Source organism: Pan troglodytes, chromosome 18 (assembly GCF_028858775.2).
Source record: "Pan troglodytes isolate AG18354 chromosome 18, NHGRI_mPanTro3-v2.0_pri, whole genome shotgun sequence".
Lineage (NCBI taxonomy): Eukaryota > Metazoa > Chordata > Mammalia > Primates > Hominidae > Pan > Pan troglodytes.
This window is the reverse complement of record NC_072416.2, coordinates 40,537,475-40,668,369: the sequence shown is the minus strand read 5'-3', so window position 1 is coordinate 40,668,369 and position 130,895 is coordinate 40,537,475. Positions and strand designations below refer to the sequence as shown.

The 130,895-nt window shown below is 44.8% G+C and overlaps 1 protein-coding gene across 1 annotated transcript; it reads left to right on the top strand.

Moving 5' to 3' along the window:
* Positions 1–17,360: 17,360 nt before the first annotated feature.
* LOC745694 (Uncharacterized) lies at positions 17,361–98,410 on the top strand. Its single transcript, XM_063796335.1, has 25 exons — positions 17,361–17,489; positions 34,974–35,296; positions 36,606–36,634; positions 36,726–36,881; positions 37,094–37,217; positions 37,429–37,486; positions 39,437–39,580; positions 41,184–41,249; positions 43,083–43,180; positions 44,804–44,912; positions 45,133–45,507; positions 47,043–47,104; positions 47,369–47,499; positions 49,636–49,757; positions 50,137–50,292; positions 53,676–53,754; positions 57,743–57,816; positions 58,097–58,186; positions 59,035–59,160; positions 65,406–65,447; positions 66,035–66,131; positions 85,167–85,255; positions 85,387–85,496; positions 98,116–98,190; positions 98,287–98,410. Exons 1-25 carry the CDS (start codon positions 17,361–17,363, stop codon positions 98,408–98,410), a joined length of 2,988 nt encoding a protein of 995 aa, XP_063652405.1.
* Positions 98,411–130,895: the final 32,485 nt, after the last annotated feature.

Here is a 130,895-nt window from a genome sequence, read left to right as displayed (position 1 = left end):
GTCTTCTCTGGCCCAGCCTTTGACTGAAGCTGGTCTGGAGACAGGGGCATTAGAGAAGTGACTCATAGATGGCCTAAAGAAGCGGGGCCACTCAAGGACCCAGGACAGAGGGAAGAGGGCCAACCCAGTTGGACCTCAGGCAAACCCCATGGCCTCCGAGAGAAGAGAGAAGAGGACCCGGTAAAGTAGGTTCCAAGGGCCTCAGCCCAGCAGGAGGGCAGGGTGGGTGCGTGATGTCATCGAAGGGAGGACAGTGACCTGGGGGAGGGCCGCTTTGAGGGAGAGTGCAGGCCACGGCCAGACAGCCAGACTTTCAGATGTTGCTTGCCCAAGGGGTGGGGGTGGAAGGGAGAGAGAGCACAGGCTCGAGAGGGATGTAGGAGAGCTGATGGCACTTTGGGGACAGCCTCAGGGCTGCAATTGAGAAGGGCTCCCTCCCTCATGCAGGCTTTTCCTCCAGGAGCTGCACCAGGAACTCACAGAGGATCAGGGAGAATTCTGAGAACATGCTACTGTGGTGCTGCCTAGAGAGGAAGGATAAATGATGACAAGTACATCTCTGAGTAACGTATGGGCACTTGTTCATGAAAACTGTTTTTCTGAAGGCTTGTGAAGGTCTTGAAATACTGGCTATCAGTTGAGGACAAACATTTACACCCTCCTTCCACAGGGAGTTCAAGCAGGCTGGATGGGTCCATCTATGGATGATCTTCCCCAGCCCCTTCCTCTTCCCAGCTCATCCCTGGCTCTCTGTGTGAACAGTTCTCATCAGTGGAATGTGGTTGATGAAGTGAGGTCTTCAATTTTCTCATCTACTGTGTGGTCATGTTATTTTCCTCATCTGAGGCTTAAAAACTCACCTGCATGCAGCACATGACAGCTTAAAATCTCTTGTGAACAAAACAGTAACAAAGACACCCACCAGCGTTGAGCATCCTGTGTTGATGACAGCGACCACCAGGGGTCAACGTCCTCTTCACAATCCTGTGTCAGAGCATCACTTGACTGATTTCATTAGCAACTTCCCAGGAGAATCAGCTTACAAAATACTTGTCCCATTTTCCATGCAGATGTAACCCATCTATTTTACTGAAGAAATAGGAAGAGCTGAATGCTGAATACACTTAATGTCTGCAGGTTGTGCAAGTTTGTGACTTTATCACTTTCTAATTTCTGATCTGTGTGGACCACTCTACAGATTTTTCTCACTGGTGTGATCAGCCTTCTGGATGTCAAATATAATAGACTTTCAATAATATAAAAGTCAACACAAGCTCCTCATGGTTTCAGTGCTCAGTGACGACTCTAAACTTACACAATGTGTTTCTTTATTAGTTTTGTTTTCTAGTATCTCTACTCGGCATCTTCACCACACCCATTTTATGTTTCTTATACAGGTAATTGATAATTTTAAAATGTATTGGTGCTTACTTTAATTAAATAAGCAGACTATCTTAGAATTTTAAAAAAATGTGCAGTAAAAGGAAATGCAATAAATTTTAATGTAAGGAAACCAGCAGCTGAAAGCAAGGGAAATCTCTTCTGCTGCAAAGGAGGGTATGGAGACCTCATAGTACGATGATTTTCTGCAGTTTGTTCATTATTGCCACACAAGTGATAGCATCCTCTCTCTTTATATCAGCACATTCCCTAACGTACAATGAAGACTGAGCACAGATACCGCCAACCAGACTGACCAGCACCTCTCACCGAGTGCCTGAGCTGATAGTGATAGATATCACATTTGTCTAACAAAATCATTACACCCTGTAGGGATACCCACCAGTCATAAGGAGACAATTTAAAAAATTTAGTCAAAGCCCAAACCTGATAGGTAGTCATTTATACTTAGAAGAATTAACTCTTATCTTCACATGTATTTTTCTTAATCATAGAGAAGCTACTAGAGTCACTGTCCAAGTTACTGAATATCTTATTCCTAGAATGAGACACTGCACAATGTGTTCTGACATGAGGGGATGTAGATATAGTTAAGGGACAGGAGATGTGATCACGGGAACAAGAGTCTGTGATCCAGCAGTTCTTTCTCCCTCACAGTTGACCAGAAACAAGGCCGCAGCAGAACAATGGAAACATTGACTTGGGTCTCCACAGTCTGATGTGAGATAAACAGCAGGTAGTTTATGCTTCCGTTTTATAGTAGGAAATTTAATAAAGAAGGGCCATTTTGGGGATAATACTATTCTCTAGGATGCTTAAATGCGCCCAGAGAGCACTACAGTGTCCCATGGCCAGGAGCTACAATACCTGGGTCTAGAAAGCAGTGGACAGAAATATCGGTTTCTCTTGCCACATGTATGATGAAAATTTGAAGAATGTTTCTTTCCTTCTCCATAATCATAGGCTGCGATGGACTGGAGGTCCTGGTACATAAGAATAAATGTGTCTCCAGTAGGAACAGAATTAGTCCCATAAAATAATTGTGCTGCCGTGGTTCTCATACTGTTGGAACAGCTGACCAAGAAAGTGTTGTAACAGCTGCAGTGTTTATTGATTCCTATCATATTTGGGGCTACATTCGCAGCTACCAAGGGAAAGAGAGAGAAGTAATTCTGGCCTAGATAGAGTCTATAGATTGTTTTTTCTTTCCTTCAAACTGAGGTTTAAAAAAATCACATCAATTAAAATGCAGATGATGATAAAATGATCAAGGACAACAGCCATTAAATGTTTCAGGTGTGTTTTAACCCAAAGTCGCACAACATGTGAGAACATGAGCTCTGGAGTCGGGAGAATCTCTGAGGAGAATCTAGAAGGTGGGTGGGAGGAAACAGTGATTCACGTCTAAGGAAATTTCAGGGCTACTTCCTGTAGGGGGAAGGAAAGCCTGAGCCTCTCCTACAGTGTGCTGTCTAAAAATTTTTGGCTGACTTATTATATTCTTCAACACCAATTTTTTTTAGTTCTCTTTTAAATTTTTATCTCTTAAAATTCTCACAGTGTTCTTGCATGCTGCCACTAGCTTATTAAACATGATAGTAATATTTAAATTTTCTGCCAAGAAATCCATATGCTTTTATATTCATTGATGCCAGTTTCTGGACCTTTATGTTGTCCCTCTGTTTGGACCATATTTCCCCATTTCTTCATTTTCCTTGATGGTCTTTGCTGCCATCTACTCATCAAAAAAACAGCTCTTTGTTCATCATAACAAAGAGCCACACTCTTCCAAGCCTAGGCCCTTAGAGAAAACCGTCACCAATCACCCCATCAGTGATTGTGGATCTCTCAAAAACTTCATAATAACTTCATAATATTCAAACTTCTGTCTTTGTTCTCAGTGGCCCCCAGGTTTTAGAGCATGTTGGGTTGTGGCAGGACTCCTAAGTAGGGGAGGTAGAAACTATTTACTCAAGCAGCCTCTTGAACAGGTACACCATTCAATACAGTTTTATTATTGAGGTATGATTCATCAGAATAATGTCAGTTCAAGCGCCTCTCAACCAGTTGTCTAGCATTGAAATGTTATAATTTATTATTTGGATCTCTCTGTCGTTTATTTTTTGAATCTTAGGTAAAATTACAAACTGGTATAAAACTGCCTATTTGGCAAATGATCTGCTGCAGAATTTTCATCTTCTATGTATCTCTGTTTGCACTTAAATCCAAGTTTATATTAGGCATGTATCTAGAATGTAGAAATAAATCTTAAAATTCCTTCATTTTTAAAAAGATTATGGGGTTTCCAGAAGATGGGAGAACCTTCTTCATTTATAAAATACCTGATTCCACATTTTCCAATAGTTTCCTCTTTATCAATCTCCTCTCACATTATACTATATTAAGCAAGGAGAAATTAAAACACACCATCCACACTTTGCATAGAAATCCCCTCAATCCCCTCAGCTTTTTTTTTTTTTTTTTTTTTTGATGGAGTTTCACTGTTGTTACCCGGGCCTTGGCCTCCCAAATTGCTGGGATTACAGGCTTGAGCCACTGCATTGGGAAGCTCGAACTGGGCAGAGCCCACCTCAGCTCAGCAAGGCCTACTCTCTCTACAGACTCCAGCTCTGTGGGCAGGTCATAGCTGAACAAAAGGCAGCAGAAACTTCTGCAGACTTAAACGTCCCTGTCCAACAACTCTGAACAGAGCAGTGGTTCTGCCAGCATGGCATTTGAGCTCTGAAAATGGACAGACTGCCTCCTCAAGTGGGTCCCTAACCCCCGTGTAGCCTAACTGGGAAACACCTCCCAGTAGGGGCCAACAGACACCTCATACAGGCGGGTGCCCCTCTGGGACAAAGCTCCCAGAGGAAGGATCAGGCAACAATATTTGCTGTTCTGCAGCCTCTGCTGGTGATACCCAGGCAAACAGGGTCTGGAGTGGACCTCCAGCAAACTCCAACAGACCTGCAGCTGAGGGACCTGACTGTTAGAAGGAAAATGAACAAATACAAAGGAATAGCATGGCCAGGCACGGTGGCTCATGCCTGTAATCCCAGCACTTTGGGAGGCCGAGGCAGGCGGATCACAAGGTCAGGAGATCGAGACCATCCTGGCTAACACAGTGAAACCCCATCTCTACTAAAAACACAAAAAACAATTAGCCGGGCGTGGTGGCAGGCGCCTGTAGTCCCAGCTACTCGGGAGGCTGAGGCAGAATGGTGTGAACCCAGGAAGCGGAGCTTGCAGTGAGCCGAGATTGCACCACTGCACTCCAGCCTGGGCAAGAGCAAGACTCTGTCTCAAAAAAAAAAAAAAAAAAGAAAGGAATAGCATCAACATCAACAAAAAGGACATCCATACCAAAACCCCATCTGTACGTCACCATCATCAAAGACAAAGCTTAGATAAAACCACAAAGATGGGGAGAAACCAGAGCAGAAATGCTGAAAATTCTAAAAAACAGAGCATCTCTTCTCCTCCAAAGGATCACAGCTCCTCACCAGCAACAGAACAAAGCTGGATGGGAATGACTTTGACGAGTTGATAGAAGTAGGCTTCAGAAGGTCAGTAATAACAAATTTCTCCAGGCTAAAGGAGCATGTTCTAATCCATCACGAGCAAGCTAAAACCTTGAAAAAAGGTTAGATGAACGGCTAACTATAATAAACAGTGTAGAGAAGACTTTAAATGACCTGAGGGAGCTGAAAACTATGGGACAATAATTTTGTGATGCATGCACGAGCTTCAACAGCTGATTTGATCAAGTGGAAGAAAGGATATCAGTGATTGAAGATCAAATTAATGAAATAAAAATAGAAGACAAGTTTAGACAAAAAAAGAGTAAGAAGAACGAACAAAGCCTCCAAGGAATATGGGACTATGTGAAAAGAAAAATCTAAGTTTGATTGGTATACCTGAAAGTGATAGGGAGAATGGAACCAAGTTGGAAAACACTCTTCATGATAGTATCCAGGAGAACCTCTGCAACCTAGCAAGGAAAGTAAACATTCAAATTCCGGAAATACAGAGAACACCACAAAGATACTCACTGAGAAGAGCAACCCTAAGACACATAATTGTCAGATTCACCAAGGTTGAAATGAAGGAGAAAGTTTTAAGGGCAACCAGAGTTGTGCCATGGCACAGTGTTGTGCCATGTCCTTTCTCTGTTTTCTTGCCTGTTTATTTATGTCAGATGTGCCACCTACATGTAATAAGGTCAGAATTCTGCCTCCAGTAACACATCAAAGGTGACCTTTGATTGTACTTTTGGTTTATGCTCCAAAATATTGATTATAAATTTCATCACCGCCATATTTTATGTCAAAATAAATCTGCATAATCTGAATGTCAATACATTTTGGAGTCTACTAAATAACTGAAATTGCAAGAAATATTACCCACTCCAAAAACTGGAGAGATGGGCATGTCCAGAATTGCAGTTAGCACTTGCTTAACTGGTGCAGAAACTGCAGAAGCTGCAGAAGACACAAGCTGTTGAGGGCACTTATATGGTAACCACTATAGACGTCTGAAAGACAAATGTGGACTCGGTAAATGTGACCATTCCAGAGGGTCTTATACTTCTAAGGTTTCTGGACTTTCTCTCCAGAAACCTCCAGATTCTAAAATATACAATCCAAATAAATTTCCTGTGGGTCAGAATTGAAGATGAAATGAAGATGATTAATTACAGAAAACTATACCAGGAACCTACTTCAAAAGCTTCTAAAGGGAATGACTTTTCCAGAACCTTATCCTATGTGAAGGAAGACAAATCTCCCATTCCAGATTCTCTCCCATTCTTCCATTATCATATGAATGAGTAAAGTTAGCCAAAAGGGGTAAGATGTACGTAAATAGTCCAGGGAGGCCAAAACCACAAAAGGGAGTAACAGCCAAAAATGAGCTTTTCCCCTGGAGATGCTTTTTCAAGGTCACAGCCCAGAAGAGGAAGCCTACTGAAACTCTAGGTTTCCATTGGAAGAACAGGCAGTGCTTACCTGCACTGCACAATCCATTCTAACTAGGATGATGACTATGGATTAAAGATGAAAGTGTGGCAATGCACAGACTCTATCTGAGGAGAATACAGAAACAGTAAGACAATGACAGAGGGTGAGACAAAGGCAGTAGAGCAATGTGAAGCCTCTGACATCATGATTTTTAAGACCAACATCTTGTAAATGCCATCATAGATCTCAGCTTCTTTTATTATGGGGACTTTGCTGGTTTCCTAGCTGAGAAAGTGAAAATAACAACCTGCATGCACTTCCCAAGTCTCCACCTGTATCCTGTTTGCTTTAAATCTCTAGGAGAAGAAAGTCAGATAACTGGGCCTAGTGTCAGCATAGGAGGCACTTCCTAAAAGCTACATATTAGGAAGAAGGGAAAATGTGTGTTATTGGAATAGTGGATATGGAGTGGGCTTTCATCTGAATGTATCTGCACCTGCTGGTATTCTCAGATGCAACATTCAACTGCAAGAGCCCAGTGAAGAAACACGGCACTCCCAAATCTCCTGTAAGTTTTTGTCTTCATTTTGGTTCCACTAATGAAGTGAATCTGGAGCTTCAGAGAAGGGGCTCCCTTCTGTGTCATTGAATCCTTGCTCTGGGTCTCCTTGCAGAGTTCAATAGGTTTAGTAAGGCTAATCAGTTGTTTCAAGAGATGGTGTCAGCAGCATATGGTGTCACTAAAGGAGTATGATAAACCAGGACACAACCATTTCATGCTGGGCTAGAGAAGCTTGGGGGAAATGATTTGTAAGTCCCAGCAGGAACCTCTTTGCAAGGCAGGGTCTGGGCTATTGGGGGCACAGACCAGGTGAGTTAGATATCAGTATGTAAAGATGAGGACCTATGGATATTAATTGAAAATACATAAATACTTCAAAAAATTCCAATAAATTGAGTCCAAAATTAACCCCAAATTATTCAAAACACAAATTCCTTGACAAATATTTTGGGAGCAATGAGTTCATAAAGAATTTGAAACTACCATTTCAGCTTCTGATTCTTATTGTTCCTGAGATGAGAAAATCATCTCTAATCACACATCACAGAGCAAATCTGTAAACAAGAGTGTTTCTATTGAAGATCCTGGGGGATCTGAACACCAGGCAGGTGCTGGAGACACTGTTTCAGGAGTGCCCAGCAGATCTCAGAGGGACCTGCTGGTCACTCACGTGGGACATCAGCAGTAACTTCCTCAGTCATCAGTCAGCGTGCTGGTGACTGATGGATCCAGGACAGAACCAAGGCACCTGCTCAGTGTCATGGAGAGTGATGGTTCCAGAAATTATCCAGGTGGTCTCTGTGCTTATAAAATGTAGGTTCACAGTGAGGAGCATGTCCTGAGGGGGATTGTTCTTCTGTGAAAGGACCTCTGTTCATGAATGTTCATAAATGGAGCAGGGCATGCATTTCTTCAAACAGGAATAGGGCTTGGACCATCAGCATCTCACTCTTGTAAATCTGATGTGTCGTTTATCTTCCCTTTGTTATTATTAACCAGGCTTTGTGCTATGAAATGCTATCTCATGAATATGCAAATAACCTGAGATCCACTGAGGTAAATTTGGATGTCTGTGCCCTGAGAGCATCACCCAACAACCACATCCCTGCTCTATAGAAGCCCCTGAGAACACAGCTCCTCACCATGGACTGTACCTGGGGGATCCACTTCTTGGTGGCAGCTGCCACAGATAAGGGGCTCCCAAGTACCAGTGATGAGGAGGGGATTGAGTTCAGTCAAGGGGGCTTTTATCAACTCCTCCATTCTCCTCACAGGTGTCCATTCCCAGGTTCAGCTGTTGCAGCCTGGGGCTGAGGTGAAGAAGCCTGGGTCCTCAGTGAAGGTCTCCTGCCAGGCTTCCAGATACACCTTCACCAAATACTTTACACAGTAGGTGTGACAAAGCCCTGGACAAGGGCATAGTGGATGGGATGAATCAACCATTTCAATGATAACACACACTGTGCACAGACGTTCTGGGGCAGAGTCACCATTACCAGTGACAGGTCCACGAGCACAGCCTACATGGAGCTGAGCAGCCTGAGATCTGAAGAAATGGTCGTGTATTACTGTGTGAGAGACACAGTGCAAAAACCCACATCCTGAGAGTGTCAGAAACCCCAGGAAGGAGACACCTGTGCTGACACAGAGGAGATGACAAAGATTATTAGATTAAAGATTTGCTTAGAAAATGACATTAAGTCATTAAAGGAACAATATTAATGTGTATTTGAGAAATTTTAATTATTTGAGAGATTTTTCATACAACATTTATTTTGTAAACAAATTTCAATGATTAGAGAATGAATCAAATTAATGAAACTAATATAGAACTTCCTCTGAAGGTATCTCTGTAAACATTAATTTCTTAATCAGTGCTGTAAGTATTTTGGAATACATACACAAAATCACATTTTAAGTCTGCATTTATATCTATTAAAAATGCCAAAAAAATCTCCTTTTGTGCGTGTAGCATTTTGAATTCCCACCATCAATGCATGATAGTTCTTGGTTTTCCACATTCATATTGCCATGTATCCTTATGAGAGTTGTGTGTTTTAACCAATCTAGTGGGTGAGTAATGGGATCTAATTTTTATTTAAATGCACATGTCCCTCAAAAAGTTCATATTTAACAATTTTCCTATAACTTTTGTTGAGATGCCTCTCCTGATATTTGGTTCATTTTAACTGCATTGCTTTGTTTTGATTCATTGTAAGTTTACTTGCATATTGTTTATAAAAGTCATTTAACAAATTAAAAGAATTCATTTAACAAATATGTGACTTGGAAGTATTCTTTCCAAGTCTGTAGCTGTCTTTACTCCCTTATCAGTGTGTATTGCAGAAACATGTGTGTGTGTGCATGTGTCTGTGTGTGTATGTGTGTGTTTGTACAAATTCAGATTCAAAAACATGTAAAATTGTACTCATTCATAGATGATGTTTTTGGCATTATATCTGAAGTCTCATTATAGAATACACAAATAGTGATTATTTTTTCCATGTGTCTAAGCTCAGGCCACAACAACTCATGAGTGTTTAAACTTCACCTACTTGATTGGAGGACTATTCACCTCAGATATTTGGAATACTTCTGTGAGGACATGTGTTCGTCTTCCCAATATTTATTTTCATAATCATCTATTAATATGTGTGTTGGTTTATGAATATATATTTCATACTCTGAAGAAGATCCGTGCTATATTATTCATTTTATCGTTCAAATCACCACAGCTTTATTAGGTCCTGGGAGCTCATTTAGTTTGGATCCTGTATCCTTACAGTGCACCTCATCCTTTTGTTTTTGAACACTTCCCTGTTTCCTTGTATTACAACAAATTCTAAGTTCATTTTCTATATTACCTCTTTTGTACATAGAATTAGCCATTTTTCTAAAGCTTGCTTGTTTCTAACGTTAACGAATAGCAGTAAAATAAAAAAAATTGTGATACCGTGTATAATTACTTCTAGGACCTCTCAACCTACTGGCCTAGCAGACGTGCATGTTTATATGAACCCATGTTTATGGATGCATCAAAACTACTTATGTACCTAATCTTCTGTAACTTTATTATGTTAAAAATGAGAACACACTGGTCTCCTGACCCAACTATGCTACCACGTGGACCTTTCTAGCCTTCCTTCCTTGACTGTCCATAACCATCCACTTTAAAGTGAGGAATCCTATCCCACTAATTGCCTTATTATTACCTGGTTGCACAATTTTAGGACACATGCATAGCGGTATCAGAAATGTAAAGCTCATTGGAAATATGTTTATCTACTAGAATAGAGTGCTATGCGTAGTTTCTTTACATTTTAAACATACAGAATTTCCTCATTTTCAAAGTTAATTAGACTAGCAACTTCATTTTCTACTTTCTTCAGTGCAGTCATTTCAATTACACCGTATAATATCATTTATTTGAAATTCGGTATAAACCAAAACTATAGTCAAGTAAACAGATAGAGGATATTCAAGGAATTTAGAGAATGAGTATTAAATAAGTAAAAATGGCACCGTTTAAGAATAGTAAAATTATTTTTAGTGCTATAAAATGGTTGAGACATGATGCAGTTAATTTGTCTAAGCTCATAATTGTGTGATGGAAAATATAAACCTAAATATATACAATTTTTGTAAAAAGTATTTAGCAGTTCATTAAACCCAGGATTAAATGCAGACTGTATAAAGTTATCTAATAACTTATTTGGTGAGGGTGGGGATATCATGAGATGCATGCAAAAAAGAATGAAGTAATTTTCCTCATTTGCATATAAGATGTTACCATTCACTAAAGACCTTTAATTTAAAAAAAAATCAATTTTCAACGTGACCCAGGTTTTTTCTTCCTGACAAGCATATAACCCAGATAATTCTTTTCTTTCCTTGGTTGATAAAGATTTTCCCCAAACTTCAGCTCAGTTCAGGCACACGCTGTCCCTGAATGGGCATTTACTCGCAGATGGGTACACACACCTGTCAACATGGGGACTCTTCCGTCAGACAAACACACCTTTACTCACGTGGATTCTTCCCTCAGACAAAGACATATGTCCCCACATGGACTCTTTCCTCAGACCACCACGTATGTCCTTACATTTACTCTTTCCTCTGGTAATGACATTTCCTCATGTGGACTCTTGTCTCAGACAAACAAACATGTCTGCATGTGAACTCTTCACTCTGATAAGTACACATATTTCCACAGTGACTGTTTCCTGACACAAGCAGATATATCCAATGTTGAACTGTTTTATGGGAAAATGATCTCAAGATAATAATTATAAAATCCCTCCCTGACAAGGTGTAGATCTGCATTTTTTTTATTGTACCTTAACTTTGCCTTATTGTCAAGAACAGTAGTTTGTAGCTCTAAATGCACCAATTAGAGATTGGTGTCCGTTTTCTCTGGAAATGTATTTTTAAGTTCTTACTGGATGTATTTTTTTGATAATGTTTGCTACTGTGAAGATACCTGAACAGGGTCCACACTAGAAAATAAAAAAGACTAATCAGCAGATTAACCCTGTGCATCCAGACCCATGAGTCCTTTGACCCTGCCCCCCTGAAATGGAGACACAGAGGACGGATGAGCAATGCTGAGCGGTGCACCCAAGACCACAAAAAGAAAGACAAGGAAATGTGTCCCCTCCCCTCCTCATGAAAGGCAGCTCATCCCCTGTTCCTTCAGGCCCTGGTGAGGAGCCAACCCATGTCTCTTCCCTTCCTCAGTGTCCACACCGTGGGGTCTGCACTGATTTGGGCTTCCCTTCTCATCACCCTCAATATTAGTGTCCCTTGTGAATCAGGTCCAGGTGCGGCTGCTCCACATGGGGCCGTTCTTCCATTTCCTCAGTGTTTGCAGAAGTCCTGTGTGAAATTTATTGATGGAGTCAGAGGGGGAAAAATTGTACACCCAGTGGTTCACTGAGACTCTCATGCAAAGCCTCTGATTTCACCCTTACTGGCTACAGCAATGAGCTAGGTCCAGCCAGCTTCATGACAGGGATTTATGTAGGTAGAAACAGTGAGTGATCAAGTGGGAGTTCTCAGAGTTACTCTCCATACGTATAAATAAATTAACAGTCCCAAGCGACACCTTTTAATGTGCAGTCTACCTTAAAGGGACCAAACTGAAAGTCAAGGACAAGGCCTTGTAATACTGTGAGAGACACAGGAGAGGGAATATCTGTGTGAGCCCCAACAGAAAAATCTCTGCAGGAAGACAGGAGGGAGCTGCATGGTAGATGCTCCTCAGAACGACCAGGGCGCCTTGAGGACAATCTGGGGGCACTCAGAACCACCAGGGTGTGCTTAGGACCATGGGGTGCTCAGGATATTAGGGGGTGCTCAGGATCATGAGGGGGTGCTCATGACACCAGGGGGCACTCAGAATCACAAGGGGGCACTCAGGACACGAGGGTTTGCCCAGGACCACCAGCAGGCACTCAGGTCACCAGGGCGTGTTCAGGACCACCAGGGGGCGCTCAGGACACCAGGGGGCGCTCAGAACCACCAGGTGGTGCTCAGGACACCGGGGGCGGGGGGGGGGGGCGCTCAAACCACCAGGGGGTGCTGAGGACACCTGGGGGAGCTCAGAACCAGCAGGGGGCGCTCAGGACACCTGGGGGCGCTCAGAAGCATCAGGGGTGCTCAGGATATCACAGTGCCCTCACTACCACGAGGGGGCGCTCATGACACCAGGGGCACTCAGAACCACCAGGGGGCGCTCAGTACACGGGGGTTCTCAGGAAGCAGCTCCAAATCGGGAGCCTGAGAAGCTGTGGTTTTCTTTTAAACCTTGGTGATTCCCGACCTGGTCAAGCAAAAGTCTTCCCCAGGATCTCTCACCATTTCTTCCTTGTAAATCCATGATTACTTTTACCTACAAAACATTAACTTAGAACAGGAATTTAATTCAACTTTTAATGCTGCATATTTTCCAAGTAATACTAGCAATGATCTCTCAGGACAATTTTTAAAATAGGTTACTTATATATTCTCTTGATTAAAAATAATACTATTATTAAAATAGTAAAATTATAAAAATCACACCTATAATCCCAGAACTTTGGGAGGCTAAGGCAGGCAGATCACTTGAGCTCAGGACTTTTAGAACAGCCTGGCAGCACAGTGAGGTCTTTTCTATACAGAAATAATAATAATAAATACCTGGGTATGGTTCCACCTGTGGTAGCAGCTACTTGAAAGGCTGAGGTGGGAGGAGCCCTTAAGCCTGGGGGGTTAATGCTGCAGTGAGCTGTGATTGTGCCACTGCACTCCAGTCTCATTGACAGAGTGAGACCCTATTTAAAGAAAATGTATATCCTCAATATAAACTGTTTCAATGATTAGAGTTTTGTATTTTTGTGCTGTAATAGTCAAACAATTGTACATGTTTTTTAACATTAACTCAGCGTATACATGGTATTTTGTTTCTTTTTCTTTCATCTGCTGTTTTTGGAAATTAAACACGACTTTAAATGCTCTTGTTCTCCATTTTGGTTGGCTTCAGGTGTCCTGTTTTTCAGACTGTTTCTCCATCTTCCCTTTTTCTTTGAAAGTATTTTACCTTCCTCAGTCTCCATGAAGGAAAAAGAAAGTCACTTTACTTTCTGACCTCCAAGTCTGGTGAATCAGTTCCCTTGTCTTCATAATCACTGAAGCCAACCAAGTTTAGAGGATAATGGTACTCCTTAGAATATGCTCATCTACCTGCAGACTCTCTGCCCTACTTACCCTTTTCCAGGGTCCTGCAGACCATCCCTTCATTTCCCTAAGTACCACAGAGTGGGCTCTGCAGCTCCTACTGCCCTCTGTGTGTTCAGCCCTGGGGCTCACTAGTGTTTTGATGATGAAGTCCAAATCTCCATGTGCTTGGACCCTCTGAGACCACCCTCTAGGAAGATGCCATTGTGAGTGAGCCCTGAAAATCATGGGCTGTGTTCAGTTTCATTATCCTGGATGTTCTCTATCATAAAGGAATATTGACAAATAAATACTAGAGTTTGTATTGAATATTCATGCCAAAAAAGTTTTTTTTTAATTTTTCAAATGAAACAATTTTATCTTTCCTGGTATGAAGACTACAATCTAAATTTAACAAATAATGTAATACAATGTTTGTCTTATTAGTTATTCAATTTATTAAAAACAGACTGATATTTAAAGTTACTACCATTGCACATTTGAGTGACATATTTGGCAAGAACAGCATTTACATTCAGCTTTAACAAAACATGTATTTAAATATATTTGTCTTTTTAGTATTGGAATAGGTAGACATACACATAGAAGAGCATTATTTTCTACTACAACCTCAAACTGCAAACACAGTTTAAATTCAATTAAGTAATTACAAAATATGAAACAAATAGGTGTGCTATTTTGGTGTTTAGATATACATTCACTTTTGCATGGGCATATGTATGTGTCTTTGCTGGGCTGTTGTGTATGTATGTGTGTTTGTAGAACCATGAAGTTTTCAAATACATCATTAAATGACATATTAATCTTGGCCAGGCATGGTGGCTCAGGCCTGTAATCCCAGCACTTTGGGAGTCATAGGCAGGCAGATCACCTGAGGTCAAGGGTTCAAGACCAGCCTGGCCAACATGGTAAAACCCCGTCTCTACTAAAAATACAAAAAATAGCCAGGTATTGTGGCAAGTGCCTTTAGTCCCAGTGTGACAGGGAAATGGGTCAGAAATCCCACACAGAGTTTCTACTGGTGTACCACCTAGTGGAGCTGTAAGAAGAAAGCCACTGCCCTCCAGAACCCAGAATGGTAGATCCACTGACAGCTTGCACCATATTTCTGGAAAAACCACATACACTCAGTGCCAGCTCGTGAAGGCAGCCAGGAGGGAGACTGTGCCCTGCAAAAGTTTTTTAAAACTTTTCATTTGAAAAGTTTTAAAAAAGTTCTGCCACAGGGGCAGAACTGCCCAAGACCATGGGAACCCACCTGTTACATCAGGTAACCTGGATTTGAGACATGGAGTCAAAGAAGATTATTTTGGAACATGAAGATTTGACTTCCCAGCTGGATTTCAGACTTGCATGGGGCCCGTAGTTTGGACCAATTTCTCCATTTGGAATGGCTGTATTTACACAATGCCTGAACTCCCATTCTTTCTAGGAAGTAACTGACTTCGTTTTTATTTTACAGGCTCATGTGGAAGAGACTTGCCTCATCTCAAATGAGACCTTGGACTGTGGACTTTTGAGTTAAGGCTCAAATGAGTTAAGACTTTGGCAGACTCTTGAACAGGCATGATTGGTTTTGAAATGCGACAGCAATCATGACCCTAGAGGACCACATGTGAAATGCAACAAGCAGGAGCAGAAGACAAGTAATTCGTGATTTCACTGTAGTGCATTAAAATGGTAGACTCACAGAAGTAGAATAGAATGTTGGTTACCAGGGGCTGGAGGGGTGGACTGGAAAAGGAGAGATTTTGGTCAAAGTGTAAAATGTTCCAGTTAGACAGAAGGAGTAAGTTGCAGTGTTCTAATGCACAAGATGGAAAATATGGCTATGAATGCATTATATATTTCAAAATGGCTAAAAATGTAAATGTTAAAATTTTTCCCACTAAGAAATTATACAGGTCGGGAGTGGGGGCTCACACCTGTAATCCCAGCACTTTCGGAGGCCGAGGTGGGTGGATCACAAGGTCAGGAGTTCAAGACCGGACTGGCCAAAATGGTGAAACCCTGTCTCCACTAAAAACACAAAAGTTAGCCAGGCGTGGTGTTGGGTGCCTGTAATCCCAGCTACTCGGGAGGCTGAGGCAGGAGAATTGTTTGAACCTGGGAAGCAAAGGCTGCAGTGACCGAAATCGCACCACTGCACTCCAGCCTGGGCGACAGAGTGAGACTCAGTCTCAAAAAAAAAAAAAAAGAAAAAGAAATTACACATCTGTGAGGTGATGGATATGTTAAATAGCTTGATTAACAATTCCATGATGTATACATGTATCATAGCATGTGTGAAGCGACCTACCTGTATGAAGGTGAGGTGACCTGGGGGATGTGTAAGGTTACCTGGGGGTATGTGTGAGGTGAACTTGGGCTCATGTGAGGTGACCCAGGGTGCATGTGTGGTGGCCTGGGTGCATGTGAGGTTACCTGGACATGCATGAGGTGACACGGGGAACTCATGAGGTGACTTGGGCATGTATGATGTGACCTAAGGCATGTGTGAGGTGACCTGTGGGACGTATGAGGTGACCTGGGGAATGTGTGAGGTGATGTGGGTGCATTTGAGGTGACGTGGGGGATGTGTGAGCTTAGCAGGAGTGTGTGTGAGGTGACATGGGGAATATGTGAGGTGACCTGCCTGATGTGTGACGTGACCTGAGCACATGTGAGGTCACCTAAGGTGCATCTGAGGTGACATGGGGGATGTGCGAGGTGACCTTGGGTGAGTGTGAGGTTACCTGTGGGATGTGAGATGTGAATTGGGACTTGTGTGAGGTTACCTGGGAAATGTTTGAGGTGACCTGCGGGATGTGTAAGGTGACATTGGAGATGTGTGAGGTGACTCAGGGCACATGTGAGGTGACCTTGGGGATGTGCAAGGTCACACTGTGTGAGTGTGAGGTCACGTGGGATATTTCAAACTTTGTAAGGAAAGCCTGCAACAATATATGGCTCTAGAAGCTTCACACTCCAACACTGTTAATACGCACATCCTCAAGGAACTCTAAATGTTTCCAGGTTAGCTTAAATGCCGTGGAGTGACACCTGCCCCAGGTACACTCATATATGCATCCTGGGTCTCCCTATCAACCCCTATCCTCAAATTTTCAGTTCATGTTTGCTCCATGATATCAACTCTGATATGCTGAGTTTTTTTTTTTTTTTTTTTATCTGTAGTTGTTCAGGTTTGCTGTTTCACTCTCATTACTCTGGGCTCAGTCCTCTCCTCGGGTGTCCCACTTCAGAGCTTGCTATGTAATAGGAGACATGCAAATAGGACCCTCCCTTTTCTGATGAAAAGCAGCCCAGCCCTGACCCTGCAGCCCTGGGAGAGAAGCCCCAGCCCTGGGATTCTCAGGTGTTTCTATTGGGTCAACAGCAATAAACAAATTACCATGGAATTTGGGCTGAGCTGGGTTTTTCTTGCTGCTATTTTAAAAGGTAATTCATGGAGAACTAAGGATATTGAGTCTGAGGGGACATGACTGACAGAACAGTGGCTATGTGTGGCAGTTTCTGACCAGGATGTCTCTGTGTTTGCAGGTGTGCAGTGTGAGGTGCAGCTGGTGGAGTCTGGGGGAGGCTTGGTCCAGCCTGGGGGGTCCCTGAGACTCTCCTGTGCAGCCTCTGGATTCACCTTCAGTAACAGTGACATGAACTGGGTCCTCTAGGCTCCAGGAAAGGGGCTGGAGTGGGTCTCGAGTATTAGTTGGAATGGTGGTAAGATGCACTATGTGGACTCCGTGAAGGGCCAATTTACCATCTCCAGAGACAATTCCAGGAAGTCCCTGTATCTGCAAAAGAACAGACAGAAAGCCAAGGACATGGCCATGTATTACTGTGTGAGAAATCCTGTGAGGGGACACAAGTGTGAGCCCAGACACAAACCTCCTGCAGGAACGTTGGGGGAAATCACTGAAGGGGGCGCTCAGGACCCATTCATCAGAGTCAACCCCAGAGCAGGTTCACATGGAGGCTGGGGTTTGTTTCCTGTCAGGATTTGGGACTTCCTCTGCTTCTGACAGTTTCTCTAGGGAAACTCTTTAATTTTAGATTTCTGTGCCCACCAATGTCATCTCTACATATATATTTTTAATCATTGTAATATGAGGACTCATTCTCACATGCACAATATGTACATTGCCACCTACAGGAATGAGAACTCCTCAACCATGGGCACCAGCATCAGAGTCGTGAGGAAGCTCAGGGGTGCCCAGTGAGTCTTCTCCAGTCAGACTCAGGACAGGAACCTCAATGGGATTCCCTGACTAGAATGGCTTTTAGGGATTTTGATTACAGCCAAGAGAGAGGCTGGACCAGGTTCAGTGTCATGTAGGACCTCACAGGTTTTATGTATGACATTTCTCCTGAAAATATTCAAATGAGTATCAGCACTGATCTGGTGCTTTCTGGTTTTCATTTTTAGTGGTTCTCGCTTTTCCATTTGCTTTTCCTGCTTTCTGGAAAAAAGGATGTTGTTCCTGTGGTCTAAATCCTGGGGCTCAAGCCCTTTCCCTGGAGCTTAGGTGGGGCTCAGGCTGTGACTCCTGCAGCCATTGGGAGAGGCTGCTGAGACTTTCTTCTCTCTCATTATTCAGGACACTCCACTCTGTTTTCTGGAGACGCATCTGGGAATGCATGTGGCCATTAGGAATGAGGGCATAAACTTCTTTGGTCAAAATGGGGTGAGGATGTGGAATTGATCCTGTGCTGTGTAAACTGTCACAGAGTCACCTTCTTCACCGGTAGTGTTAGAAGAGCCTGTAAAAGTTGTCGGAATCCAACTGGAGTCCCTTGTGTTCAAACCCTGACAAATGGAGCTGGGGAAGGCCATTTATGGAAGCTTCTCATGCACATACCCCTGAGAACAAGACCTAGCTTTATAACACTCCAAAAAACCACAAATTGAACAAAGGCAACCACAACAATAAAAGAATTACTTATATCCCTAAGAACAAGAGCTAGCTTTATAACACTCAGAATAGCCACAACTGTGCACAAAGGCAACCACAACAACAAAATAATTACTTATATCCCTAACAACAAGAGCTAGCTTTATAACACTCGAAAAGGCCACAATCTTGCACAAGGCAACCACAACAATAAAAGAATTACTTATATCCCTGAGAACAAGAGCTAGTTTTATAACACTCAGAAAAGCCACAACCTTGCACAAAGGCAACCACAACAATAAAAGAATTATTTCTGTGAAAATATCTGCACAGCAACTGCCTGTCCAACCTTACACTGATGTCAACCTTGTTATTGATGCTTCTAGCCTGGGATCGTTCTCATCAAAATGTCATTCAGGTGCTGCGTATGACAAAAATTGTGTTTTTCAGTGCAGTCATGTTCTACTAAAGCCGTCAGAGACCCTCTCCTTCACCTGTGCTGCCTCTGGGTTTCCGATCATAACCAGTACTTCCTCCTGGAGCTGGATCTGCCAGCCCCCAGGGAAGGAGCTGAAGTGGGTCAGGTGTGTAGGTCATGAGGAAGCACACAGTACCACCCACTTCTCAAGAGTCCAGTCACCACCTCCAGATACACATTCAGAAAGCAGTTTTTCCTACAGCTGAGCTACATGTGCAATGAGTACACCACCATGGATTTTTATACAAAAGACACAGAGGGGGAAGTCATTGTGAGGCCAGACACAAACCTCCCGGCAGGGAAGCTCAGGACACCAGGGGGTGCTCAGGTCACCAAGGGGCGCTCAGGACACATTAAGGCAGGTGCAAGAGGGGAAAAAAGGTGCTGGAGGTGGGGTTTTTCATCACTGACATATTTTACTCTCCACCATATTTATTCTAATGTATATTATTGTATTATTAGACAATGATATTTATATAAATATATATCCATACGTAGGTGCACCAAGTTGTCCTCTCCATCTAATGTGGACCTTGTCCTTCAGGACTAAGTCCTTGTATATATTTGAGCACCTCATAAATTATGGTCAATTATGTAGGATCTCTCACTTTTTCTGTGTCCCTTCCTCCCTTCTCTCTCACACACAAACTGACACACACAAAGAGTTCTACAACTTTAATTACCTGATGTGTTGAAGAAAATTTATTGAAGTGCAGCTTTTTCAGTTTAACTGCTGTTCACGTTGATGTAGGAATAAGAACATTGTCTTTCTCAACTGTGTAGTTCTCTAAGCTGAGTAGCACCTTTCTTTATAATACCCAGATACTGAAAGCAATCCAAATATTGATCAGCAGGTTAAGCAGTAAACACTTTGTTCTAAATTCATTCACTTGAATAATACCCACTGTTCAAACAAGTACTGCTGGAAATGTGCAACAAGGGCAAATTCACAAATACTTATGATGAGTAACATAAACCAAAGAAATACAAGTACATACATACAGTTCCACTTTTATAAATTCTATAAAATGAAAACTAATCTAAAGTTACATAATGAAAACCAGTAGTTGGCCATGGTCATGGTATGAGAAGGGAAGGTGTAGGAAGTGGAAATTACAAGACAACGAGAGGAAATTTTGAGGATAATTTTTTCTGTATTGAGAAAAGTTATGGTTATGTCATTATTTGTTAAATTGTACACATTAAGGGAAGATTGTTACTTTCTAATTTCAACTTTTTAAAATACTACAAATTTAAACATATATAATTTGGTAGAAAAGAATTTAGAGATGGATAAAATATATGAGAAATAAAAAAGAAAATCTCAGAACGATGGCATAAGGACTTCAATCATCAAACTAAAGAAATTTTAAATTTCTCAACACAGAATTAAAGATTCATAAAACCAGCTCCTGGATCATTGATTTTTTGGAGTTGGTTTTCATGTCTTTATCTCCTTCAGTTCTGCTCTGATCTTAGTTATTTCTTCTCTTCTGCTAGCTTTTGAATTTGCTCTTGCTTCTCTAGTTCTTTTAATTTTGATGTTAGGGTGTCAGTTTTAGATCTTTCCTGCTTTCTCTTGTAGGCATCTAGTGCTATAAATTTCCCTCTACACACTGCTTTAAATGTGTCCCGGAGATTCTCGTATGTTGTGTCTTTGTTCTCATTGGTTTCAAAGATCATCTTTATTTCTGCCTTCATTTCTTTATTTACCCAGTAGACACTCAGGAACAGGTTTTTCAGTTTCCATGTAGTTGTGCAGTTTTGAGTGAATTTCTTCATCCTGAGTTCTAATTTGATTATTGCACTGTGGTCTGAGAGACTGTTTGTTATGATTTCTGTTCTTTTGCATTTGGCGAGGAGTGTATTACTTCCAATTATGTGGTCAGTTTTAGAATATGTGCGATGAGGTGCTGAGAAGAATGTATATTCTGTTGACTTGGGGTGGAGAGTTCTGTAGATATCTATTAGGTCTGCTTGGTCCAGAGCTGACTTCAAGTCCTAAATATCCTTGTTAATTTTCTGTCTCGTTGATCTGTCTAATATTGACTGCGGGGAGTTAAAGTCTCCCACTCTTGTTGTGTGGGAGTCTAAGTCTCTTTGTAGGTCTCTAAGGACTTCCTTTATGAATCTGGGTGCTCCTGTATTTGGTGCATATATATTTAGGATATTTAGCTCTTCTTGTTGCATTGATCCCTTTACCATTATGCAGTGCCTTTCTTTGTCTCTTTTGATCTTTTTTGGTTTAAAATGTTTTATCAGAAATTAGGATTGCAACTCCTGCTTTTGTTTTTGTTTTTGTTTTTGGTTTTTTTTTGCTTTCCATTTGCTTGGTAAATATTCCTCCATCCCTTTATTTTGAGCCTGTGTGTGTCTTTGCATGAGATGGGTCTCCTGAATACAGCACATCAACCAAATAGATAGACAGTTAGCCATATTAATAAAGAAGAAAAGAGAGAAGAAGCAAATAGATGCAATAAAAAGTAATATAAGGGATATCACTACTGATCCCACCGAAATACAAACTACCATAAGAGAATACTATAAAAACCTCTATGCAAATACACTAGAAAATCTAGAAGAAATGGATAAATGCCTGGACACATACACCGTCCCAAGTCTAAATCAGGAAGAAGTCGAATCCCTGAATAGAACAATAACAAATTCTGAAATTGAGGCAGTAATGAATAGCATACCAACCAAAAAAAGTACAGGACCAGATGGATTCACAGCCAAATTCTACCAGAGGTACAAAGAGGAACTGTTACTATTCCTTCTGAAACTATTGCAAACAATAGAAAAAGAGGGACTCCTCTCTAACTCTTTTTATGAAGCCAGCATCATCCTGATACCAAAACCTGGCAGAGACATAACAAAAAAAAAGTTCAGGCCAATATCCCTGATGAACATCAATGCACCAATTCTCAATAAAATACTGGCAAACCGAATCCAGCAGCACATCAAAAAGCTTATCCACCACGATCAAGTCGGCTTCATCCCTGGGATGCAAGGCTGTTTCAACATATGCAAATCAATAAATGTAATCCATCACATAAACAGAACCAATGACAGAAACCACATGATTACCTCAATAGATGCAGAAAAGGAGTTCAACAAAATTCAACACCCCTTCACGCTAAAAACTCAATACTCTAGGTATCCATGGAATGTATCTCAAAATAGTAAAAGCTATTTATGGCAAACCGACAGCCAATATCATATGGAATGGGTAAAAACTGGAAGCATTTACTTTGAAAACCAGCACAAGACAACAATGACTCTCTCACCACTCCAATTCAACATAGTATTGAGAGATCTGGCCAGGGTAATCAGGCAAGAGAAAGAAATAAATTGTATAAAAATAGGAAAAGAGGAAGTCAGATTGTCTCTGTGTGCAGATGACACGATTGTATATTTAGAAAACCCCATTGTCTCAGCCCAAAATCTCCTTAAGCTGATATGCAACTTCAGCAAAGTCTCAGGATAAAAAAATCAATGTGCAAAAATCACAAGCATTTCTATAACCTAATAACAGAAAAACAGAGAGCCAAATCATGAGTGAACTCCCACTCAAAATTGCTACAAAGAAAATAAAATACCTAGGAATACAACTTACAAGGGATGTGAAGGATCTCTTCAGGGAGAACTACACACCACTGCTCAAGGAAATAAGAGAGGACCCAAACAAATGGAAAAACATTCCATGCTCATGAATAAGAAGAATAAATATCATGAAAATGGCTATACTGCCCAAAGCAATTTATAGATTGAATGCTGTCCCCATCAAACTACCAATGACTTTCTTCACAGAATTGGGAAAAACTATTTTAAAGTTCATATGGAACCAAAAAAAATCCTGCATAGCCATGACAATCCTAAGCAAAAAAAAAAAAAAAAAAAAAAAAAACAAAGCTGGAGGCATCATGCTACCTGACTTCAAACTATACTACAAGGCTACAGTAACTGAAACAGCATGGTACTGGTACCAAAACAGATATATACACCAATGGAACAGAGCAGCGGCCTCCCAAATAACACCACACATCTACAACCATCTGATCTTTAACAATCTTGACACAAACAAACAATAGGGAAAGAATTCCGGAACTATTTAATAAGTGGTGTTGGGAAAACTGGCAAGCCATATACAGAAAACTGAAACTGGACCCCCTTCCTTACAGCTTATACAAAAATTAACTCAAGATGGATGAAAGACTTATCAAGACCTGAAACCATAAAGATCCTAGAAGAAAATCTAGGCAATACCATTCAGGACATAGGCATGGGCGAAGACTTCAAGTCTAAAACACCAAAAGCAATGGCAACAAAAGCTAATACTGACAAATGATATATAATTTAAGTAAAGTGCTTCTGCACAGCAAAAGAAACTATCATCAGAGTGAACAGGCAACCTACAGAATGGGAGAAAATTTTTGCAATCTATCCATCTGACAAAGGGCTAACATCCAGAATCTACAACAAATTTACAAGAAAAAAAACCCATCAAAAAGTAGGTGAAGGATACGAACAGACATTTCTCGAAAGAAGATATTTATGCAGCCAAAAAACATGAAAAAATCCTCCTCATCACTGGTCATTAGAGAAATGCAAATCAAAACCACAATGAGATACCATCTCACACCAGTTAGAATGGTGACCGTTAAATAGGAAACAACAGATGGTGGAGAGGATGTGGAGAAATAGTAACATTTCTACACTGTTGGTGGGAGTGTAAATAAGTTCATCCATTGTGGAAGACAGTGTGGCGATTCCTCAAGGATCTAGAACTAGAAATACCATTTGACCCAGCAATCCCATTACTTGGTATGTACCCCAAGGATTATAAGTCATTCTACTACAAAGACACATGCACCCGTGTGTTTATTGCGGCACTATTCCCAATAGCAAAGACTTGAAACCAACCCAAATGTCCATCAATAATAGACTGGATAAAAAAAATGTGGCACATATACACCATGGAATACTATGCAGCCATAAAAAAGGATGAGTTCATGTCCTTTGCAGGGACATGGATGAAGCTGACAACCATCATTCTCAGCAAACTAACAGAAGAACAGAAAACCAGACACCGCTGTTTTCACTCGTAAGTGGTAGTTGAACCATGAGACCACATGGACACAGGGAGGGGAATATCACACACTGAGGCCTGTCAGGAGGTAAAGGGCTAGGGGAGGGATAGCATTAGGAGAAATACCTAAGGTAGATGGCAGGTTGATGGGTGCAGCAAACAACCATGGCGTGTGTATACCTATGTAACAAAACTGCACATTCTGCACATGTACCCCAGAACGTAAAGTATAATTTAAAGAAAGGATTACATATTCCATTAAATATATATGAGAAATCAGTGACTCCTGAATATACACATGAATACACGCTGGGTCTACCTGTATTTTTAGGGAAACACTAGAATACAGCAAAATAATGTCATGATTTTATTAAAAATAGGGGTTTATCAAACCACACCAGGCATGTCCAGCTCTGTCCTGGAGTTGGTTCAGGGAACAGGTGGGTCCTGTGTTTAGCAGCCATGACAACAAGCTCACAGCGTCAGTTCTAGTTGACACCTCAAAAAGGCGAAGGGATCTCAACTAAAATGTCATGTGGATGTCACATCTGTGGGTGCTGCATACTCCCTCGATGTGAATATGGAAAAGTTAATTACCTCTTGAGGCGTCTGTTGAGATTAGTGCTGGTCTCTAAGGAACACCCAAAATGGCTCGATAGAGCCAGAAAGCAGACTGGCTCAGGGCTTTTGTGATGGTTTCGTGGTGGGTCAGAGTGAGGCTTCCCACTCACAGGAAGGGGATTGCACAGTGTGAAACACCCACTGGTGTCAAATGAGGAAGCTCCTGCGATTCCTAATTAGATTCACATTGTGTGATAAAAGACACACAATAGACATAACTTCATGGTCGGATATCACAAAATGCTGTTAAAAGATGTGGTAAAAAGGCAACTTTAAATTTTTAGTCATTGGAGTGTGTATAACACAAAAATCATTTTCAATATTTTGTAACACATGCATGCAATAGGACAAAGGTTTGTGATGAGGGTAAAATCTCAAAAGTGTGAATCTTCCAGCTACCAAGTCATAGGGTAATAACTGATGTGTGCTGAGGGAGGAAACCATCATGCCATAGTGCTAATGGTATAACCCTTGGTGACAAGAGTTCAAGATTTTATTGAAGTTTTCATAATTTTTATTTGAAGATGCCATTTTTCAACATATTCAGATGATTGTGAGTGCCATTGATTCTGTATCATATGAACAATGGCAATACCTTCCATGTTTACATAATATTAAAAACCACGTTAAGACTGAATATTTGGTGTAATGGTGCATCACATTATTCTAGCTTCCATACTAGTTGTTTTATTTGTTTGTTTTCTCCTTTGTTGGCATTTGGTTTCAAATTCATATGTCAGGTCTCTATAACGTAGGAATTATTTATTTATTTATTTATTTATTTTCAGTCTCTGCTGAATGTCTTTTTTTTATTATACTTTAAGTTTTAGGGTACATGTGCACATTGTGCAGGTTAGTTACATATGTATACATGTGCCATGCTGGTGCACTGCACCCACTAACTCGTCATCTAGCATTAGGTATATCTCCCAATGCTATCCCTCCTGCCTCCCCCCACCCCACCACAGTGCCCAGTGTGATATTCCCCTTCCTGTGTCCATGTGATCTCATTGTTCAATTCCCACCTATGAGTGAGAATATGCGGTGTTTGCTTTTTTGTTCTTGCGATAGTTTACTCAGAATGATGATTTCCAATTTCATCCATGTCCCTACAAAGGACATGAACTCATCATTTTTTATGGCTGCATAGTATTCCATGGTGTATATGTGCCACATTTTCTTAATCCAGTCTATCATTGTTGGACATTTTGGTTGGTTCCAAGTCTTTGCTATTGTGAATAATGCCGCAATAAACATACGTGTGCATGTGTCTTTATAGCAGCATGATTTATAGTCCTTTGGGTATATACCCAGTAATGGGATGGCTGGGTCAAATGGTATTTCCAGTTCTAGATCCCTGAGGAATCACCACACTGACTTCCACAATGGTTGAACTAGTTTACAGTCCCACCAACAGTGTAAAAGTGTTCCTATTTCTCCATATCCTCTCCAGCACCTGTTGTTTCCTGACTTTTTAATGACTGCCATTCTAACTGGTGTGAGATGGTATCTCATTGTGGTTTTGATTTGCATTTCTCTGATGGCCAGTGATGGTGAGCATTTTTTCATGTGTTTTTTGGCTGCATAAATGTCTTCTTTTGAGAAGTGTCTGTTCATGTCCTTTGCCCACTTTTTGATGGGGTTGTTTGTTTTTATCTTGTAAATTTGTTTGAGTTCATTGTAGATTCTGGATATTAGCCGTTTGTCAGATGAGTAGGTTGTGAAAATTTTCTCCCATTTTGTAGATTGCCTGTTCACTCTGATGGTAGTTTCTTTTGCTGTGCAGAAGCTCTTTAGTTTAATTAGATCCCATTTGTCAATTTTGGCTTTTGTTGCCATTGCTTTTGGTGTTTTAGACATGAAGTCCTTGCCCATGCCTATGTCCTGAATGTTAATGCCTAGGTTTTCTTCTAGGGTTTTTATGGTTTTAGGTCTAATGTTTAAATCTTTAATCCATCTTGAATTGATTTTTTATAAGGTGTAAGGAAGGGATCCAGTTTCAGCTTTCTACATATGGCTAGCCAGTTTTCCCAGCACCATTTATTAAATAGGGAATCCTTTCCCCATTGCTTGTTTTTCTCAGGTTTGTCAAAGATCAGATAGTTGTAGATATGCGGCGTTGTTTCTGAGGGCTCTGTTCTGTTCCATTGATCTATATCTCTGTTTTGGTATCAGTACCATGCTGTTTTGGTTACTGTAGCCTTGTACTATAGTTTGAAGTAAGGTAGCGTGATGCCTCCAGCTTTGTTCTTTTGGCTTAGGATTGCCTTGGCAATGCGGGCTCTTTTTTGGTTCCATATGAACTTTAAAGTAGTTTTTTCCAATTCTGTAAAGAAAGTCATTGGTAGCTTGATGGGGATGGCATTGAATCTGTAAATTACCTTGGGCAGTATGGCCATTTTCACGATATTGATTCTTCCTACCCATGAGCATGGAATGTTCTTCCATTTGTTTGTATCCTCTTTTATTTCCTTGAGCAGTGGTTTGTAGTTCTCCTAGAAGAGGTCCTTCACATCCCTTGTAAGTTGGATTCCTAGGTATTTTATTCTCTTAGAAGCAATTGTGAATGGGAGTTCACTCATGATTTGGCTCTCTGTTTGTCTGTTGTTGGTGTATAAGAATGCTTGTGATTTTTGTACATTGATTTTGTATCCTGAGACTTTGCTGAAGTTGCTTATCAGCTTAAGGAGATTTTGGGCTGAGACAATGGGGTTTTCTAGATATACAATCATGTCGTCTGCAAACAGGGACAATTTGACTTCCTATTTTCCTAATTGAATATCCTTTATTTCCTTCTCCTGCCTAATTGCCCTGGCCAGAACTTCCAACACTATGTTGAATAGGAGTGGTGAGAGAGGACATCCCTGTCTTGTACCAGTTTTCAAAGGGAATGCTTCCAGTTTTTGCCCATTCAGTATGATATTGGCTGTGGGTTTGTCATAAATAGCTCTTATTATTTTGAAATACATCCCATCAATACCTAATTTATTGAGAGTTTTTAGCATGAAGGGTTGTTGAATTTTGTCAAAGGCCTTTTCTGCATCTATTGAGATAATCATGTGGTTTTTGTCTTTGGCTCTGTTTATATTCTGGATTACATTTATTGATTTGCGTATGTTGAACCAGCCTTGCATCCCAGGGATGAAGCCCACTTGATCATGGTGGATAAGCTTTTTGATGTGCTGCTGGATTCGTTTTGCCAGTATTTTATTGAGGATTTTTGCATCAATGTTCATCAAGGATATTGGTCTCCAATTCTCTTTTTTGGTTGTGTCTCTGCCCGGCTTTGGTATCAGAATGATGCTGGCCTCATAAAATGAGTTAGGGAGGATTCCCTCTTTTTCTATTGATTGGAATAGTTTCAGAAGGAATGGTACCAGTTCCTCCTTGTACCTCTGGTAGAATTCGGCTGTGAATCCATCTGGTCCTGGACTCTTTTTGGTTGGTAAACTATTGATTATTGCCACAATTTCAGATCCTGTTATTGGTCTATTCAGAGATTCAACTTCTTCCTGGTTTAGTCTTGGGAGAGTGTATGTGTCGAGGAATTTATCCATTTCTTCTAGATTTTCTAGTTCATTTGCGTAGAGGTGTTTGTAGTATTCTCTGATGGTAGTTTGTATTTCTGTTGGATCAGTGGTGATATCCCCTTTATCATTTTTTATTGTGTCTATTTGATTCTTCGCTCTTTTTTTCTTTATTAGTCTTGCTAGCGGTCTATCAATTTTGTTCATCCTTTCAAAAAACCAGCTCCTGGATTCATTAATTTTTTGAAGGGTTTTTTGTGTCTCTATTTCCTTCAGTTCTGCTCTGGTTTTAGTTATTTCTTGCCTTCTGCTAGCTTTTGAAAGTTTTTGCTCTTGCTTTTCTAGTTCTTTTTGTGATGTTAGGGTGTCAATTTTGGATCTTTCCTGCTTTCTCTTGTGGGCATTTAGTGCTATAAATTTCCCTCTACACACTGCTTTGAATGCATCCCAGAGATTCTGGTATGTTGTGTCTTTGTTCTCATTGGTTTCAAAGAACATCTTTATTTCTGCCTTCATTTCGTTATGTACCCAGTAGTCATTCAGGAGCAGGTTGTTCAGTTTCCATGTAGTTGAGTAGTTTTGAGTGAGATTCTTAATCCTGAATTCTAGTTTGATTGCACTGTGGTCTGAGAGATAGTTTGTTATAATTTCTGTTCTTTTACATTTGCTGAGGAGAGCTTTACTTCCAAGTATGTGGTCAATTTTGGAATAGGTGTGGTGTGGTGCTGAAAAAAACGTATATTCTGTTGATGTGGGGTGGAGAGTTCTGTAGATGTCTATTAGGTCCGCTTGGTGCAGAGCTGAGTTCAATTCCTGGGTATCCTTGTTGACTTTCTGTCTCGTTGATCTGTCTAATGTTGACAGTGGGGTGTTAAAGTCTCCCATTCTTAATGTGTGGGAGTCTAAGTCTCTTTGTAGGTCACTCAGGACTTGCTTTATGAATCTGGGTGCTCCTGTATTGGGTGCATATATATTTAGGATAGTTAGCTCTTCTTGTTGAATCGATCCCTTTACCATTATGTAATGGCCTTCTTTGTCTCTTTTGATCTTTGTTGGTTTAAAGTCTGTTTTATCAGAGACTGGGATTGCAACCCCTGCCTTTTTTTGTTTTCCATTTGCTTGGTAGATCTTCCTCCATCCTTTTATTTTGAGCCTATGTGTGTCTCTGCAGGTGAGATGGGTTTCCTTAATACAGCACACTGTTGGGTCTTGACTTTTTATCCAATTTTCCAGTCTGTGTCTTTTCATTGGAGCATTTAGTCCATTTACATTTAAAGTTAATATTGTTATTTGTGAATTTGATCCTGTCATTATGATGTTAGCTGGTGATTTTGCTCATTAGTTGATGCAGTTTCTTCCTAGTCTCGATGGTCTTTACATTTTGGCATGATTTTGCAGTGGCTGGTACCGGTTGTTCCTTTCTATGTTCAGCGCTTCCTTCAGGAGCTCTTTTAGGGCAGGCCTGGTGGTGACAAAATCTTTCAGCATTTGCTTGTCTGTAAAGGATTTTATTTCTCCTTCGCTTATGAAGCTTAGTTTGGCTGGATATGAAATTCTGGGTTGAAAATTCTTTTCTTTAAGAATGTTGAATATTGGCCCCCACTCTCTTCTGGCTTGTAGGGTTTCTGCCGAGAGATCCGCTGTTAGTCTGATGGGTTTCCCTTTGAGGGTAACCCGACCTTTCTCTCTGGCTGCCCTTAACATTTTTTCCTTCATTTCAACTTTGGTGAATCTGACAATTATGTGTCTTGGAGTTGCTCTTCTCGAGGAGTATCTTTGTGGCGTTCTCTGTGTTTCCTGAATCTGAATGTTGGCCTGCCTTGCTAGATTGGGGAAGTTCTCCTGGATAATATCCTGCAGAGTGTTTTCCAACTTGGTTCCATTCTTCCCATCACTTTCAGGTACACCAATCAGACGTAGATTTGGTCTTTTCACATAGTACCATATTTCTTGGAGGCTTTGCTCATTTCTTTTTATTCTTTTTTCTCTAAACTTCCCTTCTCGCTTCATTTCATTCATTTCATGTTCCATCACTGATACCCTTTCTTCCAGTTGATTGCATCGGCTCCTGAGGCTTCTGCATTCTTCACCTAGTTCTCGAGCCTTGGTTTTCAGCTCCATCAGTTCCTTTAAGCACTTCTCTGTATTGGTTATTCTAGTTATACATTCTTCTAAATTTTTTTCAAAGTTTTCAACTTCTTTGCCTTTGGTTTGAATGTCCTCCCGTAGCTCAGAGTAATTTGATCGTCTGAAGCCTTCTTCTCTCAGCTCGTCAAAGTCATTCTCCATCCAGCTTTGTTCCGTTGCTGATGAGGAACTGCATTCCTTTGGAGGAGGAGAGGCACTCTGCATTTTAGAGTTTCCAGTTTTTCTGTTCTGTTTTTTCCCCATCTTTGTGGTTTTATCTACTTTTGGTCTTTGATGATGGTGATGTACAGATGGGTTTTTGGTGTGGATGTCCTTTCTGTTTGTTAGTTTTCCTTCTAACAGACAGGACCCTCAGCTGCAGGTCTGTTGGAATACCCTGCCGTGTGAGGTGTCAGTCTGCCCCTGCTGGGGGGTGCCTCCCAGTTAGGCTGCTTGGGGGTCAAGGGTCAGGGACCCACTTGAGGAGGCAGTCTGCCCATTCTCAGATCTCCAGCTGCGTGCTGGGAGAACCACTGCTCTCTTCAAAGCTGTCAGACAGGGACATTTAAGTCTGCAGAGGTTACTGCTGTCTTTTTGTTTGTCTGTGCCCTGCCCCCAGAGGTGGAGCCTACAGAGGCAGGCAGGCCTCCTTGAGCTGTGGTGTGCTCCACCCAGTTCGAGCTTCCAGGCTGCTTTGTTTACCTAATCAAGCCTTGGCAATGGCGGGCGCCCCTCCCCCAGCCTCGCTGCGGCCTTGCAGTTTGATCTCAGACTGCTGTGCTAGCAATCAGCGAGACTCCGTGGGGTAGGACCCTCCGAGCCAGGTGCGGGATATAATCTCGTGGTGCGCCGTTTTTTAAGCCGGTCTGAAAAGCACAGTATTCGGGTGGGAGTGACCCAATTTTCCAGGTGCGTCCGTCACCCCTTTCTTTGACTCGGAAAGGGAACTCCCTGACCCCTTGTGCTTCCCAAGTGAGGCAATGCCTCACCCTGCTTCGGCTCACACATTGTGCGTGCACCCACTGACCTGCGCCCACTGTCTGGCACTCCCTAGTGAGATGAACCCGGTACCTCAGATGGAAATGCAGAAATCACCCGTCTTCTGTGTCACTCGCGCTGGGACCTGTAGACCGGAGCTGTTCCTATTCGGCCATCTTGGCTCCTCACTCTATCGGAATTTATTTAAAATGTCTTTTTGTCCATTTTGATGGGGCTTCCAGGAGACATAAGACCCTCCTCTGCTTGCAACACATTTTAAAATTACACACTAATGTGGAACATCTGTATTTAATCCTGGTTTTTAGTTAATTGACAAGCTCTAATAAGAGAAGTAACTTCTCCATTCTTGGCTGATTTTACATCAGGTATAGGAATATACCCTAGGTGAAAGTTTGTACCAGTAATATGAATTATTAAGTAATAACCTCCACCTTTATGATTTAGGTGTTATTCATCAAGAAATAGTGTTAAATCAGGAGTCTCAATGAAAGTATTACTTAAGGGATATACAAAATATGTTGCTAATCTACATAAAACAGATGTGAACACACTCTTAGTATCCAGCCATGTTTCCTGTCAACCACACAGTAACTTTGACTTCACTTGGGACTTGTTCTAATTTTCAAATTAGTTACTTATTAATCTTAATGCTTCTAGATATTATGTGTGACTATTTTAGCAGAGAGTGAAGAAAGACAACCTAGGCTGACTACACAATGAGGAAAATCACAACCTGATGAAACAGGAAGCCTCTGGAAGTGAGTGGCTCCAGGATTGAATAATTTGACAGCTCATGTGCCCAAGAAGTTTCTTTTCTCAATTTTCCACACTGATGCATCCAGAAAGTCAGCTTCACCCCTCAGGTGACTCCCATCATGCAGTTACATGGTGACAATATTCCCATGGTCACATACATATTTTATATATTGGCTGGAAAAGGGGCAGAGACAGTTCTGCAATTCTCCTCTGAAGGACCAGGAACACCTGAAGAGACCACCTCCCCTGCCCCCATGACTAGAACTGCACCACGTGCCCACATGGACACTCATCCCTGATGGGAATAATAAGACTCCATTGATGAGGCCAACTATTTTAGCATATAAATTAGTAAAGACTGATATAAAGGTTTCAACAACTAATTGAAGTCTGTTCTTCTATGTCCACCAAAGACTACAGATGCTCCAGTGATATCTTGTTTTTCTTTGCTGTGTGACTGTGTCTCTTCTCCTTGTTCCATCCTCCAGAGAATCTCTTTCAGCTCCCACAGGTGCATTCCTCTGTTATATGTAACTGACAATTGATAAATTAGTGGAAGCCCTTACACTGAAGGAAGAGTCTCTGACCTCATCTCGGTCCATATTCCTAGAAAGGCATTGTGTCCGTAAGTCTGGGTGTGACCTTCTGAGTGTTCCTGACCCTCCTCCAGATGAGATGCTCATCTGTGTGTTCTTGTCCCTTCCACTGGGGTACAGCCCCCCTGTTTCCCCCAGGTGTTCCCTCCCACAGCTCCAGTGTTCCCCATCAGTGTCATCACCTCCCAGATCTGCTGCGCCTGCCCTGCAGACTGAAGCTCTGATTCCATAAGAAAGAGAGTTATGTCTCAACAGAACTTCGTGGCAGTGACCTCTGTTCCCATCTCAATTCCTGAGGAGTTGCACCAGTGCACCTAGGGTACTGGTTTTGGTGGTTCCCCTGCAAAGTAATTTTTAGTTCTGTAGTGGATATAAGGGAGTCGAGTCTGAATGCCTTTCAAAAATGGGGGCTCTTGTTCTCTCCCAGACAGACACTTTGGGAAAGGAAGATTTTGTGACTGCCCCTTTTTGGGGGAAAGGGATTCAAGAGGATAGAAAGGCTCTTCAGTATGTGGTCCCTTAGAATTTCAAACTACAACAAGCTAACCATATTTAATTTCCAGCAATCCCATATATATTTGTATTTTTATCTTTAACAGCCTATATTTCATACACCAGACTCTGCCTTAGGTAATCTCATATGCTGACTTTGTTACTCTCTACAAGAACTTCCTTCTTGTTAAATTTAAGATTTTTTTTTAACTTCAGTTATCCTAAGCATTCAGAAATTTGCAAAATTTCATCTTGACTGTTTATCTGTTATTATTGATGTAGTTGTAAGAAAAAAAGAAAATATAATCCTCATTTATGTACATTTTCAAGTTGAGTAGTAGATTTTTAGTATTACCAGAGTAATAAAATAATTTGAACATTAAGCTGCTTAACAGAAAATCAAATTATGTTAAATTTGTTCAATGGAATACTACACAACATTTATAATAAATAATTGTCTGATACATGCAACAAGAAGGTAAAATATCTAAGTATTTTTGCTGAGTGAAATAAACCAGACAAATGAGAAGATTTACCATATAATTTCATTTATATAAATTCTGGAAAATAAAAACTGAACTTAAGCAATATAACAACAAGGTAAAATATCTAAGTATTGATGTTCAGGAAAATAAAGCAAACAAGAATATGTACTATGTTATTCCATTTTAATACATTCTGATAAATTAAATTGAATCTACAGCAATATAAAGAAGATCAGAATTTACCATTTGGGGAAATGGTAGAAGAAGGGAAGAGGAAAGGAGGCGGAATATGGAAGAATGAGAGGGAAATTTTGAGAATTTTCTGGTTCACCTTGATAACTAGGATGGTTACATCAGGTTTATCAATTGTACACTTTAAATATGTGAAGTTTATTATCAGTAAACTGAAATTTATAAAATTTATTACCAGCAAACAAATGAAACTTGCACAAGAAGTAAGTGATATAAAGATAGAAAAAATATTAAATTTCAGAAACATCTAATAATTTATCTTCGTGAACCCTAGTTCTCACCATATTTTTAGGTGAATTCTAGAATGCAGCAAAATTACACATGTTCTCAATACAGAAAGTGGGTTTCACAAACCACACTAGGCATGCCCAGCTCTGTCCTGGAGTTGGGTTAGGGAGTAATATAGGGCCAGTGGATGAGGAGCTCAGGCCCAGATACTGGAGCTCACTAACCTCAGGTATGAGCACTTAGATGCATACAAAGCCCCTCCACGTATGGGTTTACTTCGCCATCTGTAAATAGAGAAACCATTGACCCCTAAAAATATGATTTACACAAATATGTAAAAATGTAAGAGAGTGATTAGTGCAAAGTGTTTATCACAGCACAATTTCCTAATAAGACAGCAAGTTTTCCAAACACCATCATTGTCATCAGATTCTTGCAGGGCATCATTACCTTATCTGGGCACTGCCCTCTGCTCAGGCGTCCCACCCCAGAGCTTGCTATATAGTAGGTGACATGCAAATAGGGCCCTCCCTCTCCTGATGAAAATCAGCCCAGTCCTGACCCTGCAGCTCTGGGAGAGGAGCCCCAGCCTTGGGATTCCCAAGTATTTTCATTCAGTGATCAGGACTGAACACACAGGAATCACCATGGAGTTTGTGCTGAGCTGGGTTTTCCTTGCTGCTATTTTAAAAGGTGATTTATGGAGAGCTAGAGAGATTGAGTGTGAGTGGACATGAGTGAGAGAAACAGTGGAAATGTGTGGCAGTTTCTGACCTTAGTGTCTCTGTGTTTGCAGGTGTCCAGTGTGAGGTGCAGCTGGTGGAGTCTGCGGGAGGCCTTGGTACAGCCTGGGGGGTCCCTTAGACTCTCCTGTGCAGCCTCTGGATTCACTTTCAGTAACGCCTGGATGAGCTGGGTCTGCCAGGCTCCAGGGAAGGGGCTGGAGTGGGTTGGCTGTATTAAAAGCAAAGCTAATGGTGGGACAACAGACTACGCTGCACCTGTGAAAGGCAGATTCACCATCTCAAGAGATGATTCAAAAAACATGCTGTATCTGCAAATGAACAGCCTGAAAACCGAGGACACGGCCGTGTATTACTGTACCACAGACACAGTGAGGTGAGGTCAGTGTGAGCCCAGACACAAACCTCCCTGCAGGGGCGCGCGGGGCAACCAGGGGGCGCTCGGGACCCACTGAGGACGGGACAGGTCCCAGGAGCAGGTGCCGGGAGAGGTTTCCTTTCTCCTCAGCTGGAAAAGTCACATTTATCTTCGCAGGACTCTGGAGTCTTCTAGGCTGTGATATTTTGTTACTTATATTTATTATGAATTTTATCATTAATATTTAAATTTTAGTAATTATTAAAATTCTACATATTATTATATTTTTAAGTATATACTTTCAAGAAATAAACATTCCTAATTGTTTGCACTGATTCTTCCAGAGTTTTATTAACATTTGTTGACATCAGCAACTACATAGCTATAGGGACAAAAATTTATACCCATAGAAAGATGTATAAATACACAGACCAATGCATATATATGTAGGCATTCATATTAAACATTACAATGAAATGATAAAAAAAGTTTGAAAAAAATCAAACTTAATTAACTACATTATTAACTTTTAATTATTAAATTATTACAGTAATTCATAATTGATTTCCCAGATTTTCAATTGTTTACATCAATTGGTTTCTATTGGTTCATTTAAAATAGTACATTGGTCATTTTAAAGAGCTAAGAGTAAATGTCAAATGTTGTCACAATAAAAGATAAAAATGTGAAACAATGAATGATAATTATATCAGTTATTTCTTAATTATCTTAGTTATTTCATACTGTATTCACAAATCATAACATTGCCCTTTACCATGTACATATAAACAACCATAATTTGTAAATTTGCAATAAAATTTTTATTGTAATTTTTTATATTTATCCCAGATTATAATCTTTTTCTTCACTTCCAGATCTCACTGGATTGTCTCAAGAGCCCCATCCACACCACTGAGCCCTGATGAAAGGCTCTAGGCTGTGGCCAGGAGAGGCAGTCTCTTCTTCCAGAGCACACTCTGTTTGAGGGGGAGATGTCATCTCTGTCCTTGAGGAGCCCCAGCTGATGGGGGAGCTTTTGCCCTTAGGAAGCTCTCAGTCTGATGGGGAAGACGCTGTCCCTGCCCTCAGGAGGCTCTTGGTCTGAGAGGGGAGACATAATTCGTTCTCTCTGAGTGCCCTCAGTCTGATGGGGGAGACACCGTCCCTGCCCTCAGGAGGCTCCCAGTCTGATGGGGGAATATTGGCTCTGTCCTCAGGAGCCCGGTCTAAGGAGGGTGGCTCAGCCCCACTCCCGAGGGTAAGGATTCCATTGCCACAGTCTGGACAGTGGGCCAGTCACACTTGACAGTGGGCATGTTGCCAGCAGGACCCTTTGGGATGTGTCTGAGCCTGGAGGTGAGTGGCACGGGGGCTGGCAAGGCTAGGGTGGAGGCAAGCAGGTTCCGCTGTCTGCCGCCTTCACACCTTTCTCCTTCCACATGCATAGATGAGCCCACCAGCCCCAGCACTGACCTCCAAGCCAAGCATGTCCCTGCCTTTGCTGTGGTCTCCAGTGCCATGAACTCAGCTGCTGTCCTGGGCACCAGCCCATCTTCCCCAACCTTCACCTTCACCCTCGGACGGCATTACTCGCAGGACTGCAGTGAGCGCTCCCCACACCCCCAGCCCCACCCTTTCCCTCGCTGCCCAGTCCCAGGGGTCTCTGTTGGGTCTGCTGCTTGATGTCTGGCCTCTTCCTCTGGTTTCTGCTTCTCCTGGGGCACCTTGGGAGAGTCACCTCCTGCCCCTGCCTAGAAGGGAGGGCTCTGGGAAGCCCCTGACCTGCTGCCCCGCTGACCCTGAGGCCCAATGCAGGCGGCTTTGCAGGCAGCATCAAGGCTGGCCGCCGCTCCTCCTACCTGCTGGCCATCACCACAGAGCGCTCCAAGTCCTGCGATGATGGACTCAACACCTTCCGCGACGACGGCCAGGTTCTGCGGTGAGGCCCTGTCTGGACATGGGGTGGGGTGGCCACAGCCACCCTGGCCAGCTGCTCTGGGGCAGGGCTTTTGGCCCTGGGGGTCCTCTATGCATGGGACAGTGTGCCTCCCCCGCTGGAAGGCTTCTGGGCTTGGGGTTTGGTGGGTGACGAGATAGTGAGATCCCAGCTTTGTTGCCCACATCCCTCACCCTCGAACCTCGCTTCCCAGGCACCTGCCAAACCGCATACCCAGCCTGCCGTTGCTCCGGAGCTTCTTCACAGATGGGGTGAGCTGCAAGTGTGTGTGCGTGCGCAGGAGTGAGGGTGTGGGGAGAGAGGGTGTCAGGGAGGTGGGGCCACAGCCTCGGCATGGGGGTTCCTGCTCCAGCTCCTGCCTTCCCCCTCCTCCCTGCACCCCTCACCCTTGTGTCCACCGCGGGACCGGCCCTCTGCTGTGGGCCCCGACATCCCTGAATGACACCATGCAGCCCCACCCCGGGGCCCCCATCTGGACTGCCTCTTTCCAGACCCATCCCCCATAGCCACACGACTCACTTCTCCACTGTCTTCGCGGCTTTTTAGGTCTTCCCTCAAATTCCAGCCTCCGCTCCTGACATTTCACGCCTCCCTTCGCTACTCTGTTTACCTCCTCAGCACGCCTCATGCACAATTGATGTTTCCCTTCCTCCCTGCCTGGCTCCCCAGCTAGAATAGAAGCTCCCCGAGCTTATATTTGGGGCTTCATTTGTTTCCTTCACTACCCTCAGTCAGTATTTGCATCACGTCTTGTCTTCATGGGATGGGGTCAGGGTGGACACTGGAAAGGTGTGGCCTGGACACAGGGTTGAGATTGGTGGACAGGTGGAGTTCCCAGCCTCAGGACCTGGGGAGGCAAGATCAGGCCTGTGATAGCCCTGGCTGTTTGTTTGTCTTGAGACAGAGTCTCACTCTATTGCCCAGTCTGGAGTGCAGTGGCATGATCTTGGCTCACTGCAACGTCCACCTCCTGGGTTCAAGCTATTGTCCTGCCTCAGCCTCCCAAGCAGCTGGGATTACAGGCGTGTGCCACCACGCCTGGGTAATTTTTGTATTTTTAATAGAGACCGGGTTTCACCATGTTGGCCAGACTGGTCTTGAACTCCTGACCTCAGGTGATCCACCCACCTCGGCCTCCCAAAGTGCTGGGATTACAGGCGTGAGCCACCGCACCTGGCCTCAAGTGATCTTCTTGCTTCGGCCTCCCAAAATGCTGGGATTACAGGCATAAGCCATCACACCTGGACATATTGTTGTTTTTAAAATCATATATATATTTTCCATGCATGATTTTTCTTTTTTTTTTTTTGAGATGGAGTCTCACTCTATTGCCCAGGCTGGAGTGCAGTGGCACGATCTCAGCTCACTGCAACCTCCATCTCCTGGGTTCAACCGATTCTCATGCCTCAGCCTCCCGAGTAGCTGGGATTATAGGCATGAGCCCCCACACCTGGCTAATTTTTGTGTTTTTAGTAGAGATGGGGTTTCACCATGTTGGCCAGGCTGATCTTGAACTCCTGACCTCAAGTGATCTGCCTGTCTCAGCCTCCCAAAGTGCTGGGATTACAGGCATGAGCCACCGTGCCCGCCCCACCTTTCCCTGGCTGTTTTTGATTCTAGATGGACTGGAAAAGCCATCTTGATGTCAAGCGCTCTGTCTCATTGGTTGGTTGAACACCCCGGTGATATTGGCACCTAGCTTATTTCTTATCACTTCTTCTGCTTATTTAACTCTCCCTTGACTGGCGCCCTCTGGCTGGAGTCCTGTTGACACTGTCACTTCCTCTGTTTAACGCCTCATGGACATGACTACCTGCTCCACTCACTCAGCCTTTGTTGATGTTCCCACTTCCCCTGTTTATTTAACTCCTCGTTGACACGATCACTTCCTCCATTTCCTTAATTCTTCTAAGTCTATAAAGTTACGGGAGGCTCCGAATTGGCTCCTCTAGCGTGGTGAGGCGTGTGGTCTGCTGACAGGTCATAGCCTTTCCTCCTTTCTGGCTTCTCCTTCACGTATGTCTCATGACCTCAACACAAGTGGTCCAGAGAGGACAAGCAATGCCCATGAGGTCGCACGGCACATCGGGGTGTAGCACAGACATATATCAGGACTGTGCGGCCACAAGTGGTCCATGGGGTTCCTGAGATGCTGGCGTTGTGGGAGCCACCCTAAATTGTCCTCTGTTGTCTCCCTGCAGTCCTTGGATAGCTGGGGCACCTCTGAAGATGCTGACGCTCCTTCTAAGCGACACTCAACCTCTGACCTCTCAGATGCGACCTTCAGCGATATCAGGAGAGAAGGCTGGTTGTATTATAAGCAGAACCTCACCAAGAAGGGGAAGGTAAGATGGGTGGAGGAATGAGGTGGAAGCTGGCTCTAGCAGAACCCTCCAGCCTCTCCTAGGCCTACCCTGACAGCCTCTGGAGCCAGAGAGAACCAGTGTAGGTTGTTGCATGAAGGATGGAGGTTAGATGCTAGGAAGAACTTCCTGGCAGGGAGATTTAAAGAACTTATGTAAAAGAAGTTAAAAAGAGAGGTGGATTTTGCTGTGGGATGGATCTGATTGAGTCGTGCTTGGAATTCTGGCAAAACCACCCCACAGTGGCCCTGGCTTGACAGGCTATCCTGAAGATGGCCGCTGGGGCTCATGGAAAACAAGGAGCAAGGCCGGGGTGATTTCCGTAGGAGAGTTAAGGCCCAAGAAGATGCAGGCAAGCCATCAAAGGGCTTAGTGTTCATCCTAAGGACAACCAAAAGCTCTCGGGGGCTCTTGCCAAGGGAGTTACAGCTTTAAAATATTCATTTGGCTCCCTGGGAGTGAGTTAGGGAGGGGCCACGCTGGAAGCGAGAAGACCAGTTAGAGCCACCGTGGAGATCCAGGTGAGAGGCAAAGGGGGCTTCGGGGAGTACTTGGGGAGGGCCTGGGAGGGAACCAGCAGGACTCTGAGAGAAGGGCAGAGCCCCTGGATCCATGGGGTGCAAATCCTGGCCCCAGGCTGCGCTGTGGGCTGGAGAAGTGGGAGGAGAGACCACTGCCTTCCCTCCCGGCAATTAGGATGAACCCAGGTTTGACTCTTGACTACATCACTCATTGCTCTGAGAGCCTGGGTGACTCACCTGGCCATGACTCAGTGTCCTCGTCTGTAAATGGAGCTAACAGTAATCCCTAGCTCATAAGCCTATTGCTAAGGATTAAATGAGATGATCTAAGTAAAGGGTTTACTCAGTGCCCGGCACTTGAAGCTGCTGTACTTCTGCTTACTGCTATTTGTTTTCTTTTTTTGAGATGGAGTCTCACTCTGTCGCCCAGGCTGGAGGGCAGTGGCGCGATCTCGGCTCACTACAACCTCTACCTCCTGGGTTCAAGCAATTCTCCAGCCTCAGCCTCCTGGGTAGATGGGACTACAGGCACTCACCACCAAACCCAATTAAATTTTTTTTTTTTTGTATTTTTTTAGTAGAGACGGAGTTTCACCATGTTGGTCAGGCTGGTCTCAAACTCCTGACCTCAAATGATCTGCCTGCCTTGGCCTCCCAAAGTGCTGGGATTACAGGCATGAGCCACTGTGCCCAGCCCACTTACTGCTATTTGAATTTTCTGCCCTGCCTTCTGGGGTCTTGGGGGTCCCTGGAAAGAACATAAGCTTTGAAGCAGACAGACTTTGAGTTCCTATCCAGCCACATATCAAGCACATGGCTTTGGGCACCCCACTGACCTTCCCCGAGCCTCACTTTCTGATCTGTACGATGGGAACAATGTTATCCTACCTCAAGGGCTGCTGTGGATTAAGTGAGGGTGAAGTCAAGGCGGGACTGATGCGCCTCCGTGGAGAATGACTAAGGCCTCCCTGCTCGGGAGCCTCTGTGGAGGTTCTGGGGAGTTAGTGGTGAGGGAGCCAGGGCAGCCCTGCCCTCTTGGGGCTCCTGTTGCTCCTGTTGAGCAGAGAGAACGCATGTGGCATCATGGTTCCAAGTGCACAGACTGCCGTGACGCCCGGGTGCAGGGGCAGGTGGGCGTGGGTAGGGAGGTATCCAGAGGCTGAGACACGAAAGGATAAGAAGCCACAAAACTGGGAGACAGTGGAGGGGCCTGACAGGGAAGATGTCTCCTTAGAGGGTCCTGGGGAGAGGTGGGGAGAGGTGTGCTGGGAGCCAGGGCGAGAGGTGGAAGATGAGCTGGGGAATTGGGTGCCTGCCCAGAGTGTGGGGCCTTCATACCCAGGAAGAGCCTGTCCAGGGTTTTATTATTTTATTTTATTTTATTTTATTTTATTTTATTTTATTTTATTTTATTATCTATTTTTGAGACGGAGTTTCACTCTGTTGCCCAGGCTGGAGTGCAGTGGTACGATCTCAGCTCACTGCAACCTCCGCCCCCCGGGTTCAAGCAATTCTCGAGCCTCAGCCTCCTGGGTAGCTAGGACTACAGGCACCTGCTACCACACCCAGCTAATTTTTGTAGTTTTAGTAGAGACTGGGTTTCACTATGTTGGCCAGGTTGGTCTCGAACTCCTGACCTCAAGTGATCTGCCTGCCTCGGCCTCCCAAAGGGCTTGGATTACAGGCGTGAGCCACCGTGCCCGGCTCTGTCCAGGGTTTTAAATGTGGGCTGGGGCTGGCAGGAGACTGGGGTTATGTCTGTGACTGGAGGAGCCAATCTCATTGCCCTTGTCCAGGTGAATGAGGCTGGGGGCCCCGACCCAATGCAGTGGTGTGGGGCTGGGTGGAGCGGACACTTTAGAGAGAGATTCCATGGGAAGGATGGCCAGGGCTTGCCAGCTGCTGGGAGGTATGGAAGGAGGAGGAGGCAAAAAGGTTCCTGGATTCCTGGCGTGGGCTGAGGGAGGGTGGTGGGTGGTGGGACCCTCCCTGGGCCATGGCACACTGGAGGAGCAGGTTTGGGGAGAGGAAGCCAAGTGGCTCCACTGGGGCTATGTGAGTCTGAGGGCCCTGGGACAGACCCCAGTGGAGATGTCCTGGGGACAGAGGCTCTGAGGGCGTGGTACTAGAGGGAGACCCACCTGGGGACGGCCTTTGTCTGTCAGCACCGACGAGTTACATGTGCCTCTGTGCAGAGGCTCGAAGGAAGAAGGCAAGAGACCTGGCTGAGCCTTGAGAGAAGTGGGGGGGCCGGGGAGGCCAACAGAGACCAAAAAGAGCCAGCAAGTTGGTAGCGACCCGTGGGGTGGGAGCCATGAGGCAAGGAGGGACCAGCCGCGTGCACTGTGCGAGGAGAGCCGCATGTGGGCCAGCCCTTCCAGTCTAACGTGTGAGCCACATGAAGGGTCCTTGTGAGGGTGGCTGGCTCCTCCTGCCAGGGAGCCTGACCCTCAGCTCCTGGGGGCCCTGAGCCCAGTTCAGGGACAGGAGCTGTCCCCTTCCTGCTCACTGGCCAGTTCTGGAGGACCAGGCCTCCACTCCCTTGCTGGCCAAAACCCGATGTCACTTGTTCCTTTGGTGCCGTGGCCTGGACGTTAGAGGAGAGTCTTCAAGTCAGCCTCAGGCCCTTGGTCCACCCAGGCCGTGGGCACCCTCTCTGTGCTCCCTCCCAGCCCCAGCCTCTTTCAGAGACACGGACTGTCAGGCAGAGGAGGGAAAGGGACAGTGACTTGTCCCCGCAGCCTCAGCCCCAGCATGGGAGCTGCATGCAGCCTTGGTGACCAACTCCCTCACTCATTTACCAGCCGGAGACACTGAGGCCTGGGAGTGCAGTTGACTTGTCCTAGGTCATGCCGCTGGTTTAGCCTCAGAGAGGTGCCCTTGTCACCACCTCACTGTCACATTAAAATTCTCCCTGGAGGGCTCTGCTGTTTCCTACTCTGAATGTCCCTGTCCCCCTCCAGCAGTTCTGTGATGAGCAGGGCTCACAGCTCAGGATCCACATGATGGGAGGCCAGATGTGGGCTGTGCCCATCTGCCAGCCACGGGATCTCTTTGTCTGGTTTGTTCGGAGAGCTGAGGCCTGTGCTGGATGTGGAGCCACCAGCCAGCAGAGAGGAGCTCTTGGTCTGATGGGAGATGGAGCTCCTGCCCTCAGGGTGCTCCAAGGATCATTAATTCATTTATTCAGCAAATATTGATGAGCGCTTGCATGCTGCTGTAGGCCCTGGGATATGGAAATGAGAGGACAGATGAGCTCCCTGTCCCCAGGACAGCCTGAGGCTGCAGTAAGTTCTTGGAAAGGATCAAGCTGATCAGAAGCGGGAGCTGCATTGAGGGAAAAATATGGCCAGAGAAGGCCTCACTGAGGAGGTGACATTGGTGATGCTGGAGTTCAGATCTGAAGGGGAAGAAGGAAGCAGCCACATATAGAAGTGAGGGAGGGGGGCTTAGGCAGAAGGAACAGCAAGCGGAGAGGCCCTGAGAAAAGAAAGGCTTGTCTCGCTCACATGCAAGGGCCCCCTGGCTTGACATAGTGAGAAAGGTGTGAAGATGAATTTGGAGAAAGGCAGGGACAGACCACAGGAGACTTTAGATTTGATTCTGAGGGCGATGGGATCTCTTGAGAGGATGCTGAGCAGGGGAGAGATGTGATCTCCTTTTCATTCTAACATGATCGCTGCAGCTGCTGCTGGAGAATGGATGCAGGAGCAAGAGTAGAGACTGGGAAGGTCTGTGCATCCTCCAAGCAAGAGGCGTTGATGGCATGGAAAGATGTCTTTCCTCTGGCAGGAAAGACAGAGACAGGGGATGTTTTGGAGGCAGAACAGTTGTGACTTCCTGATGGATGGTATGTCAAGGGTGAGGAAAAGGGAGGAGTCAAGGGCAGCTCCCAGGTTTCTGGACAACTGGATGGATTGACTGGGCTGGAAAAGATGGGGGTAGAGAGTGGAGAAGAGGTTTGATGGTAAGAAATCACATGGCCTGGCAAGTATTGTGCAAAGTGCCCATGGGACCTGCAAATGAAGACACTGAGCAGGGTGGGGGTGCCGGGCTGTGGCTGGGGGAGATGCTGGGCTCGGGAATGGCCAGCAGCAGATGGACCTGGTTTAAAGGCACGGCACAGGTGACATCCTTGAGGGAGGTGTGCAGGGAGAGGACAGGAGGGGAGAGTCAGGACAAAGTTCTGGAGCTCTGCTTCCTTTAGGGCGGGGTCTGTTACCCTCCGCTCTGCTGACATTTTGAGCCAGATAATTCCTTGTTGGGGGAGGCCGTCCTGTGCATTGCGCAATGTTTAGCCACATCCCTCAGATGTCATAGCACACCCTCCAGCTCCCTCCACACAAATGTCCCGTGGGGACGAGTCTCCTGGCTGTTTAACTACAGGTGTAGAGGGTGGGGGAGGGGAAGTAGAGAAGACGAGGAAGGAGCCAGTGGCATTAGGAAGAAAGCCGGGAACGTGGGGTCTCAGGTGCCGAGATGGGGTCTGGAGAGGGAAGGAGGGGCTGGCTGTGTCAGATGCCGCCAAGGGGTTAAGGCAAGTTGGGGAGAAGCAGCCATTGGCTTTGGCCACATGGCGGTTCTGGGTGTCCCTGAGAGGAGCTTCTGGGCAAGTGGAGTCTTGGGTGGGCGGCAGGAAAGTGGGGAGAACAACCCTCTAAGAGTGCGGACAGCTTCTGAGCAGGTTTGCTGGGATGAGGGGCAGCCTGGGGAGGGGCATGGGCTGGGAATGGCTTCCCGAGGATTTCATGTACGGATGGCCATGCTGGGTGTCTGAGCATTGCCACCCCTTGGTGAGTGTTGATGCTGGTGTTTAGAGGGGGAGAGGGTTGTGGTCTGCTGGCGGGCTTTAGGGTGATGGGTAGGGGTGTCTAGGCAGGCGATGGACTGAGAAAGCATTGGTGGGCTGTGGGCAGGAGGCTGCCCAGGTCTAGCCGGGTGGAGCAGGGGGCTCCTGGTAGGCAGTGTGGGGTCCATCCCCCAGCTGTCCTCTGTCTGCTACTGTGAGAGCAGTGGGCAGAACTGACCTCTCACCACTCCTGTTTCCCCCAACCCCGTGTCTCCCTGCAGAAAGCGGGCAGCGGCCTGCGCCAGTGGAAGCGGGTATACGCCGTGCTGCAGGCGCGCTCGCTCTCACTGAGCAAGGAGCGGCGGGAGCCCGGGCCGGCGGCGGTGGGGGCTGCGGCGGCCGGCGCAGGTGAGGACGAGGCGGCGCCCGTCTGCATCGGCTCCTGCCTCGTGGACATCTCCTACAGCGAGACCAAGAGGAGGCACGTGTTCCAGCTGACCACCGCTGACTTCTATGAATATCTCTTTCAGGCTGAGGACTGGGATGACATGCTGGGCTGGATCAGAGTGATCCGGGAGAACAGCAGGGCCGAGGGCGAGGTGAGGGCCCGGCCAGCCCGGCGGCCACAGAGGGCGGGCGGGGTGGCCTCTCACCGGCTGTGGACCTGGGATGTCCACTCTGAGCCTCACTTCCCTCTGCTAGAAAGGGGGGCTGACAGGAGTGCACCTCGTGATTGTGTCCCCCTAGGTTTCAGGGTGACGAGGGTGCAAGGGCAGGGCTCACGGAGGACCTGGCGTCCTCGGGTGCAGGGACCGGCAGTCACCATCCTGACCCTAATGATGACAGGGATTATTGTGACTGTGTTAGGATCGTCTTGAGCAGGCTCTGATGTGGAGTGGTCAGCTCCAGGCCAGTCTCAGCTTTTCTCAGCAGGCGAGGAAGGCAGGGGCCTCCTATGGAGTGTGTTAGGGCATGAGTGTCCCCGCACCAGAACTGCACTGGGCTGGCCTGTCTGCAGGAGGATGAACACGTTGACCTTGTGAGGAGGCCGAGAGGCTTGGCCTTTGGCCACAGGTGGGCAAGGTTGGAGCCAAGGGCCTCGGCAGGGATTTTGGGAGAATTTTTTTTTTTTTTGAGACAGAGTCTCACTCTGCTGCCCAGGCTGGAGTGCAGTGGCGCGATCTCAGCTCACTGCAATCTCCACCTCCCAGGTTCAAGTGATTCTCCTGCCTTAGCCTCCTGAGTAGCTGAGACAGGTACATGCTACCATGCCTGGCTAATTTTTTTTTAATAGAGACGGGGTTTCACTGTGTTAACCAGGATGGTCTTGATCTCCTGACCTCGTGATCCTCCCACCTCAGCCTCCCAAAGTGCTGGGATAACAGGTGTGAGCCACTGCGCCCAGCAGAAGAATTTTTTTTTAATGGGGCCCATTGCGGTCAGCCGTAGCTACACTCCAGTGACCTAGGTAGGGATTCCTCCCTGTTTACTTCTTTGGCCAGGAGCCTGCACAGAAGTGCCTTGAGACACCCACAAAAGTCATGTGGGCGTCCCAGGCCTGGGGTCTCTGCCAAGAGGGCAGTGGGCCTGGGCCTGCTCTGGCCGTGGGAGGGGGCGCTAGTGCATGGCCTCTTGCTGAGGACACATCCTCTCGCTGACCAGGCTCTGCTCTCCCGGGAACAGCTTTCCCCACTGCAGGGAGGAAGGCACCTGGAATTTGGGCCTCCTCCTCTGGGGGCCTGGCTTGGCTGTCTCCAACAAGGCTTAGTCAGGGGGGTTCCAAGTCACATCACTATGGCAGTAGCAGTCCCTCCTGGGGCACCTCCTCCATGCCTGCTCAGCATCTGCCAGGATGGTGGCGAGTGCTGCATGATTCTGCACCCAGCCCCGAGCCTTCCCTGTTAGCCCCCCATGTTTATTACAGAGGAGACTGAGGCTCAGAGAGGCTAAGAGGCTTCCCCAAGGCCTCAGCTGGTGAGAGGGTGCTGGGGAGTCCAGGCCTCGTCTTTCTCACTCCAGGGTCTGGGCTGTCCACCTGGCAGGTGGACAAGAGGGGAAGCAGGGCTAGGGATGAACCCAGGGGTGGGCTGGCTGTGGGCACTGACATGATCCGCTCTCTCCTCTCCTGCTTCAGGACCCCGGCTGTGCCAACCAAGCTCTGATCAGCAAGAAGCTTAATGATTATCGCAAAGTGAGGTGAGGCGTAGCCCTCGTGGAGCAGTCTCCTCTGTGGGGGTGGTAGGGGGCTGAAGGCAGAGGATGTCTTCCTGGCCCACCTCCAGGGCTGCCCTCTGCTGGGGGAAGGGGTATCCAGGGTATCCAGGGTCTCCAGGCTGCAGTTTGGCATGGAGGCATTGCCTCAGGGTGGAGGGGATGTCCCGAGGGGCAGGAGGCCAGGGTGGGTGGCCTGCTTGGCCACTCCAAGTGAAGACCTCTCCTCTCCCCCTTTTTCCCACACAGCCATAGCTCTGGGCCCAAAGCTGATTCCTCCCCCAAAGGCTCTCACAGCCTGGGGGGCCTCAAGTCTGAGTTCCTCAAGCAGAGTGCGGCACGTGGCCTCAGGACTCAGGACCTGCCCGCAGGGAGCAAGGGTAGGAAGGTGGCCACTGAGACAGGGTGGTGTGTTGGGGAAGAGAGCATGGAGAGGGGAGGGCATGTGTGTGTGTTGGGCTGTGTCTGCTCGTGTGTGCCTGACTGTGTGCCAGGGTTACCGGTATGTCTGTCTGCGTGTGCATGCCTGTGAGGGTCTGGGGGCTCTCAGGGTCTTGGGGTGGGAGGGCCTGGAGCCTGATTCCCCTCCCTGACATCCCTGCTGGGTGGTCCTCTAATCTTTGCTGGTGTCTCTGCAGGGATGCGAGGCCCACCCTTTCCAAGAGCAACCTTTCCCATTTCCCTCACCTTTGGCTATTAGAAAGTTCTTACCTGGCTGGGCAAGGTGGCTCACACCTGTAATCCCAGCACTTTGGGAGGCCAAGACAGGCAGATCACCTGAGGTCAGGAGTTCAAGACCAGCCTGACCAACATGGCGAAACCCCAACTCTACTAAAAATACAAAAGGCTGGGCACGGTGGCTCACGCCTGTAATCCCAGCACTTTGGGAGGCCGAGGCAGGTGGATCACAAGGTCAGGAGATTGAGACCATCCTGGCTAACACGGTGAAACCCCATCTCTACTAAAAAACACAAAAAATTAGCTGCGCGTGGTGGCAGGCACCTGTAGTCCCAGCTACTAAGGAGGCTGAGGCAGGAGAATGGTGTGAACCTGGGAGGCGGAGCTTGCATTGAGCCAAGATTGCGCCACTGCACTCTAGCCTGGGTGACAGAGCAAGACTCCGTCTCAAAAAAAAAAATACAACAAAAGTACCCAGGTGTGGTGGTGTGCGCCTGTAATCCCAACTACTTGGGAGGCTGAGACACGAGAATCACTTGAGCCTGGGAGGTGGAGGTTGCAGTGAGCCGAGATCACACCACTGCACTCCAGTCTGGGTGACAGAGCGAGACCCTGTCTCAAAAAATAAATAAATAAATAAATAAATAAAAGAAAGTTGTTCCCTTGGGCCAGCAGGCATGGTGGCTGACACCTATAATCCCAGCATCATTTTGGGAGGCTGAGGCTGGAGGATTGCTTGAGGCCAGGAGTTTGAGACCAGCCTGGGTAACATAGCAAGGTCCTATCCCTACAAAATTTTTTTTATATATTCTTTATTTATTTAGAGACAGAGTCTTGTTCTGTCACTCAGGCTGGAGTGCAGTGGCATGATCTCAGCTCATCGCAACCTCCACCTCTTGGGTTAAAGCAATTCTTGTGCCTCAGCCCCCACCTAGTAACTGGAATTACAGGCATGCACCACCCCGCCTGGCTAATTTTTTTTTTTTTTTTTTGAGACGGAGTCTTGCCCTGTTGCCCAGGCTGGAGTGCAGTGGTGTGATCTTGGCTCACTGAAAGCTCCGCCTCCTGGGTTCACGCCGTTCTCCTGCCTCAGCCTCCTGAGTAGCTGGTACTACAGGTGCCCAACACCGCACTTGGCTAATTTTTTTGTATTTTTAGCAGAGACGGGGTTTCACCGTGTTAGCCAGGATGGTCTCGATCTCCTGACCTTGTGATCTGCCCGCCTCGGCCTCCCATAGTGCTGGGATTATAGGCGTAAGCCACCACGCCCGGCCCACGCCCAGCTAATTTTTGCATGTTTAGTACAGACAGGGTTTTGCCATGTTGGCCAGCTGGTCTCGAACTCCCGGCCTCATGTGGTCCTGCCGGCCTCAGCTTCCCAAAGTGCTGGGATTACAAGCATAAGCCACTGTGCCTGGCAAAAAAATTTTTTTTAATTAGCCAGGTGTGGTGGTATGAGCTTATAGTCCCAGCCACTCGGGAGGCTGGGGAGGGAAGATTGCTTGAGCCCAGGAATTTGAGGCTGCATTGAGCTATGATCATACCACTGCACTACAGCCTGAGCGACAGAGACCCTGTCTCTAAAGAAACAAAGTTCTATGGCTTCCGCCTTGTAGTTTTGGCCCACGAGCCACACAGAAGTCCTTGCATTGCTCTGGGCCTCTCCTTTGGGGTAAGCATCCTCCCCTTCAGGCCTTCTCTCTTGCCATACAATGTCCCATCAGCCCTGGGCATCTCTGATGGAATCCCCATACATCCAAATGTGTGAATGTGGCAGTGAATGTGTGCGACCTTCCTGGATACTCCAGCTCACTCTGGCTCTGTCTCCCCCACTTCAGATGACAGTGCTGCAGCCCCCAAAACCCCCTGGGGCATCAACATCATCAAGAAAAATAAGAAGGCCGCCCCAAGGGCATTTGGGGTCAGGCTGGAGGAGTGCCAGCCAACCACGGAGAACCAGGTGGGTCTCTGCCACACGCCAGAGCAGGCCCGGCAGGGGGAGACCAAGACACAGAGGGTCAGAGCAGCAAGGGACATGGAACAAGGTCTCCACCTCATTGTACAAACACAGCTGGGAAAACAGCCCAGAGAGGGGAAGGTCCCCGCCTGCCCTGGGCCTCCCAGGGAGGGAGCAGCAGCACTGAGGCTGAGCCCGGCTCCTTCTCAGACCATGGCGAGGCTTTGGTGTCATTTGTAGCTCCCAGACTGGAGGCAGCAAGGGCCTTTTCTTCCCCCCAAGGGTTCCTAGCAGCAGCCCTGGGCCTTGCATTGTCCCCTTCTTGGCCTCCCCAGCTCCTCTGGCCCCTGTCCCCTCTTACACCCCTCCCCTGTGTCCCCAGCACATCCCCTTAATCGTGGCTGCATGCTGTCACATTGTGGAGGCACGAGGGCTGGAGTCCACAGGCTTTTACCGATTGCCCGGCAACAATGCAGTGGTGTCCAGCCTACAGGAGCAGCTCAACCTTGGGCCTGGTGACATCAACCAGCAGGATGAGGTGGGTGAAGCTGGGGGGTCTGTGGAAGGGGGGCTGAGATGGTGTGTGGGTGGTGCTCCGCTTGGAGAGTTCTGTGGTCTATTGTGTTGCATGCATTGTGCCCTATGACATGCCCGGCATTGGTCCAGAACACCAAGATAGGCAAGATGGGACCTGCCCCCGCTGGCCAGCCCGGGGATGGGTATCACCCCAGGCTGAAGCTGACCAAGTAAATGCAGTCATGGCCTGGGGAGCTCTGAGGCAGAGGCTCACAGACGGCAGTTTTGTCCGAGTGTTTAGGATGAGTAGAGTTCACCAAAGGCCGGTGAAAGCCAGGTGAGGGCATTCCAGGCAGCAGAATGGCCTGCACAATGGTGTAGATGCGGAAAGTGTGCCAGGAGTCAACCAGCTTTCTCTGTAGAAGGCAGAGAGTAAATATTTTCTGCTGTAGTTTGCTCTGTTGCATTCCCCCCTTCTCTTCCTCCTCCTTCTCTTCCTAATCCTTTAACAACGTAAAAACCATACTTAGCTCAAGGGCCAACCAAAAGAAGGCTGTGGCTAGATATTGCCTACAGATCATGTTTTACAAACTGCCGGCTTAGAAAAAGGGGAATATATGATGTTTTCTAGAATGGCCAGCCATTTGGATGGCTGCAACATGGAAAGAGAAGTAGCTGATCAGGCGAGATGAGACCAGCCTGTGAAGGAATCTGCAATCACACTCAAGTGTTTCCAGCAGGGCCGGCAATTCTCAAAGGGTGTTCCCCAGAGTCCTAGGGTTCCCCAGAGGGGACTTGGGAGGCCAGGGTCAGGTCAGGACCCCGTGTCCTTGCTAGAGCAACCCTGCTTTGACCTGTCTGTTGTACTGGCTTTTCACGTACAATTTTATTTGCCCAAAGGGGCTCTGATAAAAAAGATATTTTGGAAAACCATGAACATGGGCAGTGATGTCCCATGAGTCACACACGTGAAGGCTCATGGAATACACAAGTCTTCCTGTCCTTGGAGAATGAGGAGCTGAGACAAGTGTGTGTGAAATTGTGGACAAGAGAAAAAGATGATCTCTCATCAGGGACCACACTGTGATGAGGAAGGACAGGGTGCTCAGGCTGGAGCAGGTGGTGGCTGGAGGATTTGAGTATTGGAGGAATGAATAGGAGGGGGCAGGTGGACAGGAAGCCTTTTGAGGTGTGAGACGATGGCATTTTCCAAAACCCCAGCAAGGGCCAGGGAGGGCTTGAGGGTTAGGACAGAGAGTGGATCTACCTCCTGGGCTTGAAGGTGGGGAGGGTGAGGCCCCAGGGGGACAGAGAGGGCATTTGATGGCTTCACTGAAGACTTCGACCTTGATCTGATGGACAGTAGGGAGCTTTTGATGGTTCTTAACCTGGGGAGGCATTGTGAGAACAAAGTTCAAGAAAGAGTAATGCTCCTGCTCATGTCCATTGGATACGAATGCGGAGGGCAGGGGTCTGGGGAGAAGTCACTGATCTATGGAAGCGCTAAGTGTCGGGAGGACTTGGTGGTCCCGGGGGAAGGGGGAGGATGGGAGCAACCCTAAGAGTTGGCTGCATGAGAGGGAGGAAGGAGGGGTGAGGAAGAGCCGCATGTTTGAGCTGGGGCTGGCGGTATCTTCCCCTGGCAGAAACCAGGGAGTAGGGCAGCCTGAGGAGAGGTGGAAGGGAGGGGCCATCTCAGGGAGTGGCTCCATTGGATTTGGGGTATGGAAAGTCCCTTGCATGGGGCGAGAGCATAAACAGGCACTAGATTGAGCGTGGACTAGAGAGTGGCATGGGTCCTGCTGCAGCTGGGGCATGGGATGACCAAAGGTGGGCCGCAGAACAGCAGGGGCCACGCTCTGAGTGGGACAGAAGGAGAGGACTGCCAGTGAGGCTGGGTAGAGGGCAGACACTTCACTCTGGAGGAGCCAGGAAGCACTGGCCAGGGCATTGGGTTTGGCAGCTGGGAGATGAGAGGAGCTCACACCCGAGGGCCAGGAGGTAACGGAGTCGGGTGGGCAGAAGCCGCACTGGGTGTGTGTGAGATGAGGGGGCCATGCTGGCAGGCAGCTGGTCCAAGCCAGGGCCAGCTAGGGGCATACAAGGTATATTGGGTGTGTTGTTTTGTCTTGGATACATTGTGTCATTTGTTGTGGGTCGTGCTGGGAGTAAGTGTAGTGGGGGATAAATCTAACCCCTGGTGAGCCTGTGGGGAGTGTATTGTTTATGGGATTGTCTGGCATTAAGCTGTGGATCCATTGTAATGAGTGTGTGTACTGCTGTGCTGTGTCTCTTTGTTGGGGGTATTAGGTCGCTTTCTGGGCCTGAGTTATTCTGAGCCATTCCCAGCGAGGCGGCTGTGCCCGACTTGGTTGCAATGTGGGGTGATGGTGCCCCCTGGAGGACAGAAGGGACAACGACCCGGCCGTTAGTTCTTGTACTCAACAACCATTTATTTTAGAGTAGGGTTTCTCAACCTCAGTGGACATTTTGGGAAGAACAATTATTTGTTGTGTGGGGTTGCCCTGTGCACTGGAGGAAATTTGGAATCATCCCTGGCCTCGATCCACTAGACGCAAGTGTCACCTCCCAGTTGGGAAAATCAAAATGGCTCCAGACATTGTCAAATGTCCTCTGGGGGTGGAGTGGGAGTTTGGGGGACAAAATTGCCTCCTTCTGTTAGAACTACTGATTTAGGGCCATGTAAGTATCAGGTTAACTGTCCTAGCTAGGTGATAGGAGCACAGTGGGAAATGAGACAGACGGGATCCTGGCTCCTCCTGGAGCTTACAGTCCTGCAGGGAGACAGGCATGAACATAGAAACAAAAGCAGAAAATAATGACAAATTGGGTTAAGCGCCATGAAGGAAACAAAGTCAGGGCTGGGGTGCAGGTGACAGGGCAGTGGTGAAGGTGGCTGCTTTAGCTATGAGGGTCAGAGAAGGCCTCTTTGAAGAGCGACTTTTAGGCGGGGATGAGGAGCCAGTTGTGTGGAGGCGGGGAGGAAAGTTCTGGTTGAGGGAACCAGCACATGCAGAGGACCTGAGACAGGAAGGAGCTGGCACGAATGACTGCTGTGTCACGGATGCTTAAACTGTGCCCAGTGGAGGCAGCAGCTGCCACTCACTGTGTCCCCACAGTGCCTGGGACTTTCTGTGAATGGTGAGGTGTTGGAGCCCACGTGCTGGCAGGAGCAGGGAGGGGCTGGGGCCAAGTGTGAGTGTGGGCACAGGACCTCTCTGGGGACTCAGTTCTGCTGCCACCATCCTGATGAGTAGAGAGCTTAATCTAAGTGGGTCCCAGGGAGGGCCTGGTGGGCTTGATTGGGCTCTGGGGAGAATGATCATGGAGGCATGGGCATTGGGCTAGGCCTGCCTGTGGCCTGACATCTGACTCCTCCCCCAGCGCTGGCAAGACATCAATGTGATCAGCAGCCTGCTCAAGTCCTTCTTCCGAAAGCTGCCCAAGCCTCTTTTCACTGATGGTGAGTAGGAGGTGGAAGTGGGGGTGGGGAGGGGACACCAGTCTGTGCCACACCCTGACCACTACTTTTGCATTTGGTTTGTTGGTTTTACTCTTTTTTTTTTTTTTTTGGAGACAGTCTTGCTCTGTCGCCCAGGCTGGAGTGCAGTGGCGCAATCATGGCTCATTGCAGCCTCAAGCTACTGGGCTCAAGCGATCCTCCCACCTCAGCCTCCTGAGTAGCTGAGACAGCAGGTGAACACCACCACACCCAGCTAATTTAAAAGTTTTTTTCAGAGATGGGGGGAGTTTCTCACTATGTTGCTCAGACTGGTGTTGCACTCTTGGGCTCAAGTAATCCTCCTGCCTGCCCCAGCCCCACAAAATGCTGGGATTACAGGCATGAGCCACCACGCTGGCTTTTTTTTTTTTTTAACACAAAAGCTTATTAAAAAAAAAAAACATAGATTGTACAGATGTGAATAAAGAAAACAGCACAGGACCCTGTGAATCTCCTCCTCCCTTTCACGGGAGGTTGTGGCTAACACTTTCTGAGCATTAGTGTGTGCCAAGCACAACTCCCTACAGCAACTCCATGAGGAAGGTGCTATTGTCTTCCCTCTATAGATGAGGAAACCAAGGCTCAGAGAGGTTTAATGCCTTGCCCAAGGTCACACAGGTTGTAAATGGCAGAGCCAGGATTCCACCCCAGGCATCGGGCTCCGATGGGCTTTGGTCGTTTGCTGAACTGCTTATTCACAATCTGTTGTGTTTCTCTCCTGGCCCTCTTATATGCATGGCAGAGATACACACGTGCCTGCGTGGGGTTTGGAGTTGGGTGGGTTCAGGGGTGTGCTGGCAGATGTTTAACATCTGTTTCTGGGAGAAAAAAGCCCTAATGCCTAGCGTTTTCCAGCTTCCATGGTGTAAATACTCCTACCATGGTTTATTTCAAGCCACCAACATGATGTCACCAACATGGAATTGGGAAGAGAGGCACACAGTCGCTCTCAGGAGCTGGTGTGAGCGGACTCCAGCACACCGCTGGTTGAGTTGTTTTTAACAAAAGCAGAGTTGTAATTCTGAGATTCATTCGTGTCAGTGCAGAGAGCTCTACCTCATTCTTCTTTTAAATCAGCCACATAGAATTTCATGGTTTGAATAGACTATAATTTCTTTAAGTACTCCTCTATTGATGGATATTTAGCTTGTCTTCAAATGTTTGCTATCACACAACATGTTGCAATGGCTTTCCTTGAATAAGTCCTTGCACGCCTGGATCTGTGCTCTCTAAGGGGATTCTTAGATGTAGAATTGCTGGGTCAAAGTCCTGGTGAACCTTTCTGAGACCAGTGTCAATTGCACTCTGAGAAAGAGGCCCTGATTTAGACTCCCACTAACAATGTAGGAGTCTGTCTCTCCACATCCCCAACAGCATTGGATATTACAACTATTATTGTTATTTGAAGGCCAGGCATGGTGGCTTATGCCTGTGATCCCAGCACTTTGGAAGGCTGAGGCGGGTGGATCACCTGAGGTCAGGAGTTCAAAACCAGCCTGACTGTGGTGAAACCCCGTCTCTACTAAAAATACAAAAATTAGCTGGGTGTGGTGGCGGGTGCCTGTAGTCCCAGCTGCTAGGGAGGCTGAGACAGGAGAATTGCTTATCCCAGGAGGCAGAGGTTGCAGTGAGCCGAGATCGCACCACTGTACTTCAGCCTGGGTGACAGAGCAAGACTCCATCTCAAAATAAATAAATAAATAAATAAATAAATAAATAATACAATAAAATAAAAATAAAAATACCATTATTTGACACAGGATCTTGCTCTGTTGCCCAGACTGGAATGCAGTGGCACAATCATGGCTCACTGCAGCCTCAACCTCCTGGGCTCAAGTGATCCTCCCATCTCAGCCTCCTGAGTAGCTGGGACTACAGGTTTGTGCCACCATACCCATCTAATTAAAAAAAATTTTTTTTTGGTAGAGGCAGGGTCTCACTACATTGCTCAGGCTGGTCTTCAACTCCTGGTCTAAAGTGATCATCGCTCCTCGGCCTTTCAAAGTGCTGGGATTTTATGCTTGAGCCACCTCACCCAGACAGCATTAAATATTATTAATATTTTAAACTTTTGCTAATCAGATAAGAGAAATGGTATCTCATTATTGTTTTTATTTTCATTGCCCTCATTACTAGGGAGATTAAATCTTTTTTCATTAGCATATTGGCTGTTTCTATTTTCTCTGTAATTGCTTGATCAGACCATGTGCCCATTTTTCTGTTGGGTTGTTTATCTTTTTCTTATGTTGATTTGTGGGAGAAAAGCTCTTTGTGTTTTACACATATTAACCCTTTGTTAGTTTTTGCAAATATTTGCTTTGGCCTGCCATTTGCCTTTTCACTTTGCAGTATAGAAACTGAAAACAAATTTTTTGTTGTTGTTTTGTTTTGTTTTTTGAGACAGAGTTTCACTCTTGTCGCCCAGGCTGGAGTGCAATGGTGCGATCTCGGCTCACTGCAACTTCTGCCTCCTGGGTTCAAGCGGTTCTTCTGCCTCAGTCTCCCGAACAGCTGGGATTACAGGTGCCCACCATCATGCCCAGCTAATTTTTGTACTTTTGGTAGAGACGGGGTTTCACCATGTTGGCCAGGCTGGTCTCAAATTCCTGACCTCAGATGATCCACCCTCCTTGGCCTCCCAGAGTGCTGGGATTACAGGCGTGAGCCACCGCGCCCCGCCTAACAATTTTTAATTTTATTTTTATTTAATTTTATTTATTTTTTTGAGACTGAGTCTCACTCTGTCACCCAGGCTGGAGTGCAGTGGTACGATCTCGGCTCATTGCAACCTCGGCCTCCCGGGTTCAAGCCATTCTCCTGTCTCAGACTCCCAAGTAGCTGGGATTACAGGCACCTGCCACCATGCCCTGTTAATTTTTATATTTTTAGTAAAGATGAGGTTTTGCCACATTGGCCAGGCTGGTCTTGAACTCCTGACCTCAAGTGATCAGCTGATGCGCCTCAGCCTTCCAAAGTGCTGGGATGACAGACGTGAGCCACCGTGCCTGGCCAAAAACAATTGTTTAAAATGTGACCAAAGCTGTTCATCTTTTCTTCATGGATTCTGCATCTCATGTTTAGGATGGCCTTAGGATTATAAAAATATTTTCTTATTTTTTCCCCAGTGCTTTTATAATTTTCACAATTGGCTCTGCCGTGTGATTGCATTTGTGTATTGTGAGCTAGAAATGGTCCCTCCCGCCCCCGATGGTAGCCATTTGTCCCGGGGACACCTGTTGAGGCCACCATCCCTCCCCCCGATTGGAAGTGCTGCCTTTATCATATAATAAATATCCACATGGCCCACTTGCCCCCTTTCTAGCCTTAACATTGCTCTGCCTTTTCTGCCGTGCCAGCCGGCTTCAGCTGTGCCATCCATTCAGGATGTTTCAGTCCCTGGTAGGGCAGATCCTCCCGCATTACTCTTTCTTTAAAAACTATTCCTGGCTGTCTTTGTGCGTTAGCTCATCCAGATGAATTTCAGAATAGGCTTATCATGTTCCATTTTTTAAAGGTCCCCATGGAATTGTTCTGAAGGGAGTTGGGGGAATCCTTGGTCGAGGCTGTCTGAAGCCCCTCCTCCTTTCCAGGTGCCCTTCTCTTCTGACCTGCTGAACCTTGGTGTCCATGTCCTGGAGATGGGGGCATGGACCCCTTTTCTGCGATCAGCATGCACCTCAGGTCGTATTGCCTCCCAAATGAACACAGCTGGGCTACCCCAGGTCAGGTGCACACCCGAGTGTAGCTGTGGTGAGTGCAGCTGTGGTGAGTGCAGCTGTGGTGAGTGCAGCTGTGGTGGGTGTGTTCACATACACAAGAGGCTGTCACCCACGCTGGAGCCCCCGAACTGGAGGAGTTCAAAACACAGCCCTCCCAGCAGGGCCCTCGGCCTGGAGAACAGGGGAAGGTGCTGCCCCTACCTCTCTAAAGAGTCTCTGCTGTGTTCTAGACAAATACAACGACTTCATCGAGGCCAACTGCATTGAGGATGTGCGGGAGCGGATGAGGACGCTGCGGAAGCTGGTAAGGAGAGAGAGGTGCTGCCAGGCACGAGGTGGGGCAGCTGCCTGAGCACCTCTGTCCCAGGAGGCAGGGAGTCCGGTGTTGCCCACGACCCCTGTGGCCTTGCCCTGCTCCACTCAGGGCCTCAGTTTCCCCATCCACACAAGAGAACGGGGGGTTAGAGGATAGGTTCCAGACTCCCTGAAGCATGGTAGTGGGAGATCTTTGGGGCATGGTGGTGACGGGGTACAGGGGCAGGCCCTTACAGCCTGTCCCCATGCCCCTCCTCTCTCCTGCTCAGATCCGGGATCTCCCAGGACACTACTATGAAACGCTCAAATTCCTTGTGGGCCATCTCAAGACCATCGCTGACCACTCTGAGAAAAACAAAGTGGGTAGGAGTCCCGCATGGAGTCTGGGGGAGGCAAGCACGGACTTACTGTGTGGGGGCCCTCAGCACGCACTGAGCTCCTGCAGGTCCAATAACTCAGGCCCCTCTAGGCACGCCCTCCTCCTATGACTGCTCCATCCCCATCCCTCTCCTACATGCTGGTCAGTGCTTTCCCCCAGAGAGCCATCTCCTGAGTTTCTGAGGGCTTTCCAGAGGCAGGGAACCCCGGCTCCCCGTATCCGATGCATTGCCATCCTCCGACTTAGCTCAAGTCCCTCGCATTGCATTTTCCTCATCAAACCCCTTATGCCTTCTGGTTCTGCAGTGGGGAAAATGACGGGAGTGATAGGATTTTTTGTGTTTTTTGTTTGTTTTTTTGAGACGAAGTCTCACTCTGCCACTCAGGCTGCAGTGCCTTGGCACGATCTCGGCTCACTGCAACCTTCACCTCCCGGGTTCAAGCAATTCTCCTGCCTCAGCCTCCCGAGTAGCTGGGATTACAGGCACCTGGAAGTGATCAGATTTTTTCCCAGGCCTAAAATAACCCCTGGGACCTCCAACATGTTTCCTACTGCAGGGTCTCCCACTGCTGGCACTGACCACTCAGGGCTGCCCTGTATAGGTGTGCAGGTTGGGCACTGCTCATGGCTGCTGGGCCTGGGGATGAAAGGGGCTGAAATCTAGCCTGTGCTCTACTCATCAAGCATCTCCATGCCCATACAAGGGGGTGTCCACCCTCTAAGCTGGGGACTGGTGAGGATGTAGTTGGGGACAGAGGCCTTAGCGGCCAGAGTGAGGGAGGACTGAGTTCAGGATGTTGACAGTGACCTGCTTTCCCTGCTGCCCAGATGGAACCCCGGAACCTGGCCCTGGTCTTTGGGCCGGCACTGGTGAGGACGTCTGAGGACAACATGACAGACATGGTGACCCACATGCCTGACCGCTACAAGATCATGGAGACACTGACCCAGCACGTAAGCCCCTGTTCCGGGGGTCACCCAGCAGCCCCTGGGGCCCAGGCCATGTTCCTCTGAGCCCCTCACTCTTGCTCAGCCTGGCAGGGTGTGCCCCAGGAAGGGCTCGACAGCTTTAGAGCATGCTGCTAGGGTGGTATATACTCCTCCAAAGCCATGGGCTGCATTTCAAGGCAAGGCAGGAATGGATCCTGGAATCCTTGCTGCCCTGGGATGTTGTGTCCCCAGCAGGAGAGTCAAGAGGCCCCCGAGCATCCAAGATGCCTGGGAAAGGCAGAAGAGGAGGAAGGGCAGGGAAGGTGCTACTGGTGGAGGGCGGAAGGGGCAGCTTCAGAAGGTGGCACCTGGAGAGGTGTCCTGGCAGACACGAGCAGACGGGGGCCAAGGTCTGGCCTGACATCAGGAGGCCCCGGCTCTAGTGACTTTCCCTGCTGGCCCCACTGAGGTTTTGGGGAGGTAGTGGTGATGTCCATGGTAACAAGGGGTGGATGGGGCAAGGCACAGGGCCTTGGCCTGAGGCAGGATCCTGCACCAGTGCTTGGCATGTACTGGGCTGGCCACCTCCCTTCTCATGGCTTCCTGAATGCCAACAGCCCTGGTCCTGTAGGTTCTTGTTACTGTGCATGGGTGGAGGAGAACCCAGAGTGGCCAGCAGAGGGCGCAGGAGGCCTTGGTCTTCCAGAGCCCAACCCTAAGACAGCACTGCCACCTTCTGGGGCACACACAGATGTCATTATGAATCATAGATTTTCCATTTCCAATTCTTGTTACAGCCCACAGAGGATGAGAACAGAGCCCCTCCTGCCAGGGGAAATGACTGGCAGCTGGTCAGAGTAAGGGAAGCCTCAGTCCCAAGCCCCCTAGACACTTTAGGGAAGGAAAGCTGGGCCCTATCACCCTCATTTTACAGAGGAGGAAACAGGCTCAGAGAGGCAAAGCAACTTGCTCATGGTCACACAGCTAATAAGTGGCAGCCCAAGATTTCAAGCCAGATCTGACTGACCAAAGCCTGTGTTTTCCTCCTGCTATCAACCCAAAGGCCAGACTCCTAGATCCCTCCTTGAGCTGGCTTGGGACAGAGGGAGGGGGCCAGGGTAAGGATGCGAGGTGGTGGGCAGCTGAGCCATGTTAACAGCCTTGCTTGCCCATCTCCTCCTTCACTGCATGCTCAGGGCTCCGAGCCACAGGAGGGAGCATCACAGCCTGCTGCATCCGGACACTGGGAACACCACTCCAGAGCTGTCTGGGAGGCCAGGGCTGCCCTGCAGTGTCAGGGATCCTGGTGAGGCCTTGGGAAAGCTTAGCTCTCCAGGGCACCAGGGAGCCCCGGAACCTCCCAGGAGGGTGTGTTTTGGGGGCAGCAGCAGGGAAGAGTGGGTGTCTGGCCCTGTGCTCCTGGAGAAGCCCCTGGAAGCCCAAGGTCTGAGGTCAGCTGAGGTGTCAGGAACTGCAGCCTTCAGGGAGGAAGGAGGCCAAAGCCCCAAGGGGGAGTCCCTGCTCTGGGCAGGGTGGAGAAGGCGGAGTTTGTCTCATTTAGCACTGACACTAGCGCCTGGCACACAGTGGATACTCAGTGTTTGTGGAGTATAAATGAATGAGTAAATTGCTAATTGAGGTTATATCAGGCTGGGCTTTTCTTTCTCTTTCTTTCTCTCTCTTTCTTTTTGCTTTCTGGATTTTTTTTTTTTTTTTTTTGATAAAGTCAGTCTGTCGCCCACACTGGAGTGCAGTGGGCAAATATGGCCCACTTCCAGGCTCAGGCGATCCTGCCATCTCAGCCTCCTGAGTAGCTGGGACTAGAGATGCCACCACCACACCAACTGGCTAATTTTTGTATTCTTTTGTAGAGATGAGGTCTTACTATGTTGCCAGGGCTAGTCTTGAACTCCTGGACTCAAGCGATCCTCCCATCTTGGCCTTCCAAAGTGCTGGGATTACAGGTGTGAGCCATCACGCCCGGCCAGGCTGGGCTTTTCTACTCAGAGATTCATTCCCGAGAGCTAACTGAGCTAGTGTCCTTCCCTTCACTGCCTCCTTGGCATTTGAATGTAACCAGCCCTGGATGATTGTCAGGGGAATGAGCCACCCACTCTGCAAGCCCTGAAAGCCTGCCCACCCAAGCGTGCCAGCTCTGTCTAGCCCAGAGGCTCCATAGCCAGGGCAGTGCTGCTGTCACTTGGGGCACCCAGACCAGTCTTCAGGTTGGAAAGAGGGTGGCAACTGAGGGGTAAAGAGGAACAGCGACTTGCCCAGGGCCACGCAGCAAGATAATGGCAGAGCAGAGAGGAGAGCAAACCTGGATGTCTGATCTTGCAGCGGGCAAGTTGCCAGGAGCCTCTACCTATGTTTACGAAGTCAAGTGGAACCCAAACAAAGATCACCCAGGGCATTTGCTCAGGGACTCACTCAGCAAAGGCAGTGATACCTAATGTTTCTCAGCCTCAGCACTAGTGACCACTGAGGTCCAGATAAGTCTTTATTGTGGGAGGCTGTTCTGTGTGTTATAGGACATTTAGCAGCATCGCTGGCTTCTACCTGCTGGATGCTGGGAATATCACTCTAGTTGTCACAATCAAAAATGTCTCCAGACATTGCCAAGTGCCCCCTGGGGTGGGGGATTGACGGCAGTGGCTCTGGGGCCAGCCTGCTCCTATGTGCTGTGTGGCCTTGGACAAGTTCCTTACCTGCTGTGCCTCAGTCTCCACACCTGTAAAGTAGAGATGACAATACTGTTTACCTCACATTGTTGTGAATGTCTGCTAAAGCACTCACGGCGGTGCCTGGCAGGACATAAGTGTTGTGTGAGAACTGACTGTCATCCTCTTCCTCGTGGTCATTATTCCACGCCAGAGACAGATCCCCGTGCTGGGAACACGGAGGTGAATGGGAGCCTGCTCAGAAGGAATATTGCCAGCGGGTGTGGTGGTGCGTGTCTGTGGTCTCAACTACTTGGGGGGCTGAGGTGGGAGGCTGCAGTGAGCCGAGATTGCAACACTGCACTCCAGCCTGGGTGACAGAGTGAGACCCTGCCACACACACATAAAAAAAATCCATAAAATGATGTTTCTCATTCATTTATTCATTTAATAATGTTTATCAGAGTAAGAGCTGTGTCTCTTTTTGCTCTGGGCTATGTCCAAGGAAGCCCCACAGAAGGACCCACCCTGCCCCTGGGTGCAGGGCTGGGGTCATAGTCATGGAGTTCTTGAACTGCCTTAGAGGACCATGATGAGAACTTAGCCAGGCAGAGCAGGGAGAAAGGGCATCCCAGGCGGAAAGAACAGCATGTGCAGAAACAGGGTGGCAGGAACTAGTGTGGATTCCTCTTGAGAGCCGTGGCCACCCGGGCACTTCCTGTAGACGCTGTGGCTTGCAGAGTACTTCTGGGCACCTTCCAACCCGAGTTAACAGCTGGCTTCTTTGGGCCGATCCTCAAGCTCCCCCTGGTCAGCCTGTCTCTGGAAGCCGCACTTTTGAATAACAGTAGCTGACATCTATTATACATTAACAACGTGCTGCACTCAACGTTTTCCATACAGTATTTCATCTCAATCCTCCTCAGGCCTAGAAGGAGGTACTCACATCATGCCCGTTTTAGAGATAAGTAAATAGACTTACAGAGGGAAAGTAACTTGGCTAAGGTGAACTCAAACCAAGATAACTGACTCCAGAGCTTCCATTTTTCTTTTTATTTTATTTTCTTTTTTTTTTTTGAGACAGAGTCTCACTCTGTCACCCAGGCTGGAGTGCAACGGCGCGGTCTCCACTCACTGCAGGCTCCGGCTCCTGGGCTCAAGTGATCCACCTCAGCACACCCAAGTAGCTGGGATTATGGGCACACGCCATCATGCCGGGCTAATTTTTGTATTTTTAGTAGAGCTGGGGTTTCACCCTGTTGGCCAGGCTGGTATTGAACTCCTGACCTCAGCTGATGCACCTGCCTCAGCCTCCCAAAGTGCTGGGACTACAGGTGTGAGCCACTGTGCCCTGCCAGAGCTTGCATTTTTCTTATCTTCCTTCGCTCTCTTCTCTTCTATCTCTTTCTTGTTTCCCTTCTGGCCTTCCTGTGCTGTTTGATTTAATCACATGTCAGACCTTGAGCAATAATAACTGAGGCTCATGGCGCATGCTCAGGCAAGTCCCCTTGTTTCCCCTCTTCATTTCCCTAGGTGCCCACTCTTAATAGGCTAATATGTGTCCTTCCAGGACACCTTCCACTTATTGTAAATGCATGGCTATCCTTAAATATATATAATATTCTTTGTGTGTTTTAAGTCTACATAATGAGATTATAAATTGCCTGTTCCTGTTCTTTCATAGGTGTTGAGGGGGGTAAAGGGTAATTGCCTTAATTTTTATTCATTTATTTTTTTTGAAATGGAGTTTCACTCTTGTTGTCCAGGCTGGAGTACAGTGGTGCGACGTCAGCTCACTGCAACTTCTGCCTCCCGGGTTCAAGTGATTCCCCCACCTCACCCTCCCGAGTAGCTGGGATTACAGGTGCGCACAACCATGCCCAGCTAATTTTTATATTTTTTGGAGAGATGGGGTTTCACCATGTTGGCCAGGTTGGTCTCAAACTCCTGACCTCAGGTGATCCACCCACCTCAGCCTCCCAAAGTGCTGGGATTACAGGTGTGAGTCACTGCACCCAGCCTGTCACTGTCAATTTCTAATGCTTATCAGTTTCTGTGTCTTCCTTCCACCACATCTAAAGGCCAAAAGTGGTGGGTGCAGTGGCTCATTCTTGTAATCCCAAAATCTACAGTTTTTTTTAAATTAGCTGTGCAAGGTTGCACATGCCTGTAGTCCCAGCTATTCAGGAGGCTGAGGTGGGAGAATCTCTTGAGCCCAGGAGTTCAAGGGTACAGTGAGCTAGGATCATGCCACAGCATTCCAACCTGGATAACAGCGAGAGACCCTATCTCAAAAATAAATTAATAAATACAATAAAAGCCAAAAGTGCCTTAGTTATTTCTTGGAGCTTGCCGAAGTCCATCTCTTTACTTGCTCAAGTATTCAGTTAAGAGAGTCTTTGTGTAATAAATTTTCTGCTGTCTCAGGATAGTTTTATTTCAAGGCCAGGTGTGGTGGCTCCAGAGAGCAGGAGGTTCACTTAAGGGGTGATTAAAACAATCTGTGGTATGCCTGTAATCCCAGCACTTTGGGAGGTGGAGGTGGGTGGATCACTTGAGGTCAGGAGTTGAGACCAGTCTGGCCAACATGACGAAACCCCATCTCTACTAAAAATACAAAAATTATCCAGGCGTGTTGGCATGCACCTGTAATCCCAGCTACTTGGGAGGCTGAAGCCAGAGAATCACTTGAACACAGGAGGCAGAGGTTGCAGTGAGCCAAGATTGCACCACTGCACTCCAGCCTGGGTGACAGAGTGAGATTCTGTTGGAAAAAAAAAAAAAGAATAGCTTTATTTTACATTCTCATTTTTTTAAATGAGAGTTTAGCAGGGTACAAAATTCTAGGTTCCTTCAACACATCAAAACTTTCTTTTCTTGTCTTCTTGTGTCTTGCTGCTGAAAGTTCCAAGTACCTGTGATACATGTTCATTTATAAGCAATCTGGATTTTTTTTTTTCAGAAAACTTAGAATTTTATCTTCAAGATTCTCAAATTTTACAAAATATATTAAACTGTGGGGGTCTTTATTTTGTCTCTTGTTTGGCCTTTATGAGAAAGCTCTCGCCTCCTGCCCCTCAGGAAACCTCCAACACCTTTCTCCTGTCATTTTCCTTTTCTGGGCTGAGTACGTGACACCCCTGTTGTCAGTGTGGCACCCAAGGGTGGCAGGTGGCGTGGGGCATGCTCGGCTGTCGCAGCCATGGACCTGGCCAACACTAACGGCACTGGTGCCTCCCTGCCCTCCGGCTCGCTGTGGGGAGTATACCATAGGGGTGTGCCCAGGACAGTGTTTAGAGAAAAGCAAGTAAAAGTGAAGCTCTCCTTAAGCCTATCTCTCGTCTGAGGTGGCCGCTCCCACTCACTGCCGTGTCTCCTCCCACACTGGGTTCCCACCTTTTCTCTCCCCCAGGGCTTTTCATAGTCTGTGGAGTCAGGTTTTAGCATCCATCAAGCTCCCTCTGAGCCCTCTTTTGCAGCCCCGCCACCCTGGGGTTTGTTGAGAGAGAGGCGCCCCTTGCCGCCTGAGTGGGTCCTCTGGAATGAGCAGGTGGAAGAGACTCTTCTTTCCCATGCTGATTTCATCCCTTCCTTTTGTCTTCTCTGCAGTCAGACTGGTTCTTCAGTGATGAAGAGGACAAGGGAGAGAGAGTAAGTGATGCTGTGGGCTGGGCTGGCATGGGGGCTGGTCTGGGGTGAGCCCCAGTCCTTGGGGGTGGGGCAGGCAGCGAGACTTAAGCTGGGGAAGGTGTCTGTCCTTGAGGCTTCCCTCAAGTCTGATGGAGGAAACACAGACCCTCTCCTCAGGAGCCCCTAGTCTGATAGAGAAGCACAAAGCTTGCCTTCAGGAATCCCCAGTCTAAATGGGGGAGATATAGGCCTTGCTCAGAGGGAACCCAATTCAGGAGTAAAGGCAGCTCCTGCCCTCCAGGCTACTGAGAAGGACTTAGGTTGGAGGAGTTCCAGTCTAGTGCGGGAGACACAGCTCCCGCCCCTAGCTGAAGGGGCCGCTCTGGCCTTCATGGTTCTGAGATGTTGAGGAAGGCACAAAGCTGTCTAACAGGGGACATGTAGGAATCATCCTCAAGAGCACCCGGCTGATGAGGGAGACGGTCCCTGCCCCAGTGAGCCCGGTCTGATGGAGGAGACACGGCCTCTGTCATCAGGGCACACCCCTCTGGGGGGTCGGCAGCCCAGCATCCGAGGGCATGCCAGCTGACCCCTTCTCCTGTTCGCAGACCCCTGTGGGCGACAAGGAGCCTCAAGCAGTGCCCAACATTGAGTACCTCCTGCCCAACATTGGCAGGACAGTGCCCCCTGGCGACCCAGGGTCAGGTGAGCGCAGGGGCCTGGGAGTGAGGAGGCAGGAGGGTGGACACTGCATTCCTGAGGGTCCCAGATGCCTGGCCAGATGCCCAGCTTCCCTGTGCCACCCCAGTGGGGCCCTCCCCTGCCAGCCACCATGGAGATGGGGCTGTTGGGGGCCTTCTCCCTCCCTGGGGAAGTCCAGCTTGCCTCGTGCCCACCTCCTGTCTGTGCAGCTGCCCCGCCCCAGGCAGGGTCAGAGCTTTGTTCCCCCTCTCTCACTGGTTTCTTTCCTCAGCCTTTAATTTCTCATGGGCTGGCTGTGTCCCTCTGGGCATGTTCCTCTTTTTAATTTTTCTTCCTTTTCTCCTTGCACCCCCCACCTCTCCCTCCTCCTCTCCCCATGCTCTCCTCCTACCCCTTTCTCTTCTCCTCCCCCTCCCCTCCTCCAGTGGACCCGTTGGAGATTTAAAGGGTACAGTGCAGTGTCGCGGCCTCGGTCCCTAACAGTGGCGGGTGATTATAAGAAGGCTGGGTGGGCACAGAGGCAGGCAGAATGTCCCGGACTGTGAGGACCCCACACTGACATGCCAGTTACCCCTGCTTGTTATCCACTTACCCCAGCAGTCCATGTCCCTCCCATCCTAGAGCCCCTTCTCAGGAGGAAGGAGGCACTCACTGGGCCCAGGGCCCTCCCCGTTGCCTGGACACCTGGGCATCGAATTGCTGCCCTTCTGCAGTGCCACAGACCTTGTGGCCTCTCTTTGCCTAGTCTCACCACTGCTAGTCATCCCGGCTGGGGACCGACACTCTCTGGAGACCAGCGATGCCACGCCCAGAAGCTTCTCTTTATCTCTAACTCCTGCCTCAGTCACCCCAATGGGCCGCCTCCTCCTGCTTAAGAAACCGGGGCCCTAAGTCCTGTTTGCAGGGCCTGTGGCCCTCTCATGGCAGAGGACAGATGATTTACATGCTCAGAGACAGATGAGGGCCACTCCCTTTGTGGCTGCAGCCACTGACTCCTCCCCCCGCCATTGTTGTCCCTCCCTTTAGTTTTAGCATTTCTGTTTGTCTCTGACAGAGGCACACAGGAGCTCCCTAGTCACCAGAGGCAGGCTCAGGAGGGGCCAGAAGACATGGGGGTGGGATGGCAGAGAGGGACCCCATGTCTCTTCTAATCACCCGCCGCCCCCCGTGCCCCGTGTGTCGTGTGTGGTCGCCCATCTTGCTTTTCTCACCTTGTGCAGGGGGAGGGGTCCGGAGAGGGGGGCATCTAACTTGCCTGCCAGAGAGTGTGGATTAACCACACCTGCCCACTACCCTGTGGGACCCCAGGAGGCCCTTGGACCAACCTGCTCCCTCTCTAGCCTTGGAGAGGACCCACCAGGACGTGTTTCTGGTTCCTTCTCCACCCCAGTGATATTAAGGGAGTGGGACCCAAGTCCCATAGAAATCATGCTTTTAGTCTCCTTCATAACTGGGTGATAACTGGGGACCCTGCCCATGAGGCAGGGTGACCCCAGGTCTGGAGGTGGAACCTATCAAGGCTCTAATCACCAGCCCACTCCACCTCCTGCTTCCCACCCATTTCATTTCTGCCCTTTTATCCATTATTCATGTCGTCCCTCTTCTTTGTTGTGTGCTCGGGGGTGGATGTAGGGCACCCACCTCTCTGTGCACTGTGTGGTCTCCATTTCTCCAGAGCATCTGTGATTTGCTGTGTTTCACTGTGGTGGTTTCCATGGACTGCACCTGATATTTGGCATTTTCTCTCCAGTGCTTCAGAGTAACAGGGACGGGCGGGGAAGGGGAGAGGAACTAGGCTCAAAGAAAATGCCCCCTTGCCCTTAGCCATCTGTAAATGAGGGGCCAGTGGCTGGCAGCCTGATGTCACTTCCTGCCTCTAGAGGAAGTGGCAATTAACATCATTTTCTGCTCCATCCCTTTCCCATAGATGGACATCAGAGGTCCATCATACTCCTAGGGCCTGGGGAGATCTCATGTTTCAGAATTCCCTGGTTTCTGAAGCCTTTGAGGAGAGGAATTGTGTGCATAAGACTCAACTTTCTTTTTCCCTGATGCAACTTTCATTTTTTTTTCTGTCTTTCACCAACAGATTCTACCACCTGTAGTTCAGTCAAGTCCAAGGTACGTATGAAGGCAATTCTGAAGGCTTGATTCCTGTACAAGCCAGCCCACTTTGGTTTTTGTTCAAGGGAATTGAGGGAATGGCAATTGGACTGTGGGGAAAGTTGATGGTCCCTGGGAGGGAAGGCAGGAGGTACCGAGTGCCCAAGGTAAGCTGAGAAGTTGCTTACCTTGGCAGTGTTTGGTGAGGCATCTGCTGTAGTAGAAGGACCTGGCCTGGGAGTTATGTCGCTAGGAGGCAATGTCACTCAGTAGTTAGAAGCACAGACTCTGGAGTCAGACAGTCCTGGGTTTGAGTTCTGGCTCCACCATTTAGTAGTTTTGGACATTGGGCAAGTTACTTAACCACTTTCTGATCCTTAGCTTCCTCATCTATAAAATGGGAATATCAGTAAATCTGTGGGGTGCTATAATAAATAAAACAGATATCCTTTAAGGTCTTTGGAGAGCCTAAAGCAAGCAGAAGGAAATAAAGAGAGGAGCAGAAATCCATGAAATTGAAAACAGTTGAAGAAAAGCAATGAAACCAAAAGCTGGTTCTTTGAAAAAAAATCAATGAAATTGATAAACCTCTAGCCAGACTAACAGAATAAAAAGAAAGATGGCACAGATCATCAGTATTAGGGATGAAAGAGGGACATCACTACAGACCCCTAAGTTATTTTTTATTTTTTATTTATTTATTTTTTTGAGATGGAGTCTTGCTCTGTCACCCAGGCTGGAGTGCAGTGGCACCATCTCGGCTCACTGCAAGCTCCGCCTCCTGGGTTCACACCATTCTCCTGCCTCAGCCTCCCGAGTAGCTGGGACTACAGGTGCCCACCATCACGTCCAGCTAATTTTTTGTATTTTTAGTGGAGACGGGGTTTCACCAGGTTGGCCAGGATGGTCTTGATCTCCTGACCTCGTGATCTGCCCCCCTTGGCCTCCCAAAGTGCTGGGATTACAGGCGTGAGTCACCAAGCCTGGCTATAGATGCCTAAGTTATTGAATTTATGGGCATAAAGTTGCCCATAAATTCAATAACTTAGATGAAATAGACCAATTCTTTGAAAGATTCAGACTGCCAAAACTCACTTAAGAAAAAATAGATAACCTGAATAGTCCTATACCTCCTAAAGAAATTGAATATGTAATTTAAAACCCCCCAACAATGAAAACTTCAGGACCAGATGGCTTCACTGTTAAATTCTACCAAATATTTAAGGAATTTTTTAAATTTTTAAACAATTTACTTTAATAATTTTAAAATATTCTAAATAGAAAATAGTATAATTTTAAATGTTGATATATTTAAATAGTTATTTAAACATTTGAATTATTTAAATGTTATTTAAATAGTTATTTAAGAAATAATACCAATTCTCCACTATCTCTTTTGGAAGATAAAAGAGGGTGGCTGGGCACCATGGCTCACACCTGTAATCCTAGCACTTTGGGAGGCTGAGGTCGGATCTTGAGATCAAGAGTTAAAGACCAGCCTGGCCAACGTGGTGAAACCCCATCTCTACTAAAAATACAAAAAAATTAGCTGGGTATGGTGGCATGCACCTGTAATCCCAGCTACTCAGGAGGCTGAAGCAGGATAATTGCTTGAACCTGGGAAGAGGAGGTTGCAGTGAGCCGAGGTCGTGCCACTGCACTCCAGCCTGCGTGACAGAGCGAGACTCCGTCTCAAAAAAAAGAAAGGAAAATAGAAGAGGAAGAAACACTTTCCAACTCATTTATGAGGCCAGCATTACCCTGATACCAAAACCTAACAATGCTTTTGAAAAAGATAGGGCTAATTCATATGATAATATCACAAATACTTGTTGAATATCTACTTTATATCAGTACTGTGCTGGGTACTGAAAATATAAATAATGAGCCAAACAGATAGGTTCCTGCCCTCACAAAGCTTATCTTCTACTGAGAGACAGACACTAAGCTAATGAAGAAATAGACTATCTGTCTGGCAGGTTTGGAGGCACAGTGGAGGCAGAAACCAGATGGAATGAGCTAATAAAGTGAGGGAGGGAAGAGCGCATACATAGACCACTCTTGTGAGAAGTCTGATTGTGAAGAGATATTTACAGAACAAAAATGGGAAAATATGTGGCTTGAGGGAAACTTTCATTAAAAGATGAAAGCAGCCAGGCATGGTGGCTCATGCCTGTAATCCCAACACATTTGGAGGCCGAGGCAGGAGGATCCCTTGAGCCCAGGAGTCCGAGACCAGCCTGGAAAACATAGTGAGACCTCAACTCTACAAAAAATGCAAAAATAACCAGGCATGGTGGGGCATGCCTGTAGTCCCAGCTACTTGGGAGGCTGAGGCAGGAAGATCATTTGAGCCTGGGAGGTTGAGGCTGCAGTGATGAGCCATGATCATGCCACTGCAGTCCAGCCTGGGCAACAGAGCAAGACCCTATCTCAAAAACAAACAAACAAACAAAAAAAGACAAAAGCACATATTTACTTGCCAATGGGAATGATCCAGGTGACCAGGTGAGAGACAGAGAGAGAGGAAGAGCTGGGCCCAGAGCCCATGAAGCAGCAGTAGCCTGTGCTCCTAGCAGATGCATCCCCAGGTGTAGTAGGAAGAGAGGGAGGTGGCAGGGGCACACTAGCAGGCAGTGTTGGCAGCAGGTCATTGGGGGTCGCTCCCAGCTGATGGCTCTTTCCTCAGCGAAGTGGGAGGTGAGGACCTCTGCTGGGCATGAAGGTGGCAGGGAAAGTCTGAGCAAAGTGAAGGAAGTCTGAAATAGGTCCCATAAAGCAAGGCAGATTTCCTGAAGGGGCCAAGGAGCATCATGGGCAGGCTGAGGCCTCTGAAGGCTGCGGCCCCTTCTCGAGAGCCAGCACTTTGCCCAGCAGCCGTGCCCTGCCCCTTTGGGCCTGGCTTCTCCACACTCCCTGGAGAGCCCCTTCTGAGTCCCTTCTGGACAGAAGATGTCCTCATTTGCTTCCTGTGACCCCACCGTATCTCCAGTGGACTCAACACTGACCTCCCCAGAGCTCACAGGCCACTGCCTCCCTGAAGCCTCCTGGCTTGAAATTCCTTCCTCCTGAGACCCTAGCAGTTACCGCTTCCCAGTCTGGGCCTGCCTGACTCCTGCAGGAGGCCTTCTCAATTATAGGGCCTTGAATAATAGAACGTGCTTTTCAGAGAGTACGTCTTTACTGTAAACTGACTCAGAGACTTCACTGTGACCCAGGGAGTTCATCACAGTCACTAGCATGAGATGAAAGAGGAGGGAATGCACATTTACTGAGGACCTACTAGGTGCCAGCCAGTATGCAGATGATAACTTTTCACAAACATCGGTTTCATTTCATTTTTACGGAAGACCTTGAATTTTGTACCATCCCCATTTTACAGATGGGAGAACCAAGGCTCAGAGAACTTAAGTAACTAGAAGGTTGGACATATTCTTGGGCCTCAGGCAGGGGAGCTGGTTAGGTGGCCTCCTTCCTTGGTGGTGCTCTGGTATCTGAGTTCTGATCCTCTGTTCTCAGGCTCTGAGTGTTTCTTGATTTTCTGGCACAGGGACTGGCTCTGTCCTGAGCCTGAGCTGAAACCAGCTGGCCAAGCCTCTAAGAAACGGAGGCACGGATGAGGCTGCCGGTCTATTAAGTACAGCGATAGGAATAACTGTTGCAGGGACAGGGACGTTGAGTTGTGTTTGCCGCAGTGGTCTCAGTCTCATCTACTGGGGAGACCAGGAATCAGAGTCAGGGAAGCAGGAGGCACCAGGTGTCTGAGAGCCTGTGGCCTCCTGTCCCGGCTGTAGGGAAGGGGCTACCTTGGGCACTAGGGCCTGGCCTCCCACCAGGCTGTGAGCGCTGAGGGTGGGCACAAATCCTGCAAGTGCCGGACAGTCACGACTGCCAGCCTCTGTCTCTCTTGCCTGACTCTAAAACCCAAGTCTGTGATGGTCAAACTGTGTTCCCTGGAGCCACCATGGGGTTGTGACCACCAACAGGTATATGAGAGGACCAAGCGTGCAGGCATCCAAGCTCCATGGCCTCCATCTGAGCCACTCTTGGTTCTGTCTCACATTGCTGGGTTTCTAGGGAGGATTCAATTTGGACAGGGTGCTCCCAAGCTCATCAGAAACCATTGATCTAGATGTGACAGCCCTGTCTCTAGACTTTCTCCAGGCTGTGTCCAGGACACCCAGGCGGCGTCGGTGCCCCAAGTTACAGCCACATTCTGATCCCGCCTCCCTGTGTGGATCGTTTAGGCTGTCCCGGGTAGGAGTGTGGGCAGGCACACATGGTGGTCTCTCAGCTCCACGGCAGGTGGAGTGGAGCTGTTCTTTACTCAGAAGGCTCCCTTATCATCTTTTTTTTTTTTTTTTTTTTTTTGAGACCGGTCTCGCTCTGTCACCCAGGCTGGAGTGCAGTGGCCTGAACACACCTCACTGCAGCCCCTAACTGCTGTGCTCAAGTGATCCTCCTGCTTCAGCCTCCTGAGTTAGCTGGACTACAGGCACACACCACCACTCCTGCCTAATGTCTTTGTATTTTTTTGTAGAAATGGGGTCTTGCTTCTTTGTGCAGGATGTTCTTGAATTCCTGGCTTCAATGGATCCTGCTGCCTCGGCCTCCCAAAGTGCTGAGATTACAGGCATGAGCCACGGCACCCCACTCTCCTTATCATCTTAATTCTAAGCTCTTGAGGAAGGGGACCACTTTTGTCTTCTCTGGTGGTCCCTCGCCTAATGCTTAGCTTTCTTTACGGCCTGCAATAATCCCCGAGCACCCCCACTGGTACAGGGAGAAGTCTAGCTCCTGACCAGGCTCTGATTTCCCTGGCCCTGCCCTATTCAAGTTCCTCAAATTCCTTGCCCCATAAGAAACCTCCCCATGACCCTGACCCTGACAGAGAACTGGCTGTGAAATTTTTGCATTGACAACAGATATTGGAATGCAGGGATTCCCTATCTACTTCAGGTCCCTTCAAGAATCAGAGGAGGCCAAGCATGGTGGCTCATGACTGTAATCCCAGCACTTTGGGAGGCCAGGGTGGGGAGATCACTTGAGGCCAGGAATTTGAGACCAGCCTGGCCAATAGGGTGAAACCCCGTCTCTACTAAATATACAAAATTAGCTGGGGGTGGTAGTGCACGCCTGTAATCCCAGCTACTCGGGTGGCTGAGGCAGGAGAATTGCTTGAACTGGGGAGGCGGAGGTTGCAGTGAGCCAAGATGGCACCACTGCACTCCAGCCTGGGCAACAGAGTGAAACTGAGTCTCCAAAAAAATAAGAAAGAAAGAGAGAGAGAGAGAGGGAGAGAGAGAGGGAGGGAGGGAGGGAGGGAGGAAGGAAGGAAGGAAGGAAGGAAGGAAGGAAGAAGGAAGAAAAGAAAGAAGGCAGAATCAAGGAATAGAGGAACAAAAAAGGCAAGACATATGAAAACAATTAGCAAAAGGGCAGACATAAATCCTAGCTTATTAGTGATACATTGAATGTAAATGAATTTAACACGCCAATCAAAAGGCAGAAATTGGCAGAATGGATTATTTTTTTTTTCTTTTTATAAGACTGGGTCTTGCTCAATTGCCCAGGCTGGAATGCAGTGGTGTGATCCTAGATCACTGAAGCCTTGACATCCTGGGCTCAAGCAATCCTCCCACCTCAGCCTCCCAAATAGCTGGGACTACGGGGCCACACCACCACACTTGGCTAATTTTAAAAACAAAATTTTTGTAGAGACGAGGTCATGCTATCTTAACCAGGTTGGTCTCAACCTCCTGGGCTCAAGTGATGCTCCTACCTGGGCCTCCCAAAGGGCTGGGATTACAGGTGTGAGCCACCAGGCCCAGCCCAGAATGGATAAAATAAAATAAAATGATCTGTGAGAGATTTACTTTAGAGTCAAAGACACAAGAGTTGAAAGTAGAAGGATGCAAAAAGAAACCATGTGAGGAGTTATTAAAAGAGAGCTAGAGTGGCTACACAAGCGTGAGACAAATTAGACTTTAAGACAAAAATTCTTACTGAAGCCTGGGTGAGGTGGCTCACACCTGTAATCCCAGCACTTTGGGAGGCTAAGATGTGTGGATCACCTGACGTCAGGAGTTCAAGACTAGCCTGACCAACATGGTGAAACCCCATCTCTACTAAAACTACAAAAATTAGCTGGGCGTGGTGGCATGCACTATAATCCCAGCTACTCAGGAGGCTGAGACACGAGCTCCTAATTGCTTGAACCTGGGAGGCAGAGGTTGCAGTGAGCCGAGATAGCACCACTGCACTCCAGCCTAGGCGACAGAACAAGACTCTGTCTCAAAAAAAAAAATTGTTACTAAAGATACAATATCTTTTATAATGATAAAAGAGGCAGTTTATGAGGAAGATAAAATGATTGTAAACAAATATACTCCTAACAACAGAGCCCAAAATACATGAAGCAAAAACTAATAAAACTGAAGGGAACTGAACTGAATTAGACCATTCAATATAGTAGTTGGAGACTTCAATACCCCACTTTCTTTTCCTTTTTTTTTTTTTTTGAGGTGGAGTCTCACTCTGTTGCCCAGTCTGGAGTGCAGTGGCATGATCTCCGCTCACTGCAAGCTCCGCCTCCCGGGTTCACGCCATTCTGCTGCCTCAGCCTCCTGAGTAGCTGGGACTACAGGCGCCCGCCACCATGCCCGGTTAATTTTTTGTATTTTTAGTAGAGACGAGGTTTCGCTGTGTTAGCCAGGATGGTCTCGATCTCCTGACCTCGTGATCCACCCACCTCGTCCTCCCAAACTGCTGGGATTACAAGCGTGAGCCACTGCTCCCGGCCCCCACTTTCAATAACGGATAAAACAACGAGGCAGAAGATCAACAAGGAAGTAGAAGCCTTGAACAACACTGTAAGCCAAGACCTGAAAGACATCGAAACACTCCACACAGCAGCAGAACACACATTGTTCTCAGCTACGCATGACGCACTCTTCAGGATAGACTTATACTAGGCCTTAAAACAAGCCTCAACAAATGGAAAAGGATTGAAATTATATAAAGTCTGTACCCCACCTGCAATGGAATTAAATTAGAAAATGACAACCGAGGAAATTAACAAATATGTAGAATTTTTTTTTTTTTCGAGGCAAGTCTTGCTCTGTCCTCCAGGCTGGAGTGCAGTGGCGCTATCTCAGCTCACTGCAGCCTCCGCCTCCTGGGTTCAAGTGATTCTCCTGCCTCAGCCTCTCAAGTAGTTGGGACCACAGGAGTGTATCACCACACCCAGCTAATTTTTGTATTTTTAATAGAGACGGGGTTTCACCATGTTGGCCAGGCTGGTCTCGAACTCCTGACCTCCAGTGATCTGCCTGCCTTGGCCTCCTAAACTGCTGGGATTACAGGCGTGAGGCACCATGCCCGGCTAGAAATATGTAGAAATTTAAAAACACTCCTAAATAATCAATGAGTGAAAGATGACATCACAGGGAAATTAGAAAATATCTTGAGATGAATGGAAACTAACACACAACATAACATAACTTACTGGATGCAGCTAAAGCAGTGCTTAGAGAGACATTTGTAACTATGTCAATATTAGAAAAGAAGAAAGATTTCTAATTAATAACCTAAACTTCTGCCTTAAGAAACTAGAAAAAGAAGAGCAAACTCAACCAAAAGAAAGCCAAAGGAAGGAAATAATAAAGGTACGAGTAAAAATAAATGAAATAGAAAATAGAAAAAATAGAGAAAGTCAGTAAAACCAAAAGTTTTTTCTTGGAAAAGAGCAACAAAATGACAACTGTTTAGCTAGACTGACCAAGAAAAAAAAAAAAAAGAGAAGACTCAGATTAATACCTCAGGCATGAAAAGGGAGCTATCAATACTTATAAAAAGTAAAGGGGGGCTGGGTGCAGTGGTTCTCGCCTGTAATTCCAGCACTGTGGGAGGCCGAGGCGGATGGATCATTTGAGGTCAAGAGTTCAAGACCAGCCTGGCCAACATGTGAAACCCTGTCTCTACTAAAAATACAAAAATTAGCCAGGCATGGTGGTGGGCGTCTGTAATCCCACCTACTCAGGAGGCTGAGGCAGGAGAATCACTTGAACTTGGGAGGCAGAGGTTGCAGAGAGCTGGGATCGTGTAACTGCACTCCGCCTAGAAGACAGAACAAGAGTCCATCTCCACACACACACACACACACACAAAAGTAAAGGGATAATAAGGGAACACTGTGAACAACTGCATGCCAGCAAGTTAGATAAATAGAAGAAATGAAAAAATTCCTAGAAAGACATAAATTACCAAAACTGACATAAGAAGGAGAACCCATAAATAATCTGAACAGACTTACAACATGGAAAAAGATTTAATTAGTCATTTAAAAACTTTCAACAAAGAAAATTCCAGACCCAGATGGCTTCACTGGTGATTTCTATAGAATATTTAAAGAAAAATTAATACAAATCCCTCACAAACTCTTTCAAAAAAAGAAGAAGAAGGAACCGTGAGGCCAGTATTACCCTGATACCAAAGCTAGAAAAAGATATCACAAGAAAACTTCAGACTAATATCCCTTGTGACTATAGAAACAAAAGTCCTCCACAAGCTACAAGCAAACCGGTTGGGTGTGATGACTCACACCTGTAATCCCAGCACTTTGGGAGGCCGAGGCAGGCAGATCACTTGTGGCCAGGAGTTGGAGACCAGCCTGGCCAACACAGCAAAACCCTATCTCTACTATTAATAAAAATACAAAAATTAGCTGGGTGTGGTGGCACACACCTGTAATCCCAGCTACTCTGGTGGCTAAGGCACAAGAATTGCCTGAACCCAGGAGGTGGAGGTTGCAGTGAGCCGAGATCATGCCACTGCACTCCAGCATGGAAGAGAGAGCGAGACTCTGTCTCAAAACAACAACAACAAAAAGACACCAGCAAAACAAATCAAGAAACGTATACAAAGGATTATACACCATGACCAAGTGGGATTTATCCCAGGAATACAAAGTTGGTTTAATATTTGAAAATCAATCAATGAAACACACAAAATTGAGAGAATAAAGAATAAAAATTATATGATCATCTCAATAGATGCTGAAAAAGCAAGACAAAATTCAACACTCTTTTATGATTATAAAATTCAATAAACTAGGAATAGAAGGAAACTTCCTCAACCTGATAAACATACCTATGAAAAATCTGTAGCTAGGCCAGGCAGGGTGGCTCATGCCTATAATCCTGGCACTTTGGGAGGTTGAAGTGGGTGGCTTGCTTGAGCCCAGGAGTTTAAGACCAGCCTGGGCAACATGGTGAAAGCCTGTCTCTACAAAAAATACAAAAACTAGCCAGGCACGGTGGTTCACACCTGTAGTCCCAGCTACTTGGGAGGCTGAAGTAGGAGGATTGCTTGAGCACAGGAGATCGAGGCTGCAGTGAGCCATGATTGAGCTACTGCACTCCAGCCAGGGTAACAGAGGGAGACACTGTCTAAAAAAAAAAAAAAAAAAACTACAGCTAATATCGTATTTCATGCTATTAAATTAATAGACTGAGAGCTTTCCCTCTAAGATCAGGAAACAGAAAAGATGTCCACTCTTACCACTTCTAGTCAACATTCTACTGGGAGTTTTAGCCCAGGCAATTAGGCAAGAAAAAGAAATAAAAGCCATCCACAAATAGAGATGTAAAACTGTCTCTATTTGCAGATGACATGAGATTGTATGCAGAAAATTCTAAGGAATCCACTAAATAGGAAACTCCAAGGGGCCTCAAATAGTGAAAACAAAATTTAAATCAAAGTAGCAGTACTTACATTTCCCAATATCAAAACTTACTACAAAGCTGCAGTAATCTAAACAGTGTGGTACTGGCATAAGGCTAGATAAATAGACCTATGGAAAAGAATTAAGAATCCAGAAATAAACCCAAACATTTATGGTCAACTGATACATATATTTTTTACCTCCATGATACACACTGGATGTCAATTTGATATTTGACAATGTTACCAAGACCATTCGATGGGGCAAATGATAATCTTTTCTTAAAAAATGGTGCTGGAGGCTGGGTGCAGTGGCTCACGCCTGTAATCCCAACATGCTGGGAGGCCGAGGTGGGCGGGTCACAAGGTCAGGAGATCGAGACCATCCTGGCTAACATGGTGAAACCCTGTCTCTACTAAAAATATAAAAACTTAGCCGGGCATGGTGGCAGGTGCCTGTAGTCCCAGATACTTGGGAGGCTGAAGCAGGAGAATGGTGTGAACCCGGGAGATGGAGGTTAGTGAGCCGAGATTGCACCACTGCACTCCAGCCTGGGTGATAGAGCAAGACTCCATCTCAAAAAAAAAAATGGTGCTGGGACAACTGGATAACCACATGCACAGGAATGAAATTGGACCACTATCTCACTCTGTCTACAAAAATTAACTCCAAATAGATCATAGACTCTAAAATAAAATCTAAAACTCTTAGAAAAAAAATAAGGTAAATCTTCATGGCCTTGAATATGACAATGGATTCTTAGATTTGGCACCAAAAGCATGAACAATGGAAGAAAAAACAGGAAAAATTAAAACTTCTGTACGTCACGAGACATCATCAAGAATGTGAGAAGAGGCCAGGCCGGTGGCTCATGCCTGTAATCCCAGCACTTTGGGAGGCTGAGTTAGGCGGATCCCTTGAGCCCGGGGGGTTCCAGACCAGCCTGGCCAACGTGGTGAAACCCCATCTCTACTAAAAATACAAAAATTAGCCGGGTGTGGTGGCAGGTCCTGTAATCCCAGCACTTTTGGACACCGAGTTCAAGACCACCCTGGGCAATATAGCAGTACCCCCTCTCTACCAAAAAAATTTTTTTCTCTTTTTTTTTTCTTTTTTGAGATGGAGTCTCACCCTGTTGCCTAGGCTGGAGTGCAGTGGCACGATCTCAGTTCCTTGCAACCTTCACCTCTTGGGCTAGAGTGATTCTCCTGCCCCAGCCTCCCGAGTAGCTGGGATTACAGGCTCCCACCACCACGCCTTGCTAATTTTTGTATTTTTAGTAGAGACGGGGTTTCACCATGTTGGCCAGGCTGGTCTCAAACTCCTGACCTCCAGTGGTCTGCCCACCTCAGCCTCCCAAAGTGCTAGGATTATAGGCATGAGCCACCATGCACAGGCAAAAAAAAATTTTTAATTAGTGAGGTATGGTGGTGTATGCCCGTAGTCCCAGCTACTTGGGAGGCTGAGGTGTGAGGATCTTCTTGCTGCGACACCAAAAGCACAAGCTATAAAAGAAAAAAAATTGATAGATTGGACTTCATAAAAATTAAAAACTGTGTGTGTCAAAGGATACTATTAGGAAAGTGAAAAAACAACCAATCATTGGATGGAAGAAAAAAAGTGTGTGTGTGTGTGTGTGTTGGGGGTGGGGGGAGGGTTTTCCTGGGACAGGGACTCACTCTGTGGCTCCAGCTGGAATGCAGTGATATGATCATGGCTCACTGTAACCTCAACCTCCTGGGCTCAAGTGACCCTCCTGAGCTGGGATTATAGGCATGCACCACCACACCTGGTGGGAGAAAACATTTGCAAATCATATATTTGACAAGGGACTCATATCTAGAATATATAAAGAACAATAAAACTTCAACAATAAAAAGACAACCCAATTTAAATAAAAATAAGCAAAGGATCTGAAGACATTTATCCAAAGAAGATATGCCAATAGCTATTATATACATGAAAATATTTTCTTTTTTTTTTTTTTTTTTTGAGATGGAGTCTCGCTCTGTCACCCAGGCTGGAGTGCAGTGGTGCGATCTCGGTTCACTGCAAGCTCCGCCTCCCGGGGTCATGCCATTCTCCTGCCTCAGCCTCCTGAGTAGCTGGGACTACAGGCGCCCGCCAACATGCCCGGCTAATTTTTTTGTATTTTTGGTAGAGATGGGGTTTCCCCATTAGCCAGGATGGTCTCAATCTCCTGACCTCGTGATCCGCCTGCCTCAGCCTCCCAGAGTGCTAGGATTACAGACATAAGCCACCGCTCCTGGCCAAGATTTTCAACATCAGTAGTCATCAGGGGAATACAAATCAAAACCATGAGCTACGTCTTCATACATATTAGGGTGGCTGCAGTAAAAAGACAGACAATAACAAGTGTTGACAAGAATGTGGAGAAATTAGAATGCTTATTACATGGCTGGTGGGGCAGCCACTTTGGAAAACAATTTGGCAGTTCCTCAAAATGTTAAACCTAGAGTTATTGTAAAACCCAGCAATTCTATTCCTTAGGATATACTCAAGAGAGCTGAAACATATGTCAACACACAAAAAAAACTTGTACACAAATGTTCATGTACTGACAACCTAAATATCCATCAACCGATGAATGGATAAGTAAAATATGATATATCCATACAAGAAAAAATTATTCAGTCTGGGTGCAGCGACTCATGCCTGTAATCCCAGCACTTTGGAAGGCCAAAGTGGGTGGATCACTTGAGGTCAAAAGTTCAAGACCAGCCTGACCAACATGGTGAAACCCCTTCTCCACTAAAAATACAAAACTTAGCCGGGCATGCTGGCACAAACTTGTAGTCCCAGCTACTCGGGAGGGTGAGATAGGAGACTCGCTTGAGCCTGGGAGGCAGAGGTTGCAGTGAGCCGAGATCACGCCATTGCACTCCAGCCTAGGCAACAGAGAGAGACTCTTGTCTCAGAAAAATAAAGAAAGAAAGAAAGAAAAAAAAAGAATGAAATACTGAGGTAGGAGATGGGACTCGGCTCCAGAGTCAGCTCTTGGACACTGGACCAAATTGAGAACTAGCTAAAACAAAGATGGAGTGGAAGCAGTTCTCCATAAGACATGCCTACCAGTGCAGCATTTCAGTTTACCATTGCCACGGCAATAGCCAGAAATTACCACCCCTTTCCATGGCAACGACCCAATGACCCAAAAGTTACCAAAATTTTCCTACAAATTTCTGCATAATCTACCCCATAATTTGCATACAATTAAAAGTGGGTGTAACTATGAGTGCAGACCCACCTCTGAGCTGCTACTCTGAGCACACGGCCTGCAGGGTAGCCCCACTCCACAAGGAACAGCACCTCTGCTGCTGTGCACTGTCGCTTCAATAAAAGCTGCTGTCTAACACCACCAGCTCACCCTTGAATTATTTCCCGGACAAAACCAAGAATCCTCCTCTGCTAAACCCCAATTTGGGGGCTTGCCTGCCCTGCATCAGTACTGATACATGCTACAACATAGATGAATTTTGGAAACATGTAGAAAGAAGATTATCATAAAAGACGACATGTTGTATAATTCCATTTGTGGGAAGTGTCTGCAATGGAAAATCCATACAGATAGAAAGTAAATTACTAATTCCCTAGGGCTGTGGGTCGGGGTGAGGAGGTAGGTGGAAGAGAGGAGGGTGCAGGAATGGGGAATGACTGTCAAGTGGTCAGGGTTCAGGCAGTTGAAATAATCTAAAGTTAGATTGTGGTGATGGTCACACATATCTGTGAATATGCTAAAAATCACTGAACTGTAGCCTTTAAAAGGGTGCATTTTGTGGTATGTGAAATAAATCTCAATAAAGCCGTAACAGGCCAAGCATGGTGACTCACGTCTGTAATCCCAGCACTTTGGAAGGTGGAAGTGGGAGGATCACTTGAGCCCAGTAGTTTGAGACCAGCCTGGGCAATATACTGAGACCTTGGCTGTACAAAAAACTAAAATTGACCAGGCATGGTTGCACATACCTGTAGTCCTAGCTACTCTGGAGGCTGAAGTGGGAGGTCTGCTTGAATCCAGGAGGTCGAGGCTGCAGTGAGCCGAGATAGTACCACTGCATTCTAACCGTGGTGACAGAACAAGACCCTGTCTTGAAAAAATAAATAAATAAATAAATAAATAAATAAATAAATAAATAAATAATTTTAAAAAGCCATAACAGGTCAGTCGTGGTAGCTCATGCCTGTAATCCCAGCACTTTGGGAGGCTGAGGTGGGCAGATCACTTGAGGTCAGGAGTTCAAGACCAGCCTGGCCGACATGGTGAAACCTCGTCTCTACTAAAAATACAAAAATTAGCTGGGCGTGGTGGTACATGCCTCTAGTGCCAGCTACTCAGGAGGCTAAGGTGGGAAAATTGCTTGAATCCAGGAGGCGGAGGTTGCAGTGAGCTGAGATTGTGCAACTGCACTCCAGCCTGGGCAACAGAGTGAGACTCTGTAAAAAAAAAAAAAAAAAAAAAAGAAAGAAAAAAAAAGCAGCCATACAAACAATAACAAACTGTACTCTAAAACTTGCTCTAGGCCAGGCTTGCTGGCTCATGCCTGTAATCCCAACACTCTGGGAGACCAAGGCAGGAGGATCACTTGAGTCTAGTAATTCAAAATAAGCCTTGGTAACTCTGTCTCTGCAAAAATTGAAAAATTAGCCAGGGGTTGTGACTTGCACCTGTAGTCCCAGCTGCTCAAAAGGCTGAGGCCAGAGGATCACTTGTGCCCAGGAGTTTGAGGTTGCAGTGAGTTATGATGGCGCCACTGCACTCCAGTGTGGGTGACAAAGCAAGACCTTGTCTCAAACAAATAAAATAGGGTAAATAAAATACAGTAAAACTTGCTCTGCCTATCCAGTGGGTTTTTTTTTTTTTGAGTTGGAGTTTCACTTTTGTTGCCCAGACTGGAGTGCAGTTGCGTGATCTCAGCTCACTGCAACCTCCGCCTTCCAGTTTCAAGCGATTCTCCTGCCTCAGCCTCCCGAGTAGCTGGTACTACAGGCATGCGCCACCACACCCAGCTAATTTTTTGTATTTGTAGTAGAGACAGGGTTTCACCATGTCGGCCAGGATAGTCTCGATCTCTTGACCTCGTGATCCACCTGCCTTGGCCTCCCAAAGTGCTGGGATTACAGGCATGAGGCACTGCGCCCGGCCTCCAGTGGGGTTTGATATATTTCATAGGAAACATTTGTTTTTTTTAGACAGAGTCTTGCTCTGTCACCCAGGCTGGAGTGCAGTGGCGCAATCTCGGCTCACTGCAACCACCACCTCCCGGGTTCAAGCAATTCTCCTGCCTCAGCCTCCTGAGTAGCTGGGATTACAGACGACTGCCACCACGCCCGGCTAATTTTTGTATTATTAGTAGAGACGGGGTTTCACCGTGTTGGTCAGGCTGGTCTTGAACCCCTGACCTCGTGATTCACCCGCCTCGGCCTCCCAAAGTGCTGGGATTACAGGCGTGAGCCACCGCGCCCGGCAGGAAACATTTCTTTGGGAAAACTCCAAATCTATGAGGGCTTAGGTGAAAGAAATAGAGATTTTTTCCTGCCCTTCTAGTATGGACATGGAGAGGCAGCATGATTGTCACCCTGAACTAAAGCACAGACTGAGATTTTGAGTGAAGATTTCTGGAACAATGACAAAGGGGAGGGGATGGAGGGATCCCCCTGCCAGGTGTGCCATTATGAGTGGTATCAGCCAGTCAGCACCAGTGAGCTTCGAGGAAGCCTGTTCTCAGTTAAGGGGCACAGATGCCACTAGCCCCAGGCCCCTATCCTGTGGATGGTGCTCTGTCACTCTGAGCTCAGGGACCACTTAAGCCACTCAATGATCAAACAGTCAGAAAATGCCCAGGGGGGCCCAGAGAGGATGTGCAGACAGTGAAGGAGAGAAGCTGAGGGCTTCCCCGACCACTACACGTCAAGTAGCGCCTGCCTCCTCTCCATCAGGAACCTGAGCTCTGAAGGCAGTCAGATCGCGCTCAAATCTTGGCCAGAGTCAGCCTTCCCCACTGATAGCACAGAAGTAATAATATCTATTGTCTGGGTTGTTAGAAGATTAACGGACTCTTCATAAATTCCAGCAATTATTATTATAAAACATTAATAAAGCATGGCTATCAGGAGGGATAAGTTCCGGTTTTTCTTTTTTTCTTTTTTTTTTTTGAGATGGAGTCTCACTCTGTCACCCAGGCTGGAGTGCAGTGGTGCGATCTCAGCTCACTGCAAGCTCCGCCTCCCGGGTTCACGCCATTCTCCTGCCTCAGCCTCCCAAGTAGCTGGGACTACAGGCGCCCGCCACCATGCCCAGCTAATTTTTTTCGTATTTTCAGTAGAGACAGGGTTTCACTGTGTTAGCCAGGATAGTCTCGATCTCCTGACCTCATGATCCGCCCGCCTCTGCCTCCCAAAGTGCTGGGATTACAGGTGTGAGCCACCGCGCCAGGCCTATTTTTCATTTTTGAGACAGGGCTGGGGACTGGCTTTCTGTAAGTCTCAAGGGTTGCTAGGCTTTGGTGGGTGGGTGACTCATGGAGGGGCCTTCCCTGCAGACAGTAGGCAGTATTGTATTTGAGACAGGGTGTCCCTCGGTCACCTACACTGGAGTGCAGTGATGCCGTCATAGCTCACTGAAACTTCAAACTCCTGCCCTCAAGCAATCCTCCCACCTCAGCCTCCCCAGTAGCTGGAACTGCAGGTGCATGCCACTCTGATTAACTTCTTCTTTTTTTTTTTTTTTTGAGACGGAGTCTCATTCTTGTCGCCCAGGCTGGAGTGCAATGCCATGATCTTGGCTCACTGCAACCTCTGCCTCCCGGGTTCAAGTGATTCTCCTGCCTCAGCCTCCCCAGTAGCTGGGATTACAGGTGCCTGCCACCATGCCCAGCTAATTTTTGTATTTTTAGTAGAGACCAGGTTTCACCATGTTGGCCAGGCTGGTCTCGAACTCCTGACCTTGTGATCTGCCCACCTCGGCCTCCCTAAGTGCTGGGATTACAGGCGTGAGCCACCATGCCCAGCCCACTCTGAGACAACTTCTGAAACAACATGTCAGTTCATGACACTTTCTTATTTTAAACCCTCCTATTGTTTTCCATGGTACCTTCCTTACCACAGCCCATAAGGCCTCACATGAGGGGTCTTCTGCCCACCACGCTGCACTTTCCCCTCCTCACTCTTCTTGGATTTCCTTCATTTTCCAGAACCCACTGGTTACGTCCCACCCAGGGCCTTGTGCCTGGGACCCTCAGCCACCAGCACCCCCAAAGCCCACTCCTCACCCACCCACAAGGTCTCCTCTCAAATGTGACCAACCCTGCTACTCCCCGCCACACCTGTCACTGGCCTCTTTCCTGTGTGCTCCCAGCACCTGCCTTGGTTGAGCTCGGGTGTCTGTGTTCTGTCTGCTGGCTGTCCTGGCAGCTCCCCTGCCAGACAGAGCCCCAGCCCCAAGGAGTGGATGAGCAGTGCCTCACAGGGAGTGCATCCTGGATAGGCATCTGGCGGCTGAATGAGTGCCGGCCTCCTTCCAGGTGTGCAGCGGATGGTTCCGTTTGTTACTTGATCTTGAACTGTCATGAGTGCAGTGATTCTGGGAGAGGGTTTTTTTTGGCTCCTCTCCCAGTTTTGGGGGAATAGGATGGCAGAGAGAAGGCAAGATCTGCTGACATTCTAAAAAGGACATAGGGATGGGCTACGGGCAGGCTGGGGACTGGCTTTCTGTGAGTCTCAAGGGTTGCTGGGCTTTGGTGGGTGGGTGACTCATGGAGGGGCATTCCCTGCAGACAGTAGGCAGGTTGCTGCCCTCTGTCTCCAAAGAGGTCTTTAGGAGAAGAAACTGCAACTGGGGCCCCTGTGATGACTGGAAGATTGTGGCTCCAGGACACGGTCACTACCTTCAGGGATGGAAGTGAAGTGATGCTGAGGGGGGAGAAGAGATTCGGTAACATGCCAGCCCTCAGTCATGCAGAACAGCTGGAAGGCAGCCTCGGGGACTCTTAGAACACGCTGGAACAGTGGCACAGCCTTCAGAATTCCGGGAAAGCCTGTAAAACCCAATCAGGACCCGTGGCATACACCATGGTGCTCTGTGTAGCAGGTGCTGCTTTGCTGTGGCTGTTTGTGCACATGTGTGTACATACCTAAAGCACAGAGGTGTCAAATGCATTTTGTATTGTTACCACTTTACGGGTTTGAAAGCTGCTGCATCTAGAAAAGATGGGTGTGGCTGGGCTCGGTGGTTCATGCCTGTAATCCCAGCACTTTGGAAGGCCGAGGTGGGCAGATCACTTGAGCTCAGGAGTTCGAGACCAGCCTGGGCAACATGGTGAAACCTCGTCTCTACAAAAAATACAAAATATGTAGCCAGGTGTGGTGGCAGGCACCTGTAGTCCCAGCTACTTGGGAGGCTGAGATTGGACGATTACCCGAGCCTAGGGAAGTTGAGGCTATAGTGAGCTGTAATCATGCACTTCAGCCTGGGTGACAGAGGGAGACCCCGTCTAAAAAAAAGAAAAAAAAGAAAAGAAAGAAAAGACTGGTGGACCCCCACCAAGGGTCATCTCACTCAAAGGGCAGGAGGCTGAGACCCAATTCAGGGGACTGCTGGAGGTCATCAGCCCTGCTTGGTTTTAGGGTAACCATGGGCTTTGGTGTCAGGCAGAGCTGGATTCAAACTTACTGATTTGTCTACAACCTACCAATTGTATGACTCTGGGTAAGATGCCCAACATCTCTGAGCTTTGTCACTTGCCTGAGTAGGTAGTGTCGGTAGCCACCTCACCGATGGTTGTGAGGGTTAGGCAGGACATCTCCTGGAATGCCAAGCCAAAAACTGTTTTTTGTTTTGTTTTGTTTTTGTTTTTTGAGACAGGGTCTCACTCTGTCACCCAGGCTGGAGCTCAGTGGTGCAATCTCGGCTCACTGCAACCTCCACCTCCTGGGTTCAAGCGATTCTCATGCCTCAGCCACCCGAGTAGCTGGGATTACTGGTGTTACACCAGCCCACCTGGCTAATCCCAGGGGCCCTGTTCTGTCCTCCCCTTCATGCTCTACCAGCTGAAGGCCAGTGGCTGCCAGGGATTCCCCACCTGCCACCCCACCCATCCCAGCACCTTCCAGATCCTCCAGAGTGAAGCAGAGAAATAATGAGACATCAGCCTATAGGAAGGAGATCCAGGAGAGGAAAAAGAAACAAGTTTTATTAAAGCCCCAAACACTTAGCTAGAAAAACTGAAAAGGAAAGAGAGCAGGGAGGTGGGGAGAAGAAAAAAGGACATTAAAAAAAGAGACAGAGAAAACACAGCAACCCTTTTCTATTTAGACATTGTCAAGTTACACCAACAGAGGTCACAGAATATCCACAGAAGCCATCACCGCTACACCAACATGGGCCCTACAGGGTGGATGGGGCAGGGTGTGGAGCCGGGGCTCACCCCAGGGGCCCCCTGGGGACCCCACTCCAAGCCTGAGGCTCCTGGGGGAAACAGGATATTGTGGAAGGGGCAGGAAATCCCCCATGCGAGTAACACAGCACAGTGGGCGGGGGCTGAGAGGACCAGGTACAGGGGTCCCCCGAGACGTCTTAGTTTTCTCTTGGTCAAGCACACACTGATGGACAGAGCAGCGAGGCGCATGCAGCTGGGGGCACTGATGTGTTGCAGGCTCTGAGAGGGCCAGTGGGGACGGGGGCTCAGGAAGGGATCTGGAGCCAGTGGTGCAGGGATGATGGAACACACGCACACAGAGGCACACCCACACACCTGGGTCTGCACCAGCACACATACGTGCACACACACACTCAGAGACACAGATTACATGCACCTCCATGTATGCATCTCTATCCACATGTACGTGGCCCACACACAAGTCTCTGGTGCTCGGCATGTCTGCACACACATTACACATGTTCTCACACACAAAGCTCCTCTCACGCTAACATTCAGGTAGGCACGCACCAATGCGCAAATGGGTTACATGCACCTATGTGCCCAAGCCTTCCCCCACACATGTGCTCGGCCATGCCTGTGGGTGCAGGCACCATGCGTCTGCACACACAGTGCATAGGCTTGTGCCAGCACACACACAGGCTGCACACAATTCCACACAGATGCCTCCCAGCCCATAAATGTGCAGGAACCAAAGGGAAAGAAAGATGCAAATCCCACTGGGCTTCCCCCGAGCGGGTGGGGCAGGGCCCATGGCTCCCTCCTTCTGCCCCTTCGTGGATGGACACTGCCCCCCCACCTCCCCCACAAAGGGACATTCAACTCAGGACAATGACGGTGGGGCACACATTCCAGTCACAGGGCTGAGGGTGGGAGCTGGGGGCAAGCGAAGTAGCAAGCAGAGAGTAATGGAGTGGAGGGAGGAGGGGGCACCACTCCCCCCTCCCCTCCCAAGTCAGGGGGTCTCTGTACAGCCAAATCAAACCAGACCATTTCACTGGGACCACAGAAGCCAGGCCGACGTGCCCGCCCCCCCAGCCCCCCTCCCCCGCCAAAACAGTGGCCAGGAAGAGTGCCGTGGTTTTCTTTTTTCTTTTTTAAATATTTATATATATTACATATATTATATATATAATATGTAAATATATTTTTAAAACCATATAAAATGTTAAGACACTTCACTTAAATGTAAAGAGTTGCCTGCAACTAAAAGTAATTGCATCATTTATGAGGTCCTTTTTTTTTTCTATTTTCCAGGGTTTTTTTTTTTTTCCAGGAGGGATTTTTTTTTTCCTCTTTTGTTATTTTTCAAAAAGGCTTGCTCGCCTTGGTACAAAAATGATCCAAAGCTAGAAAACAAGGATGAACCAACAAAGTCAAAAACAAAAAAAGAAATGAAGAAACACAACCCGTTTCCCCTCCCCTCAAACCTTCAACAGCTCCCAGCTCTCCCCAAGTGCGGACTTTCCCCAGCCAGGCCCCAGGGGCCGGGGGGCTCTGCCTTCTGCGCAGCTCCTCCTTTCTGTGCTTGCTGTGGGGGACTGATTCTAGTCCCCCTCCCCTGTGCTTGCTTCACTTTCTGCTCCACGTGGGAATCCTGCTGCCAGGGACACCGCTCCTCCTCCTCCTCTTCTCCTATCCTCTCCCTACTGGCTCCTCACTGTGCCCTCTGGGGGGCCAGGAGTGAGAACCAAAATTGGCCTCTCTCTGCCTCCCCAGGACCCGGCCAAAAGCCAGGTGGCACTGCCAACCGCCTCTGCAGGGCAGGCAGGGCGTCCACAGGCCAGGGGTGCTGGCTGGATGGTCAGGCCTCGGGGACCTTCAGACATCTCACCAGGGTCACCAGAGCCCCATTGAGAAACTACGTCTCATCGTTTCCTGGGAAAACCCTCAAATCACCAAGAGGATGACTGAAGGTCAAGTCACCCCACCTGTGGGTCCCAGGTGTCTTCAGTTTGTTCATTAATTTCTTTTATTTTCAGATGTTACATTTATCTTTCTTATTTCTGTGATTTTATTCTAGTAGATATAGCCGAATGCACATTAATAATTATTGTAACAATCACATTCTCATTTTGTATTTGAATTTTCATATTTATTTTAAGATTTTAATTTTAATATAAAATATTTTTCTACAATTGTCTATTTTCCATTTTTGTGAGATAAAATTAGCATATACAAAAGGCACAGATTTTCCAGGTACAGTTAGAGGGTTTCAGGCAAATGTGCACATACTTGTCTACAGCAGCTAAGTGAGGGTGAGGAACAGGTCCATCTCCCCACAAAGTGTCCTCTTCAGTGCTTCCAGTTAGTTCTCACATAAGGATTTTTTTTTATTTCGACTTTATAATTTAGAAACAGAGGGTTAATGTGTGGATTTGTTACATGGGATTATTGGGTGATGCTGAGGTTTGGAATACAGATTTCATCACCCTCTCCCTCCACTGTCTAGCAGTCCACAGTGTCTTTTGCTCCCATATTTATCCATGTGTGCTCAATGCTGAGGTCCCACTTAGGAGAATATATGGTGTTCAGTTTTCTTTTCCTGAATTAATTTGTTTAGGATTAAGAACTCCAGCTCCATTTGTTTTGCTGCAAAGGACATGATTTCATTCTTTTTTATGGCTGTGTAGTATTATACATTTTACATATACCACATTTTATATATCCACTCTACCATTGATGTGCATCTGGGCTGATCTTTGTCTTTGCCACTGTGAATAACACAGCAATAAACATACACACACATGTGTCTCTTTGGTAGAATTATTTGTTTACCTTGTAGTGTATACCATGTAGAAGGATAGCTGGTTCATATAATATCTCCGTTTTAAGTTCTTTGAGAAATCTCCAGTCTGCTTTCCAAAGTGGGTGGACTAATTTATATTCCCATTAACAGTGTGTAAGTGTTTTCTTTTCACCACAGCCCCATCAGTATCCATTGGTTTTTGACTTTTTAGTGATAAAAATTTGAGTGGTGTGAGGCTGCACACCTACAACCCTATGATATTTGATAAGGCTGACAAAAAAACAAGAAATGAGAAAGGAATTCCCTGTTCCATAAATGGTACTGGGACAACTAGCTAGCCATATGACAAAGATTCAAACTGGATGTCTGCTTTCAACATATATAAAAATTAACTCAAAATTGATAAAAGATTTAAATGTAAGACATCAAACTATAAAAATCCTTGAAGACAACATGAAAATACTCTCTCAACACCAGCTTTGACAAATACTTTTTGGCTAAGTATCCAAAAGCAATTGCAACAAAAACAAAAATAGATAAGGAGAGACTAATTTGCTAAAGAGTTACTATGCAGCAAACCAACCAGCTAACCAACCAACCAAACAAACAAACAAACAAAACTATCAGCATAGTAAGCAGACAACCTATAGATTGTGGGAAGTTATTCACAAATGTTGCATCCAACAATGCCCTAATATCCAGAATTGTATTAGTTGGTTTTCATGCTGCTAATAAAGACATACCTGATATTAGGCAATTTATCAAAAAAGAAGAAGAAGAAGAGGTTTGATCCACAGTTCCACAAGGCTAGAGAGGCCTCACAGTCATGGTGGAATGTGAAAGGCACGTCTCATATGACAGCAGATAAGAAAAGAGAACTTGTGCAGGAAAATCCCCCTTTATAAAACTATCAGATATTATGAGACATTCACTCTCAAGAGAATAGCATGGGAAAGACCCGCCCCCATGATTTAATTATCTCACAGGGGTTTTATTCCACAATATTAGGAAATTACTGAAGCTCCAATTAAGATGAGAATTTGGTGAGGACACAGTCAAATCATATCATTCTGCCCCTGGCTCCTCCTAAATCTCATGTACACACATTTCGAAATGGATCATGCCTTCCCAACAGTCCCAAATTCTTAACTTATTTCAGCATTAACTGACATTCCAAGGCCTCATCTGAGACAAGGCAAGTCCCTTCTGCCTATGAGCCTGTAAAATCAAAAGTAAGTTAGTTACTTCCTAGACACAATGGGAGTACAGGTATTGGGTAAATAGAGCAATTCCAAATGGCAGAAATTGGCCAAAACAAAGGGGCTAAAGGCCCTGTACAAGTCCAAAATCCAGTGGGACAGTCAAATCTTAAAGCTCAAAAAAGATCTATTTTGACTCCATGTCTCACATCCAGGTCATGCTGATGTAAGTGTTGGGTTCCCATGGTCTTGGGCAGCTATATTCCTCTGGCTTTGCAGGGTACAGTCTTTCACCCAGCTGCTTTCACTGGCTTGCTCTGAGTGTCCATGGCTTTTCTAGGTGCATGGTGCAAGCTGTTGGTGGATCTACTATTCTGGGGTCTGAATAACTGCGGCCTTCTAATCATAGCTTCACTAGGCAATGCACCAGTGGGGACTCTGTGTGAAAGCACACATCCCACATTTTCTTTCCTCGCTGCCCCTAACAGAGGTTCCCATGTGGGCCCCTCCCTGCAGCCACCTTGTGTCTGGACATCCAGACATTTACATACATCCTCCGAAATCTGGGCAGAGGTTATTAAACCTCAATTCTTGACTTCTGTGCACCTGCAGGCTCAACACCAAATGGAAGATGCTAAGGCTTGGGGCTTTCACCCCTTGAAGCCACAGCCTGAGTTGTATGTACCTTGGCCCCTTTTAATCATGGCTGGAGCAGCTCCGATGCAAGGAACCGAGTCCCTAGACTGCACACAGCAGAGGGACCCTGAGCCCAGCCCATGAAACCATTTTTTCCTCCTAGGTCTCTGGCTTACGATGGGAGAACCTTCCACAAAAGTCTCTGACATGCCCTGGAACATTTTCTGCATTGTCTTGGTGACCAGCATTTGGGTCCTCATTACTTATGTAAATTTACGCAGCTGGCTTGAATTTATCCTAAGAAAATGGGATTTTATTTTCTATTGCATTGTCGGGCTGCAAATTTTCTGAACTTTTATGTTCTACCTCCGTTTTAAAACTGAGTGTGTTTAACAGCACCCAAGTCACACCTTGAATACTTTGTTGCTTAGAATTTTTTACTGCCAGATACCTGGTATCATCTCTCTCAAGCTCAAAGTTCCACAAATCTCTAAGGCAGAGGCAAAATGCCACCAGTATCTTTGCTAAAGCCTAACTAGAGTCAACTTTGCTCCAGTTCCCAACAAGTTCCTCATCTCCATCTGAGGCCACCTCAGCCTGGATTTTATTGTTCACATCATTATCAGCATTTTGGCCAAAGCCATTCAACAAATCTCTAGAGAGTTTCAAACTTTCACACATTTTTTTCTGTCTTCTTCTGAGTCCTCCAAACTGTTTCATCCTCAGCGTGTTTTCCACTTCCAAATTCGCTTTTATGTTTTTGAGTATCTTATCAGTAGCACTTCACTCAACTGATACCAATTTACTGTATTAGTTGCTTTTCATGCTGCTGATAAAGACATACCTGAGACTGGGCATTTACAAGAGAAAGAGGTTTAATAGACTCACACTTCAACGTTGCTGGGGAAGCCTCGAAATCATGGCAGAATGTGAAAGGCACATATCACATGGTGGCATACAAGAGAAGAGAGGACATGCAGGGAAACTCCCCTTTATAAAATCATCAGCAAGAGAGGAGAACTCATGCAGGGAAACTCCCCTTTATCAAATCACCAGATCTCATGAGACTAATTCACTATCATGAGAATAGCATGGGAAAGACCCCCCCACTATGATTCAATTATCTCCCACGGGGTCCCTCCCACAACACATGGTAATTATGGGAGCAACAATTCATGATAAGATTTGTGTGGGGACACAATCAAACCATATCAAGAATGTATAGGAAACTTAAACAAATCAAGAATCAAAAGACAACCCCATTAATAAATGGGCAAATAACAAGAACAGACACTTCTGAAAAGAAGACTTACAGGTGGCCAGCAATATTTTAAAAGATTCTCATCATCACTAACCATCAGAAAAATGCAAATAGAAAAATGTTCTAATTTTTGTCACTATAGATTAATTTTTTCTGTTTTGAACTTATTTTTGCTATTTTTTAGATTTATGTAATTTCATGTCTCAAGGTTTTGTCATCATATATATACATATGTACATACTAATACACATATGAATATTTCATATCTGAATCAATCCATAACATCAGTAAATGACAGTTTATTAAGTAAATAAATCAGTTTATTATGTGAAATAATGACAATATGTATATTTGTTTTCCTGTTGATGAAATTTAAATTTCTTTCCAACATAAATATTATAAACAAACTGTTATAACTATTTTCGTACAAGTTTTTCTGTTTATATTCTCACATATTGATAAAATACATAGAAATATAAGTATGCATTTTTTTATTATAAGACTGAGTTACATTTTCAGCTTTATGGAGCTAAAGTTGACAAATAAAATTGTATGTATTTAAGGTACACCAGTTGATGTATTGATATACATGGGAAAATGCTGGATGATAAATAAGTAAACAATGCTAAACAGCACTAATTATCAGGGAGATGCAAATTAAAACTGCAATGTTATTTCTTAAACCAGTCAGAATGGCTACTATTAAAGAGCCAAAAATAACAGGTATTGGTGAGGATTGAAGGCAAAAGGAATGCTCGGACACTTGTGGTGAGGATGTAGATTAGCACAGCCTCTATGGAAAACAGTATGGAGATTTTTCAAAGAAGTAAAAGTAGAACTACTTTGATTCGATAACCACAAATAACTACCTAAAGGAAAAATAAATCATTATATCAGAATGATAAGCAGACTTTTGTTTTCTTGCAGAACTCTTCATAATAGCCCAGTCATCAAACTTAGGAATTAACCTATGCCTAACAACAGATAATTTTATAAAGAAAATGTTACATATATATACATTTAAATACTATCCAGCCATATTAAGGAATGTAATCATATCTTTTGCAGCTACATGGATGGAATTCATCATTATTTTAAGTATAATAATTGAGAAACAGAACATCACACACCACATGTTCTCACTTATAAATGAGAGCTAACTCATATGTGCACAGGGACATAGAGAAAGGAATGATGGACACTGGAGACTCAGAAAGATGGGAGAGCAGAAGGTGGGAGAATGGTGAGAAATTACTTAATGGGTACAATGTACATTATTTGGATCATGGATACATTAAAGCCAAGACTATTATGCAATATATATATGTAATAAAATTGCAGTCACTCCCCACAAATTTATACATATAAAATAAAAACAAATATAATTAAAATATGATTATTAACAGTTGATCAACAATACTGAAAATTAAAATTGTGACCAATAAATGAAAATAATGTTAGTTGAACTTCAAATTTTAAAACATTTTCTACTCAAGTGACTATCAAGAAAACTAAGGACAAGCTGCAAAGGAGAAAATATTTGCAAGTCATATATCTACCAATGTAATTATAATATGAACCGGCAAACCTCGAAGATGTACAGATGACACACCAGCATATGAATGTGATTTTCCACTAGAGAACTGCAAATCAAGACCAAAAGGAGACACTAACATAGACTTTCTAGAAAGACAAAAAATAAAGAAGAAATACTGACAATATCAGCGTCGGTGAAGAAGTCAGGCACCCTAGAGACTAATATATTGCTAGTGGGAATGCAAAATGAAACAGTTTCTGGGAAAATCATTTACAGTTTCCTATAAAATTAAACATGTCCTTAATCCATGACCTAGGACTCTCACTCCTAAGTATGTCCTACAAAGGATTGAAATCATATGTTCACACACATGTATTCAGATGTTTAACATTGTGTGTGTGTGTGTGTGTGTGTGTGTGTGTGTGGTGTGTGTATGTTAGAAACTAAAAACAACATGAATGTCTTTGAAAATTTGACATAAAGCATTACAGGTGAACTCCAGACTTTCTTCTGAGTGACAGAAGGCCTGCCTGAAAGATCCCCAGAGACACAGTTGTGGATTTCACTGTCAACCTCGCATGTCATTGGTTTGGGCTGGGCTCTCTCTGTCTCTTCCCTGACCAGGACCAGATGTTGAGCTCCACTACTTGCAGTTGGAAGTTTATATTTTCAACAATGCACTGAGGTCTAAGTTGCTCTACAGATGGAACCAAACAAACATGGGCGCCTTTGAACAAACAGTGCTTGACATTTGTACTGATCCCAGGAGAACTCTTCCCAGCTCTCTTTCTTCTTGGTTCTGTCCTGCAGGCCAGCAGCCCTGCAGTTTAGCCTGGATCTCCCATGCATCCACCCATCTCCTTCCAAGTGCCTTTTACCACAGCCTCCACCGTTTTTGAAGCAACTCTTGGGCTTTGTAATTCTCCACACTCTGTTGTAAATGAAGTCAGGTCCTTCCAGACCAGATTCGGGACTCTATTTTATGACCAAATTTCAGCCTCACCCCCGCTCCTGAGACAGAGCTCCAAGATAAGATTCTGCAGGTGGAGATTAGGAGTGTTTTTCTTCTTCAATGTAGGAGCTGAGTGCTCAGTGCAGGGTTGGGGAGAAACTTTCCGCTTTATCAGCATGCAGCTCCTGCTGGGGTAGACCTTCTTCCATAGAAGCAGGGTTGGGAACCAGAGGGCCAACGTCTTCAGTGCTGCTGCACCCAGGGCAGAGCCTTCATCCATCAGTGAGGCTGTGTGGAAGAAGTGAGTCTCTGGTTCTCAGTAGCTCTTATCCAGAACTGAGCCTCAGCAGCATGTTCTGTCGGCCCCAGTGTCCTGGCCCCTAGTGAGCAGCATCCTAAAATGGGAGCTAGCATATTTGAGAATAACAACATCTACACATTCAGAAGCTCTTTGGTTTTCTTTCCAGCTAATATAATTTCCTCTTTTTTGTGTAGCAACCTGTACACATGCATACTGATGCATAGAGACCTATGACACTTTTTTCTCGATAAGTAAAAAATTATTGGTCACTGTGATCTTTTCTCCAAGTTCACCATTTCCCTGAAGGTGAGCACAGGTCCTTCTGCATGTGTTCAAACAAAAGGCCCAGCGACTACCTGGTAAGTGAGGTGCTCACCTGGTTCTGGATGTTTGGTCTGTCTCCTCCCCTCTGTTGCCCCACACGAGGTCAGCCCACTCTTTCCAGGTCCGAAGAAGAGAGCACAGTTTTGTCCTGATTATATGACTCACCCAGCTTCTGATGATTCTCCTGTTGCCAGCGTCCATGGAGGCAGATTATTTATTATGTAATTCACTAAACTAATATCAAATAACAAAGCTGTAATGCCCCACACCCAAAGGCATGTTCATGCAATTCAGTGGAGGAGAGGGCCTTTCAGAGATAGAAGGATCGAGCTAGATTGGTCAATATATGAATGAGGACACTAGACTTGATTGTCGTTGTCCTGCCCCATGTCACAGGTGTGATCTGTCAGGGCAGAAGCAGAGTTCTTTGTGTGCTCAGATGAGAGGGGTCACGGAGGTTCTCTCTGGTTCCCAGGAAAGGTAATTGCAGTAATCTTGGTGATGAGACTATTCTCCAGTGCTGACCTATTATAGAGTTTGCATATGAAATTGTCACTGCAATCCCCAATCTACATCTTTTAACACGGAAGTGTACAGAGGTCAGGCCACATCCTCAGGATCACACATTAAGGAGAATGGAGATCTGCCCCATTGCTTTCTCCTAAGATCTCCAATAGATCTCAGGATTCAAAACGACTCAGAAGGAAAGGTCTCAGGTGCTTCTGTTAAAATCACCCACTTCCTGGGACCGGAAGTTTCCCTCTAACCACGATGGATAAAAATAAATCACACTCTTGATCTTTTCCACATCCAAAGATTCCTGAAGGCAGAGCTGATTGATATCCTCACAGATAGACTACTGCCTTTCAGAGGTGAACTTGGTATTCAAGTTCCAGCAATTCTGAGAATTCAAGGACACCTCCATCTCTCCACTACTTTGCACCTCACCTAAAAACAGCTTTCTCGTTAGAGCGTCTTGTTTCCTGATGTAAATACATCACAAAATTATTTTCAATAGAGTGAGAAATAAAACCCAAGCTTATTCAAAACACAGATTCCTTGGAAATTATTTTGAGAGCTGGGAGTTCATGAAGAACTCCTAATTGCTATGCCAACCCTTCATTGCTATTGTCAGTCTTATGAGAAAATCAGCGCCAATCACACATCACAGGCCAAATCAGTAAACTAAAAGACTTCTGTTAAAGATCTTAGGATCTCAGGCAGATGCTGAAGACACTGTCTCAGGAGCACCCAGCAGATCTCATAGCTTGTCCATAGGCCCTGCTGGACACTCACATGGGACATACAGCAGTCTCTTTCTCAGAGTCACCAGTGGTCTGTGCGGGTGGCTGATGAGACCAGAATGAGGCAAAGGCATCTGCTCAGTGTCATAGTGATGGTCCAAGAAATGATCCAGATTGTCTCCATGCTAATCAAATATGGGTTCACTGTGAGGAATGCGTCCTGTGGGTGCTGGTTCTTCAGTGAAAGGACCTCTGTCCACAAAGTGTTTGGAAATGGAGCAGGGCATGCATTTCCTCAAGTGGGATTAGGACTTGGACCATCACCATCTCACTTTTGTATGGCTGATGTGCCATTTATCCTCTCTTTCTTGTCCTGAATCAGGTCTTGAGTTATGAAATTCTCTGAATCATGAATATGCAAATATCATGAGATCCACTGAGATTAAATATGGTTATTCCTGTGCCCTGAGAGCATCACCCAACAACCACATCCCTCCTCTAGAGAAGTTGCTGAGAACACAGCTCCTCACCATGGACTGGCCCTGAAGGATCATTTTTTTGGTGGCAGCAGCTACAGGTAAAGGACCACCTACTCCGAAGGATGAGAGGACTCTTTTCAGTCAAAAAGAATTTCATCCACTCCTGTATTCTCTCCACAGGTGCCCAATTCCAGGTGCAGCTGGTGCAGTCTGGGACTGAAGGAGGAAGCTTGGGGCCTCAGTGAAGGTGTCCCGCAAAGCTCTGGATACACCTTCACCAGCTACGATATTCACTGTGTGCGACAGGCCCCTGGATAAGGGTTTGAATGGATGGGAGGGATCTACTCTGGCAATGGTAAGACAGGCTATGCACAGAAGTTTCAGGGCAGAGTCACCATGACCAGGGACATGTCCACGAGCACAGCCTACATGGAGCAGAGCAGTCAGAGATCTGAGGACATAGATGTGTACTACTGTGCGAGACACACAATGTGAAAACCCACATCCTGAGACAGTTAGAAATCCTGAGGGAGGTGGCAGCAGTGCTGGGCTTGAGAGATGACAGGGATTTTATTTGCTTTAAAGACTTTTTTTAGAAAGCAAGTTTAAGTCATTGCTGAAAAAAGGAAAATAGAAATGTGTATGGACTCTAATTATGTGGGAAATTTTCCATACAACTTTTATTCTGTCAGCAAAATTCAGGGAGTGGAAAACAAATCAAATTAATAAAACCAATAAAAGAATTCCTCTGAAAATATTAGTGTGAGCACAAGTTTTGGAACAGGTGTTGTAAATGTTTTGGAGCACAGCTGCTAGATCACATTTTAACTCTACACTTATCTCCATTATATAAAATATCAAAATGTTTTAATGTTTTCCATTTTGTGCAATTATAATTTTGTGTTCATGCCAGCAATGCATGATAGATCTTGTTCTTCCGCATCCTCATTGCCATTTGGCACTATGAGTATTGCGTATTTTAACTATTCTAATAGATTAGTATTGATATCTCATTGTTGTTTAAACGCACATATTTCTAATTAAAATTTTGTATTTAATTATTTCATATAATTGTGATGAAGTGTCTCGTATGGTATGTGGATTATTTTTTATTGCATTGATTCTTTTTGATCAGTTGTAAGTTTCCTTATATACCCATTATATAAGTCACTCACGAAGTTAACAAAAAATTGATTAACAAATATGTGTTTTACAAGTGTATTCTCCAAATTGTAGTTGTCGTTTTACTCCCATATCAGTGTCTGTGGCAGAAAAATATTTATATACATATGTGTGTGTGCACATATATATAGTGTGTGTGTGTATGTGTGTAAACTTACATAAAATAATTATTTCATAGCTCATACTTTCGGCATGATATCTAAAAACTAATTATGAATTCCACTAACAGGATTTTTCTCTTGTCTCTAATGTCAGGCCACAATCACAGCATAATTATTTGAATTTCTCCTATTTAATGAGAAGATTATTAAGATGTTTAGAATTCTTCTGAATGGAAGGTGACTTTTTTCTAATTTTCTTTATTCAATAATCTGTTAATATCGGTGTTGGCTCATGAATGTTTATTTTTTACTATGGAGAAGATCCGGTGCTACATTATTTATTTTATCGCTCAAATCACCACAGCTTTTTTTTAGGTTCTGTGAGCTCATTTAGTTTGGATTCTGTATTTTTACAGCATGCCCCATCCTTTTGTTTTTGATCACTTCCCTATTTCCTGGTGTTACAAGAAATACTAAGCTCATTATCTCTGTTTTCTTTTCTACACATAGAATCAGTTATTTCTCCAAGGATTGCTGGTCCTTGATATTAAAGAATTATATTAAAACACAAAATTATGATGTTGGGTGTGTGTGTTGTTAATATACTGTCAGTGTTTCTAGAATCTCTAACAGGCCTAGAAAATGTGTATGTGTATATTAACCCATGTTAATGGACCCATCTAATCTATTTATGTATCCAATCTTCTGTATGTTTATTGCATCAAACTTTAGAACACTGGTATCTACAATCTACTATGATGATACATGAATGTTTCAAGCTTTCCTTCCTTGCCTGTCCATAACCACCTACTGCAAAGTGAGGAACCCCTCCCATCATTTGCCATTCATTCAATTTGTTGTACAATTTTAGAATATATGCATCATGGTATTAGAATTGTTAACTTGTAACCCTGTTGGAAGTATGTTTATTGACTAGAAAAAAGTGTTTAAGTGCAGTTTCTTTATACTTTAGATTTACAGAACACCCTGACTTCTAAGTTATATAGGTGAGAAACTTTATGTGCCACCTTCTTCAGTGAGGTTATTTGAAATATGTTGTATACATTTTATTTGACATTCTGTAAAAGACAAAACTGTAGATGTCATAAATATATGAGGATTTTCTAGAAATTTAGAGAGAGGGTATGCATTAGGAGAAACAGGTACTGTTTGCAAACAGTGAAACTTTTTTATGATCTGCAGTAGTGAACGCATGACACAATTTGTTAATTCTCACAATTCTATGATGGAAACTATGAATCTAAATATATACAACTTACAAAATTATGTAGCACATCATGAACCCCAGGATAAAATGCAGAGTGTACAAAAATAAAATATCAAATACATTTACACCGTGTGGGCAGGGAATTGCATGAGATGCAGGCAACAAAGAATGAAGTAACTTTCCCCATTTGCACATAAGATGTTTCCATTCACAAGAGACCTTTCTTTTATCAGGTTCATGTGCAACCAAGTTTCCCTGCTGACAAGCAATTAATCCAGATGATTCGCATCTTCCTTTGACTGAGAAAGATTTCCCTCAAACTTCAGCTCAGTCCAGGCACACACCGTCTCTGAATGGGCATTTACCATCAGACAATGCCCACACCTGTCCCCACGTGGACCTTTCCCTCAGAAAATGCATCCTCAGGTTGACTCTTCCCTCAGACAAGCACCCCTGTCTTCATGTGAACTCTTCCCTCAGATAAGCACACATGTCCCCACATTGACTTTTTCCTCAGACAAGCACATATAGCTGACAATGAACAGTTAGGTGGCAAGATGAGCTTAGGATAGTGGTAATTATGGACTCCAGCTCTGATAGTTTGTAGAAATTGTCATTTTTAAAATTCTAACTGAAGACTTTCCTTTATTGTAGAAGACAGTCCTTTACAGCTCTAATTGCACAGCCTACAGGCAGGAGTCCATTTCCTCTGGGCAAGGTTTATTTTTATTTGTTTACTGTACTTATTTGTTGATAAATATTGATACTATAAAGATACCCTATAGGGGTCCACATATGAGAAAAAAAGAGTAATGGGCAGATCAACCCTGAACACCCAGTCCCAGGAATCCTTTGACCCTGCCCTCCCTGGAATCCAGAGACAGAGATGGGAAGAGGCCTGCTGAGCAGTGCACTCATGTCCCCAGGGAGAAAGACATGGAAATGAAGCCCCTCCTCTGCAAATGAAAAGTAGCTCATCCCCTGTTCCTGTAGATCCTGGTGAGGAGCCACCCCACATCTGTGCCCTTCCTCGGTGTCCACACCATGGGGTCTGTGCTGATCTGGGCTTCTCTTGTCATCACTCTCAATATCCAGGTTCCCCGTGGATCAGGCCCTGCTGTGGCTGCTCAAAGGTGGGGCTGTTCTCAGTCTGTTGCCTCTGTGTTTGCAGAAGTCCCCTGTGAAGTTAACTAACAGAGTCAGACAGAGAAATACTACAGACCAGGAATTCTGCCTTTTCTGCAAAGCCTCTGGATTCACTTTCACTGAAAACAGCATAAGCTTGATCCAGCAGGCTTCATGACAGGGGTGGGTGTGGGTAATAACAATAATTCAAATGGAAGTTCTCAGTGGGACTCTCCTTGAGTAAAAAGATGATTAACAATCCTCAAATACACTCAGTTCAGGAGATTCTCTTTTAAGATGATTAACCTGAGAGCTCAGGAAAAGTCCGTGTATTACTTTGAGGGACACAGTGAGGGGACATCTGAGTGAGCTCAGACACCAACCTCCCTGCAGGGAGACAGGAGGGGACTGCCTGGTAGATGCTTCTCAGAACCACCAGGGGGTGCTCAGGACATCAGGGGGGTGCTAAGAACCATCAGGGGATGCTCAGGACACCAGGGGGTGCTCAGGACACCATGGGTTACTCAAAACCACCAGGGGGCACTCAGAACACAAGGGGGCACTCAAAACCACCAGAGGGTGCTCAGAACCACCATGGGGCACTGATGACAAGAAGGGATGTTCAGAACCACCTGGGGGTGCGGAGCCTCAGGAAAACAGCGGGTGCTCAGAACCACCAGGGGGCACTCAGGACACTGGGGTGGGGGTCACTCAGAACCACCAGGGGGCACTCCAGACACGGTGGTGAGGGGTAGCTCAGGATAGCAGGGGTGCTCAGAACCACCAGGGGGCGCTCAGGACACTGGGGGGTGTTGGAGGGGGTCACTCAGAACCACCAGGGGGCACTCCAGACACGGTGGTGAGGGGTAGCTCAGGATAGCAGGGGTGCTCAGAACCACCAGGGGACGCTCAGGACACTGGGGGGGGGGGGTCGGAGGGGGTCACTCAGAACCACCAGGGGGCACTCCAGACACAGTGGTGAGGGGTAGCTCAGGATAGCAGGGGTGCTCAGAACCACCAGGGGGCACTCAGGACACTTGGTGGGGGTCACTCAGAACCACCAGGGGACACTGGAGACACCAGGGAGCCCTCAGGACACTAGGGGGAGCTCAGAAACACCAAAGGGCAATCAAGACACCAGGGGGATCTCAGAACCACCAGGAGGTGCTCAGGACACCAGGAGTCTCAGAACCACTAGGGTGTGCTCAGAACCACCAGGGGGCCCTCAGGACCCCAGGGGATGCTCAGATCCACTAGGGGGATCTTAGGACCCCAGGGGGCTCAGAACCACTAGGGGGTTTTGAGGACACCAGGGGGCGCTCAGGACACCAGGGGGTGCTCAGAACCACCAGGGGACTCAGAACCACTAGAGAGCACTCAGGACATGAGGAGGCACTCAGAACCACCGGGGATGATCGGGACACCAGGTGGTTCAGAACCACTAGGGTGTGCTCAGAACCACCAGGGGTGATCAGAACCCCAGGGGGGCGCTCAGGACACCAGGGGCATCTCAGAATCACCAGGCCGTGCTCAGGACACCAGGGGGTGTTCAGGACCTCCAGGGGCGCACAGGACGCAAAGGATAGCTCAGAACCTACAGGGGGCGATCAGAACACCAGGGTGCGTTGAGGACAACAAGGGGCTCACAGGACACAACGATGTGCTTAGTAAACCAGGGGTTGCTCACAACCACCAGGGGGTACTCAGGACACCAGGGGGTGCTCAGGAAACCAGGGAGCAGTGAGGACACCAAGGGGCACTGAGGACACCACTGCTTCCTTAGGAGGCAGCTCCAAATCAGGTCCCTGAGTGGGAGCAGGGAGGAGGGTTGCTCTTGTTTCTTGCCACTAACATGTTGGGAGTTTTTCTGCTTCCTTTGTGGTTTCAATCATTGGCAGATTCTTCGGTATAAAGCAGAGCAAGTATAAAGCTCTGCTTTCTTGTATTGTGTCATGTTTTTGGCTTTGGATGCTACCAGAATTACGTTGTACTTTGAGAGGATTCATTCATGGTGTGTGCAATAGTGAATGAAAGCGGTAATTTTAAGGGTGGCTTTGAAAGCTATGTTAGGTGTGGCTGAGGGCAGTTTACAGGAAATGGTCATCACTATAGAAGGCTACTCATTTCTTTGCACATTTGCATAAGCAATTGTACTTTATGAATTAAAAACTGCATGTTTTCTTGGCCCTTTTTCTTAAATGGTCCCACTCTAAGGGCAGTAATGTAATCAAGCTGTGTTTCAAAGACCTCCAATCAAGTTAAGTCTGTTTAGTGAAATGCTTTGTAAAGAAAATGTACATCTATTTTTTTAGAGTCACCTTTACATTTTACCTTGCTTTACATATATTAATTTGGTAAATTTAGACTCATAATTGTCTTCAGTAATTTAAAATCTTAAACTCATGTCATGTTAAATTAAGTAATCCTAGGCTTCTCACTGTGAATTAGGGTTACTAAAAATTAGAATAGTAAGAGAGTATAATCAATTTATGGTGAAGTTTATAAAGAAAGATGAGGATATGTTTTTGGCTTAAAAATATTTTGTTTTCCAGTTTACAGGGCCTTTCTACTGGTTTTAAGATGACAACCACTGTTTACATCTAACCGTTTTTTGTTGAACATCTGTTGAGTTTGTATTGATATTCCATAGCTAGAGTTTTAAAGTAAAAGCTCTAGTATCTTTGTATTAGTGTGAATGTGTGCTTGTATGTATTATGTACATATATATATATTTTTTTGTTATGTGTTATGGCTACAAGGTACAAAATTGACTTTAAGATAAATAACTATTTTAAATTAAGTCAATGAGCCCTAATGCATCTGAAGTACCTGTAACTTAAATAAATATGTAATAAATAAGCTGGCTTCAAAATTATTGGTAAAATAAAATTAGAAATATTTTAACAATTATCAGAATACCTTATGGTTTATATCAATTGATCAAGTGATTTTATATTTAAAATTGCAGCTGGATGTTATATGGTGTAAAACATTTCTGTGAAGATTATAAAATTATTAACCTAGTTAAAACCAGAATGATCTTTGTAATTTGACAAATAAGATGTTTAATATTATTTTAATAAAAAACAGGTAAATAGTTATTGGAAATACAATCATTTATTTAATAAGAATTTTACTTAGGTAAACACCTGAAATTCATGAGTTATAATATGGATAACAGGGAAAAAACTTTAAAGGATGAGTATTATAGTTTTCATAAATGATCTAGGTAAGCTATTTAAAAAATAAATTAAGTTAATGTAACAAAATAAACCTTTTAAATAAACTTGTTCTACAATTTAAAAATCTAAAGTTTAATTAAATAATAGGTATTGACTAAATGTTTAGGTCATTGCTAATCGTTTTAAAAAATGTATACTATAAGAAAATATTTTTGTAAAAAATTTGTTCTTACAAAAAGATTTTATTTAATTCAGAGGTTACTTATAAAACATCCTAAACATAACCAGTAAATAAGAGAGATGCCACTGCACTCCAGCCTGGGTGACAGAGCAAGATTCTGTCTCAAAAAAAAAAAAAAGAAATTTTTAGACATAGAGGAGTACTTTTGGTATGAAAGGTTAAAATAAAAAAATTAAAATAATTTTATATGAGAAAGAATCTTGTATTGCAACTTTTTGTCCTAAAATAAAAATGACTTTATTTAAGAAAGAGTGATGTTTAGAATAAAACTATATGTTCAAGTATGCCATAAGCGTTTTTTGTAAGTCAAACTAAGGTTTGTAAAAAGTTAATTTATTAAAATAACTTCATATTATGAAGTTGACTATAATTAAAAGGGAAGTATTTATAATAGTCCTTATAGATTTGTAGAGATCTGGCTTTCATATAAAAATATATAAATATACTAAAGATTGGTTAGAATGAAAAATTGTCTTAAAGTATTGATTTACTCAATAAAATTATGAGATATTTTAATTTTTTAACCCAAAAGTTTAACTCTTACTGCGTCTTGCCAGTTTTATTCTCTTTTGAGAAGGCTTGAGAGGATCTCAAATTTTTCATGAGCTCCTCTAACAATTTTTTTCTTACAGCAGTTAGCCTCTAACAGAGTTAACTTCTAACGTTGTTAGCTTCTGACTGCTATGATTGCCTGATGCGAAAAATCTTTTATATTAAAGTTCTTAATAAAATGTTTTATTTCAATATAGTATTCTGCACTCGGGTTTTTTAAAATGTCTATATTTGTCTATGAAACCAAAATCTTCACTTGTAATCCAAGACACATTCTTCCTATGTCTGATTAATCAAATACTTTGTTTCATTAGAGTTGACTTGCAGGTTATCTACATGGATTTCCCCACAGGGAAACACAGTCACACTGCTGAAGGTGTTTTTTTCCCATTTGGTAAATGGCATAAAACAAATTTTATATTTTCTTGAAATACTTCCTCTGTAGCTGTTTTTAAGTTTTTCAACTACTTAGGAATACTGAGATTTTGAGAAAATATAAATTAATGTTATTACGTTAATGTAACTATCTGCGTAACTTTTAAAGGCCTTGTGCTGCTACATTACTGATCTTTGATTCCTGGGTCTAAAAAGGATACACAACACTTTGGGAGGCTTTGGAGGGTGGATCTCCTCAGGGCAGGAGTTAGAGATGAGCCTGGCCAAAACGGCACAATCCCATTTTAATAAAAAATACAAAAATTAGCTGGGTGTGGTGGCGGGCGCATGTAATCCCAACTGCTTGGGAGCCTGAGGCAGGGAGAATTGCTTGAACCTGGGAGGCAGAGGTTACAGTAAGCCGAGATTGCACCACTGCACTCCAGTCTGGGTGAGACTCTGTCTCAGGAAAAACAAATAAATACAATAAAAATAAAAAAGACACCGAGTCTTGCTAAATTTTAAACTCTGACAGCAATTGAAGCCCCATCTAGAGATGTGGAAGAAAATGACAATAAAAATTAATCACACACTTAAGACACAAGGCCAGAAATTGAATCTACTCAACCACTCCAGGCCCAGGGACTGTTACAGAAGAAGTGGTTTGTAAGAGTGTAAAAGCTAATTTTGAAAGATGAAATTACTTGAAAGTTTCTTTATACAGTAAACATTAATTGACAAGGATTTCTTGAAGAATTAATCCACTTTTTAATTTGAAAAACTTATAAAAGTTTATAAGAGATCATTTGAAATTAAATTTTATGGTAAAAGTAATTATAATGTAATAGATTTATTTTTCAGAAGTGAGAGACAGTTTTAACTTCTCTCATGCTGTTCTTATAAGGGGTTATTGTTTAGAAAATTAATTCTTCTCTTTGAAAAATAAAAGTTTTTGCTTTCTTTCAAAATCACCGAGTTCTCACTGGACTAAATAAATAACTTACATTACAACAATCTGTAATCCTATATTGTAATATCAAACATTGTAAACTTTTGATATTTGACAAACTTCACAAAATAAAATTCTGAATTCAGTCATTTGACCTCATTATTCTTTTCTGATATTAGGTCCCCAAAGCCAAAACTAAACATATTCAGCTTATTTGGTATAATTAAAATATGCAGGAAGCAACGTCAAATTTGCAAAAGTGTTTAACTTTGGACTATATTTAAATAAATGTGGACTATATAATTGGACCATATTTATATAAATTAAAGAGCATATTTTCCAAAATTGTATGAGATCCAAGTGATTTGATATGTCTTAGTATATTTTATCGGTAGTGTTTATGATTATTATGTAAAATTTCTGTTTATTGCAGAAATAACCAAATTTTCCCCTCAATTCTGTCTTTAACCATGGCTATTCTAAAACTTCAGTCATCCACAGTTGGTGTTTTACTTTGATTCTTTATCAAGTGGCTTATAATAATCTATAGAATTTTGAGGAGTACTCTTAAATATACGATTGTGACAATTTTATAAATTGTGCCATTGGTATAGAGATTAAAACTTCCAAGACTCTCATTGATACCTGATTGATTTATGATGATTGTTAATCTAATATTAAGCAGGACAGGACTTAATTGCATGAACTGAATTGACAGAAGACTGAAATTATTTTTATGTCTTATTCTTTAAAGCATTTGCTAATTACTTATGTTCTGTTTTTTCAGAATCAGGAAAAGTTTGTCTTTTAAGTTATTCACAGTTGTTAACAATTGAGTATGGTATACTTTATTAAGAAAAAAATAAAAACATAATATCTTCTTATATACATAATTTCTCCAAAATTTGGAAACTGTGAGTATTCTTATATCAAAATAGTTATTTGCATAGGTTCAATAAAAATCTGCTTTCTTCCATAACAGGGAACAATTGGAGACAATGGTCATTTTACTAAGTCTTTAACTTGAATTATATATTTTCATATTTACTTTATAAAATGAATCTAACCTGGAGAGCTGATAAAGCCTCTTGGGAAAACTGGCATGTACCTTTTTTTTTTTTTTTTTACAGGGCCCTGAACTGTAGTAAGTAAACAATTTAATTTCTGACAGACCCAGGACTCCCAAGTTTTCTTGGAAACTTGAAAAAAGAGAAAGTAACCCAATTCACATAGCTATCTGGTGGCACAGATAAAATATTGACTGGGCTTGAAGATTTTAAAGATTCTACCCTTTGACTCATTACAAAAAATTTCTAGCAAAGTCAATTTATGAATAAAATTGCCTATGTACAAACAAAAAATAGAAAACAAAAAAGGAGAGCTAATATGTTAAATGATTATTTTGCTGCCTCTTATATAAAAAAACCAGGCCAAGTCTCATAAGCCTAAAACTGATTTTACAAATAAATTGGTCCTACTATGATTTTGTCTCGAATAAAATTGGGGAATTATAGAGAGAAATATTATTTCAAAATAAACTATAGTGCATCCGTTAATAGATTTTAACCTTGTCCACTTGCTTTTCAATTTATATTATTTTCTACAATTTGGACTGAATTTTAAAGCGTATCTTTGCACAAGTCTCCAAAATAACATTTTCAATTATTTCCCTTTTTAAATATTTTTCCTAACTTGAAACCAGCAGAATTTAAGCTGTACTTTCTTACAGCTAGACAATGTAAATTCTAAAAGAAAATAAAATCAATGATATGGTTTGGCTCTGTGTCCCTACCCGAATCTCACCTTTTATTGTAATAATTCACACATTGCAAGGGTGGAACGAGGTGGAAATAATTGAATCATATGGGCTGTTTTCTTCCTGCTTTTCTCCTGTTAGTGAGTGAGTTATCACAAGATTTGATAATTTTATGAGGGGCTTCCCTCTTCACTTAACACTTCTCTCTCCTGCAGTCATGTGAAATAGCATGTGTTTGCTACCCCTTGCATCATGATTGTAAGTTTTTTGTGGCCTCCCCAGCCATGAAGAACTGTGAGTTAATTAAACCTATTTTTCTTTATAAATTACCCAGCCTCATGTATGTCCTTATAGCAACCTGAACATGGACTAATACAAGCAACTTAATTACATATGAAGTCTCCTTTTGTACCTGCCTATTGTGAAGAGAAAATAAATCTTGAGACCCCAAAATCACTAAGCTAAAGAGAAGAGTCCAGCTGGTACAATAGGAGATAGAAAGAAATTATTTAGGTAGATAGTTAGGATGAAAGAGTCTCTGGCAAAAACTTTTCTTCTAACAAGAATCAGCTCAAAAATAACTTCTTTTCTAATCAGACACAGTTCAAAGAGATCACTTCTAACAAAGAGCAGCCTGAAAGATCGGGCTGTAAAATATAGATAAACAACTCTGGCAGAGAGGGTATTTCTGTTTGTAATCACCAAAGTTCACATACATAGGATGGGTCCCAATAAAAACACTGGGCCTTAATGAGCACATTCCTTTCCTTTTCTGGGTTCACACTGAGATAGGAAAGCTGTTAGCTTGTACGGGGTTTGGGATGCCCCCAGCTGCAAGGAGGTACCTGGGACCTGGCATGGAAAGTCCTCCCTCCTTTTTCAGCACATGCATGGTGGAAGGAGATAAGGAACGTGGAGCAGACCAAGCTAAGTCCCCACCTGCATAATAAAAGCATGAGATGGGGCTGCCAGAGACTTAGCTCTATGCAGATGGCACACCTGGTCCTGTTTTTGCACCCTATGTTGATAAGATACCCTCTCCCCAGTAGCACATTTATAAAAATCCTTACATTTTACTGCAGCACAGCAACCCATTTGGGACCACTTTCTGTGACAGAGAGCTTTTTTTTTTCCTTTTACATATTAAATTTCTGCTCCAACCTCACCTTTTGTGTGTCTGTGTCCTTGATTTTCATAGCCACGACAAAGAACCTTCGGTGATATTCCAGACAACAAGGGTGCTTTACTGGAAAGGGCTTTGGGCAAACCTGCCTCCCATTCTATTCAAAGTCATTCCTCTGAGGCCCACATGAGACAGATACATATCTGATTGCTTCCTCTTCAGTATCATTTATGAAAAAATGAAGATTCACGAAGTCTGACTAAATTGTGGATTCAGTGGTAGGCTGATAAAGGACTTAAAATAATGCAACCTACTGTGTCTTATCTACTTCTAAACTGCAAAACCCCCTTTCAATTTGTCCTGTCTTGAAGGAAAAAAAATGTACATTTTACATATATTGATTGATGTCTCATGTCTCTCTAAAATGTATAAAAGCAAGCTGTACTTCTATCACCTTGGGCACATGTCTCAGGACTTCCTGAGGCTTGTCCTGGGTGGGTTCTTAACTTTGGCAAAATAAATGTATTAGTCTGTTCTCCTGCTACTAATAAAAACATAACCAAGCCTGGGTAATTTTTAAAGGAATGAGGTTTAATGGACTTATAGTTCCACATGGCTGAGGATGCTTCACAATCATGTCAGGAAAGCAAGGGACATCTTACATGGTAGCAGACAAGAGAGAGTTTGTGCAGGGGAACTCCCCTTGATAAAACTATCAGATCTAATGGGACTTATTCACTATCATGAGAACAGCATGGGAAAGTGCTGACTTACTGCAGGAGAACTACGTAATTTTATATTTCCCTATGTGCTTCTTTTTCATTACACATGTAAATTTTCTTACCATCCAAATTTCCCCTCTACCCAGCTTTTCCTCTGTGTATATTGAAAGCCCTAAAAATCGTCTTTAAGGAATGGCACTAACCACACACAGTTTCTGTGGTTACTTTTATTTTTCTTCCAGGCTGTCCTAACTTTGGGAAAATTAATTTTAATTTGATTGAGATCTGTCTCAGAAACCTTTGGTTTACACTAGGAAAGATCCCAAATTAGGAGCCAATTACTGTAAAAATCAGCCATACCACTCTGCGTGTGTGTGTGTGTGGGGGGTGGTTGGTGTATATGTGTGTGTACATGTATGTTTTCATTTCTGTGGGCTTTAAGCCATGTAGTTCTCTCTGTGAAGATACTTTTTGACATGACCTTTGAATAGAGAATTGTAAGAGAAATAAGAGGCTCCTGTGAATTATCTGAAAGTTTCTGGACTCACCATGGATCTTGACTGTGTCATTGCATCTGACAGTCCCAGGGAAGTGACTCTCTGGTGGTTTCATGAATCTGTGCTTGGGCTCTCCCTGCAGTTTACTGGGTATAGTAACGACAAATCACTGTTTCAAGAGACAATTTCAAAAGCATCAGATGCTGCTGAAAGAGGATTGTGAACCAGGGGACAGCCCTTTCATTCTGGGAGAGCAACACTGGGAGAATATGCTCTGTGAGCCCAAACAGCATCCTCCCCAGCAGGGTGAGGGCAGAGCTGCAGGGCAGACCCAGAACCCACTCAACACAGACGTCAGCCCTGGAGCTGGTGCAAAGGAGTCTGAGGAGAAAATTTTACCAGCATCTGAATTACACTTATTTCAAACAAAAATGCATGTTCTGTGAGTGTTCGTTTCACTATTAGAGGAGTTCTGTACTCATGAAGTTCTGGACATGCCAGCGGACAAATATCAGTAAACAAACATCAGAACTTGAACCTCAGCTTCCCACTGTTGCATTCTCCATGTGTCATCTATATTATTTCTCATGCTAGATCAGGTATTTCGCTATGAAATATTCCAGTTAATTAACATGTAAATAGCTTGAAGTCTACTGAGTTAAATACATATATTTTCTCCTGTTTTTCCCAGGTGTTCCCTCCCACACCTCCAATAGTCTCCACCATTATCATCGTCTTCTAGATCTTCTGCGATGCCCTGGAGATTAAGGATTTGATTCCATGACAGAGAGGAGGTACATTTCGATGGAACTTTGGTGAGAACCTTGGTTTTTATCCCATTTCCTCTGGGGCTCCACCAGTGCCTCTGGAATCATGGTTTCAGTGGCTTGCCCCTGTATGGTAGGTAATCCCTTTATTCTGTAGTGCTGATGAGGGAGGTGGGTCTGAACGCATTTCAGTAGTATGGGCTCTCCTTCTGTCTCAGACAGACACTTTGGGAAAGGAAAATTTTTCTGAGTGTCCTCATTCTAGAACAAAGGGATTCTATTGTATAGGAATGCGGATAATAGAAAACCTTCAGCCAAATTAAGGTTAATGAGATTAATTGAGCAATGGATGATTCATGAATTGGGCAGCCCCCAGAATCGCAGCAGATTCAAAGAGACTTCAGTGCAGTCACGTGGTGGAAGAAGGTTTATAGATTAGAAAAATGATGTACAGAAATCAGAAGTGAGGTACAGAAACAGCTGGATTGGTTACAGGTTGCTTTTGTCTTATTTAAACAAAATGTGCACACTCAAGAGTGTATGAGTGGTTGAGGTATGGCTGCTGGAATTGGCTAAGACTCCGCTATTGTTACAGGCTCATGCTCTGAAGTTGGCTTTTCAATCTTGTCCACCTATTCAGGTAGGTTACAGTTTGTCCGGACGGACTCAAACACAGAAGTACGGAGTCCTTCTCAGGCCATATTTAATTCACTTTATCAGTGCCCTTCAGTATGTGGTTCCTGAGAATTTTACACGACAACACGTTTACCACACTGGAATTTAAGTAATCCAACACATTTGTAGCTTTGTCTTGTAATAGGCTATATTTCATGTGGCAGCCTCGGCCTCAGTTTAGCTAACACTATGGCTTCATTTCTCTCTACAAGAACTCATTTCTTTCAAGATTTCCACATTCCTGAAAGGAAAATAAACCTTTGGGACCACCAAATCACTAAGCCAAAGGGAAGTCAAGCTGAAAACTGTTTGGGGCAAATCCACCTCCATTCTTTCACTAAAATGATAGCTACTAAGGTTTTTAAAAGCTACAGACCTCCTTCAAAATTTGACCACAAGTAAAATCCTTGTGGGCCAAAGACAGACAGAGTCATTTCTCTGCTCATGTAAGTCAAATGCATATCTGATTGCTGCCTTTGCTCTATTGTTTCACTAAGCCAGATTAAGGCCTACGTGACTATTCCTGTAAATTGTGCATTCAGTTAAAGGCTAATCAGAAACTCAAATAATGCAACCATTTCTCTCAAACCTACCTATGATCTAGAAGCCCTCTCCCCACTTCAAGTTGTCCTGCCTTTCTGAACTAAATCAATGTACATCTTATATACATATATTGATTAATGTCTCATGCCTCCCTAAATTGTATAAAACGAAGCTGTGCCCACAAGCTTGGGCACACATCATCAGCACTCCCTGAGGCGGTGTCACAGGCATGTCCTTAATCTTGGAAAATGAACTTCCTAAATCTATTGAGATTAGTCTCAGATACTCTTTGGTTTACAGGTTTGTTTTTTGTTTCATAACTTCAATTATTTGACATGCTAAAGAAAATTTGCCAAATAGCACATTCTCTTGTTTATGTGTTATTGTTGCAAAAATAATATATTTTATATATAATTTATCATCTATGTACATTACCAAATTGAGTAGCAGATTTATTAGTAAGACCCAAAGTAATGAAAAGTTTGGATGCCAATTAGCAACTTAGAAAAACAAATTATGCTACATTTGTTTGCTGAAATGCTACCTATTATTTATTAAAAAATAAACAATACAACATAAAAGGTTTAATTCTCAGTATTTCTACTGAGAAAAATAAGCCAAATAGATAAGAGTACATACTATATTATTTCATTCTTATAAATTCTAGAGAATAAAAACTAGTCTAAAGAAATATGAAAACATCAGTACTTTTATAAAGAAATGGTAGAAGAAAAGAGGAGAAAAACAAAACTATGTCTGTAAAAGAGCAAGAGGAATTCTGAGGTGAGTTGACTTGTCACCTTCTTGAAAATAGAGATTTTCTTTATCAAAGTTTACTATTGTGCAGGTTAAATATGTGAATTTTATCATCTGTCAGTTAAAACTCATAAAATTTATTACAAGTAAACAAGTGAAATTTTAGACCAAAAAGGGATGATAAGAAGGAACAAATGAATACATTAAATATCAGATACACCAAAAATTTATCTGCCTGATGCCTAGATGTTTCCGTATTTTTAGGTAAATGCAGCAAAATCACACAGGTTCTCGTGGCAGGAAGTGGATTCTGCAAACCACACTAGGCCCATTTAGCTCTGTCCAATAGTTGGTTAAGAGAGCAATTGAGGCCAGCTGTGAGGAGCATAGGCCCAGGTACTAGGACTCACTCACTCATGCCAGATATAAGCCCTTAGACACATACATAGCCCCTCCATGTGTGGGTTCACTTTTACATCTGTAAATGAAGAAACCCCTGACTGCTAAATAACATCATTTATACACATAGGTAAAAATAATTAAAAATATGATAGTTGTTAAATGTTTATCGCACAACAATTTCACATTAAGACAGCATTTTCCCAAACACAATCATTGTCATCAAAATCCCCCAGGACGCTCTCATCTACTCTGGGCCCTGCCCTCTCCTCAGGAGTCCCACCCCATAGCTTGCTATATAGTAGGTGACATGCAAATAGAGCCCTCCCTCTCCTGATGCAAACCAGCCCAGCCCTGACCCTGCAGCTCTGGGAGTGGAGCCCCAGCCTTGGGATTCCCAGGTGTCTCCATTCAGTGATCAGGACTGAACACACAGGAATCACCATGGAGTTTGTGCTGAGCTGGGTTTTCCTTGTTGCTATATTAAAAGGTGATTCATGGAGAATTAGAGATATTGAGTGTGAATGGGCATGAATGAGAGAAACAGTGGGTATGTGATGTGTGGCAATTTCTGACCTTTGTGTCTCTCTGTTTGCAGGTGTCCAGTGTGAGGTTCAGCTAGTGCAGTCTGGGGGAGGCTTGGTACAGCCTGGGGGGTCCCTGAGACTCTCCTGTGCAGGCTCTGGATTCACCTTCAGTAGCTATGCTATGCACTGGGTTCGCCAGGCTCCAGGAAAAGGTCTGGAGTGGGTATCAGCTATTGGTACTGGTGGTGGCACATACTATGCAGACTCCGTGAAGGGCCGATTCACCATCTCCAGAGACAATGCCAAGAACTCCTTGTATCTTCAAATGAACAGCCTGAGAGCCGAGGACATGGCTGTGTATTACTGTGCAAGAGACACAGTGAGGGGAAGTCAGTGTGAGCCCAGACACAAACCTCTCTGCAGAATGCTTGGGGGAAATCAGCTGTGGGGGGCGCACAGGACCCACTGATCAGAGTCATCCCCAGAGGCAAGTTGCAGATGGAGGCTGGTTTCCTGTCAGGATGTGGGACTTCATCTTTTTAGAGTTTCTCTAGGGAATCTCTCTAAGTTCAGAATTCTGTGCTTACCAATGTCATCTCTACATATTTTTAAAATGATTATTTTAATGTGAAAACCTATTCTCCTATGCACAAAACACAGATTGATGCTTACAGAGATGAAAAGCCCTCAACCATTGTCACCAGGATCAGAGTACTGAGGAAATTCAGGGATACCTGGTGAGTCTTCTCCAGTCAGACTCAGGACAGAAACCTCAGTGAGATTCCCTGACTAGGACGGTCTTTAGGAATTGTGATCACAGCCAATACAGTCTGGGCCAGGGTCAGTGTCATGTAGAACCTCACAGTTTTCATGCCTGACCCTTCTCCTGACACTAAAGTATGCAACTTAGTATCAGCACTGATCTGGGGCCCATTTTGCTCTTAGCCCACTCTATTTCTTTTTATTTGTTGTTGTTGTTCTTGCTCTTCCTTGTGCTGTTCGTGCTTCCTGTAAAATGGGGATGTGGTTCTTGCTGCCAAAGCTCGAGGTCTCAAGCCCATTCCCTGCAGCTGAGGTGGGGCTCAGGCTGTGGCTCCTGCAGCCACATGGGAGAGGCTGATAGGACTTTCCTCTCTCCCATTGCTCAGCACTCTCCAGTGTGTCATGTGGAGACTCACCTGGGAATGCAAGTGGCCAACAGTAGTGAAGAGGATGAGCTTGTGTGGTCAAAATGGGATGTGGATGTGAAATTTATCCTGTGCTGTGCAAAGTACCAACAGAGTGAGTCACCTTCCTCACCAGCAGTGTTAGAAAGAGGGTGTGAAAGTTGTCAGAATCAAAATAGATCCACTTGTGTTAAAACCTTGACAAATGGAACTAGGAATGACAATGAAGGAGGTTTCCCATGCACATACTCCTGATAACAAGAACGACCATGAATGGATTCTGCTTAACCACAACCTTTGATAGAAGCCACCATGACCTTATAAAAATCACTTCTACAAGGACATCTTCCCAGCAAATCACTGTTTAACCCTATATTGATGCCAACCTTGGTATTGACTCTATAAGCAAGGAAAATCCTCTCAAAACAATTTATGTAACCCACCTCATTTTCACTCATAAACCTATGGATTGACATCCTGGAGTCACTGCTGCATTTGTTGTTAATTGTAATTAGCCCCTTTTACAATGTTTGTGACTGTTTTTCTCCGATGTCTCTTGGAAAATAAATAATTTACAAGTTGATGGCAGTAAAGAAGCTATTTAGGATATTTTTAACATCCTGTTGAATATTTCTGCATAGCACATCGATCCCCTAAAATACTTCGCTGTATTGGCATGTGATAAATCAGAGTATAATGCTGAAGGTAAAATGGAAAATACATGGGCTTTTGATGAATCAAGTCATAGGGTGATATTGTCTTTGCCCTTGAGGAAGCAGACCATGGGCTGTTAAGTTATAGTGGGAGTACCTTTGGCAAAGGGATTTCATGAGTTTCTGAATGTTATGCTACTTTCAATTTAAGAATGCAACTTGTCATTTATTTTTACTTAAATTTTTCCAGAAGATATTTGGCAGTAAGGACAGGGTAGCATTCGTGTGATACTGATGACTTAGAGAATTATTTTGTAATTTCTCCTGTAAGGTATGCACATTGCTCACTTGATACAGAAGGTCAAATGTCACAGGTGGGAAAATAGGAATAAAGCAAATTTTATTAAATGTCATGACTGTAGTTTTTGGCAAGGAAGTGCTTCATGTCAACCTGAAAACAGACAGACAACAATAAAACATATTCAAACCCACAGGGAGTCAGACCTATGTCCTTCTCTCATATAAGTACAAGGCTTTGCCACATCCAAACTATCCTTTAGGCTCCAGGGTATAAAATGCTTTTGGACTGTGGAAGCTAACAGCTCTCCCCTCAGGCAGGGCTAAGGTATCTGGGGAATGCAGAGTTGTGTTCATGAAGAAGGTGGCATTATGTCTGTCTTCTCCTGTGCCTGGTGACAGCTCCCCCAGGGTGAGTGTCTCAGATGTGGGTCTATGGGGTGAGTGTAGGTACATGTGACTGACAGGGACTGATTCCCCATGTACTCACATGCCCTGTCCAAGGAGCAGCTGCAGGAGTCAGCCCTGGACCTGAAGAGCCTGCACTGCCCCTCTGCATCACCTGCACTGTTTCTGGCCACTCCATCACAACCAGTCCTTACTACTGGGCCTGGATCTGCCGGCTCCCAGGGAGGGGCTGAAATGGATAAAATGCATTGCTAGGGGTGGTGGGAATCCATTCATCTTGTGGAAAATGGCAGCATCTCTTTATTTTATACGGCAGAATCATGTTATATTGTGTACACATACCACATTGTCTTTATCCATTTGTCCATCAACAGACACTTAGTTTCCATATCTTGGCTGTTGTGAATAATGCTACAATAATCACAGGAGAGCAGGTATCTTCACAAGGTGGTAATTTCATCCCATATGGGTATATTTCCATAAGCTGGATCGCTGGTCATATGGTATGTCTGTTTTAATTTATTTAGAAGCCACCACACTGTTTTGCACAATGGTAATGATGGGAATGTAGAATGTCATAGCCACTATGAAGAACAGTTTTAGATTTGAGGTATAATCCAAAAACACATAGTGTTTGATCATGGTTCTCATATGAGGCTCTAATAAACCTAGTGGAAGTCCAGAAAGTTTTCCCACCTTGGGCAAGGATGAGTTTGCCCCTAATTATCTTTAAGGCAGAATATTTGCAGAATGTGAGATGGAGTCTGTTGGCAGGATTCAGGATGATTCAGTAATAAATAGTAATGGCACAGAAAAATAGGGAGTTAGAGACATGCAGAGAAAGAAAGAGATAGAGAGAATATGAATCTCGTAAGAGGAAAATCTGCTGGATATCAGTGTTGGGTTTTCATTCACAGAGACATCAGTGTGAGTGAGAAACCATGAAGTCAAGTGAGGAGTGGAGAATATGTTCAGTCTGAAAATCAGCATATTCTCAGAGGCACCCATTGCCCCATGACACAGGTGGAGAATTTTGGAAACCAGTGAAGTGTGAGTTCACAATAAGTGATGAAGTTATCATTTTTCCAAACTTTCATTAATATGCAAAGTATTTCTATAGATCACTCATGCACATACACACAAAATGTGTTTTTGCATTTATGGATGTCTAGAGAAAAATAAGAGAAAATTTTTCCAGGTTGCAGAGATCTGTTTAAGTTGCAGATTCCATAGGAGAGTGTCTTTGAATGAATACTGGTCTATTAATTAAATAGTTCAAAATTCTCTCTGTTGGAGCAGCCTTCCAATTATGTAGATTTCTTTATTGCTTCTTGAGTTGTGAAACATAAACCCAAGGATTGACTTACTGGAATTCGACTGGTGTGTTCATAAAATTTCTGATAAGTTTTCTCCCAGTGATTTGAGAATAGCTTTCCTGTTTTTTTACTCAAGGAAATGAATTTTCACAAGGTTTCAGGACATCACATTTCAGGTGTTTTACTTAAAGAGACTCTGCCTGGGTGCAGTCAGCTTTCTTCTAACCATGAACTCACTTCTTCAGCAAACCATTCAGTTTGTGCCTCTATTAAGAATTACGAAGCTTTTAAACTTCAATGCACTGAAAATCATGCCCCTTGAATTAAATGTGGATTGGCACTGACATGAATTGGCCACTCTTGGATATGTATCCTATATTATGGGCTCAACATATTAGCGGACTGAGAATCCTCCATTAGCTGCCTCTGACTGTGGCACTGACCAGATTGAGAATCCTCAGAGTCATCCATGGAAAAGAGAATCCTTAGGTTCATGGGGTTTTTGGAGACATTCAGGTGAGTGGAGGGGAGAAACAGGACTGGGGGTGGCCAGCCATTTCAACAATACTGGGAATGATTAGCATCTAAGTATAAAGCTCTGCATCACTCAAAACACCCTGCATGACAGGCTGACAGGAAGAAATCCAACCCCACAGTGGCTCCATAGCAACTCTTTAGTATACTTGGTAGTGAAGCTCTTTCAGGGAAGAAACGTCCACTCAAGGGACTCAGTGATGCTTCTCTGAGCTACAATAAACAGTGTATTGGACCCAGGTTTCTCTGAGTTCAATGTGATGATTACACTCAGCTGCTGCTCCAATGAGTTTAAATGAGCATTTGGCAATTTAGATGGGCCTGGCTGTGTGGTATGTTATATGTAAATCTGAACTATGTAAACATAAAGGGCATGTCTGAACTAGTGTGAGGGTGAGAGATCTTAGAGGCCCCACACCTCACACTCTTGTGCTTATTTGCTCCAGGAACCTCCAGGTTCTTCGAGTGAAAATCGACATAGATCCTTTCCTGGATAAATCATCCAAAGACCTAATCTCTGAGAAATACACACGTACATTTCTCCAGATAGACCATCCAGGGGAAAGACATATCTAGAACCTTATCTGTATTGGGTAAGGTAGTCCATCTCCATTACAGACCCTCCCAGCAGCCTTCCTTTATCATGAAAGTGGATAAAATTAGCCGATACTGAAATAATCCTATAATATTATAGCCAGAAAAGGGAAAGCATCAGTTTCATTTCTGGAGACTCTGCATATAGGTCACAGCCCAGAGAAAAAAAGGATGATTGAATTATTAAGAATCAATTGTAAGAACATATAATACTTCCAGGATGCACACTTTGTTTTCTCACCAGTATAATCTGGGTTAAAGATGAAAGTGTGGCAGTGCACAGACTCTATCTGAGGAGGAGAACATAGGGAAACTGAAAGACAATGGCAGAGAAAAAGACAAGGACAGTAGGAAAATCTGAAGCCTCTGACATAAATTTTTTGAAGACAAGGTCTTGGCAAATCCATTGACCTCAGATTCTTTTATCATGGGGCATTTTCAGGGTTCCTAGCTGAGAAAAAAAATTCATGCACTTCCCAAGTCTCCACTTGTATTCTGTTTGCCTTAGATCGCTAAGAGGAAAAAGCCATAAACCTAGGCCTAGTGTCTGTGTAGGAGGCGCTTTTATAGGCTAGAAAATAGTAAGAAAGGAGAATATGTGTTATTGGAATAGCATATACAAAGGTGTCTTTATTCTGAATGTATCTGTACCTGCAGATATTCTCAGATGCAACATTCAACTGCAGGAGCCCAACGAAGAAACTAGGCATTCCCCAAATCCTACAAGTTTTTGTATTCATTATGTGTCCACTGATTCAGGAAATGTGAAGCTTCAGAAAAGGGACTCCCTTCTGAGTCATAGAATCTTTTCTGTGGGTATCCCTCAGTAGGTTTAGTGAGGCTAATCAATTGTTAAAAGACATGGTGTCGGCAGCATATGGTGTCACTGGCAGAGAATTCTAAACCAGGACACAGCCACTTCATTGCTGGGCTAGAGACTCTGAAGGAAAATATCTGTGAGCCCCGACAGAAACCTCATTGTAAGGCAAGAGCCTGGGTGAAAGGGGGCACTTGGGAGCCACCAAGCACAGGTTCCAGCCCTGGAGCAGGTGCACAGCTGGGGAGGAAGTTTCCTCTCAGGGCCTGGGTTTTCCTTTGTCAGGAAAAAACAATCTAAAATAACTGTTCAAAAAGTCACTGACGTGCTTTAAATATTCTATCACATCAAAACCATTCATATAACTTAAGGCACTGAGAACTATTTTTTGAAGTGTGTTTCTAGAACTATAATATCTTAGTAGTGAGAATATGAAGGATGGGCATGTTTTTACTAATTCTATGGGTACAGATTAGTTGAAGAAACTTCATTCCTATGAATAAGAAATTCAGATGTCAGTGTTAAGTAATGTTGCTTACATTGTGTGAGTGACAGGGCAGTAGTGGATCTGAGAGTGTGGCAGGTGCACAGACCAAGTGAGTCAGAAATCAATATGGAAAGGTGAGGGTCTGTGGATATGAACTGAAAGTATGTAAATACTTGACAAAATACTAATAAATGGAGTTCAAAAATAACCCAAAATTGTTCTAAACACAAATTCCTTGACAATTACTTTGGGAGTAGAGAGTTCATAATGGACTCCAAACTCCTGCTTTATCTTCTTCTGATTCCCATTGTCTGTGAGATGAGAAAATCAGCTCTAATTATGCATCACAGGGCAAATCTGTAAACCAACAGTGTTCAATAGAATTGAAGATCCTGGGGGATCAGGACATGAGTCAGGTGCTGGAGACAGTGTCTCAGGAGCACCCAGTAGATCTCAGAGGTCCCTCCTGGACACTCATGTGGGACATAAGCATCACTTTCTCAGAGTCACCAATGAGCTGTGCTGGTGCCTGATGGGTCCAGGAAAAGACCAAGGCACCTTCTCAGTGTGATGGAGAGTGATGGTTCCAAAAATGATCCAGGTGGTCTCTATGCTAATCAAATATAGGCTTACAGTGAGGAGCCTGTTCTATACGGGCTTATTCTTCAGTGAAAGGATGTCTGTCCACAGATGTTTATAAATGGAGCAGGACATGCATTTCCTCAAGCAGGATTAGGACTTCGACCATCTTCATCTCACTCTTGTAAGGCTGATGTGTCATTTATCTTCCCTTTCTTATCACGGATTGGGCTTTGAGTTAAGAAAGGCTTTGTTTTATGAATATGCAAATATACTGATATCCACTGAGATAAATATGTTCTGTGCCCTGAGAGAATCACCTGAGAGAATCCCCTGAGAGCACATCTCACCATGGGCTGGACCTGCAAGATCCTCTTCTTGGTGGCAGCAGCCACAGGTAAGGGGTTCCCAGGTCCCAGTAATGAGGAGGGGATTGAGTCCAGTCAAGGGGGTTTTCATCCATCCTGTGTCCTCCCCACAGGTGCCCACTTCCTGGTGCAGCTGGTGCAGTCTGGGGCTGAGGTGAAGAAGCCTGGGGCCTCAGTGAAGGTCTCCTGCAAGGCTTCTGGATACACCTTCACCTACTGCTACTTGCACTGGGTGCGATGGGCCCCTGGACAACGGCTTGAGTGGACAGGATTTTAGTTATTTGAGATATTTTTCATACAACATTTATTCTGCAAGCAAATTTCAGGGATTGTAGAATGAATCACATTAACAAATCTGATACAGAACTTCCTCTGAATCAATCTTTGTAAACATCAATTTCTGAATCAACGTTGTAAATACTTCGGAACACAAGCACAAGTTCACATTTCAACTCTACTTTTATCTCTATTTAAAAAATGCCAAAAAATCTCATTTTGTGCATGTAACGTTTTGAATTCCCACCATCAATGCATGACATTTCTTGTTTTTCCACATTCATGTTACCATTTATCATCATGAGTATTGTGTGAGTTTTAGCCATGCTGATAGGTGAGTAATGGCATCTAATATTTATTTAAATGCACATGTCCCTAATAAACAAATTTATATTAAACAATTTTTATATAATTTTTGCTGAGATGCCTTTCCTGATATTTGGTTCATTTTTATCTCCATTGTTTTCTTTGCATTAGTTGTAAGTTTACTTGCATATTGATTATAAAAGTCATTTAACAAATTGAAAGAATTGATTTAACAAATATATGACTTGGAAGTATTTTTTCCCAGTCTGCGGTTGCCTTTTTCTCTCTTATCAGTGGGTATTTCAAAAAATATGTGTGTGTGTGTGTGTGTGTGTGCACAAATTTAGACAAAAAACATAAAAAATTATTCATTCATAGATCATGTATTTGGCATTATATCTGAAGTCTCATTATAAAATACACTAATAGTGATTATTTATTCCATGTCTCTAATCTCAGGACACAATCAACTCATGAATGTTTAGCCTTCACCTATTGATTGGAGGAATATCTGCCTGAGATATTTGGAATACTTCTACAAGAAGACGTGTTCTTCTTCCCATCGTTTCTTTGTTTAATCATCTATTAACATCCATATTGGTTTATGGATGTCTGTTTCATACTCTGAAGAAGATCCATGCTACATTATTCATTTTCTTGTTCAAATCTCCACAGCTTTATTAGGTGCTGGGAGCTCATTTAGTTTGGATCCTGCATCCTTACAGCAAAGCTGATCCTTTTGTTTTTGAACACTTCCCTGTTTCCTGATATTAAAATAGATTCTAAGCTTGTTTCTTCATCACCTTTTTCATACATAGAATTAGCCATTTATATAAAGATTGCTTGTTTCTGATTTTAAAGAATAGTGCTAAAATAAAATATTGTGATAATGGGTATGTGTGTTGTTAATGTGGTATAAGTACTTCTGGGACCTCTCAACCTTCTGTTCTAGTAAATGAGCATGTTTATATGAATCATGTTTATGGACCCATTGAAACTATGTATCTAATCTTCTGTAACTTGATTACATTAAAAATGAGCACACACTGGTCTCTCCACCCAACTATGCTGCCACATGGACCTTTCTAACCTTCCTTTCTTGACTGTCCATAACCATCCACTACAAAGTGAGGAATCCCATCCAACCATATGCCATTTGATTACTTAGTTGCACGATTTCAGGACACATGCATAGCGGTTTCAGAAATGTAAAGCTGTACCCTTGTAGGAAACATGTTTATCTACTAGATAGAGTACTTATGTGTGATTTCTTTACAATTTAAACTTAGAGAACCACCTCATTTTCAAAGTTGCTTACTTCAGGAACCTCATTTTCCACTTTCTTCAGTGAAGTCATTTCAATTGCACTGTATAGTTTCATTTATTTGAAATTCTGTAAAAGTCAAAACTATACTCAGGTAAACAGAGAGGATATTCCAGGAATTTAGAGAGTGGGTGTGAAATAAGTAAAACAGGCCTTGTTTAAGAAGAGTTAAGACTATTTTAGTGATATGCAATGGTTGAGACAAGACACAATTAATTTGTCCCAGCTCATAATTTTGTGATGGACAATATAAACCTAAATATACACAATTAAAAATATATTTAGGAATTCATTAACCCCTGGATAAAATGCAGACTGTACAAAATTATCTAATAACATATTTGGGAGTGTGGGGATATTATGAGATGCATGCAACAAAGAAGGAAGTAATTTTCCTCATTTACATATAAGATGTTTCCATTTACTAAAGATATTTTTTTGAAAAAAATCAATTTTCTAATTGACCCAGGTTTTCTCTTCCTGACAAGCAAGTAACCCAGAGGATTCCTTTTCTTTCCTAGATTGAGAAAGATTTTTCCCAAACGTCAGCTGAGTTCAGGCATACCCTGTCCCTGAATGCTCATTTACCCTCAAATGGGTACACACACCTGTCAACATGTGGGCTCTTCTGTCAGACAAACACACCTTTACTCATGTGGATTCTTCCATCAGACAAACACACATGTCCCCACATGGACTCTTTCCTCAGACTACCACATATGTCCTTACATTTACTCTTTCCTCAGAAAACAGACATTTCCTCACGTTTACTCTTGTCTCAGACAAGCAAACACGTCCCCATGTGAACTCTTCACTCAGATAAGTACACATATGTCCACATTGACTGTTTCCTGACACAAGTCCATATATCTGATGTTGAAATATGTTGCGAAAAGTGATCTCAAGATAATGATAATTATAAACCCCCTCCCTAACAAGGTGTAGATCTGCATTATTTTCATTGTAACTCAACTTTGCCACATGGTCGGGAACAGTGGTTTCCAGCTCTAAGTGTACTGATTACAGAGAGATGTCTGTTTTCTCTGGAAATGTATTTTTATGTTCTTACTGGATGTATTTGATGATAATGTTTTCTACTATGAAGATACCTGAATAGTGTCCACACTGGAGAATAAGAAAGAGTAATTGGCAGATTAACCCTGTGCCTCCAGACCCAGGAATCCTTTGACCCTGCCCTCCCTGAAATGGAGACACAGAGGACAGATGAGCAATTCCGAGCGGTGCACCCATGACCACAAAAAGAAAGACATGGAAATGTGTCCCCTCCCCTCCTCATGAAAGGCAGCTCATCCCCTGTTCCTTCAGGCCCTGGTGAGGAGCCATCCCATGTGTGTGCCCTTCCTCAGTGTCCACACCGTGGGATCTGCACTGATCTGGGCTTCCCTTCTCATCACCCTCAGTATTAGTGGGCCTTGTGAATCAGGTCCAGCTGGGGCTGCTTCACATGCGGCTGTTCTCAGTCCATTCTCTCTGTGTTTGCAGAAGTCCTATGTGAAGTTCACTGGTGGAGTCTGAGGGGGAATAATTGTACAGCCCAGCGGTTCACTGAGCCCCTCCTGCAAAGACTCTGGATTCACCTTCACAGATTGCAGCATCAGCTTGGGCCAGCAGACTCCAGGCCTGGGGTTGGTGTGGGTGGCAACAGGGAGAAATTCAAGAGGAAGTTTTTACATGCACCCTTACGTGCACGGTCTCACTGACATCTTTACTTCTTTTATCATGTTTGTTTTGTAAATCACAAAGAATGGTGCATTCTTCATCTATTCTATACTTGTTAAGTATTTTTGGCATCTTTTAAAAAACTGGTAACTTTATCCTATGTAATATCCCTGTTAAGTCCTAAAAGTCTTTTTTGATGTCTATTTTTTCTTAACATTATACAGCTACTATAGATTTATTTTGGTTAACATTTTCATAATCCATGTTTTCTCATCTTTAGTTTTTACATTTGTGAATATGTACTGTAATTTTCTAATACATAGCTTCTAGTTGGGGCTTGTTTTTTTAAATCAACTATAGTAAGTTCTATTTTTAAACTAATATTATTTTTCTGTTATCTTGTTTAAATTAGCACTTCACAATGATGTTTATTTCTCTATTAACATATAATCTAATTCACTTTTATAAATATTATATTGTTTACCATAAGGTTTACAATAAGAATTGTATATAATTAGATTGTATAAGAAGTGTATATAATTAGATTCTATAAGAATTGTATATAATTAGATTCTAATGCAGATACTGTGATGGCCTTGATATGAAGAACAGAGACAGTGTAACTGTGTGCTTTGAATTCCTCCTTCTCACCACTCTTTCTTGTTTATTCCCAGTTTGCACTTACATATGCTATAAAATATAATATGTAATTTTTTATTCCTTTTACAGTTATATAATATAGCAATTACAAAGATAAAAACTGCACTTCATCTTGATTTTCTCATTTTGTACAGTCTTAATTTCTTCGTATAGATTTATGTTTTGAATGTATATCACATGGCTACTAGCAGAGAAAGTTTGTTAAAATGTGCACTGAAGCATGAATGTGCTGACAATAAATTGTCTCAAGATCTTTTTTTAATGACAGAATTTTATTTGCCTTTCACTTTTAATGAAAATGTAATGCATGTAGAATTCCAGTTTGCATTTCACTTGTAATTTATTTTCTTGTGTTTATTATTTTATTCATGGAGACGATCACACATTACATTCTGCTGGGCCTTTATTAACCACATTTCTATGAATCTAGTCAGGGTTGGATTTCAAGTGTATGGTTGCCACGGCTATCAGAGTTGAAGTCAGCTTCTCCTGTTCACAAAAATTCAGGTTCCTCCAGTGATACCCACTTTTGTGCCCCGGTTTGGCTCTTCCCATTTCTCTCCCCAGAGAGAGCCTGTCTCTTTCATCTGTGGCAGGTGCATCCTGCTGACACTTTTACTTGGTGATTGTTTGTGGGGTGAAGGGGCTTGGACACAGGGGGATGTTCTCCAACCTTCTGACTGAGCCTCCTTCTTAGCTATGGGTGGTGAGAGTGGCTCTGAAGCATGGTCTTCCAAGTGTTCCTGTTCCTTCCCTTCTCCAAGTCAGAGTGTCTCTTCCCAGCCACAGTGGTTTTTCGTCAGTGTCCTCAGCTTCTGACCCACTGTCCTTACCCCACAGACTCAGGACTTCATTCCTCAGGAAAGAGATGGGAGGTGATTCTGGGTAGAGTTTCCTTGGTGTCCTCTGTTTCCTTGTGTTCTAGTTGATTCTACCAGTGCCTGAAGGACACAAGATTTAATAAATGTCTCCCACATATCGTGAAGGGGGATTCAGCATTGAACACAGCTGCTATTCTTCCTCCCCAGTCAACACCACAGGACAGCAGGTGGGTGACTTGTCTGGGGATTTCCTCAATTCTGTAGGAAAAGCCTGCAAGTGCCGGGAGTTTCACACTCTCACACCCTTAGCACACACATCCTCAACAACTCATGAAACATTTCCAGGTTAGCTTTTTCCTATCTTCAATACTATACAACGAGTGGCACCTGCTCCAGGTACTCTAATAAATGGACCCTAGTTCTCTCTGCAGGCCCCTATTTCTCAGATTTCAGGGTTTTTTTCTCTGTGACATCAACTCAGATATGTTGAAGCGTTCATTTTTCGTAGTTGTTCAAGTTTCTTATTAATGAGGTCAGAAGAAGATCATTTTCTCATTTTTTTTACATTCCCATGCTTAGTATTTGCTTTCTAAATAAAATTCAGAAACGAAGACAAAATATCAAATATCCACTATTTGGTGCATTGTTAAACAATTTGAGAAATATTCATATACTGAAATACAATGAACAATTGAAATCAAGGCATGCCTCAGTCACATAAGAATGTGAGGACATTATCAAATAATTGTGCTGAGTGTAGGAAGCTAAAGAATTCACAGTAAATCTCCTGTGATTTCATTTGTATAAATTGTAGAAAATGCAACTATTCTAAATTAACATGGAGAGGATCTGAATTTTTCTGAGAAAAGTGTGGTGAGAGTAACAAGATGGTGAAATAAAATTACAGAGAAGTGAGAGAAAAAAATTAGAGGTTAATTGCTAATAGCATGATTGAAGTGCTGATTCAAAGGCTGCACACATATACCAACATTTTCCAAATTGTACACTATAAATTTGAATTCACTATGGATTGAATTTTTGAATAAAGCAGTAACAAAAAATGAGTATATTGGCTGAGGAAGAGGAAGAAAGAGATGAATATTGACACTTGAATAATCACGGACTCCTGAAAATACACACATGTGAACACTGATTGCATATTTCAGGTAAGCACTAGAAAAAGCAAAGTCACATAAAGTTGTTATGACAGGTGGGACATCCTGAAAACCTCACTAGGCATGTCCCACAACGCCCTGGAGCTGTCTCAGGGGAGCAGTCTCCTCCAGTGTTTAGAGGCACAGACACAGGTAATAGGGCTAACTCTGGCCAGATGTGTGATATTGGACACATTGCACAACTGCTCTGTTATGTATGTAATTCATCTTCTCTACAAATGTAACATTGACACTTGCACTGAATATATTCTGCAAATGTGTAAACATTAAATAAGATGATGACTGCTAATTGATCATCAAGGCACAATCACATAATCTGAAGTTATATTTTCCTGAGAGATAGGATTACCTCCAGTGTTTTCTGGGATGCTCTCATCTGCTCTGGGCACTGCCCTCTCCTCAGCTGTCCCACCACAGAGCTTGCTATATAGTAGGAGACATGCAAATAGGGCCCTCCGTCTGCTGATAAAAACCAGCCCAGCCCTGACCCTGCAGCTCTGGGAGAAGAGCCCCAGCCCCAGAATTCCCAGGAATTTCCATCTGGTGATCAGCACTGAACACAGAGGACTCACCATGGAGTTTGGGCTGAACTGGGTTTTCCTTGTTGCTATTATAAAACGTGATTTATGGCGAACTAGAGACACTGAGAGGACGTGAGTGAGATAAGCAGTGAATATATGTGGCAGTTTCTGACCACGTTGTCTCTGTGTTTGCAGGTGCCCAGTGTGAGGTGCAGCTGGTGGAGTCTGGGGGAGGCTTGGTACAGCCTGGGGGGTCCCTGAGACTGTCCTGTCCAGCCTCTGGATTCACCTTCAGTAACCACTACATGAGCTGGGTCCTCCAGGCTCCAGGGAAGGGACTGGAGTGGGTTTCATACATTAGTGGTGATAGTGGTTACACAAACTACGCAGACTCTGTGAAGGGCCGATTCACCATCTCCAGGGACAACGCCAAGAACTCACTGTATCTGCAAATGAACAGCCTGAGAGCCGAGGACACGGCTGTGTATTACTGTGTGAAACACACAGCGAGGGGAAGTCAGTGAGAGCCCAGGCACAAACCTCCCTGAAGGGGTCCCAGAGACCACCAGGGGGCGCCAGGACACTGTGCACGGGGCTGTCTCCAGGGCAGGTGCAGGTGCTGCTGAGGGCTGGCTTTCTGTCATGGCCTGGGGCAGCCTCATCGTCAAATTTCCCCAGGGAACTTCTCCAGATTTACAATTCTATACTAACATTTGATGTCTCTAAATGGAAAACTTTTTTTTTTGTTCCTTTGTTTTTGTAACAAGAGGAAACACCCTCACCTCCACAGAAGCCAGGTTGTCACTTTGGGGGCAGAAATAATCCTTTCATGGTCAGGATGAGAGTCCTGAGGAATCTCAGGGAAACCTGGAGAGTGTTTTCTAATTAGACTCAGAGCAGAGACCTCCATGGGAATCTCTGATTAGAACAGGCCTTGAGCTCTGATGGGAGCCAAGAGAGAGGCTCACCCAGGGTCAGGGTCCTTAAAACCTGATGGTTTTCACAGCTATCCCCTCTCAACTTGTAAAACTGTGCCCATCTGACTCAGACTGATTCAGCTGACCCTCTTTCTGCTGATCCATTTTCCATCTCTGTAGACTTGATTCTCACAGTTCCCTATCTTCTTCTCTTCCCTGAAAACAGACGATGTGTTTTCTGTAGTCAAAATTCCAGGGCTTGGGTCTGCAGGACCTGGGTAGGCTGAGGGGACTTTCTCACTCACCATTGTCTGGACACTCCTGTTGTCTTCTGTGCATGGAGGCATTTGGAAAATGTAGTGGACATTAGCCATGAAGGGAATAATACTAGTTTTCTCCAATGGGATATTGATGTAGAGCTGATCTTGTGCTTCTCACACTATCTGAGTTTGGACTCTCACCTGTGACTTTGAGAAGAGCTGGGGATGGGCACTCCATTGTGCTGTGAGCTCTGGGTAACAATAATTGTAGAATCTGGCTAGGCAGTTGAAGGTCAATTCTACTGGCCTTCGGGAAAGACAGGCTGGAATTCCTGGGAAGATCTGCATCTGCCGTCCCCCACGGAGCCCCATCGTCTTCTGTTATGCTGTCTTTGAATCAGTCCCAACTAGAATATCTAGAACACTCTTCGTGACTTAGGAAAAAATAATGGCAGGCTCCACTAACACCTGTATTATGCCATGGGAGCAACACCTAGGCTAGTGTGTGATTGAATAGATGAGACTACGGTCTAGTCAAGGTGACAGGTAAAATTGATTGTTGCCATTATGATATTTTATTTTATATTTGGCAATATAATCATGCTCATATTATAAATATTTTTTGAGACGGAGTCTTGCTCTGTCGCCAGGCTGGAGAGTGCAGTGGCACGATCTCAGCTCACTACAACGTCTTCCACCTCCCAGGTTCAAGCAATTCTCCTGCCTCAGCCTCCCGAGAAGCTGGGATTACAGGTGCGCGCCATCATGCCTGGCTAATTTTTGTATTTTTAGTATCGACGGGGTTTCACCATGTTGGCCAGTGTGGTCTCGATTTCCTGACTTCGTGATCTGCACACCTCGGCCTCCCAAAGTGCTGGGATTACAGGCAGGAGCCCCCACGCCCGGCCTAGTTTTATTAATGTCTGTCCATACCAGCAACTACA

What these genes read in the sequence shown, in the direction of transcription:
- LOC745694 (XM_063796335.1), top strand. Translation starts at nt 17,361, where the DNA reads ATGCACTATGTGGACTCCGTGAAGGGCCAATTTACCATCTCCAGAGAC. An exon ending in GGATGTGTCTGAGCCTGGAG is followed by an intron (nt 36,635 to 36,725) that starts GTGAGTGGCACG and finishes CCACATGCATAG; the next exon opens with ATGAGCCCACCAGCCCCAGC. An exon ending in CAAGCCTCTTTTCACTGATG is followed by an intron (nt 53,755 to 57,742) that starts GTGAGTAGGAGG and finishes GCTGTGTTCTAG; the next exon opens with ACAAATACAACGACTTCATC.